The sequence below is a fragment of the Dama dama genome, chromosome 16 (genome assembly GCF_033118175.1).
Source record: "Dama dama isolate Ldn47 chromosome 16, ASM3311817v1, whole genome shotgun sequence".
Taxonomy (NCBI): Eukaryota; Metazoa; Chordata; class Mammalia; order Artiodactyla; family Cervidae; genus Dama; species Dama dama.
This window is the reverse complement of record NC_083696.1, coordinates 2,641,415-2,756,161: the sequence shown is the minus strand read 5'-3', so window position 1 is coordinate 2,756,161 and position 114,747 is coordinate 2,641,415. Positions and strand designations below refer to the sequence as shown.

The 114,747-nt window shown below is 46.5% G+C and overlaps 5 protein-coding genes across 12 annotated transcripts; 2 read left to right on the top strand and 3 right to left on the bottom strand.

Moving 5' to 3' along the window:
- Positions 1–3,510: 3,510 nt before the first annotated feature.
- Positions 3,511–36,634, bottom strand: FBXW2 (F-box and WD repeat domain containing 2). 4 transcript variants are annotated; one of them, XM_061163289.1, is made up of 8 exons: positions 36,558–36,634; positions 36,347–36,455; positions 30,566–31,075; positions 21,663–21,857; positions 19,520–19,653; positions 15,161–15,247; positions 14,374–14,543; positions 3,511–8,865 (listed from the first exon to the last, which is right to left on the bottom strand). In XM_061163289.1, the coding sequence occupies exons 3-8, from the start codon at positions 31,053–31,055 to the stop codon at positions 8,577–8,579; spliced, it is 1,365 nt and encodes a 454-aa protein (XP_061019272.1). In that variant the 5' UTR covers positions 31,056–31,075; positions 36,347–36,455; positions 36,558–36,634; the 3' UTR covers positions 3,511–8,576. The 4 variants fall into 4 exon arrangements, with proteins under 4 accessions (XP_061019272.1, XP_061019273.1, XP_061019271.1 ...); XM_061163290.1 differs by lacking the exons at positions 36,347–36,455; positions 36,558–36,634 and adding an exon at positions 36,075–36,331 and having other exon boundaries at positions 30,566–30,983; XM_061163288.1 differs by lacking the exons at positions 36,347–36,455; positions 36,558–36,634 and adding an exon at positions 36,075–36,329.
- Positions 36,635–38,397: 1,763 nt separating this feature from the next.
- B3GALT9 (beta-1,3-galactosyltransferase 9) lies at positions 38,398–41,152 on the top strand. The gene is made up of 2 exons (XM_061163284.1): positions 38,398–38,518; positions 39,765–41,152. Exons 1-2 carry the CDS (start codon positions 38,513–38,515, stop codon positions 40,866–40,868), a joined length of 1,110 nt encoding a protein of 369 aa, XP_061019267.1. The 5' UTR covers positions 38,398–38,512; the 3' UTR covers positions 40,869–41,152.
- On the bottom strand, positions 38,472–62,804 carry PSMD5 (proteasome 26S subunit, non-ATPase 5). Of its 2 annotated transcripts, none has more exons than XM_061163283.1 (10): positions 62,477–62,804; positions 56,244–56,388; positions 55,121–55,234; positions 54,549–54,677; positions 52,905–53,014; positions 48,967–49,109; positions 48,032–48,223; positions 46,292–46,401; positions 45,750–45,890; positions 38,472–38,611 (listed from the first exon to the last, which is right to left on the bottom strand). In XM_061163283.1, exons 1-10 carry the CDS (start codon positions 62,647–62,649, stop codon positions 38,603–38,605), a joined length of 1,266 nt encoding a protein of 421 aa, XP_061019266.1. In that variant the 5' UTR covers positions 62,650–62,804; the 3' UTR covers positions 38,472–38,602. The 2 variants fall into 2 exon arrangements, with proteins under 2 accessions (XP_061019266.1, XP_061019265.1); XM_061163282.1 differs by lacking the exon at positions 38,472–38,611 and adding an exon at positions 42,355–43,203.
- A 201-nt stretch (positions 62,805–63,005) lies between these two features.
- On the top strand, positions 63,006–84,074 carry LOC133071047 (protein CutA homolog). Of its 2 annotated transcripts, XM_061163285.1 has the most exons (7): positions 63,006–65,139; positions 66,520–66,751; positions 70,586–70,734; positions 75,661–75,720; positions 77,695–77,740; positions 77,984–78,033; positions 81,335–84,074. In XM_061163285.1, the coding sequence occupies exons 2-7, from the start codon at positions 66,683–66,685 to the stop codon at positions 81,432–81,434; spliced, it is 474 nt and encodes a 157-aa protein (XP_061019268.1). In that variant the 5' UTR covers positions 63,006–65,139; positions 66,520–66,682; the 3' UTR covers positions 81,435–84,074. The 2 variants fall into 2 exon arrangements, with proteins under 2 accessions (XP_061019268.1, XP_061019270.1); XM_061163287.1 differs by lacking the exon at positions 77,984–78,033.
- A 1,248-nt stretch (positions 84,075–85,322) lies between these two features.
- PHF19 (PHD finger protein 19) lies at positions 85,323–105,275 on the bottom strand. 3 transcript variants are annotated; one of them, XM_061163280.1, is made up of 15 exons: positions 105,161–105,275; positions 102,502–102,702; positions 101,786–101,867; positions 98,857–98,952; positions 98,326–98,426; positions 97,650–97,798; positions 96,561–96,656; positions 95,747–95,815; positions 95,426–95,546; positions 92,955–93,022; positions 91,576–91,737; positions 90,756–90,843; positions 89,828–89,913; positions 88,807–88,902; positions 85,323–87,786 (listed from the first exon to the last, which is right to left on the bottom strand). In XM_061163280.1, exons 2-15 carry the CDS (start codon positions 102,685–102,687, stop codon positions 87,444–87,446), a joined length of 1,743 nt encoding a protein of 580 aa, XP_061019263.1. In that variant the 5' UTR covers positions 102,688–102,702; positions 105,161–105,275; the 3' UTR covers positions 85,323–87,443. The 3 variants fall into 3 exon arrangements, with proteins under 3 accessions (XP_061019263.1, XP_061019262.1, XP_061019264.1); XM_061163279.1 differs by lacking the exon at positions 105,161–105,275 and adding an exon at positions 103,996–104,335; XM_061163281.1 differs by lacking the exons at positions 96,561–96,656; positions 105,161–105,275 and adding an exon at positions 103,996–104,340.
- Between the last annotated feature and the right edge of the window lie 9,472 nt (positions 105,276–114,747).

The window sequence follows — 114,747 nt, the reverse complement described above, 5'->3', positions numbered from 1 at the left end:
AGCAACTTCACTGGTTCACTGGATGTTAATTACTGGGATATAAACAGTGATTGCTGAAAGGTTCACTTGACATCAATCCTTTTTATGGAAAGAAAATTTCAATGCATGCCTTGGGTTGAATTCTTACTTCTAAATTAGTGATGCCTAGATCAGTGAAATTTTATTTGTGACGGTAACTCATCTCAATGTTTCCCAAGTTTTTTAAAATGTAAAAAGAAATAGATGGGTAAATGAGGAAAACAGAATTCAGAAGAAATACAAATAAGCACACACAAAAACATCTGGGGACCTTCCTGGCGGTCCAGTGGTTAAGACTTTGCCTCTCAATACAGCAGGTGTGGGTTCGATCCCTGGTCGATGAGCTAAGACCCCACATGCCTCACGGTCAAAAATACAGAACATAAACAACAGAAGCAATATTGTAAAACATTCAATAAAGACTTAAAAAATATATATATATATATATATATATATATATATATATATATATATATATATATACATATATATATATATATATCACCACATGTTGAAGAAATGACAAAATGAAAGCAACCTTGAGATACCTTCTCTATACCTACTGAATTGGCCAAAGTTTAAACTAACTACTCCACACCGACGGTGCCGTGCTGAAACGTACACTCGAGCCGGCGAGGTGACGACACCCTTTAACCCATTTGGAAAGCATGTGACAAACAGGAAGCAAAAGCCAAAGAAGTGTTACTTCCTGGAGACGGCAGAGGTTTCTGGGGAGCCAGAAATACTCTCTCTTGACTTGGACAGTGGTTACACAGCTGCTAACTCTATAATGACTCAATAAATTTTGTGTTTTATGCTCTCTTCCATGTCTATAACAACAACAAACAAAAAAAGTTAAGAAAAAAGTTTCCTTTGCTTTAATAAGTCATCTTTACCAATAAGTCATCTGCTAGGAACTTGTTCTAAGGAAATCACGCACAAAGAAATTCTCTGTAGAATTATCTAAAAAGCAAAACTGCAAACTACCTAATTATCCACCCAAACAGGAATGGTTTAGCAAATTATATGTAATAAAGGAAAATTACAAAGTATTATGGTAACTGCAAAGACTCAGAGCACAATTCTGACAGCACAATATGAAAGAATGATTTGTAATTACTCAAATCTACACATATACGCATAAGGGTTAGAAGAGAGTATTAAAGATCATTATGATAAATGAGTCTGAGTAATCTTCTCCAAAAGTTGCTGTTGTTGGACGAACTTTGCCACAGAGAAAAGAACATGTGGTTAAAATGCAAAGGAGAGGAATATCGCACTGGCAAGGACTCCCTTTGTCTAACCAAAGAATGATCATCAAACATCCTGCGCTGATGTACTCAGAATACTTTAGATGTTTATAGAACATGGCAGAACAACGCACCCTGCATTCACAGCAGGACTCTCCACAACAGCCAAGGCATGGAAACAGCCCAAATGCCCATTGATGGATGAAAGGATAAAGGTGTGGTAGATATCTACAATGGAATGCTACACAGCCATATAAAAGAATGCAGAAATTATTTTAGCCATTTGCAGCAACATGGATGGGCCTAGAGATTATCATACCAAGTGAAGAAGTCAGAGAGAGAAAGACAAGTACCCTATGATATCACTTATATGTGGAATCTAAAATACGACACAAAAGAACTTATGTACGAGACAGAAGCAGACTCAAAGACAACAGACTCGTGGCTGCCAGGGGGAAGTGGGATGGGAGAAGGATGCACTGGGGGTTTGGGATGAGTGGATGCAAACTGTTATACACAGAGGAGATACACAACAAGGTCTTACTGTGTATAGCACAGAAAACTATATTCAACATCCTGTGATAAACTGTAATGGAGGAGAATATGAAAAAACATACAACTGAATCACTTTTCTGTACAGCAGAAATTAACACATTGTAAATCAACTATACTTTAATAATAAATAAAAAGGAATATGGCAGAACAGGGAAGTCTAAAAGGGGAAGGCTGTGTGTAAATTGGTCTTTCACTTTGCTTCGGTGCGCTGACATTTTCAAGTTATTTTTCCTTCATAACACATAGCCCCTAAGATAATCCATGAAATTTGCTAAAATACTAAGACTGTATCGAGCATCATGTTAAGATCAACAATTGTTGATCACGTAAGATCAACAATCTTAAGCTGTTGCTGGAGAGCCAAAGCATTCACCTCAATTTTGAAAAATGTGCAGATCAAGGGTAAAAGCTAATGGTTTGCCAACTGCAAAAGGTACGACGTGAGGAGTTGCCAAATGAATTGCACAGCTAAGTACTCGGGAACAAAACACTGAGTCAGGCCCAGTGGGGAGGCCAGTGGTCAGCAGACTCTAACCGTACTGGGAGGTCAGTGGGATCCCACAGGCTGGCCTGAGCACAGGTGGAAAGGTTTCAGAGGGCTTTCCCAGGAGGACACGGGGAGACCCAAGGGGCAAAGACAGGAGAAGAAAGAGCAAGAATTGTTTGAAGAGATGAGCTGGGACTCAGACTACACTGATAGACCCAGACACCGCTGGCTGATAACGGGGAGCCCCTTAGGTTGTTGCACGGAGCTGCCCAGGAGGCTCAGTGGGAAAGAATTTGTCTGCCAACATGTAAGACCCAGGTTCGATCCCTGGACTGGGAAGACCCCCTGCGGAAGGAAATGGCAACCCACTCCAGTCTTCTTGCCTGGAGAAGTCCATGGACAGAGGAGCCTGGTGGTGGTGGTTGGGGGTGGCGTCCTGCAAAATGAGTCGGACGTGACTTAGCGACAGTAGGACAACGAGGCTGTTGGACAGAGGAGACGTGTGCTCGAAGGAGTGGCTGGGGAGATGCCCCAGCAGCAGAGTCCACGGTGGCTCGGGAGGCGCACACGATGGTGAGGGGCCAGGCAGCGGTCCAGACCTGGACTGAAGAAGGGAGAGAACGGGAAGAGAAACAAGGCCAGGGAGGAGAAGCCCGTGCCCGTGAACGCTGACCAGCAGGCCTCGTTCTCACCACTTACTCATCCTCCAGGCCACCAGCCCCCCTTCCAAGCCTCAACTTCTCACCTGTGAAACAGGACCATCGGCCCCACATGGCCCTGCTGGAGGGCAAAGGTACAGGCCACGTGTGACGATGAGCCCTGAGCAGTGACATCAGTAGGGAGGATGACCCAACCGGGGCATGTGCCGATCCTCCAGCTGGCTCAGAGCAGCCGGAGAGGAGGCCAGGCTCTGGACTCTGCATCAAGACATTTTCCTCCCCATTTCCACCTATTCACGAAGGTCAGCAAAATCCTTCCTTGCATTTTGCTTTTAAATTTATTTCCACTCTTGGACCTCATTCAGAAATCATTACATTGTTAGACTTACATTCTAGAACATACAGAAAACAGGAACAGATCAGTTGCTTTAGATCATTTGAGGAACAGTTCATTTCAAGAACACCTGTTTTTGAAAAGCTTCCTTGGAATATTGGCTGGGGGAAAAAAAAAAACCAAGAAAGTAGCCTTCATTGCAGAATGTAATTTTTAAGGAAATGCAGCTTTATTTCTTTCAAGTACAAACAATAACTTGGGGTTGGCCGAACCAAATGTTGCCTGATCAAGGGAACCTGCTTTCATGTATGGAGATAAATGATTTCTAGTTAGCACAATCACTCACAGGTGGAAGAACGCTTCTGTGACACATGAAAATAACTTCTCATCTTATAGAGACATCTTGTTCCACAGTCACTCCACTATTTGCTTAAGCAATCCCTTCTCCCCTGCCCACCCACCCCAGAGAGTGCCGATATAAACTTCACCTCACTCCCCCGAGATCACAACACACATCAAATAAGTGAAACAGAAGTTCCACGCTGCCGTAGGTGTTGAATTGGTGAGAACAGCCTGTTTCAACCTGAGCATTCTCATCAAGAGAACTAAGTCTAAATGAATGAAATGTGTCTGTTCACAATGTCAGTATATGGACACCAACAGCAGTGAGCTTTTACCATCTGAATTAATAATTGGCCAGGTTTAAATATGCAAAAACACATTTTTATTTGAGTACATTCATGAAGAGTAGAAGTTAGCTGGGTCTCTTAAGCTGCAACCATTAAGTATGTTCACACTAGTCAAGACTGTAACAAAAGTTTTAAGCAACTGGGGGAGACTGGATACACACGGAAACGACTTGATAGCAAAACACCTTTTTGCACCGAGCACGGTCACTCAGCCTCATCAGGCTGAAGGGAGTGGTACAAAGGTAACTGGTAATCCATCTGGTGACTTATCCTGAAAGAAATCCCATTTCCTAGAGCAAGCGCAGGGAGCTGCAGATCAGGACACAGAGGTGGCCGGCAGGCACTTGTGTCGGGAGTGCTAACCTGGCCCCTCTGTCAGACACTGTCTAGGGACTGCAGAATTCTCAAGAGGGTCTTGGTCCCCTCAAACCTTGGCAAGCACCAGCATAAGCAGGTAGGAAGGCTGTGTCGGGGACGGACCTGGGGCCTCTCCCCTACGCTGACAACCCCGTGGCGCTGAAGGAAAGCGGAGAGTGCGCCCTGGCGCAGGCTGCCTCCCAGGGCAGCAGTCTGACTACACGCTTCCCTACAGGCAACGGCAAGCGGTTCGGATGCCAGGGCCCGGCAGAGGCCCAGACGAGGAGGCATGGAGAGCCAGATGTGAGACGGTGGAGAGACCCATCTCTAGGCACCCCAGAAGTCGGGGCAACCACCACGGCTTCAGGGGTTGGCTGGGTTTGGCCAAAGTAACGCATCAAGCTGGGCTCCTCTCCTTAGCCGCTTCTGTTCAGCTGAAACGCCTCACCTGACAGCAACGATTTCTGCATGACTAACATAATACTGTTTGCAAAAGTACTTCTTTTCTCCCTAAGATGTTTTACAAATGCAGAGCACTCAACATTCTCCCGAGAGCAAACACTAGCATGATCACGTGACCCTCACTCATGTTTTCCTGAGCACTCCCAATGGCCAGAACAGAGTAACTTTGAACTAGGAAAAAGGAAGTGCACACCTTAAAACCGAATAGCAACATTCCCTTTCCTCCACTTAAAAGCTATTCAAACATGTGTACTTCCTGTGGGATTTGTTCAAAGTCAAGCCCCTCCCCTGGAGGAAGTCTTTCTTCCTACTTCTCTGATAGGTCTAAGATGTCAGGTGAAACCCAGCTGTTGACATCACTTATTATATTCTTCAAATAATGGGGTTTGCTGTGGGGGGGGAACCAGCTTCCTTTGGAATGGGAACCAAGTCTGCTGAAACCTCACACCCCCTCAGCTCTCTCGGACCCCATCCTCTCCCCAGAGCCCCAAGTTCTTATGAGTCCCTCCAGAGACCTGAGCTGACAGCCACCCCACCTTCTACCACACCAGGGTTACTGGAGAAATCCAATGCTCGGGAAGAAAGATGGAGTCTATCTGTTCATGACCTAAGAATTTTTCAGAAATGAGAATACTCACAAAAGAAGCAGCAAAGGCAAATCCCTAGCCTCTGAGCTACGGAAGCAGAAGTCAGTGTCCGGGAAAGAGCGCCCCCAACTCTGTGAAAGGAGCCTGAGTTACCCCTATCCACTGTGCTCAACTCCCCACCTCGCTTTCTTCTTTTCCAAAGGATGGGTCGGTTTTCCATTTTTATAGAAGTTGTTGTTGTTTAGTCACTAAGTCGTGTCCAACTCTTTGCCACGCCATGGACTGCATGCAGCACGCCAGGCTCCTCCTCTGTCCTCCACTATCTCCCAGAGTTTGCTCAAATTCATGTCCACTGAGTCAGTGATGCTATCAAACTATCTCCTCAGCCCCCTTCTCCTTTTGCCTTCAATCTTTCTCAACATCAGGGTCTTCTCTTAATGAGTTGCCTCTTTGCATCAGGTGGCCAAAGAATTGGAGCCTCAGCTTCAGCATCAGTCCTTTCAGTGAATATTCAGGGTTGATTTCCTTTAGGATTGATTGATCTCCTGGCTGTCCAAGGGACTTCAAGAGTCTTCTCCATCACCACAATTCAAAAGCATCAGTTCTTTGGTGCTCAGCCTTATTTATGGTCCAACTCTCACATCTGTACATGACTACTGGAAAAACCGTGGCTCTGACTCCATGGACCGCAACACTATACGAAGAGGGATGAAGGCAGGGCTCTGAGCACCGAGGTCAGAATCAGCTGCGCCACCTCGGTGGTAACCTTGGTGCTCGCCACTGAAAACCGACAGGAGACGGGGCTGCCATACAAGCTTCAGGTCTGTCATTTCAAAGTTTCCCCACAGATGACTACATAATCGCGTGGTCTTTAAAGCAACTGGATGTATGTCGGAAGGTGAGGTGGGACTACGGATGATCATTAGACCTGTGATCTCAGTTTCATGTTCCAGGTGGATGAAAATGAGAAAAGTCATTTCCCCTCACCGTGGCCCAAAGCCTCCTGGGTTTCCTGAGAAGTAGATTCCAGCTTTGAACCTAGTCCCATTTCTTAAAAGGACCAAGCAGCACTCACCCACAGAAATCAATGTGAGATGGATTTGGGGTATGAAGATCTTGTTCTTTCACCTGATTTCCTCAGAGTCTCGGCATGGATATTACCTAAATCCATCCTTGGGAGCAACCGTCAGTTCTCATAAACCCTGACTTTGCAGCATTTGGAGGTCTGTTGTCAGGCTCTAGGGTGATAGGATTTGGGAGTGTGGTGTTCCCCCTGTACTTTGAATCATTCTCAGCTCTACCAGCAACCCTTTTCCTACCTGAAAAATGGGTTAATATCAAAGTTAACAAGAAGAAAGAATCCCTCATATTCCCAGGCAGGGCCTCCCACTCAGGCTCCAGCTCTTAAATTCATCTTCTAACTATTAATACTTTCCTGGAGGTCCGTGACTGAAACGCCCCCTCCTCACTCCTCTGTCACACAACTGGGAACTCTTAAATTCTTCCCAACACTCGTTCCCTAGACTGTCTCCCTAATGTTTGTGACAATTACATTAAAACACCGCCACTGTCGAATCACAGCCTCGCCTACTCTGCAGGAATGAGAAGGTGGGGAATGTGAACTGGCAGCCTGCAGACTCGCTTCGTTTATTAGCCCACTGCATTTCACATGATCTCCAAGTCATTGTCCACATTTTTAAAATTAGGGAATTATAAACACAATTCTGGAGGCCTAGCTCCACCTGACACATCAGAAGGCCTGTGCAACGCTGGGCTTCCTCCCGCCTGGCAGGCAGGGCTCTGAAACCGCCCGTCAGAGGAGCGTCCCCTGGTACAGCTCCATCCTGCCCGGAGGGCGGCGCTCACCTATGCTCTCTGCATGGCTCCCCGGGCCTGTGAGTTTGCAAACCCCAATCTAGCGCAAGTCCTTCACTTTCAACAGAAAGTTAGCCTGCCTGAGGCAACCCATCAAGAGAGAGACAGCGGAGGACGGAGCGTCAGGGTCAGGGACCTCTCCCTCTGAGCTGGCACACCCTGCCTCTCCAGAGAACCCCAACTCCTCTCAGCACTTCTTCCACCAACTGCATACAGTTTTTAAAGCAGACTATGTTAACATTTTCCACATTCCCTTTTATCCATTCTTTTTTTTTGCATGTTTGATTTCCTTATAGATGACAACTTTGTATCAGTGGTTTCATTTATAGATGATCTCCAAGATCATCATGCCAAGAAACAACGAATTAGCAATCGGACAAAACTGAAGCATCAACTTTTGCAAAGCTCGGCAGACACAGGACCAGAAAGAATCCCAGAAATCAAATGACAGCCTAACAACTAGCTATACAGACACAGAAAACGGGGCCAGAGAACTGCACTCCTGGGCTGCGGGGCTCCTAGGGAACAGAGCCAGGCTTCAGTCTGCCAGCTTGGCGCCTTCCACTGAACCGTGTCCCCTCTACGCAGTCATGGAGGTGGCAGGTGACCCAGCCAGCTTGTTCCACAGAAACAAAGACTACAGAACTTCGTGCATCTCAGACACGGCCGACCTTGGCTCTGACAAGAATGAGGGCTTAAAACGTGTCACAAACCATCAATCTATAGAACTGGATTTGCACTGAAGACACATTTTCTTTAGAACTGGTATTTGGTGGAGAGCATGAATGTCACAGAACTTGGTGGTCTTTATAACACGGGTCGTTATAAAAGCTAAGCCCCATGTGAGAAAAGTTGCTGTAACAACATCATAGCACCTTTGCTTCAATTTCAAAAGAGAAAAAGGCAATGGTAAAAAGCTTTAATAATAGACTGTGTTTTTATAGGCAACCAATTAGCAGATTAATGAGCCATTTAAATTTCTTTACTTAAAACCAATATTCAAGAAAGATGAACCCCAGATGCAGCCTCTCACACGGACCCACATAACTAAGGACAAATAGATGATGAACCCCAGACGAAGCCTCTCACACTGACCACAAACTAGGAACACATGAAGCCAACGGTGCGCCCCGTCAGCGTGCTGCGGTGTGTGTCCACAAGACGAGCCCCCCGCCCCGAGCCCCGGCCCCGGCAAACAGATAGTGATTGTGCGCTGCGCGATGATGCCGTGAGGTGAGAACTTTGGTTCATGCAGGTGGCTGCCAGGGGCCGCGCGCCAGGGCCGCAGCCCCGGCGCCCCACGTCAGCCGTGCTGCTTCCACAGCACCAGGTGGATGCTGTGGTCGGGCATGCTGGTGGCGAAGACCAGGCCCGTGTCGTTGTGCCCGTCCAGTCCGTTCAGCCAGGACGCTTCACCCGCCAGGAAGCTGGAGCCCCTCTTGGACTTCCTATACTCGGGGAGAGGCCAGCGGCTAATCAGGCTCTCTGTCCGCAAGTCCAGGATATACAGGTAGCGGTTGTCAAACAGCAGGGCAAAGATGTCTCCAAAGCCAAGCAAGGCCAGGTTTGCTATCTCCGGAGTCTTGATGACCCTACAAGGATGAGAGTTAAGACACGTGAACCAGGCGTGAAGGCAACTGTGCATCTGTTTATGCACAGTTCATGTCATCTTTTCTGGAGACACTGAAAACCAATACAGGGGACTTTCCGTTGGTCCAGCGGTGAGGCTCCACGACGCCACAGCAGGGAAGAGGCCCGACGCTCAGTCGGGGAAGTGAGATCCTCCGTCCCGTACGCAGTGCAGTCAAAGAAAAACACCAATACAAAATTCAGGCAAATTTAAAACTAGATGAAACTTCCTTATAAAAAGGAAAATATGAGGCGAAACCTCATTTTTCCTATTTTGGAAAAAAGGTGTGGGAAAAGAACCCTTCATAATAACATAACACAGGCATATAAGGAAATGAACATTTATAAAAGCATAAAATGCCCATCTAAGCTGGAAAGGACCTTTCAGATTATGTCATTTAATATTTTCATTTCTAAGATGTGAAAAGTAAAGACCAGCCAGGGTAAATACTTTGGCTAAGGATTTACAACTAGCTAGTTACTAGTCAGAAGGAGAGTCTGACACTCAATTCTCACCGCTGGGTAAACACTGCTATGTATCATCCCTTGTTTCCTGAGCCCCTCAGATGCCAGAATCTGAGGATGCTCGAGCCCCTCAGCTACCACGGCGCAGCATGGTCAGCCCTCCGCGGTCATGGACGCAGGCACGCAGGTGTGCCTGGCCGAGGGGAGCCCCCCACGCCCAGAAAGAGGACGGAAAATCAAGGGATTTGGTGCTGCTCCGCTCTGCAGGTGGCAAACACAGGTTCCGCTCAAAACAGTCTAGAGGCTGAAAATATAAAGTTTCCCAAATAATTCGGAAACATTTAATAACAACAGATTCGTAGTAAGTTAGAGAAAACTGGGAGAGTAGGGAGGACGGCTTTAAGCTTCTCAGGCTGGCAGGTCACAAAACTCTGATGACAAAGGCACGGTGGGGAGAGACCTTGCTGAGGAGGAACACGGAACAGCTCTCAGTCTCTGCACGCTCTGTCGGGGGAACAGTCACTGTTCTCTCCGGAAGCCTGCGAGAAAAGGGACAGGACAGAGACATACCAATTCTGCGGTGACTGTATGCTTGAGCCCAGGTGACAGCCCGGTTAGCCCTACATCCTAACAAGGACACCACCAACTAGGGTGTGCAAGATGTCAGCAGAGGGGACAGGGCCTGGTAACCAGGACCACCGTGGGACAGCTGAAGAGTATGAGCCGGAGACGGGGAGAACAGCACAACCCTCGCCTTTCAAGAGCGAGGGATGTGCGAGGCCCCGCACGAGGGGCCCCAGCAGCAGAGAGCTCGAAGGGAAAGAGCAGGACACAGAACCGGACTCCAGTCTGGGGCCAGGAAGGGAGGGGGACTCAGCACGAAGACAAAGACCTGTCCCTCACACTCGTCAGGTCCAAAACTAAACTTCGTAGCCAGACCGGTTTCTCTTCGTCTCCCTGCTTGCTCACTCACCCAGCCACTCAAGGCAGGAGACGTGGCAGCCATCCAACCCTAAAACCATAAATCCAATCACCGAGGTCTATTGGTTTTATCTCAATTTTCCTTTGAGGTTTTCACTATGACCTGAACTGCCACAGCTCTGATCTAGGACATCACCTGCTGCCCGCACCACTGCCCAGGGCTTTCAGCTGGTCTCCCCACTCTGTTCTTGGACTCTGTCAATCATTTAACCTCACACTTCAATCTACAGCTGTTACCACCTGACTCAAACTCTGAACCCCTCCCCTGGCTCTCCACTGCACTCCTGTCCGCCACACCGGTCTTCTTTCCGTCACTCCAGCGCACCGGGCTCCCGGGGGCTCAGGGCCTCTCAGCAGGCTGCATGCTCGGGCCACCATGTTCCTCCCCACACCCTCAGCTACATGCATCTCCTCACCCTTTACAGCCTGGCCTGACCCTCCTCCTCAAAGCTCTCCTTTACTTCTCAGACTAGGTCTCAGAGTACCCCATTCCACGTTGCTCTTCTCCCAACCATTAAAACATCTGCATGTAGTCAGCTGTTTAATGTCAGCCTTCCCTGTTCCGTCATGTCTACAAGTTTGGTAAGTACTTCTGCTGGTTCCCAGCGTACATCACGGTGCCTAACACACAGCTTAGATACGTAAGTATCTGCTAACGACTACAGCAGTGGTGCAGTGAGCACGGGAAAACACAAATTCCTACAAGACAAGAGTCAAAGAAGACTGGGGAAAGCAGGAGAGTCTAGTAAGTCCCACATCACTGACACAAGCAGAAAATGACTAGAAACTTAGAAAACTGAGTGGCTAGGGGATCAGATTTGAGGCTGGGAAGGATGAAAGTGAGTCACTCAATTGTGTGGGACTCTTTGCAACCCCATGGACCACACAGTCCATGGAATTCTACAGGCCAGAATACTGGAGTGGGTAGCCGTCTTCCCAACCCAGGGATCAAACCCAGGTCTCCCACATTGCAGATGGATTTTTTATCAGCTGAGCCACAAGGCAAGCCCAAGAATCCTGGAGTGGGTAGCCTATCCCTTCTCCAGGGGCTCTTCCCGACCCAGAAAACTGAACCAGAGTCTCCTGCATTGCAGGCCGATTCTTTGCCAGCTGAGGTACTAGGGAAGCTCTAAACTGATTTCAAAGACTCAAGCGCAAACACGCTGCAGGACTGAACACAGGTGTTGACAGGCTCACAGTACCCTGGACGTTGATTACTTTAGGACTGCAAACAGACGTCCCTGCGGTGCAGTCTGCGCCCATGAACCTGCGCGCCGCTGCCTGCTACACCGAGAGAACCTCCCTCAACACACCGCACCACACCCTAGCTTTCACAGAGCGACACACTGCTGTTGCCGCCTTCTGTCTTTTCAGTTAGCATCAAAGCGTAAGGAGCACAACCGAGTACTGGCAACTGAGGCCACAGTCACATAATTGTTCAACCCCTTGAAGAGAGACTGTTTTATTCATGTGAGGAAGAGGGGGGAAGTAAGAGATAAAATATCTCCTTTTCAAAAAAAAAAAAAAAATCTGAACTTAGCACTTGCAAGCAGCAAACAATTGTGCAAGTTTATTGGTTACAGCTAGCATATCCAAACAGCAAAAACTAACAGAACTTCTCATCTGGAATTTGGACTTCACCTGACATTCTGAGTAAGAGGCACACAGGAGAAAAGCAGGCGTAGGATCAAATGAAACCTTTACAGACTCTAAGCATTAAAAAGATTACGACACCGTTCTTCCACCCTGCCTCAGCACCCCTCTCTTCCAAACTTTAATTCAAACAAAAGCATTAGTAAACTAGCAAAGATCTGGTTTTCCCAGGGTGACCACAGTCCTATCTGGGGGAAAGTGGCTGCGGAGCCCACTCAGACACCAAAATGCATGGCTGCTCAAGTCCTTCGCGCAGAATGGTGCCGTATCCGCATATAACCTGTACACATCCTCCCATGTGCTCAAATCATCTCCAGGTTACTTGTACCTAAGACAATGTAAATACTATGAAAATAGCTGCTGACGCACGGCAAATTCAAAATTTTGCTTTTTGGAACTTTCTGAAAATTTTAAAAAAGTTTCCATCCTCAGTTGGTTGAATCTGTGGGTGCTAAACCCATGGGCAACCATACTCGAATTTCTTACTTTGCAAAGAATCAAGTTCTTTCAAAAGTTCCTTCTGTCTGGCTTGCTGCTACCATGGGCATATGTCTGCTGGATGATCCAGCCATGGATGGATGGACGGATGGAGGGGGAGGTGGGTGCTGGGCTAGGGTGAGTTGTGGGATGTTCGGCCAGGCCCCTAACCTCTCTCAGCTTCAGTTTCCCAACCTGTAAAATGAAGAGCTTGGACTAATGTTTTCTAGGATCTGTTCTAGTCTGTTTTGTCTGCATGCAGTTATCAATTATTTCCAGAAACTATTCTGATAGCTTGGAAATCTAAATGGTTAGAAATGCAGATCTGAGAAAAACAAAACAAAACAGTAGTAGTGTATGTCTGACTCCAGGAAGACAATAATGAGGCTGTGACTCTACGACCAAAGATGGGACGTCAGCTGCTGGCTAGCAGGATCAGATCCGAGTTGACCTCTAAACAGTCACACATAAAAACAATGAAGATAAAATGTTGTTTCTGTCTCCAGGCAGTCCCTTCTGAAGCACACTATGGAACACTAATTCTGTGAGCTGTCAACAGGCACTCCTCCAAGCAAGGGCACCAGGCACAGTGTGTGTGAAGCCACAGGTGTCTTTATGTAGCAGGACTTCTCAGACGTACTGATGGTACAGACTGTCAGGTCCTGAGCTAGATCCTCATTCACTTCGGTCGCTCAGTCTTGTCTGACTCTTTGCGACCCATGGACTGCAGCACGCCAGGCTTCTCTGTCCATCACCCACTCCTGGAGTTTACTCAAACTCATGTCCACCGAGTCGGTGATGCCATCCAACCACCTCATCCTCTGTCGTCCCCTTCTCTTCCCGTCTTCAGTATTTCCCAGCATCAGGGTCTGTTCCAATGAGTCAATTCTTTCTATCATGTTGCCAAAGTATTGGAGCTTGAGCTTCAGCATCAGTCCTTCCAATTAATATTCAGGACTGATTTAATTTAGGACCGACCCTCATTAGAGGCAGTTAATTTAATCTCTACAGGTGAGACACTTCAGGCACAGAGGGTTAAAAAACTTACATAAAATCACCCAGTTCATAAAAAACAGAATTAGGTCTTAAAAACACCACAAAGCACTGGTTTCTAGTAGCCTCCAATATGCTACCAGATACTGCCATCTCCAAGAGGGGTCTATAGTGTGCAGTGAATCACAAAACTGTCTATAGGCCTCTATTTTGTTGGAGAGAAAGCCTGTTGGCTGTAACCTTCTCTAAGTACCTCTGTCTTTCTACTAGTCAACAGAAGGTCACTTGATCCCTCAATGCACAGTTTCAAATGACCAGGAAGTAGAACTTAAAATATTACAACTAGAGGAAATGTGAAAGATCTTTCCATCCAAACTCTTCATTTTCCAGAAAAACTGGCAGGAGAACCCAGACATTCTGAAAGGGGAAATTAACTCAGAGTTAAGAAGTGGGATTGGGCTTGTCCGGTGGTGCAGTGGCCAAGAATCCACCTGCCAATGCAGAAGACTCGAGAGACCCGGGTTCGATCCCCGGGTCGGGAAGATCCCTTAGAGGAGGAAGTGACAACCCACGCCAGAATTCCTGCCTGGAGAATCCCAGGGACAAAGGAGCCTGGTGGGCTATGGTCCACGGGGTCTCAAAGAGTCAGATGTGACTGAGCAGACAGCACATCAGAAGAGGAATTAGAAGCTAGAGTCTCTACATTCCAACATATAACACTTTCTAATTTAATTACTGCCTTTAAAATACTTTTGTGTGAGATTTAGCACAGAATCATTCACAGCTGATGTGAGTAAACATTTCCCCAAAGCAAGTTATTAACTAGTTTATCCAAATACTGTTTTGTCTTTATTATTAAACTGAAACAGACTGTTAATGGTAAAGGCCCAAGGAAATATTACCTGAGAATATCATAACTGGCGAAGTCCCACTGGTAGAGGCCCAGTGCCGAACTACAGACAATGTATTTGCCATCAAAATGAAGTCTTGGCTGCAGGCAGATACTTCTATCCTCAGAGACAGACAACGTCTTTAAGCACTTACAGTTAATTTCTCTCCCAATTGGCCAAATCTACAGATAAAGGAAAATTAGGAAAGATGACAGATCACATCACCATAGAAAAACCTGTTTTTAAACAACGTGACTTGTGTTTCCTTAAGTCAGAAACAAAGTGGAGTAAACTGGAGACCACAGACTGACTGCTGAGACACGGGTTCAAGTTCTTATTTGGTACCTGTGTTGTGTAATCTCAGGTGAAATATTCAACCTCTTCTGAACCCGAGTTCCTGCCACGAAGACAGTTAGTGCCTACCACATGGAATGTTTTAGAAGATGCAATGAAAGTATATGTCAGAGTGGTCTGTAAACTTCTTGCAAATTGCTTTTATTATTATACAAATAAATGTTTATATTTTCATACTACAGATCTAAGAATGGAGAAGGGTAAGAGATGTATGGTCTTAAGAAAATTGTAAGAATGCATTGAAGATAAATTTCTGTAGATTTTTTTCGCCCTTCATTTATAAATCAGAGTTAGAAACTGCCTAGAACATGGAGAAAATGAATTAAGTCTCTTTCCAACAGGTTTAAGAGGGCTTAGACTGAAGACATTCCTACCTCCCTTGAAATATTTCCCTGTGCCACAGTCTTTCATGAAGCAAATTAATCGAGGAAAAAAAAAACCTCACCTTGATCTCATATTTGTCTGCACTTAAGAGGATGTAGTCTCCAGGGCTGTGCAAGAGAGACTTGACTTTGCACTTCTGCAAGACCACCTAGAAATAATACATACCCATGTTATAGAAAGACCCTTTTAGTACTATATACATCCCTCTTAAGTAAAATATGAAAAAAAGCTCAAAATGATATGGTATGTGGGTAATCTATAACTCTACGTTAACTGTAACTCAAGTTAACCTTAATAAGAGTTATTATAACGAGATTCTCTAGGCTGTCAGCAGGATCTAAAAGTGTCTAATATTGGCAGCTTTTACTCTTAGCTTTGGTCTGGAAGCAAACATTAGGACTGATTTTTAAAATCATAAAATGACAAAGAATAGGAAAGAAAAAATCCACATACATAATAGGCACAAATGACCTGTTTTCATAAGTACGTGCGTCATAAGGAGAAAAGACATTCTACTTGTGACCAGAATCTGTCATATGCTGACTCTGCAACCTTGGGCGGGACCATCTAAATTCTTCATCTGTTTCCTCATCTTTAAAAATGGGGGTTGGGGCACCTATTATCTCAGATAATCGCACTGAAAATGAAATAAAACAATGAAAATAAATGTAATAGAAGCTAAAATCCCATGAGCACTTGGGATAATCTGTAAACACTAGGTTCTGGGTATTTTACCATTAAATCAGCATAAAGTGAGAAGGAAGGCCAGGCTCACTCACTCAGAAGCCTGGGTTGCAGATACAAATGAAACTTGCGGGGAGCTGCCCCATCACCTCATTTAATATTCACAAGAACAATGAGCAGATTATGAAACTCAGGCCCTGAAGGGAGGAGTCACTTGTCTAAGACATTACAGTCAGGTCCTAGCCCCAAATCCAGTGTTTTTTAACTAACACTAAATTGTCTTACATAACTTTTCTATTTAAAACAGAATGTGCCCAGTACAGATTTTTCTTTCCAATTTTTGTTTTTTTTAAGTGTGGTAAAATACACAGAACATAAAATGTAGAATTTTAACCATTTTTTAGTGTACAGTTCAGTGGTATTACTGGTCTTCTCACACAATCACCCACCCCACCCAGTCTAAAAGCCACTAGTCATCTTTCTCCTTGGTTCCCCATAAGTTCAGCTGGCTTTACTGCAAAGACACAGCCTCTGATGTGCCCTTCTCCTTCCTTAGTGCCGTCCACGTCCAAGCCGGGGGTCTCTTCTGCTTGGACTACTGCCAAAGTCTAACTGGCCGCCGAGCATCCACCTGTGCCCCATGTGTGCCCCACTTGAATCCATTTTTTCACTCAGCAGTTATTTTCTTAAAACATGAATCACACCAGACTCTTGCTCAGAACTCATCAGCTGCTTGCTACTACACTTAGAATCATACAAAATCCTTAGTAAGGTCCAGTAAAGCACGCCGGACGGCCCCGCTCCCACACGTCCCCCAGCTGCAGCTCCGCTCCCACACCTCCCCCACCCGCAGCTCTGCTCCGCCGCCCTTCCGGGGCATCAGGCTATCGAACGTTCTGGGTTCTTTCCCACCCCTGGGCCTGTGCACACACCACACCCTCTGAAACACTCCTCGACTCTTTACGCGGCTACCTCCAATTCATTCTTCACATCTGGCACCTTTTCTAAAAGCTTTCCTTCAATCAAACTAAATCAGACACCTTCCTAGACTTTCTCGGAGAACACTACACTCTTCCTCCATTAGCACTTAATACAATTTGTGATTATGTATTTATCTGTGAGATTACTGATTAATAACTATTTCCCCTACTACACTAACACTCGTGTTAGGCCTGGGTTTGTTTTGCTCACTCATATATACTCAGCGCCTCACAGAACAGCACGGTAGGCTCAAGGACAGTGTTTCTCCAGGGCATTTCCATTAACACGGCTTTTGATATTTACAGCAATTCTTTTCTTTAGAAGATAGCACAATGTTCTTTAAAAGATGCTGTAAATTTTTGTTTCATTTCTTCCAAGATTTTCTTCATCCTCCCTCCTTCCTGCTCTTTCGTCACATTAAAAAAGCAAAAAACGAGTTTACCCATTTCTCCCACTCACCACATCCCACCCTCTGCTTCTGACAACCACCAATCTCTTCTATCTATGAACTTGGCTCCCCCCTCACCTTCTGTACAGTCCACTTTTACGAGATTGTATGGTATTTGCCTTTTTTTGACTTATTTCACTTAGCACAATGTCCTTGAGGTCCATCCATGTTATCACAAATCGTTAACATTTCACTTCTTTATGGTTAAATAATATTTCAATATACATATACATCTATCCACCCATCAATGAACACTCTGGTTGTTTCTGTATCTTGACTATTATAGATAATACTGTAATGAACATGGGGATGTATGCATCTTTCTGAGTTTTCAATTTCTTTGGATAGATACCCAGAAGGGGAATCGCTGGATCATGTAGAAGTTTTATTTTTCATTTTTTGAGGAACCTCCAAACTGTTTTTCACAGTGGCTGCACCAATTTACATTCCCCTAAAAGTGAACAAAGTTCCTTTTCTCTCCACAACCTCACCAACAATGTGCTATTTCTTGTCTTTTTGGTAATAGCCATTCTAACTGGTGTGAGGTGATATCTCATTGTGGTTCCGATTTACATCTGCATTTCCCTGATGATTTTGTTGAACATCTCATTTATTTCTTAGTTGCTGTTTTCATCTATACACATTCTTTGGGAAAATGTCTGTTCAGATCTGCCCATTTTTTAAATAGACTGTTTGGTTTTTTGCTCTTAAGTTGTGTGATTTATCTATTTTGGACACTAGCCCATGACCTATTATTTGTAAATATTTTCTCCCATTCAGTAGGTTGCCTCTTAATTTTGTTGACAGTTTCTTGTGCTGTGCAGAAGCTTTTTATTTAGTATGATGCAGTCCCACTTTATTCTTGTTTCTTTATTTCTTTATTCTTTCTTCTTTGTTGCCAGATTCAAAAAATCACTGCCAAAACCTATGTCAAGATGTTCACTATGTTTTCTTCTAGGAGTTTTATGATTTCAGGTGTGTTAAGTCTTTAATCAATTTTGAGTTAACTTCTATGTATGGTTTAAGACAGTGGTTCAGTTTCAGCCTTTTGATGTGGCTGTTCAGTTTTCCCAACAACATTTATGGAAGAGACTGTCCATCCTCCACCATATATTCTTGGCTCCTTTGTCGTAAATGAATTGACCATAGACACAAGGGTTTATTTCTGGGCTCTCAATTCTGTTCCATTGATCTAAGCATCTGTTCTGCTGACATCACATTGCTTTAATTACTGTATCTCTGTCACACAGTTTGAAAGCATGATGCCTGCAGCTTTGTGCTTTTTCAAGGTTTTTTTTTGTGTGTGTGGTTCCATACGAATTTTAGGATTATTTGTCTTATTTCCTCGAAACATACCATTGGAATTTTGATGCAGACTGCACTGAATCTATAGGTTGCTTTGGAAAGTATGGACATTTGATTGTTCAAATCTGTGAGCATGAAACAACTCTCCATTCATTTGTCTACTTCAATTTCCTTCACTAATGTCTCACGGTTTTCAATACACAGGTCTTCCTGTTATATACTGATTAAATTTATTCCTAGGTTATTTCATTCTTTTTGATGCAACTGTATATGGGACTTTTTTTTACTTCTTTTTCTGACAGTTCTTTATCAGTGTACAGAAATGCAACAGATTTTTATACAGATTTTATATCTTGCAATTTTACATGTTTTAGTTCTAACAGATTTCTTATGGCATCATCAAAATATCACGCATTTGCAAATACTGAGGGCTTTACCTCTTCCTTTCCAACATGGATGCCTTTTTTTCTTTTTCTGCTCTGGCTACAACTTCCAATTACATGTTGAATAAAAGTGGCTAGAAACCAGCACAACGTCCTTTTAAAGAGTCTGCACAGTTCTCTCTGCTCCACTTCCAGCAAGCGCTTTCTTTTTCAAAATGAAAATTGCTTTTCTGATTTAAAAAGAAACATGCCTATCCTAAAGGGAAAAAAGTACTCACAACTTCACAAGAAATAATTACCTTCAATATTTCAGTGCAGAAACACATCCAGAAACTATCACCATACTCTACGTAGCTTTTGATATAACCCGTTTTACTCCCTCCCTCTATCCACCTGATATACTGTGAGCATCTTCCCATGTCCACAGCCATTCGTTCACTAAGTTACTGAGCGTCTTTCACATGCTGGTCACTGCTGTATGCCGCGATGGCTCGGGGTTGCATCTATTCCACCTTATGACTCATCTACCACTTATGAGTCAGCGTGTACCATCCTCCAACCCGCCCCCAGCTTCCCCACCCTCGGCAAGAGTGATGTCAACATCAGTGAGTCTTCCTACCTTGGTGACCCATTCTGTGTGCCCGGTGAGAGTGTTCAGGCATGTCCCAGCAGATAAAGCCCATACTTTCACGGTGAAGTCTGCAGAGCCACTCACCAAGACGTCCAGTTCGTCGTTGTAGTCAACACTAAACACTAGTGTACACAACACACACACAGTTAAATATGCCTTTGCCTGTGGGCCTTTTATAACAGAGTTCAATAACACTTATTCTTCATAGCTGCCCAAGTGTGTAATTTCCTAACCAGAACTACTGTAAGAAGGGTGCTTTCTCGACTAGCAATTTTTTGCTTAAAAAAATATACCCATTTCAAAATTCTTATTATAGATTATCCTAAGGATGGAAAGTCCCTGGAATATACAATCTCTTCCTTTTGTTCTAGCTTCAGAGTCAGAGGCAAACAAGTGTAGGAGATCCTGGCATTTCTTCTCAGGACTGAGAAGAAACACTGAACATAGGTGGACCTACTGAGATTTGTACTATTTATTGCAGTAAGATAAAATGTCAGGAGTATTCATTCTCAAGAAAAGTCAGTATAATGAGAAAAACAAAGCAAAGATCTTAAGTTCAGACTGAGCCATTCTCTCAAACTGTCTGATTTTCTTCAGGCCTATATCCCTGGCACCTAAAACAGTGCCTGAGTATAACAAGTACTTGTTTTTAAATGCCTGTCAAGCTCTAAACAGACACCAGGGACCCAGAGATGAAGACACTGCTCTTTTCTTTAAGGAACTCTAAGTGAGGGGTGGAGAAGGAAGTCCAAAAAAAAAAGTAAATGTTTACCTCTTGCTAGGGAAACACCAAGGAGAAAGACTAACTCTGCTCAGGGGTATCAGGGAGGACTTCAGGGAGGAGGCGATATTGGAGGTGGGCCCTAAAGGATGAGTAGAGTTTATCAAGAAAAGAAGAGAATACTGCAGGGAGAAGGAACAGCAAAGGCATGGAGTCAGGAAAAGCCACAGCAATGTCTTGGGAACAGTAAGGAGGAAATTTTTTAGAACCGGGTTCTCACAGCTGACCAAGCGTAAAATCAGCTGGAACAGGTGCAATCCTTGACACTGTGGAATGTTACACTCAGTTTGATACATAAGCTCCATATTAAATCATGTATCTTCAAATATTAATGACTACAAACAAGTGGCAGCAGACTGAAGAAGAATGTACAGGATGACAAAATGGGGGGTGCGGATTCGGTGGGGTTTATTTTTTTTGGGGGGGGGGCCATAAAACAGCTCAATTTACTTTAAAGAATTACTGAACACCATGCAAGACCTCAGGACCTAAGGGTGAGTAAGACAGGTGGGATCCCTGTCCTTCTAGAGCTGACAGGTGGGTGGGGGAACCAGTTACCACACTCACTTGTATGATGGGTGTCACACAGGTTACTAGGAAACCTATAGCAGAGAAACTCAGCCTGTTTAGGGTGTCCAGGAAGGCGCTCATAAATGTGATGCTCAAGAGCACAGACTGTGGCTCTCAGAGGCTAATGCAGTGGGTGATGTGGGTGGGGGTGGGGAGGGGAGGCGGAGGAGAAGGGAACTAGCTCACATGATTTCTGCACAAAGCTCCAGGATACAATGAAGCAGAGGAGACACTCTGATCAAAAGGCTTCGTTCAAATGACCAGTTTTACAAACTAAGGCTGCTGCAACCTTATTAGGAAATATTGAGGTATCTCCTTTTCATCTTATCCCTCAGCAGTGAGATTATCATCAACCAAGCTCCAATCTCATGTAATCTGTGTAGTCACTCCTAAGGATTTCCAGTCCTAATTCTACAAATAAAGTGGACTAAATTTACATTTATTCAATTTGGAGGTATGGAATTTGATCAAAACAAAGGAGGCCAACTGTGCAAACAGGAAATAAATGAAATGGGAGAAAAGAACTGCCTCTCCTAGCCTAAGGGTATGAGGTCATTATGAGTTAAAAAATGGGCCAAGGAGAAGCAAAATTCGAGGTAAAATTGTTAAGTAAGAATAACCTGAATAAAGAGATTAACTGTACTGACTGGAAAAGAAGTAGGGGGAAAGACAGATTAAATTTAAAAAAAAACAAAACAAAAGATGGATCACATTCTTGGCCCCTGGCTTTAAGCAACGTGGCTAAAGGAACTGGGAAAGCCGTGAAGAGAGGTGACCCACCCGCCCCCGTGTGCCCCCGGAAGTGCTGGGTCCTGGCTCCGGAGCTCCATTCCCAGCAGGCCACGGTGTTGTCAAAGGAGCCTGTCACAAGCTTCTGCTCATCAAACTTCACCGCAGCACAAGTGTGCGTCTGGATGCCATAAACACACTGCCCTGTGCTCACATCCCACAGTTTTGCAGACAAGTCATCTGACCCTTCAAGAGAAAAACAGGGAGGTTAGTAAGAAGACAAACACTCTAAAGAGGTGGAATCAGTCCCCAAAGATGGCATCCTTAAAGGAGAACCTTAACCTCCTCCAGCACTCCCACTTAACAGCTGGGGGAAACTAAAGCGAGAGAGAGGAACACAGCCTGCTCTGCATCGCCAAAACAGTGTTAGCAGCCCTGGGACTGACTCCAAGCCTTGGTTTAGTCCTTTTCCCTAAACGCTCCAGGTTACAGAGCCGTGTTAGACTGGAGCATCCCTTGGTGCTTCCACTTGTAAATTTCCCTAAATCTCTGGCTATCATGAGCTCTCTGACTTAAGCTTAAAATGATGGGTATTACCTATCACTGCATGTGTACACTTGCCTGCCTGTCCATTATCCAACAACTGAACAAACAAAGAACGCTGAAATAGTAAAGCTGTAGGCTGGAACATGTTCCACTCTAAGGCAAGTCAAAGACAAGCCCCGATCACTGGTTAACTTCTACAAAGGCTAACTGCTAATTTCTTGAGCCATCCTGAAATGTGTGAAGGAACTTCAAAGAAAATAAGACATAAACTATTCTCAGACATTTACAACAATTCAGCAAAGGGCTTGGAAAGTCTCTTAAGATTATGCAGGATAAAAGGCAGGTTTTACTTCTGCCTCTGATGAAAATTGTGTAACAATTCACAACATTACTGTTTAGTAACCAAGTCACGTCTGACTCTTTGTGGCCCCATAGACTGTAGCCCACCAGGCTCCTCTGTCCATGGCATTTCCCAGGCAAGAATACTGGAGTGGGTTGCCATTTCCTCCTCCGGGGGACCTTCCAGACCCAGGGATCGAACCCGTGTCTCCTGCATTGCAGACAGATTCTTTACCACTGAGCCACTGGGGAAATTGCATTTAAAATCCTAGTGATTAATTCATGTTTCACAATTTACCTTAATAAAATATTAAGAATTGACAAAGTCATTTTGAAGATACATAAATGTAATTCCTGTAATAAAGACATGGTATCTTGGAAAAGCACCAACTGATCAGTTTTCAAAAAGCTTAAATGACTAAATAAAGCCAGACACAATTCCACCTTTAAGGACTGATCAAGAGCCACTGTTTCAAACAATGGAAAAATAGCTATCAGTTATGACAGAGCAGAGCAGAAATTTCACCCCTGGAAAACCCTATGAGAGCATACTGAAATGAAGACTCTGTTGTTATTTTACTAATTAGGGATTCAGTTTCCTTTCTATAAAATGAAAGGTGAGACTTGGCTGGTGGTTCTCAATGGCATATGAGGCATCAGAATCAACTGGAGAGCTTGATCAAGACATCCATGCTAGGCCTCATCTTCAGAGATTCTAACTTAGAACATCCGAGGCAGGAGCCAATAATTACAAAAACTTGCCAGGTGAATTTATTAGCAATGCATTGAGAACCAATGATCTAAGAACAATACTATCCGACAGAAAGATAGGACAAGCCACGTACGCAATGTAAATTTTTCTAATATTTACTTTAAAAAGTACAAAAAAGGGGAAATAATTTAATTTTTAACTCAGTATGCCAAAAAACATTATCAGCTAATGTAATCAATATAGAAATGTATTAATGGAATGGTTTACATTCTAAGTCTTCAAAATCCAGCAAGGACTTCCTATCTCACACCTCGGTTTGAAGGCGCTGTATTTCAGGTGCTCAGAAGTCAAGGGTGCTGAGTGGCTACCACCGTGGACAGCACAGGTCCAGACAACCTTTAAGGTCCTCTCAGAGTTTTAGCAGAGTCAGCATTTTGTGGCTCTATTTCTAGGAAGCTAAAGCAGGAAAAGAAATTATGTTTGGTCCTAACTGAGCTTGGTTCTGATTTACTGCCAGTGTTTCACAGGGTCGCCTTCATTCATTCAACCCATATTTGGAGAACTTCTGTGTCAGGCAGGGATCCTGCTCTTGTGGCGCCTGGTCTTCCAAGGAAGACAGGAAGACCAAACAAGCAGTGACAACTCAGTAAAGTGGTGGGCAGCACAAGAGCCCACAGCAGATACGAAGAGGGGATGAAGGAGAAAGCACCCCAGATGGAGTTCCGCTGAGTTTACGGCTGTGCTCCTCAACATCAAGGTGTTCCACAAACACGCCTTAGGAGAAGGCACGCCTGGCCCCACACCATACACTCCGGTGTGCTGTGAAGCCAGGCCTTGGTGTAGGACTGTCTGAAGAAGGAATTTCATGGCTTAAAGAATACCCAAACTTGGGACTTCCCTGGTGGTCCAGTCGTTAAGACTCCGAGCTCCCAACGCCAGTGGCACAGGTTCAATCACTGCTCACGGAACTAAGACCTCGCGTGCCACATGGCACCACCAAAAATAAATACAAAATTTAAAAAAATTTTTCAATATTAAGTTGAAATCTAAAGGATGAATACAGTGATCAGCACCCTCTCCCCCAATCAAAAAAATAAAATATAAACAGTATGTGCCAGAGCTCAGCCAAACTTTTTCTGCAAAAGACTGGACAGTAAATATATTAGTCTTCTGGAGCCACACAGTCTCTGGGGCAATTACTCCACTCTGCTGGATCTGGCCCCTGTGGTCTGTGGTTTACCAATCCCTGGAATACAACTATTTAATTACCTATTAAATATGTGAACACGCATTAGGGTCGATTCATAAAGAACTCCTTGAACCCATTCTATCAATGAAAACTATCTAGGAAATATTGACAATGCTTGTCAAATGCACTGCCTCAAACAGGGACGCTGGCAACAGTTCGGTAGGACTGGGAAGTAGTGGGAAAGGTCAGGATGGCAAACTGGGTGGCGAGGATGTTTAACTATGACCTCATCTGCATTTCTGAAAGACCTCTGTGGCAGCATCACAGGAAAAGATTTGAAGGGGAGCAAAGCTGGAAGCAGGAAGGCCACTCATAAACTAGGCGGGAGGATACACAAAACGTGGCCTATACGTCAAAGGATTACTCTCCAGCCTCAAAAAGGAAGGAAATTCTGACCTAGGCAACAACATGGGCGAACCATGGAGACCATTCGCTAAGTGACCTTAAGTCAGTCACAAAAGAACAAATACTGCTCAGAGCCCACCCGTGAGGCACCCAGAGTGCTCACACTTAAGAGAAAGCAGTGCGATGGTTGCCTGGGGCTGTGGGAGGAGGGGACAGGGTGTCAGTGATTAACGAATACTGTTTCAGTTTGAGAAGATGCAAGAAGTTCTGGAGACAGACGGTGGTGATGTCTGTGCAACATGAATGCACTTGATGGCACTGAACTGTGCATTTAAAATGGTTAAAATGGTAAATCTATTTTCCCACAGTTTGTTTAAAAAAAGGGGGGGGGAAGGAGATTATCTAACGTTATATAGGAAAACATGAGGCCATTCAATTTTACACCATAATAAACATCAGAAAATGATCAGGTTGGGCTGCACTCCGTTTGACAAGGCAGAAGCCTAACTTCAGATGCTAAGCCTTTAGGAGCCATTATCCTCTCCCCTTCTGCTTGTGTCAACGTTCTTCATAGACTCTCATTTGCTGTGCTGACGAGCCCAGCATGTTTTCAAAGAGGTCACCAATGATACTGTGTAGAGAGGAAAGTGAACTAAATAAACGTAGACTATTTTTCATTACATGAAAGGGGGAAAAAAGCCCTCTCAATTCAGAAAACAGGATGAAAATAATCTTTGATATAAAAAAAGGTAAGCAGAAAAATGAGCTGTAACACAAATAGAGTAAGCTATCTTATCAAGCTAAGTTTAAATATTTAACTGGTAGAATCAGATCTCAGCTCTCAAACCATCTGAGTCATTTGACTCTGTTAACCAACTGAATAAACATTTACTACTGCCCCTTTAAGACAGGCAACTTTCATTCTCCTTTTCAAAACTGTTTATTACCCTCTGTCTCTTTACCTCTCCCCATTCTCTGAGTACACACTCAAAAGGATCCACCCTACACTCTATGCATTCTTTTTCCTCTCCATCTCCTTTTAAAATTTCACTTGCAGCCACAGCTATGATGTGACTAACTCCTAAACCATTCTCTGCAGCCCTGAGCACTCTTGAAAGCTCTTACCCTGCATTTCCAAATATTATGGGACTCTCCACTTACACATCCAATGAGATTCAGTTCATCCCACACTGAACTCCATCTATCCTCTTGAATTTATTCTCAGTTTCTACTCTTTTACTAGTACTATCTTCGCATTTGTACATGCAGCTAGAAGACTGCAGTCATTTTTGAAATATCCCTATTCCTTGCCACACTCCCAATTCACTGCCAAATCCTGTCATTTCTATTTCAATAGCTACTCTTCCATTCAACTGCTACTTTCAGAAATCTCTACCCTTAGTATCCTGTATCTAGACCTATTTAAACTCATCTAAACTGCAACGGACTAGTAATTTAATTTGGAAGCTCGAGATCTGTCTGTTAAAAGGTATCAAAAGAATTAATATCTTCTGGGGGAACACTTTAGAAATGGTAGGGTGGCTTCCCTGTCACAGTGAGAGGACGTTACTGGCCTCTGCTCGGCAGAGACCAGGAATGCTGGACATACTGTATTGTCTGCAGCACACAAAGAGAATCACCTTGTATTCTGCATGACATTCCTGAAGGTCCTGCCAGATACTCCTAAGTGTAAAGCTTATTCTTAGTTACCTGAGCCTAATTTTTGCTGTTTTACAAAGCGTATTAGCAGGTTAACTGTGTGCTTAATTTTCTATGAGTGTAACTATCAGATAAACTGAGGAAAGATGTCCTTTCCTGGGGACTCTGCTAAGGGCTTTTCATCACTTGAAAAGATCAAGTCGTGGATGGCATCTGTGGCGCAAGTACAACCTTCTGTATCCACAGGGGCCAAGCTCACGACAGTACATACAGGTGCAGACACCTGATCACCACCTTCCACAACAGCCACGGCTGGGCATGTGTTCACTGTTACTTTAAATTACAGTTCTCTTATTTCTCCTCTGGGTCAGACTTTGGCTATCGATTTTTAAAATGTGTATGTATAGACAAGTTGCTTCCATGACTTTTAATTCATGATAGGAGGATATTGTAAAATCTTGTAAAAAGAGGACCCAAGTCTGACAGAAACAAGAAACAGTAGTTTCTTTGAAGTGGTAGGCCCTGAACCGGACTCTCTTTCTGCTCAAAAATCACTCAGAGTTCATAGAAAATGGCCCAAATCCATGTTCATGGCGTTCCGGCCCAAACCTAATTCCTCAGATTATACTCCAAGAGTCTGAGAGCCCCCATTCATGTTCTACGATGTCGGCATTTCCTCCCCCACGCTCGCACCTTTCCATGTCTTTAGAACGCTCTCTTCCTGTTGGGAAACCCTGACTGTGTATCTCAAATCCCCAAAACGCATGCATTCTTCAAGACCCAACATAAACACTGCTCCACTTTCTCAAAAGAAGAAACCATTCCTTTCTTTTGAACAACCACATATTCCTCATACAATTCAACTACATCATTTTTTTGGTTGGTCTCTCTTTTAATTAAGATCTAGCTGACAGACAACATTGTATTAATTCCAGGTGTATAATGCAATGATTTGACATCTGTATATGCTGTGACATAGTCACCACAACAAACTAGTTAAATACATCATCTGATCATACCTCCTTTATAGCTCGTTTTTCTTGTTTGCCTGCCTGTAAGTCAGAGATCACAATATAGCCATTTATAGGTTGAATATGACCCAACCACAATATTTTTAAAATTTGAATAATACTTAGAAAATGAATACTTTTTAAAAAGTGAGGCTATTTCACAAAAACCTAGACTTGGGGCTTCTCCTGGAAAGTCAGATCTGACAATTCTGAGCCTGAACTGCACACGGGAAATGTCTCCTACAGGAGAGCAGCAACTCCCCATGGCGGTGTTTTCTCATCAGCCACAGCTCACACGGAACTAGAGCCGAGGTCAGGCTCGAAGGCCCGCAGTGAGCCTCAGTCAGGCTATCTTCCTGATCACAGTGTGTACATTCTCTGAGGAAAGAACAATTCTGAATCAGCTACGCGTGCTCACGCTGCCTGTCACGCAGTCGGCATATTTTATAAATAAATATCTACTGAACAGCACCAAACACAGCAGGTTCCTCTCTCACCATTTCAGAAACGAGCAGAATTTCTGAAATTCTGAACACACACATACAATCTCATACAATCATACAATCTATACCACGCTAATTTTTAGCATTATTAACCCTTTTGGTAAAACTGTTTCACTGCTTGCTTAAGGGCTAATCTGAGAGTCGCTAAGTTTATTGCCAAATTCAGAATTTCCCAATTCAACAACAGTGAAAAGACAAGCTCTTAAGTGACGAGGTGATACAAACACATGTTTAATTCTATTAACAAATATTTCTTGCTAGTAACAGTCCCAAGAATGCTGCTTTAAATAAATGCTTTGAATCATTTTCAACAGCACAATTTTCCATAATCAAAGTCAGTGAATTTAATCATACTAAAAATAAGATAGCATATAGACTCACCTGGAGAATAATCTTAAAATGCAGGGTTGTGTCCACAGTCATTTGTAGATATTAACTGCCCAGGTAATTAGGGAATTCAGTGAATGTATTCCATTCACTTCTGTGCCAAGTAACTGAGGTTTTATTGCATTTCAAAAGCAAAGTTTAACAAGACATTAAAAAAAAAAAAAAAGCTGGAGCTAGTTCTGAAAATGAGACAGCTGCCAGTATTGACCCAAGTGTGAATAAGTGCCAAGTTCAAAGGCAATGTGGCATCTTAATCTTAAAAAAACCAAAAACCTGCCAGTGATTATGAGGCAAAAAGAATATTGAAAAGTCATCACCACAGGTGGGAAAGTAGATCAAGGTATAGAAGAACAGATGATGTTGTTACAATAACCAGGCTTTTAATAGGACAGGGAAAATAATATGAGCATGGAGTAATCTCAGGATGACAAACAAAACCATGAAATACCTTAAATGTTTATTTTATAAAACTGACAAAGTGTTGAGCATTTCAGAGAATGTCACCACATTAAGAAAATGGACAACCTCAATGAATAAAGAAATTCAACTTTAAGACAGTCTTGAGAAATCATACCTCTCTTCACCATTAAAAATATTAAACTGAGTATGGCAGGACTCTGAGGGAGAAGCAGGTTCACCTTAGACTTCGCTGTGGGCATAGCACCAATTCAATACATCTGGAAAGGACACTAAGAGGCGCTATAAATTCATTCATACTTCTGGATCTGGTGATTCTGCTCTGAGGCGTCTGCCTCAAATGAATAATACAAAGGGAAAAAACAATGCAGACAAAAATATCCATAAAAACAGAAACAACCTGAATATGCACTAGTATGGAAATGGCTAAATGATGATGATCTATTTACACAAAGAAACAGTGTATGACAACCACATAGTTCAGGTTAACACTCGAGTGTGTGTCAGAAATCATCCTGAGGAAGAAGCACAGGATGTCCCCGAGCGGCGGCAATGTGCTCAGTTGCTAAGTCGCTTCTGACTCCTTGTGATTCCACAGATGGCAGCCTGTCAGGCTCCTCTGTCCATGGAAATTTCCAGGCAAGAATACTGGAGTGGGTTGCCACTTCCTACTCCAGGGAATCTTCCTGACCCAGGGATCAAACTTGTGTCTCCTGCAGTGGCAGGCAGCTTCTTTAACACTGCACCACCTGGGAAGCCCAATACTGTATATTATACATGATGGGAGCAAATAGCATTATGATCACTGATAAGATGATCTAGAACCTCAAGCCATTCTAAACTTTGCTTAGTCATTATACACAACACCTATCAACATGTACTGCCTGAAACATGGGCACTAACTATATAATCATATGTAGAAACACATGCCCATTATAATTGGAAGATGCACATAATTCTAACTTTAATCATTACATTTATAATAAAAAGTTACTTTACTTGCTGTTATTGTTGTTGTTTAGTCGCTAAGTCATGTCTGACTTTTTCATGATCCAACGGACTATAGCCTGCCAATCTCCTCTGTTCATGGGATTTCCCAGGCAAGAACGCTGAGGTGGGTTGCCATTTCCTTCTCCAGGGGATCTTCTTGACTCAAGAGATCAAACCCACATCTCCTGCATTGGCAGGCGAATGCTTTGCCACTGAGCAACCAGGGAAGCCCTGCTTGCTGAGTTTTAAAATATCCAACTATTTTCATTCCCATGCCCAAACTCTTCTAAATTCTTCTAAGAACCACAGGATCTTAGAGAAAGAGAAACAGTTCCCTTTGCATATTTTAAATACAAGGAAACAAACAGAGAGGTTTCATAATCCTTTCAAAATGAATTATTTGCTAGGAATAGACAGCAACTTTTCTGTTTTTCCCCCAAAATCAGTGCTGATACAAAAAAAAAAAAAATTAACCAACATGAAGGACTGTTTATGGAAGAAAAGTATAGAAAAACATAGAGCTTTCAGACTCATCTCACATTTATAAGAATATCTGGAGCTTTCTTCTCATAAAATTTTATAAAAATAATTGTCTTCTCAGAGTGAAAAAAGATAAAGGGGTGGTGGTGTGGAAAGGAGGAACCAGTCAGGGATGGAGGGATAATGCCATCATAGATATCTCAAATAATTAACAACTGCCGTTATGAAGCCTGAGGAGTATTTTGTTCTGTCTGTAAGATTACACTCCTACGAAACGTTTAAAAAAAAAAAAAAAAAAAAGGTCCAGGCTGTCTTACCTGTACACAGAAGTCCATCTTTGTAGTAAAGTGCATACACTCTGGCACTGTGTCCAATTAAAGATGAGGTCTCAAAGGCTTCATGGTCCTCCAGTTGCTTCATTCTCAAAATAGCCTTCAAATAAACCTTCTTCCAGTGCAAAGCGTCCTGAACAGAATCATCTATCTGCCAGCCCAAATTTTTACAGGCGGTCTGCCACACCTCTGTACAGGCACTTATCACCTTATTCCACTGTTTAGAGACGAGGCAGCACGTGAGTAAAGTCTGAGGGTCGAGCCATTTTAACAAATAAAAACTGAGCTCCAGGGGAAGGAGTTTGAGGAAGTCCCGCTTGAGCAGAGTCTCCAGGTTATTGGAGAGGTGTCTGAGCTGGACTGCCCCACTCAGACTAATCAGGTGATCCAGAGTTTCATTTTTCTGCAAGTCCGTCAGAGAAAGAAATGTAACAGAAATGTTATCAAGCCATGTCTCAAAGTCCTTTCTCTCCATAAGGTTATGGAAAAATTTACCTGTGGCACATCAAAATATTGTATTAGTTCTGCTCAAAAAGACCATTCAAGCAAGACTGCTAACAAATGAAGTATTAAAAATTAGTGCAAAAAACTGTTACAACTTTAGAGCTTAGTTACATTACAACTTTACAGTTAATACATTGTATTTATCTGAAATAATTTCCATGCACACAAAAGAAAACACATTTGAGAAAACATACTTTAACAAATCATGACCTCCAAAACATAACTCAGTGAAACTAATTTTGGTGTGTGTGACTTGCTCCTTCTGAAGTCTATCACATGCTACATGCATCTTCACAGTAAAAGATTTACAAAGTATTCATTCTTTATGAAACAGTGTATTCTGTATAATAGAACCCCCATCAAAATCATCATGATACCATTTTCTTAAATACACTCTACTTGGGCACGAAAATCACAAAAATAAGCACAAGGATGTGACACCCAAAAAGTAAGTCTCTAGAGCAGTAACTTGAGACATCAGTTATCAGGCTATGTATAACCTGACCTGTTGTAGGAATCACAGAACTGACTACTGGCTTTTGCAATAGATGTTTAGGCAAAAAGGTTTGGGGAAGAAAAATAACCAGATACAGTAAGTTATCTGGCTCAGGTGTTCTGGTTCTTCCACTTCCTTTACGGCACTGCCTGTTAGAACATGAACTTCCAAAAGCCTTATCTGGCCTTACACGGTCTGTTTTAATAAGGTTAATATGAGCTGGAGACAACTCTTAACCTCATGTGTCTCCAAGAGCCATAAGGGTCCTGGAGGTGTGCACAAATAAGACAAATCAGTCATCGTGATGCTTACAAGGCGCACCAAGAAAGGTACCATCTCCTTCACTTTGCACATGAGGAAGTTGCAGGTCAGAGAAGGTAAGTGATTTGCCTACAGCCAACAGGGCTATAAAATAGCAACAGAACAGGCTGAAAGCCAGTGCTCTCAGGATCAGGACTCTTCCAGACACACCAAGCTGTCTCTCTCTCTCTGAAGCCAGTTACCATCAGGAGAATCACAACCTGGTGATAAGATCTGGAAGCACTGAGTCCATCTGATTATACCATCTTCCCCTTTAAGGTTAATTGGAACCTCCCCCCCCCCCCCCCAACCAAAATACAAGTATCCATCAATCCATACTATGTCAAGGTGTCTACCCACTCTTAATGGGGACTAAACTAATGGGAAGAGAAGAAAAAGTAAAGCAAATCTGTGAAAACCACCTGTTCCAAGATCAGCCATGTTGATAGATATTAGTGCTGGGCAATAGGTACATGGGGTTTCTTTTTAAATTAGATTTTCATGTATTGAAACATTTCAATGATAAAAAAAAAAAAACTTTCCTTGTAATCTGACCAGTTTCCCATCATATTGTCATACTAATTTAAAAACCTAATGTCCAAATTAAAGTGAAAGACGAAAATAAATCACTTATCAGTTCAGTTCGGTCGCTTAGTTGTGTCCGACTCTTTGCAACCCCATGGACAGAAGCACACCAGGCGTCCCTGTCCATCACCAACTCCCGGAGCTTGCTCAATCTCATGTCCATTGAGTTGATGAAGCCATCCAACCGTCTCATCCTCTGTCGTCCCCTTCTCCTCCTGCCTTTCATCTTTCCCAGCATCAGGGTCTTTTCCAATGAGTCAGTTCTTCACTTCAGGTGGCCAAAGGACTGGAGCTTCAGCTTCAGCATCAGTCCTTCCAATGAACATTCAGGACTGAGGTCCTTTAGGATTGACTGGCTGGATCTCCCTGCAGTCCAAGAGACTCTCAAGAGTCTTCTCCAAAACCACAGTTCAAAAGTATGAATTCTTCAGCGCTCAGTTTTCTTTATGGGCAAACTCTCACATCCATACATGACTACTGGAAAAACCAGAGCTTTGACTAGACAGACCTTTGTCGGCAAAGTAACATCTCTGCTTTTTAATATACTGTTTAGGTTTGTCATAGCTTTTCTTCCAAGGACCAAGTGTCTTTTAATTTCATGGCTGCAGTAACTATCTGCAGTGATTTTGGAGCCCAAGAAAATAAAGTCACTGTTTCCACATCTATTTGCCATGAAGTGATGGGACCAGATGCCATGATCATTTACATGGTTTACACAAATAGTCAGATCTCACTGTCCAACTTCATTAATATTAAGGTATGTAAAGATCATTTTCATTAATTTCCCAATATCAAATTTGACAGGAACATTTGTTATCAGACAAAAAGCAGTTAAAGCAAACAAACCACTTCTAATCACATCATCTGGTGATTAATGTGTCTAATGTTCTCAAATAGTGAATGGACTTTAAGTCTCATGGTTTGGGCTAGATAGGATTTATTAATTTAAGGATTTACTTGGCTGCCAAAAACTAATGAGTTCACGGCAAGTTGTATGAACTTGACACAAGATAACAAGTGTCCTGGGAATTTCTTGGTTGCCCAGTGGTTAGGACTCTGCACGTTCACTGCCAGAGGGCCTGGGTTTGATCCCTGGTCGGGGAACTAAGGTCCCACAGGTTGCTTGGCACAGCAAAAAAAAAAAAAAAAAAAAGCCACCAACAAGATTAACAAGCCTCCTTTTTCTGAATCCTAACCACCTTTTTATCTGTAATATTTCTGGAAAAGTTCTACTTAAAAAAAATCATTCACAGCAAGACAAGAAAAAAGTTTCTGTAGACATTCATAGAATGTCGCCAATAGCTAATTAATCCTGGCCAATTAAAAATATAACCAAAACATGTGCCCAGGAATCATTTTTTATCATGAAGAAGTGGGGCGAGGGGCTTCTTCTATCGCATCGGCCAGGCCACACACACGAAGTGTGCCACATACGCATCTTAGGAATACTGACATTTGTGTACAGTGAACTGTTACTTATAATACCCATGAAAACAGTATCGTTACCAAACAACTAAGAGACATCATACAGCACACCCAATCAATGAACCCAAGACATCACAGAGATTATGGGATGAGTTTGCCATTGAGCACCTTTAAAAACCTAGGCATTTCTGAGATTTACACATTCTCCTAACAAGAATTGTTCTTCCAATTCTTAAAGACTGCCCTTTAAGCTACTGAACCCTTTACGGGAAGGTCTTATCCAGTTCTTCACCTCTCACTATCATGAAAAAGGCATCTTTTTAAAATAAAGTAGGACCCATTAGCTTTGCAGAATGCACTATTAAAAAAAAAATCAGCTTTTGTTTCTGTAAAAAATGAACTGACTCTGGAGAGAACTTTCTTAAGGTCATAGGTCTAAACTGAAGTCTTAGAGAGCCTCTAGAAATACCATGTACTGGCAGCACAAGGCCCCACAGGGAATACTTCAGGAAGTGAGATTTCAATTCAGCTGAAGGAGGAGCTTTTAAAACATCAGAGCTTTCCAATAATGGGAACAGCTGCCTCCAGGGTGGTGAGCTTCCCATCACTGGGAATGGTCAAGGACAGCTAGCTAGAGAGGCGGATTGAGGTAAAGGAAAATGTTTTGAAGTCAATCAAATCTACCACAGATTCAGCCACTTCCTATGTGATCATGGACATACTCAACTAACTTCTGAACTTCAGTTCTGTCATCTGTAAAATGGAAGCAAGCTCACCTCGAGGGCTGTGAGAGGCACCAACAGTAGGGACACGCTCAGAACGCAGCCCAGCAGGGTAACTCAAACGGCACTTTTTGTTAGTTTTATTACTATGAGTACCTGGCAGGAAAGCTCCAGTAACATCCCTTTCAACCCTAGGATATCACCAGTTTCTCTTTTTCGTTCGTTCCACGCCCCCACTCCCATTTCTCTTAAAATGGATTAAAATATACAGGAAAAAAAAGAAAAACCTCAACTGCTCAAACTTACTGGGAACTTAATTTTGTAATTAAGGGCAGTTACTGACAGGAGGCTGATTTCCCAGGAGAGGCACTCTCTTTCCACCCTCTCCACACTCCAGCCCGGTGTCTCATTCTTCCCTCCAACCCCAACTTCAGACTCAACATAAAACTTGCCCTTCCGCCCTCAGTACTAACAATCACAAAGCTCTGAAACAGACAGATGTGAAAAGATTCCTAAACTGGGAGATGGGAGGCCTGGGCTTGGTCTCTGGTTCTGCTATTAACTCCCTACGTTCCCTCAGGTAACTCTCATCTTTGTACTGGTTTGGAAACACTAGAGTACTACTCATAGATGTTACCTCACGTGATTTTCACGACCTTGTGGAAGGTATGAGAACTGCCCTTAAAAAATGAAGAAATTTATGGTCCCCAAAGTGGAGTGACTTTCCCTGGGTCTCACAAGAAGGAGCGGGCACAACATCTTGCCCAGACCCCACCCTTCTCAAAAAAGCAAAACAAAGCTTATACTTCCCAGTCTTACTAAAGACAGAATATTCTTGACTAAACATGATGAATGCCGTTTACCTCTCCTCTCTCAGGACCTGGCCTAATCAAGACAGAAAACAAGACATTTGCTATCTTTGGGAGGGAGGTTTCATCTTCCCTCTCTTTTCTTATCAAGCATAACCAGGGTTAAAGAGAACAGAGGCTCTGAGCTTATCTAAATAAACTTACATATACATAAAATATCTTTTGAATACTCAAGAAGCTGGTTAATACTGATTGTTTCCAGAGAATACTGGAGGGTTGAGGAATAGGAGTGAAAGGTCCCTTTATGAATTTAAAACGGTATGAATATCTGACCTGTTTATATCCGCCTTCGGTTTTAAGATGAATTTTTAAAAGCTTTGAAAGAATACAAACAGGGCTTTGCAACCCGACTTGTTGCTGGGTAACCCTGGGCAAATCACTTCACCTATCTCAAGCCCAACTTCCTCACTGGTAAAAGGTAACCACTAACAGCATGATCTACAAGCGTTTTTTACAAAGAATAAACGGGATAATGCACATAAAACGTTTAGCACAGTATCCGCACAGTGGAAGCCTACAAAAAATGCTGGCTACCACCATTGTTTAGCATTAACCCTGCTATCTTTATTGCAAGCAGCACTCCACATACACACCTGTTTCCATGGCATACCCACAATTATGGCGCAGTCCTGCACATTAGTACAGCGCTTTGTACTTCATAAACCACCTCTCCACACTGCTTCATCCTTTAAACTCATTAACAGCCCTGGGACATCACGGTTAACTCATTTCGCAGCTAAGGAAACCGAGGCTCCAGGAGGCAGTCACTCAGTTCTCCCATTTCTAAATCAACTCCAGATCCCTTCAACCCGTCCGCCGCTCCCAGGTCCCCTACTCCCGGAGCCGTGTTCCGCGCGGCACTGACCTGAGCGAGCGCCCCAGGGCCCGGGACCTCGCGCCGGGCTCACACCAACTAGGCGCGCTCGGGCCGCCAGAGCCTCGCAGCGGCCAGGTCCGCTCCGCAGCCATGGCGCCTGCAGGGAGAGAAAGGCAAACAGCCCGAGGCGCGACGGGTCAGCAGAGGCGCGGGCCCCAAACAGCCCCCTCCGCGACCCGGCCCCGCCTAGAATACAGACCTGGACCGGCGGCCGCCGCTCTGGGTCCGCAGCCTCTCAGGGGAGCGGCTTCCGGTGCTGCCTGCGTCATCTCCGCGCGTCCCTCCACCCGCGGCGCCCAGCGGACGCGGCTGTACTTCCGGCCCCGCCGTGAAGCGGAAGTGGGTGGGCAGAGGCGCGTAGAGGGAACCGGAGCATGCGCAGGGCCCTTTAGTCTTGTGGCCCCGGGACCGAAGTTTACTTCCAGGAGGTATACAGAAATTGTCCAGCGAATTTATGTCCGTCACCCAATCTGATCTTGCACCACCGACTGACACTTTTTCTTATTATGCTCACTTTCCGCGGAGAGCGGCAATATAAGAGACATGTCCAAAGAACACCAATTCATATGACAGAGTCGTACGTGCAGTTAGTGGTAGGGCAGAGCAAAGGCTCCACGCGTCCGGAGAACACATAGGGCACTGAACACATGGGAAATAAAAAGTTGATTCTTTGTGGTGGAAAGTAAGTATGGAGTTCAGAAAGTCAGGTCTTAAGAGAGCGGGTTCGGTTTGGTAGACAACAGGAAGACTGAAAACTTCTAAGCCAGAGGGTGACTGATGATGATATCACAGGAAAATTTAGGAAGATATAGGTTCACATGTCAGATTGTGTGAGCTTTATGAAAGAGAAGGCAGTGCTAAGGTAATCAAGAAAACCAGGCACTTCTATTTGCAGCAAATGATCTCAACCCTAGTACTGTAAGTTTGCTGAATCAAACTGAAAATTCTAGATGGAGCTGGCCCAGAGATAATGTTGTTTGAACCTCTCATGGACAAAGAAACCAAATTGTCTCAGTTTAAGTCCAGAGACTACCCAGGAGCAAAATATATGGCTTATTAAAAAATGAAAATTGCAAAATGGAATTTGTATTTAATGAAATCCAAGACCTATGTAATCATTCAATTTTGTATATGTAAAAATTCTCATTTGCATTATATTCCCCACTTTGTAAAAAATCTCCAAGAATCCACAATGATTGTTGAGAAAACATAGCTAGCTTTAAAATGCAATGAATTATTCCTAGGCAAATAACTACAAAAACTGCTATGAAGGGCAGGCAGGAAGATCAATATGCGAAAAGAGAAACATGAAATACAGCCTGGCATAGGAACAGAAGGTTCAGTGCAACTGCTTGTGACAGGAACATAAAAATACGCTGGATGTTGTTTCTTTCTTTAATAAACTTGCTGATCAAATGGTATTTGGAGTAATTTCTACACATAGAGACGATAGAAAAATTGCAAACATCAAATGCTTGGTTTTTCCAGTTCAGGCTAAAATGGATTACAGGTTGTTTTCTATTTTGAGATAAAGTTGCCTGGGAGAGGTAGATGGATGACATATAATTAAGAACAATCTTAACATGGCCTATACTAGGAATTCAAAATCCTTCCTGATGAGACATGTATCAAACTACACCATAAGTTTCTTTGGGTAGAAAAAAATGCACCCACCAGCGATGACAAGTATCTCTTGATGTTTAACACATTTCTTGCACGTGTATGTACCAGGGAGCAGAGACATTCTGTTTTGTTTCTTGAGATACATTCTGTGTGATGATGCTATGGAGACACGATATGTGTGAACTGTTCTTTCAACTCCCACACATACTTCACCAGGAACTCCATATAAAGACAAGGGGTCAGTTTCAAGAGGTACACAAGGTTGGAAGCATTTGAAGAGGTTTGCTTTCTATTCTTTGTTCTGGATTCACTCTAGGTGTAACATGATCAGCACTTGCTCTCCTATAGAGCCAGCAAGTATTCTGGGACAAAAGCTCAGGTTGATTGACAAGAAACCTTATCCTGAAGGTCTCAGGCACAAGGTACTGTGCTTCAGTTGCTGTTGGACTGAGTGATCCTGAGATACATTTGGACAAACTTTGGCATCTGGACTCAATAATTTCCAAAGCCCCCAAATTGTTCACAGACAACATGCAGGTAAGTTTCTTATAATCTTTGTAGCACTTTATATCTACTAGAATAAGCTTTCAGTAGGCTGAAGTTTCTTCTTTGTGTAAATCATCAGATGAACTAAAAAAAAATGGAAAGGAGTTCAGATTATAATTGTGGGAATTTGTTTTGCTTTGTTGTTTTTTTTTCTTATTAGACATGGGAAAGTAAAAGATGGACTTCAGGAGTCTCTAGTGGTTAAGAGTGAGCTTTGAAACTGACAGATTTGAGTTCATATCATGGCCCTACCTCACCCTCTTCTTACTCACTAAATGATCCTGGGCAAATGCCTAAACCACATGGGTGCTCAGCTTAAGTCTGAAGATAACCTATCTCAAAGGGATATTAGCAAGACTGAAAAGAGTTAAGGCATATAAAATGTTTAGCACAGGGCCTGGCTCACAGCCAGTGCTCAATAAGACATTAAGTGTCACTATGGGAGTCTTTATTGATTGAAGCTCCGATGAACAGAGACTTAATTCTTCTAATGTCGCTGGCTCTGTTATATTGCAGTACTATATTGTATATGTTCTTCCAGATGGAAAGTTTCCATCTCCTTTAATGTGATGGAATAAGCTTGGCATCAGATTGTCCTAGATCTCTGAAAAGGTGCTGTGCAGATAGCAGGAATCTGCTGGTATTGAAAGACATGTCAGAAAGATTAGGGGACACTGTCAAAACAGATAATGTCAGAATTCAGTAATAAATTGAAAACTCTTACTAGAAGAATGTAAATGTTTGATAGTAGCCACTGTGCAGTGGTCAACAAAAGCTGCCACTCCATTCACAAATAGCCTTGGACCTTTGTAATCAGAGAAGAAACTGACCCAAGCACACTGGTTCCGGAGAGGACCGTCATATATTTTCCTGTAAGTTTTTAGCATGATGATAGCAATTGTTACTTTATAGTCATGTCTATGTCTGATTCCTCTGTTTCCCCAGTGCCTAACACAGGTGCCTTGAACATAGTAAGGGTTTCATCCAAGCAAGAAAACAGACAACATTTTGTTCAGTTTCCACTTTGTGCTAAATACTGGTCTCAGTAGTACTGAAGAGAAAGACATGATGTCCAGGGGACCAAGATCTAGTGAGAGAGACAGGTAACAGAAACACTAACAATAAACACTTAAAAATAGTGTACTGTTAAGTGCTTTCGGGTGTACACGTGGTATTCCGGGAGTGTGTACACAGAAATGGGGATGAAGCTTGAATGAATGTGTGTTCTTTCATTTAGGTGACTTTCTGCAGACTTCGGACCCATCAGTGGTGTTTCATCCTGTTTAATGTTATTCTATTTCATGCCTTGCTTTTTGGGGCTGATTTTGTGGAAGAATATTTCCTGCATGCTTTGCCTTATGTAGATATGAAAGTTCTTGAAATTAAGGATAAGGCAAGAAAATTGAACACGGAGCCCTTGAGAAGCAATCTTTCCAAATACTATATCCTGAGCCAGTCGGAGGTGTGTAAAGGAAAGAGCATATTTTTGCTCGCTCTTATATTCAGTAGCCCAGAAAATGGAACAAGGCGGGATCTCATCAGGAAAACCTGGGGTAACGTGACCAGTGTCCGAGGGCACCCCATTCTCACACTATTTGCTTTGGGAATGCCTGTTTTGGTGACCACTCAGCAAGACATAGACAAAGAGTCCCAAAAGAATAATGACATAATTGAAGGCATCTTCTTGGACAGTTCTGAGAACCAGACTCTGAAGATCATCACCATGATGCAGTGGGCTGTGACTTTCTGCCCTAATGCCCTGTTTATCCTAAAGGTTGATGAAGAGATGTTTGTCAATATACCAAGCTTGGTGGACTATCTTCTCAATCTGAAAAAACACCTTGAAGATATCTACGTTGGAAGAGTTATCCATCAGGATACACCCAACAGAGACCCTAATAGCCAAGAATTTGTCCCTTTCAGTGAGTACCCTGAAAAGTACTACCCAGATTACTGCAGCAGGGAGGCCTTTGTTATGTCCCAAGATGTGGCTCGGATGATGTATGTAGTTTTCAAAGAAGTACCCATTATAGTGCCTGCTGATGTGTTTGTAGGGATTTGTGCGAAGTCCATTGGCCTTATACCCATCCACAGTTCAAGGTTTTCTGGGAAAAGGCACATCAGATACAACAGATGTTGCTATAAGTTCATTTTCACATCCTCAGAACCTACAGATGCTGAAATGCCCCTGGCATGGAAGGAAATTAACAGTGGAAAAGACTGTACGCTGCTTGAAACCTATTACGGGCTTGTCTCCTGCAAACTTCTGACGTATCTTGACAGCTTTAAACGCTTTCACATGGATACCATAAAAAATAATGCCATGTCTTATGATGACTAGGGTTTCTTTGTTTTTCTTCAGAGTGTGTTCTTTTAAAATTACCTCCAACCTTGTTACAGAAAATGTCCCTCCTTCCTTGTGTTTTTTATGTAGTTTCTCTGAATCTTTAATTGTACTTGGCAAGTTGCAAAGTGTCTTATTGCTCTGATGTACTACACTAAATTGAGATCTCATTTTAAGAAATTTAAATCGGTGTAACACGATTCTCTTCAAAATAAAACCTTCTGTCTAGAAAAGAGAGGACATAACATTGAATTATGACTCAGAAGTCTTGTTTCTCTTTTATAATTAATGGGTTTCTAAAAATCACATTCTATGGAACTCTCATGACTCAGTGATCACAGTAGTGACTGAATTTTTAGAATGCTCAGAATTAAAGAGAAACAATAAATAAGGAATTTTTAAAAATGTTCATCTTGTCTGCAAGCAGGGAGACTTTTAGTAATCTGGATGGTGGAATCACATTTAAAAGTTTTAGCTACCTAGTATATATTAACTTAAATTTCACTACTGAAGACTTGGCTCTCTCTTGGTTAAACAGTTTCCATCAGGTCCTAATTAAGCAGTGTTTTACAAAAGGGACGCAGCAAACATGCCTCTCCTCTTATGCGGATACTCTACTGGGCTTCCCTGCGTGGCTCAGTGATACAGAATCTGCCTCCCAATGCAGGAGACAGGGGTTTGATCCTGGGTTGGGGAGAATCCCTAAAGAAGGAAATAGCAACCCACTCCGGTATTCTTGCCTGGGAAATCCATGGACAGAGGAGCCTGGCAGTCCACAGGATTGCAGAGTTGGACATGACTTAGTGACTAAACCACCACCACCATATACTCTATTAGTTTCCTAGAGATGCCTAACAGAATACAACAGACTAGGTGGCTTAAAACAGAGATTCAGTGGTATTAGCAGTAGGAAAATGGCCAGTATGGGAACACGGACAAACAGAACTCAGGGATACCAGAGACGGTGAAAGACAGATAACTGATCTGGGGACAAGAAAATTCCAGTCACTTGAGAATCATTTTGTAACAGAGCAGGGCTGGTTTATCTATGTCACCATGGCTTGAAAGAAACCTATTTCTACACTCTGAACCATCACACTGATAACACATTCACGTAAAAACCTCTGGATTGGTGACTGCTTTGCTGTTTAGAGAGCAGGACACTGGAAAACAGGTGGGAACATTTTTTGTCAATGAAAAACAAGTGCATCCTCTGTTAATCAGTGAGATGGTATCCTGGTTTGGGCAAAGGGAGCCTTCCATTCTGACCCTGATTATTAGGAGTCAATTTCCCTCTCTCTGATCAACTCAACATTGACTTGGATCTCAAGAATTAAAGCTCTCAACAACGATGACCACCGATAACTAAGACGACAGTTTGGGGACCCTTCCAGTTCAGCATGTTATCACTCCCTCCCGCCCAAAACCAGGACAGAGTAAAATGCTCTGACAAACAGCAAAACGGGCATCAAGGAACACTGGAAACATTTTTATAGGATTTATTTTCTGATTTTCAAAGGAATAATAGTAACAAAAAAATCAAGACATCTTATTAAAAGTATTTATTCTTAGTATAGGGAACATAATTTTAAGATTGTATATTACTTGTTTTTCAAAGAATATTAAATATCCAAGACTTTGAAAGTAGAATCAGAAGGGAGAAAAGGACCCCTCCCTCCCCCCCAAAAAAAACCCCAAAAAAGGTGAGGGGGCAGGGATGAAAATAATTCATGAACAATTTGGTTCCATTTTAGTTAAAGTGGATTTTAAAATAAGACAGAGAGTAAGTCCATGAAATTTCTTTGGGAGGACAACAGAACTTCCATCTTCTTGCAGAGATTAAGGCAGTAAAAGCAATCTGAGAAACATCTGGTTCAGCTATGACGAAGTTTGCCTGCTTTCCTGGTTTTACACTGAGTTTCAATGCGGAAAGACAACAAATGTTGGTGATAAAATTACATTACACACTCCATGATAATTCTGGTGGGGGCGGGGGTAGTCTCTGTTGAAGAATACAGAGTCAAATGCCTTAGGAGAAATTTTGGTCAATAAACGGTTTGGGCTCTGGAAGAAGTCATTCTGCTCCTTCCACTGCTGTTGTGGAAATAGGTTTCACGTAGTACGGACCTTCACTCAGGTAAGTTCTGAGCCTCAAATAATTTGGGTTCCCAAAGATTTCTGCAATTGTCTTGGAATTGGCAAGTGCTTTCACCAGTTCATACTTAGCATCCTTTGAAGCTTTGTCATGCTCTACAGACCGATCCATCACATATTCTACAAAACCTGGACTGTTAAACATAAGTTTCTGAGCCCAGGGTTGGTTTGCAATAGCCTGAAATGGAAGGGGGAAAAGAACACAATTCCTCTGAGCCTTAAGAAGTTTGGTGTGTTAATGGAATGGCACAAACCTTAGAAAAAAATTAAACATTAAAATTGTTACTTTTTACCTAAGTAAATTCCTCTTAAAACTCTAACTTAAGAAAATACTCAGAATATTTTTTAAAGTTTTGTATACAAAGATGCTCATTACAGTGTGAAAGGTACACTATAAATCCCTTATAGTGGGAAGATGGGTTAGTAAATTATGGTATATAGCAATAAAAAATTAAGTAAATATTAAGAATAATGTTTATAAAGAACAGGTGAATCTGCTATATGAAAAAAGTCGATCCAAATCACACACATGGCACACTTACAGTGATGGAAAATTAAAGACTAAAGAAGAAAACACTTCCCTAAAGAAACTCGTTCACGTGCACAAGAGCGTATTTTCGAAAATGTTCATTGCAGCATCGTTTGTGATAGATGCTATCTAAATCTTCATCTGCTGGAGAAGGACACATTCTGGCTACACAATGAAATACTAATGACTTTCCAATTGCCTCTTTCAGTCTAGACAAATCTTAAAAACATAATGCTAAAGAGAAAAAGCAAATTGCAGAATGAAAGAGCATGATAACACTTGTAAAGTTCAAGAATATTTGCAATACTGTATTTTAAGGATACATGCATAAGCAGTAAAAGTATGAAATCACACATGCGCTTGTAAACCTTGAAGTCATGACAGTGAAAACACGGAGAAAGCGACGAAGGGGAAGGGAACTGGGCCGAGGTAGCAAGGTGTGCCTGTGCATCTGAGTGTGTTACCAGTACACAGATGAACCCAGTACCAGCACTGACACCAGCACTGCGGAACCACGCCACACAGGTGTGACCACGTGCTTTAGAGACTCCCTAGTTCTCAATCACTTCCATACTTAAAAGTAATGAATAAGCAACTTTTACGATAAAAAATGCTTTTAAAAACCTCACTACTATATTTTAACAAGGAAAAATCAAGCTGACAGCCTGTCTCTTTCCTTCAAGATGTGCTCCGCAGACTATCAGCATCGGCATTGCCTGGGAGCTTGTCAGAAACTGACAACCTCAGGCTGAATCCAGCACCACTGGCTGGGACTCTGCATCGTAACAAATCCTAAGTGTCAGAAACATCAGCCTATTTAACAATATCTGAGGATGGGGGGTTTGAAATAACAACAGCTGCCCCAACCAGTAAACCAAACATTATTTGTACAACTGTGGCTAAGTAAGTGAAGCATAAGGTAGAAGAGTAGGAAAAAATAAAGTAATAAAGAGAATGGGCTTCCCAGGTGGCTCAGTGGTAAAGAATCAGCCCGTCAATGGAGGAGATGTGGGTTAGATCCCTGGGTTGGGAAGATCCCCTGGAGAAGGGAATGGCAACCTAGTCCAGTATTCTTGCCTGGGAAATCCCATGGACAGAGGAGCCTGCCGAGTTACAGTCCATGGGGTCACAAAAGAGTCAAACACAGCTTAGCGACTAAAATAAGAATATCAGTGCAGGAGCCAAAATGCCCATCCCAGTGGCTACTAACAAGGGTGAAACAGTCTAAAAACTGCATTCTTTGTTGGCAGGTCCTCTGTGTCCTTTAAGACGCAGACTGTACCACATCCTGGAGGAAGCCTTCCCTGTCTGGCCGGCCCCTCTCCTTCTTCTTCCCTCTCCAGGCCAAGCATACTGCCTGAGATCCCGTTGTTAAGATTACTGAAGAGCATACTACTACATTTCCACCAACCCAGGGAACCACAGTCAGTGCTGAAGCTACAAAATTAAATCAGATACGGTTCCTATTTTTCAATAAACTCTGTTAACAGGTCAACAAATGAACATTTTCAACAAGTGTAATAAATAAAACACAGAGGCATAATCCTCACCACATCTATAACTATATAATTAACTATATAATGATATTTACTGCCTGGGTCCCTCCACAGACAGGGAGCTACACGAAAGGAAGCTCTTTGTCATTCTGTTCACTGTTACATCCCCAGACCTAACATAGAAGCTCAATAAATATTTGCTGAATAAATTAGGAAATGCAAATTAGGAAAGTCAGCACTGATGAAGTCAACCTTATGAGTTTGGGCGAAACTTGCTGAAAAGATCTCTGAGCTAGCCCTTGGAAGAATACACAGACGTCAACAAGCAGAGTCCGGGAAGGGCACTGCCTGCAGAGAATGCATGAGGGCCTAGAGACGCGAGAGCAGCCTCGTGTGCTCGAGCATCAGGACCAAAGGGGAACGGCAGGAGGTCAGGCTGCGTGAAGACCAGGGCTGGGGCAGTAAGGGCTTGCCTGATGGCAGATAAGGAGTCTGGAGTTAATTCTGCGATCCCTGAGCACCCCCAAACATCTGCCACAGCACCTAATAGCTTTCACTGAAAAATCTGCTCACAAATTTGTCTCCCTCATTAGTCTACACTAACAGCAGAGAGCAGACACTTACGGGCTCACTGTAAGTACTCAAGTGTTGAAGGGGCAGAGTCCCAGAAGGGCCAGTGGAAAAGAAGAGGATGCCTACCGTGAACACTTTTAAGGCGGCACAGTGTAGCTCAGGAAAGGGCTGATTACTGATGCCACGGAAGAGCTCCAGTGGGTCCCGAGATAAAGAAGAAAACCAGGACTCTGTCATCCTCAGGAGGTCATCAGTCTGCTGCTCAGGCTACATGATACAAAAGGAAAATCTCAAGACATTAGGAAGCGAGGAAACCTGGGTTCTGATCACACCCTGCCACTAACCCGCCGTGTGGTCTCTGCCAAGTCGGGAGCACTCTTCCCCAAACGCAGCCCTGACTTCCCCAGATTTGTTTTGCTTGCTTTTTCATTTTGTTTTGATGGGGCTAATTAAGCAATCTCTAGGGTCCTCTCCAGCTCTAATACTCTATGATTCCACTTTAACTTAAAAAAATGTCACTAGTCATATAATGAAGGCTATCTTCTTTCACTAAGAGTGAGAAAGATGGCATTTATTTGCTCGAAATTTGGAGTAAGTTAACTAGCATTATACAGATTGATTCTCCCCAAATATCCTACTGCCCTTTGTTAATTTCCCAGACCACTTACCGGTAAATAAAAAAGAGACGACAACGCATCCAGACATCTGATTTTGAGCTCTGCTGAGGCATTCTTCGCTTGGTATCCTATTCTCATGAGCAAGCGTTCAAAGCGAGTTCCTTAGAAGAAAAACAAGATACATTTTATTGTGGTAAAATACATGTAACATAAGATGTATCACTTTATCCATTTTTAAAAGGATACATTCACATTGTTGTGCAACCACTACCCCATCCACCTCTAGATCTTTTTTATCACCTCAAACTGCACTCATTAAATAACAACTTCCCTTTCCCCCTGCCCCATGTCCCCTGGTAACCACTATTCTACCTTCTGTCTCTGTGAATCTGATTATTCCAGGCATGCTGTATAAGTGGAATCATACAGAATTTGTCTTTTTGTGTTGGCTTATTTCACTTAGCACTCTATCTTCAAGGTTCCCCCATGCAGTAGCATGTGTCGGAATTACATTCCTTTTAAAGACCGAATAATATTCCTTTGAATGTACATATACCACATTTTGTTTATCCATTCATTCATCAATGACTTGTTTCTATCTTTTTTGGTTATTATGAATAATGCTATTATTAATGAACACAGGTGTATCTATTTAAGTCCCTGCTTTCAATTCTTTTGGGTGTATATACCTAGAAGTGGAATTGCTGGGTCATATGGTAATTCTATGTGTAATTTTTCTGAGGAACCACCATAATGCTTCCACAGCAGCTGTACCATTTTATATTCCCACCAGATGTGCACAAGCATTCCCATTTTTCACATCCTCGTTATTTTGTCAACACTCATTATTTTGTTTAAAAGAAAAAGAAAACACAACAGCCATCCTAGTGGGTATTAAGTGAACAATGGGATTTCATGTGCAATACAACATGTGCACATTACAGTGCAGAGACCTGGGACCAGTGGGCCTGGACTTGAGTAGCAGCTGCCCCACCACAATCTGAACGAGCTTAAAAAATTTTCTTAACTTCTCTGAGTTTCAGCTACTTAATCTGCAAAATGAGAGTGATTGAGAGTGACAATAGTGTGTTCTTTGCACTACTGGAACAGGATTATGGGTACAAGCAATTAGAAAAGGACATAGAACATGGATACTCGTGACGAAACACAACAGCACATACGTTAATAATTTTCAACATCTATTTCACGAGGGTTTTAACAGTGCTGTGCATTATTTTTTGTGCGTGGAATTCATAGTACTTCCAAGATACTCATGGATGTGCCATGAAAGTATCACTCTTGGCATAAAATCTTGTAACATACTTTGTTTACCTTCCTTGACATATAAATATAAAACAAATGTGTCTTCTCATTAACTATGAACAGCAACCCTGAGAAATATTAACAGTTGTTCTGCTGTTTTTATATATGAGGGAAATGAAGCCGAGAGCACTGAAGTGAGTACGAGAATCTCAAAAAGCTAAGTCAGTGTTAGAACTGGGACATAAAAGCCAGGTCTTTCTGACTCCAGACTATGGTCTCTGTATCATGAATACTGTTTAAGAAGATGTAGAAGGGGAACAGTGTTTGATCCAGCTAAGTTAAAAAAAAATTCAGTAATGAGACTTTTTAGGGATTGGTCGCAGGTCATGGTAAGAAGACTGTCCTATAAAAGCAGCTTCTACAATGAAGTTAAACATAAAAGCAAATGAACTTACATAATGAATTCTTATTTAAAAAAACAAACAAACAGAGAGCGCCTTAAGGAAAACCAAAACAAGTCATACCAACCTGTTTTCTGTAAAACTTGTTTTCCTTCAACATTGGATCCCAGAATTCCAATCGTGTCCACTGCTATACCAATCATGGTGGGGTCTTGACTTTCTGTCATTTCAAAGACCTTTTCCACAAAGATAGGATAACGCTCACAGATCTGTTGAGGACTATCCATGATAGCCAGGTTTCCAAAGAACTTCACAAACCCTGAAGATATTTAGAAGAACATATTCTAGTAAAGAAACAAGACAACACAAACTGTGGGCCCCACATTTTCATGGGACAGTAATAAACTTCAGGCCAGAAAGGGGAGAAAGGTTATGGTACTGTGTCACCCAGAAATCAGACAGACCACAAGAAGATGCTGAAGGATCTGTGTGGTCCTGAGGGAACAGAAACCCCAGAGTATCAACTGATCTGAGCCTGAACACTGAAGCACTGTCATAGGTAAAAAGAAGAGAGAACGAGGACCCATGGAACCATAGGAAGGCAAGTTTGGAGTCATTTTCAGGAAGAAAATTTTAAACAGAGATGTTCATCAATGAAATAAGCAAGGCTCTCTAAAATAAACCTTCAATTTCTGAAAGTGCTAGAGAAAAAGTTACTAACCATGTCCTAGAACAGAATGACTAGAACAATTCTATATTAAAGATTTCAACTGAAGCTTTGACAAATCTGTGAAATATACTGCAAATGTCATTCTAATAGTTTTATTTATGACTCTTTTGGCTGAGGGTCAAGGGAAACATCCTAATGCTCTAAATAGCAACATTTCTAGAAAATCAGAATCAATAGCACATGGCTCCCAGAGCAATAGATTCCACTTCATTGAGGGCCTACGGACATCATCTCCAGGAAACTGGCTCTAAAGAAAACAATTCGTGGCCTCTGGTGTCAAAGATTAATTCTGAATCAAAACACATGCTGTCAATTCCACAAGTATTTCTTACCTGGCAAATAGAAGCTAGAGAAAGGATCTGCATCTGCCCCAACAATTATATTAGAAATCTGATCAATGACTCCTTCTTGAGCAAGGTACTGTCGTCCATGATGAGTACAGGCCAGCGATGTCACCATTTCTATACAGGTGGCTCTGAAATGCCAAGGTTTTGCATATAATTGACAGTTTATAAACTGTTTTCATACAGGTTATTTAATTCTTCCCACCAAATGTGAAAGGTCAATGATCCTGGCTCTCCTTTTCAGATGAGGACACAAGGATGAGAAACTGTAACTTGTCCAGAATCATAATCACACTGTTTTTCCATGGCAGCTACGACTTAAACTGTGATCTTCTGATCTGAGGCGCACGGCTGTTCGCTGTTTCCATTATAAGACTACCCCTTCACAAAGAGTTTTTAAACCTGTGTTTTATTTTGAAATGTCAGATGTGACTATTTTTTAACACAATTACCTCTACCACATATTTAAAAAATAATTCTTTGGTATCATTCAAAGCCTAACCATGAACAAACTTCCTCTATTAACTAAAACAAGTATTTTTATAGTTGACCCTAAGGTATATTAACTATTTGCAAGTTTTTTTCCTATGTCACTAACTCTGATACTAAGTTAAAGAAATGTAACAAAATAACTTCCTTACTATGAAAGCTCTGAAACAATGTAACTCCAATGCTTTGAGACAGCATTAACTGAGGACTGGTTTATACATGTGAGTTTAACAAATTCAGTCACATTTAAAGAACAGAGGACAATCAGAAAATCATTTAAGAAAAGGAAAACAAAGTCCTGTGTACACAAAGGTAACTATAGTGCTCTTATAATAGCAAAACACTTGAAACAAACCAAGTGTTTAAGAGTGAGGAGGTGTTGGTAAACTATGGAATACCCAAGGAAACACTTGGCAGATATCAAAGGGGACTCAAGGAGGTGTAGGGGGCTGGGAGTAGAGACTGAAATGAACATTTCTCAGTATAAAGCCTGTATCAGCCGATGTCCTGGTCTCTGTGGTTAATTCACTTAATCCTTATTTTCAGAGTTGTCATTCACACTTAATGTTCTAAATGACAACATTTACAGAGTTGTCATCAAGTTCAGTTCAATTTAGTTGCTCAGTCGTGTCCAACTCTTTGCGACCCCAGGCCTCCCTGTCCATCACCAACTCCTGGAGTCCACCCAAACTCATGTTCATTGAGTCGGTGATGCCATCCAACCATCTCATCCTCTGTCGTCCCCTTCTCCTACCCTCAATCTTTCCCAGCATCAGGGTCTTTTCAAATGAGTCAGCTCTTCACATCAGGTGGCCAAAGTACTGGAGTTTCAGCTTCAACATCAGTCTTTCCAGTGAACACCCAGGACTGATCTCCCTTAGGATGGACTGGTTGGATCTCCTTGAAGTCCAAGGAACTCTCAAGAGACTTCTCCCAACACCACAGTTCAAAAGCATCAATTCTTCGGCACTCAGCTTTCTTTACAGTCCAACTCTCACATGCATACATGACTACTGGAAAAGCCATAGCCTTGACTAGATGGACCTTTGATGGCAAAGTAATATCTCTGCTTTTTATTATGCTGTCTAGGTTGGTCATAACTTTCCTTCCAAGAAGTAAGCGTCTTTTAATTTCATGGCTGCAGTCACCATTTGCAGTGATTTTGGAGCCCAAACAAATAAAGTCAGGCAGTTTCCACTGTTTCCCCATCTATTTGCCATGAAGTGATGGGACCAGATGCCATGATCTTAGTTTTGCTGAATGCTGAGTTTTAAGCCAACTTTTTCACTCTCCTCTTTCACTTTCATCAAGAGGCTCTTTAGTTCTTCTTCACTTTCTGCCATGAGGTTGGTGTCATCTGCGTATCTGAGGTTATTGATATTTCTCCCGGCAATCTTGATTCCAGCTTGTGCTCCATCCAGCCCAGCGTTTCTCATGATGTACTCTGCATAGAAGTTAAATAAGCAGGGTGACAATATACAGCCTTGACGTACTCCTTTTCCTATTTGGAACCAGTCTGTTGTTCCATGTCCAGTTCTAACTGTTGCTTCCTGACCTGCATACAGATTTCTCAAGAGGCAGGTCAGGTGGTCTGGTATTCCTATCTTTTTCAGAATTTTCCACAGTTTATTGTGATCCACACAGTCAAAGGCTTTGCCACAGTCAATCAAGCAGAAATAGATGTTTTTCTGGAACTCTCGTGCTTTTTCGATGATCCAGCGGATGTTGGCAATTTGATCTCTGGTTCCTCTGCCTTTTCTGAAACCAGCTTGAACATCTGAAAGTTCATGGTTCACGTATTGCTGAAGCCTGGCTTGGAGAATTTTAAGCATTACTTTACTAGCATGTGAGATGAGTGCAACTGCGTGGTAGTTTGAGCATTCTTTGGCATTGCCTTTCTTTGGGACTGGAATGAAAACTGACCTTTTCCAGTCCTGTGGCCACTGCTGAGTTTTACAAATTTGCTGGCATACATGTTGTTGTCATCAAGGAGATGAGGAAAACTCAGGTGCAGAAAGGTTACAATAATCTGTCTAAGGTCAAACAGCTACTAAGTAGTAGAGATGCATGCAAACCAAGTCTCTCACTCATTTTCAAGAGTCCAAGCTTTATTCTGTCATGCTGTAGTGCTATTTACTTAACAACATCAAAAGATATGCATGTTGGGAATTCTCTGGTAGTTCAGTAGTTAAGAGTCAACGCCTTCATAGCCTAAGGCCTGGGTTCAATCCCTGGTCAGGGAACTAAGATTTCATAAGCTGCACAGCATGGACAAAAGAAAACATTATCTATATCTAATATCTCTATATCTATCTATCTATCTATCTCTATCTCTATATCTCTATATCTGTATCTATATCTAAACTATATCTATCTATATCTATAATATCTATCTCTATATCTGTATCTAATCTATATCTATATCTATCTCTGTATCTGTATCTAATCTATATCTATAATATCTATCTCTATATCTCTATATCTGTATCTAATCTATATCTGTATCTAACCTATATCTACCTATATCTATAACATCTATCTCTATCTCTATATCTGTATCTAATCTATATCTATCTATATCTATAATATCTATCTCTATCTCTATATCTAATCTATATCTATGATATCTATCTCTATATCTATCTCTATCTCTGCACATGGGCTTCCCTGGTGACTTGGACAGTAAAGAACCCACCTGCAATGCAAAAAACCTGGGTTCCATCCCTGGGTCGGGGAGATCCCTGGAGAAAGATGTGGCTACCCATTCCAGTATTCTTGTCTGGAGAATTCAATGGACAGAGAAGCCTAGCGGACTACAGTCCATGGGGTTACCAAGAGTCAGACACAACTGAGTGACTTTCACTTTACTTTCCCTGGTGGCTCAGTGGTAAAGAATTCACCTGTCAATGCAGGAGACTCAGGTTCCATCCCTGGGTCAGGAAGATCACCTGGAGAAGGAAATGGCAACCCACTCCCGTGTTCTTGCCTGGGAAATTCCATGGACAGAGGAGCCTGGAAGGCTATAGTCCATGGGGTCACAAAAGAATCGGACAGAACTTAGCAACTAAACAACAAGCATACATGTGCGCGCACGCACATACACACACACATATCATGTGCACGCTAACATGTTAAGTAATACAAAATGACAGTTACCATGTGACTGGCAACTTCTAAAGCTCACACTTGCCTAAGGACAGGGAACCGTTATTCAAAAGAAGCTAAACTGCCATGAAGGGCTTTGCTAAGTTCCAGTATGTTGTGATCACGTAAGGTGAGCCAGGTCCTAAATGCCCCTTCTTCACGACATACATCCGTCAGGAGACTGCCACCTGAGCGTAGGATCCAGGCAGGGGAGATCATGCTAAGTCCTGAGGTTGTCTCCTGGCTCTCCAGAAGAGGACATTTTGCTTTAAGAACTTTCTCCATCAACATACCTGACCAGCACATCCTCACCAGTCAGTTCTCGGAGGAGCTGGGTGACCAACCCACTGGTGGTACAGTAGTTCAAAGATTCTGGAGACACAGAAGAAATCTCCACAATTAGCTGAGAGAAAAGAATAGAAAAAGGAGAAAGGTGAAAAGAGCACCAAACTAGCTAGATGGCATTTTAAGTTAAATGCAGGGTTAGGAAGTATATTATATACTGGTACAAATTATATATGTACTTAATATAACTGAATTTTTAAAAATCCATAATTTGTCTCCACAAGTAGGACAACTTTGTTGAACACATAAGAAATTTTACTCTGGCACAGAAACACTCCATATACCTGGGCATATCTTGACTTTTTCAAAAAGAAAGCATTAATCGGGACAAAAGCCCGTCGACAACAACAAACAGACTATAAAAATCGTTCATTCATTCATGTATTCGATCCGTTAGTAATTCACTTACTCAATCAACAAGTATGTTCTGAGGGCTTATGAGAGATCTAGGACACCAAGGATTTTAAGCAGAAGAATGACAGAATCAGACTTTGACTTTTAAAAGATCGCTCTGACTACATGTGGCAACAGACTAGCAGTAACAAACTGGCAGACGTGTTTGGATGGAAACCCAGTGCTCCAGGTGCGAGACACTGACAGCTCAAGACAAGGGCTGTGGCAGCTACAGCAAAGAAGAGAAGTGCATGAGTTTGAGAAAAACTGACGCAGTGTGATGACTGAATGGACACGTGGTAGGGAGGAGATGGCCTCAGAGAACGAGCAGGAGGTCCAACATCCAGCTTGTGTGGACTGAGACAGGGTCGATTTGCTGCTGCTGTTTTTCATTAGGGGTATGAGGTAAATGCAGAGCATCAGGGGTCTGTTTTGAACATGAGCATGGCCTAGCTTGCCTTCACCAACCTCAACAATTAAAAGTTCAATAGAGGTTAAGGACTCAGGACACCAAGAAGAAATGGCTATATAAACAGAAGGAAAACCAAGATTTTTACATGTTAAGACAGGCAAAGTAAGACATTGTTCTGAAGAGGGAATTAGACTACAGAAGGTTCATTTTGAATACACAGTCTACTAACTGCGTGGTCTTGGGTAAATGACTCCATTAATAGTGAGATTAATGATAATGAACTATAGGGTTTACTGTGAGAATTGAAGACAATATAGATGAGAGGATTTAGCATACTGCTCAGTAGAAAGCTTCTTCTTACTACCACTACTACACTAATTTTTTCAAAGAGTAATTTCAATGGTATCTCCTCTATTATATCAATAGTCCTTAGTGAAAGTGAAAGACGCTCAGTTGTGTCCAACTCTTTGTGACCCATGGACTATACAGTCCATGGAATTCTCCAGACCAGAATATTGGAGTGGGTAGCCTTTCCCTTCTCCAGGGGACCTTCCTAACCCAGGGACAGAACCCAGGTCTCCAACACTGCAGGCAGTATAAATATTTTTTACATGACTGTCTCACACACTAGGCTGGGAGTTCATCTCTACATTGCTAGCAACCAGTATAGGGCCTAATATAGACTATACACTCAATAAATACACGTCAAATGAGTCATCTTGCCTTTTTATGTAAGCCCTACTGCATTCTGAATTACAGGTACCAGACAGTATGCTTTTAGTCTTACCTCATACACTCTATACCGAACAATGTCATTTGTTTTCATGACACTTTTCAAATCATCCAGCAGATTACTTTCAAATAAAGCCTCCAGTCCAGCTTGGGTCAGTGATATTCTTGACAGGGATTTAATGGCCTTATGAGGAAAGAAAATATCTCTTAAGTAGTCAAAATGCCAAACTGCATTTTCTACTTCCTAAGACTGAAGCGAAAATTAGTGTATGGAATGCACCTTATCCAGAGAGCATTCACTACATTTTAGGTATAATTACTTATAATTGGAAAAGATATACTGTATTTCCAATAGAAAATAGAAACAGTTTCTTATCATGCAACCCAAACAACTTATGTAAGCTCCATGATGGATAATTTAGACATGTGTATTCTAGAAAATAACTGGGGTTTACTAGCTTTTTTTTTTGGACAACCACTTATTTATTTGATCCTATTGATATGAGGTTGCAAACTCAATTACACAAATCATTAATTCTAAACCTTCACCTCTCAATCCAGAAGGCCTTTCTCTATTTTTTAGGACGTCGTCATGGCATGTTTAGGCCACGGTTGTAGCTGACTCACCGTTTTAGCTACAGACAGATTCTCTCCACCAATACAATAAACAATTTGTTTCAGTAATTCAGCGTTATTCAGAATCTCAGTAACAGCATCAGAATTTTCAACAATCCTTCCAACCTGAAAGGAAAAAAACAAACAGAAGTACTCATCCAAGGCAGGGCAACATGGAAGCACATGACAGTCAGATTTCCTTCGTGCAGTTATTTCAGGAGTTACTGGCTGTAGCCATGAGTCATCAGATGTTCCAAATGACTCAGATTCACTAAAGTCAACACGCAGATGGCATAGTCACATCTTTGAAAGAAAAAAACAAAACAGGTGAGTTAAGGGTTGAGACACCCCAGTGAGTGAACACAGTACAGATCCAGCTTCTGTCAACTTTCAGGAGTTAATCGTGACAGCAGATTAACTTTTTGAGCCTAACATTTTGTCTGTAAAATAGGAATACAATACTTAGCTACAGGATCATAATAAAGATTAAATTAAACTTAAATAGGTAAAACCAGAGTTTTGCAAGTAAATGGTTAATGGATAACTTGACACCTTCCCCTTTTCTTGAATAAATACTTTAGAGGAGAAAAGAAAAAACAGTAATTGAACATCTCTTGGATAACTAACTGCTCAGCTTGTGTCCCTTCACGATAATCCTCAGCAGCAGCTCTTCACCCAAACAGCAGCACGTTTGGTTACCAGGCTGGTAAGAGTGACTGCCAATTTGTTGGTGTAGTGACCTTTATAATAGTATTTCGTTCAAGCCACTGTAAGACTTACCATGGCAATCTTTTTTTCTAGACTTGGGGCTCCTTGGAGGAAAGAAACAGGCCTTATTTAATAGCTTTTGTATCAGGCATTTTATCATATACTAACATCATACAGTAAAATGTCTGACAAAAGCAACTCAGTATTTGACGAAAAACTGGTTCAGATGGTACTTATTGGAATTTCTTACTTCAGCTTACATTCCCCAGCTATAATTAGCTACACACACTAGACTAGATAATTCTTACAGACATAGAGAGCATGCATTTTCTTCACCTCTCTGTCTCTGGCACCAAGCATAGAGCCTGGCCCAGGGCAGATGGTCACTAAATGTTGATTCCCTTACGTGCTAGTAAAACATTCATACCTGGGACAGAGTGAGGATTTTCACAGAATCATTAGGGTGAGTCAGGCCCCTCTGCAGGTCAGCCCTGAGGTTCCGGGCCACGTGAACTGGCTCCAGAGCTTGCAGCAATCTCTCCAGGATGGATACACACAAAGCAGTCTGTTCCCTGAAGGAGACACCATAGATCTCATCAATTCCTGTCCTACCAGGCAGGAAGTAACAACCTAATCCTAAAGGAAATCAGTCCTGAATATTCACTGGAAGGACTGATGCTGAAGCTCCAAACCTTTGGCCACCTCATGCGAAGAACTGACTCACTGGCAAACACCCTGATGCTGGGAAAGATTGCAGGTGGGAGGAGAAGGGGATGGCAGAGCATGAGATGGTTGGATGGCATCACCAACTCGATAGACATGAGTTTGAGCAAGCTCCGGGACTTGGTGATAGACAGGGAGGCCTAGTGTGCTGCAGTCCATGCTACTTATGCAGTCGCAAAGAGTAGGACACGACTGAGTAACTGAACTGAACAACCTTAATATCTGACACCAAGCTTAAAGAGGCTCTCCTCCACACAGAGACTTACCTTTGAAAGACCACTTCTACTAATTTATTCAACATTTACTAAGTATCTATTATGTACCATGTCAGTGCTAGGGATATATATATATATATATATAAATAAATAAATATATACTCTCTAAGGATAAGATATATTCTCTGATCTCAAGGAGCTCATTTAATGGAAGACACAGAAAAATAGAAAGGCAACTATAATCCAGGTAGATAAAGGCTACAGGTTAGGGCTGGAATCTGAGGGAGCTCAGAAAAGAAGATGGGGTTCAGGGAACGCCTCCCAGAAGGTAACACCTAAATGAAACTTTAAGAAAACATGGCAGTTATCTAAGAGAAGTGTTCCAGGCAAAGGTGGTATGAGCACAAAGGAACACACATAGGAATGAGACAGCGTTATGCATTCAAGGAACCACAGGTCGCTTGGTATAATGGGGTGGGAGAGAAGTGGGGAGAAGGATGAATGACAAAAAATGAAACAGGAAAGATGCACAGAAGCTGAATTTGGATAGGTCTTTTATGTCCTGCTATGGAATTTAGCCTTTTCCTAGAAAGCAATGGAAAGCCATTAAGTGGTTTTAAAGCAGAAAAGGAACACAATGAGACCCGACTTGTAGAAATCACTGCATCAGTTTTAGAGAAAGAACTTTCAGTTAGAAGTTATTTGATGGTGAGAGATGATAAAGAAGCAAAAACGAGGAAGTAACAGTGAGAAAGGAGAAGAGGGAAAAGATTCAAGAGCTATTAAGGAGGCAAGTTAAGCAGAACTTGATGACTACCAGATGCCGATAGAGGTGTTTCACAAGTAATTTCCTTGTCTCTTAATAGGCCGTACAAATAAATGGGCACTCATATACTACTAACAGGAGTATATAGTTAAATTGTGCCTTTGTAAAAGGGAATTAAGCAATATAGCAATGCACGGCTCCACAGGTGGCACAGAATCTGCCTGCCAATGCATGGGATGCAACAGACACGGGTTCAATCCCTGGGTCGGGAAGATCCCCTGGAGAATGAAAAGGCAACCTGCTCCAATTTTCTTGCCTGAAAAATTCAATGGACAGAGGAGCCTAGAGGGCTAGAGTCCTTGGGGTCGCAAAGAGTCAGTCATGACTGAGCACAGCAACACACAGCAATTCAAAGCAAATGAACATATCCTTTTAACTTAGTGACTGCACTTTGCACAATCAAGCCCAACAGAGTAGTTAATTTTTTTATTCTCAAGATAAGTCAAAACGTATGTCCACACAAAAACCGTACACCAATGTTCATAGACCCTGCTTGCCAGGGGCTGGAGGAGGGATAAGAGGGGGAAATAGAGAGTGATTGCTAATGGGTATAGGTTTCTAAGATTAAGCCTCTGCCTGTGTGGATCACAACAAGCTATGGAAAATTCTTAAAGAGATGGGAATACCAGATCACCTTACCTGTGGTCAGTTAGAACAAGACACGGAACAAGTGACTCGTTCAAAATTGGGAAAGGAGTATGACAAGGCTGTATATTGTCACCCTGCTTATTTTACTTATATGCAGAGTTCAATTCAGTTGCTCAGTAATGTCTGACTCTTTGCGACCCCATGGACTACAGCACACCAGGCGTCCCTGGTCATCACCAACTCCCGGAGCTTACTCAAACTCATGTCCATTGAGTCGGTGATGCCATCCAACCATTTCATCCTCTGTCGTCTGCTTCTTCTCCTGCCTTCAATCTTTCCCAGCATCAGGGTGTTTTCCAGTGAGTCAGTTCTTCGCATTAAGTGGCCAAAGTATTTGAGTTTCAGCTTCAGCATCAGTCCTTCCAATGAATATTCAGGACTGATTTCCTTTAGGATGGACCAGTTGGATCTCCTTGTAGTCCAAGGGACTCTCAAGAGACTTCTCCATCACCACAGGTCAAAAGCATCAATTCTTTGGCACTCAGCTTTCGTTATAGTCCAACTCTCACATCCATACATGACTACTGGAAAAACCATAGCCTTGACTAGACGGACCTTTGTTGGCAAAGTGATGTCTCTGCTTTTTACTATGCTGTCTAGGTTGGTCAGTTTTTCTTCCAAGAGCAAGGGTCTTTTAACTTCGTGGCTACAGTCACCATCTGCAGTGATTTTGGAACCCCCCAAAATAGTCTGTCACTGTTTCCATTGTTTCCCCATCTATTTGCCATGAAGGGATGGGACTGGATGCCATGATCTTAGTTTTCTGAATGTGGTACTTTAAGCCAGCTTTTTCACTCTCCTCTTTCACTTTTATCGAGAGGTTCTTTAGTTCTTCTTCACTTTCTGCCATAAGGGTGGTATCATCTGCATATCAAGGTTATTGATACTTCTCCTAGCAATCTTGATTCCAGCTTGTGCTTCATCCAGTCTGGCATTTCACATAATGCACTCTGCATACAAGTTAAATAAGCAGGGTGACAATACACAGCCTTGACCTACTCCTTTTCCTATTTGGAACCAGTCTGTTGTTCCATGTCCAGTTCTAACTGTTGCTTCCTGACCTGCATACAGGTTTCTCAAGAGGCAGGTCAGGTGTTCTGGTATTCCCATCTCTTTAAGAATTTTCCAGTTTGTTTTGATACACACAGTCAAAGGCTTTGGCATAGTCAATAAGGTACAAACAGATGCTTTTCTGGAACTCTCTTGTTTTTTCGATAATCCAGCAGATGCTGGCAATTTGATCTCTGGTTCCTCTGTCTTTTCTAAATGCAGCTTGAACATCTGGAAGTTCACGGTTCACGTACTGTTGAAGCCTGGCTTGGAGAATTTTGAGCATTACTTTGCTGGAGTATGAGATGAGTATATGCAGAGTACATCATGAGAAATGCCTGGCTGGATGAAGCACAAGGTGGAATCAAGATTGATGGGAGAAATATCAATAACCTCAGGTATGCAAATGACACTACCCTTATGGCAGAAAATGAAGAGGAACTAAAAAACCTGTTGATGAAAGTGAAAGAGGAAAGTGAAAAGGTTGGCTTGAAACTCAACATTCAAGAAACTAAGATCATGGCATCCAGTCCCATCCCTTCATGGCAAATAGATGGGGAAACAATGGAAACAGTGACAGACTATTTTGGGGGGTTCCAAAATCACTGCAGATGGTGACTGTAGCCACGAAGTTAAAAGACCCTTGCTCTTGGAAGAAAAACTGACCAACCTAGACAGCATAGTAAAAAGCAGAGACATTACTTTGCCAACAAAGGTCCGTCTAGTCAAGGCTATGGTTTTTCCAGTAGTCATGTATGGATGTGAGAGTTGGACTATAACGAAAGCTGAGTGCCGAAGAATTGATGCTTTTGACCTGTGGTGATGGAGAAGTCTCTTGAGAGTCCGTTGGACTACAAGGAGATCCAACTGGTCCATCCTAAAGGAAATCAGTCCTGAATATTCATTGGAAAGACTGATGCTGAAGTCCAATCTTTTGGCCACCTGATGGGAAGAACTGACTCACTGGAAAACACCCTGATGCTGGGAAAGATTGAGGGCAGGAGGGGAAGGGGACGACAGAGGATGAGATGGTTGGATGGCATCACCAACTCGATGAACATGAGTCTGAGCAAGCCCCAGGGAGTTGGTGATGGACAGGAAGGCCTGGTGTGCTGCAGTCCATGGCGTCATAAAGAGTCAGACATTACTGAGCAACTGAACTGAGCTAAGAAAAGACCCTGAACCAATATATAGCCCAGAAAAACAGCAAAATATCTAGAGATTGCCAATTCAATATCCAGAGAAGAATTATTCCCACAAATTGCAGTAGCTATCTACTACCCTGTCTTTAAATTTCTACTGACACTGTTTTCTAGAGTACTGCTCCTTCTTTCAGCAAACTACCTCCCCTGAAGACCTTATTCTTCAAACTCTCCTTCATTTCAGTCCCATCTGCATACCTGGTGTTAACTTATGGTGTGACCACTGAAAGTCTCTTCGTCTATAATATAAAGTGGTTGGACTAGTTGGGCTGTCTAAAATTTATGCATCTTTTATTTGGCATATATCATATTATGTGCGGCACCCTAGGAGGGATGCAGAGATGAACAAAACATGGCCCCTGTCTTCAAAGAATTTACAAACTAGAACAAAACACAGATGGAATTACAACGTAAGGCAAAAATGTCAAGTATCATTAAGAGAAATAAACATAATGTCCTTAAGGAGATCTGAGATCTGTCACTCACAACTAGAGTGACCAAGAAAGACTTTTTGGAGGGGAAGGCACTTCATCTGGGCCTTAAAAAGATGGATAGATTTGGAGAGAAGGAAAGAAGGTATTTCAGTTAGAAGGACTGGCATGAACAAAGTTAGAAAAGTGCCAAGTCATGCTTAAGGAAAAGTAATTGGCACCGCGTGGTAGCTGGAGCAGATGAAATGGTGTAGCGTGGAGAAAAAAGATGAGGCTGGAAAAGCAGAGTGAAAATAAACTGTAAGGGTCCAAATGCCAGACTGACAAGTCTGACTTTTACACCGAAGGCACTGGGAAACCATGGAAAAGCTGGGAGTCAAACAACCTGAGAAGTTCACTGTGGTTGAAATGTGGGAAGAAACACTCAGGGATAATGAGAAATCAAACTAATGCAACAGGTCCAGCAAGAGGGAGAAAATGAGGGCCTGAAATAAAATGGACATAAAAGAGGGATTTAATAAGCAGGTCTAAATAATGTTGACTAACAGAATTAATGAAGGGATAACACATATGAAAAAGAGAGGAATCTTAGAAGGTCAGACCCAAAAAGTCCTCTGAAATCATCCAGTCTTGATTCAGTGATTCATTATCTTTTCAAGAAAGAAGGTCACTTTTAAATTTCTGGATCACAAACATTTCAAAGGTCTCTTAGGTTATCAGATGATCAAATACAAAGCATTTAAAAATCAAACACTACAGATGTACATAAAATGAAAAGTAAAATTCCATCCCACCATTCTAAGTTCCATTTCCATATTAATAGCTTCTGATGTACCTTTCAGATATTTCTAATGTTACATTGGTCAGTGTTCATGTGGGTGTGGGAGGGTTCTGATTATTTTCTAAAAATTACATATAATGTAATTATAAACTCCAACAATTTTTTCATTCAGCAACATACATTAGAGATCTATGTCCATATATATAGAGATACATACAGCTAAAAATTGAGTAGTCATATGTCATAATTTAACAATCTCCTTTCAATAGATATTCAGGCCGTTCCTAGTTGTTTGCTTTTGTTTGGTTTTTGCTGTCAATTTCTGTTATGAATAAACCTGTAGATACAGTACATTTTGTGTGTGAGTATACCTGAACGTTAAATTTCTGTAACACGGATTATTGGAAAGGGTATGTGAATTTAAAATATCGACCGAGCCTACCAAACCGCCAGGATAGGACCTCTTCTAAAGAGGAGAGAAAAAGTCAAGGACTTGGATACGTGTTTGAGGAGCCCTTCCTATAGGTGGGCAACCTTGCCTGTCGCCTGCTAGCTATTTCAAGGATGAAGGTGGCGAGTCCAATCGACGGCCAGGGGCACACCTCAGAGCCTGGACTTGAGCCCCGTCTCCTGCCTCTCAGCCCTGGCTCCTTCCTCTCTGAAATTTCATCTATATTCAGCCTTCACTGAGACTGGGAGAAGCCTCCCCCGTCACCACCCCCCATCCCCGGCTCCATACTTGGCGGTGTCATTCTCCCCCGCTCAAGCTGCAGGGTCGTCTCACCGATGGTTCTCGTTGAGCAGGGAGAAAAGCGGGCCGAGGCGCAGTTCCGCCGCTTGCTCGCGGAGCTCGCTGAGCGGCACCGACTGTAGCAGCGACTGCAGAGCGCGCAGCTCCTCCAGCGGCGCCTCCAGCCGCGACACCTCCCTTAGCAGCGCCAGGGCCTGGGCCGCCATGATGCCCCCTCCCGCCAGGGTTCTCCAGTCAGCCCGCCCCGCTCCTGGTTCGCGGCGCGCTCCTTCGAGCCTCGCGAGATCTGCCCGGCGCAGCCTCCCTTCCCTGAGTTTTGGCTGAGCCCAAATCGCCCCGGCAGCACCAATAGCATTGCTCAGCTGCCGGGCCGCGCGCGTTCGGGAGCTGCCAAGCCTCGCGATACCCGGGCTCACTAGGGTCGCTGGTAGTTATGGGGTCTCATCCGTGCGTCGTCATGGGTGCCGCTCAGCTGGCCCGGGTCTCTGGTCTGTTTGCTGCTGGCGCATTGAGCGCGAAGGCTGGGTCAATGTCCGGCAAGCGGGGTGGTGAGAATGAGAACCAGCCGAAGGTTAAACGGCCTTGCCGTCGGCCCCCTGGCTCTAAAACCAAGCTGTGGTGGAGATTTAGGCCGCCAGGGCGGAGCGGAGGCGGTGAACATCCTGCTCCCGGGCCAGACATGTATTAGAGGAGGCGAAGGGTCAGGCCTCTGGAAGATGAAAGTTCTCGAGAAGCTGGAAGAAGGCGTGAGTAACACCGACGTGGGGCCGTGCACACCCTTAAGCAAAACGAGAAGGCCGTCGGGGCCAGCATGGAGAGTTTTTCGCGCGTCTGCTCCTAGGTGCTGTGCATTCCCAAGGATGTAAACGTCGAGAAAATGGAAACTTCAGTTAATCTTTTGGGTCTAGGATTGGCGGCGGCGGGGGGGAGGGGGGCGCGAGCCCGCGATTTCTGTCGCTGAAGGCTGTCCGCAGCCAGGCCAAACAGGTTTACATGCAACTGCTGGAACATGCAACTGGCGAGGACAACCCAGATGAGTTTCATGCGAGCAAGGGATGGTTTGAGAAGTTTAGAAATTACTAGAGACTGCGAAATTCGAGTTTGATGGAAGATCCATTAAATACCCAGTCACCACCCACGTATTCCAAGCAACTCTAGAAACTGATCAGAGCTAGAGGCTTTAACCTCAATAGGTCTTCACCATCAAGGAAATGACTCTGCTTTGGAAGTGCTTGCCTTTGTGTACTTTTTGGGGAAAAGACAGAAATCCGGGAAACTCAGAACGCTAAGGACAGATTTCCCTTAGATTTTGTGCCTGTGCTGCAGGTGACAAAATGAATAACCCGTTGTTGCTTTATGAAGATCCCAAATTCCACTTGTTTTATGAAAAAAGATATAAAATGCTTTCTCGTCTTTCTGGCGATCACTAACCTTATCGTTAACAGCTACCCTCATTTTGGATTAGCTCCATAATGGTTTTATTCTTTGAGCCTGGAATTATTTAACTTCCCCAAATCTTGCTTTCAGAGTATAGCTAATAGTGATCCCAGTCACCCAGACTCATTATTCCTTGCTCATCCCCACGTTGTTACTATGTTTCTCTGTCTGGAATGCAGTAGCTATCTTTAGCCTTTGGATCAGAGTATAATTGAAGCATTCATGGGGTATTACACCAGGCATATGTTTGACCACTTTGCCCATGGTATTGGAAAAAAAACAAAAACCCTTTTCTCACTTTAAAAGAAACATGGCAACAATTTAACACTGCTGTTGCTTCGGTAGTAATAAAAGAGGTGATGGATGATAAGAAAAACCAGATGCTCTTGATAAAGCTTGGTGGAAGCTTTGCTATGATGTTATGAATGATTATGCATATTTCCCTGGAGCTAAAGAGGCTGAAAAAAAATCATAGTCTGCAAATTGGATGGGCTTTAAATTCATCAATATGAAACTTAAGTTTCAAGCTTTGGCAGTAACAGAGAGTCTGTGTCTTGAGATGATAGATACATGTTTGAACCTTGAGAGGGAGAAGGCAGATCTTTGGAACCAGAGATTAAGATGAACCTAAGGAAACAATGCTGTCCTACACCAGGTGTCAGACCTCATCTGTGCTGCGACTCATATGGATTCTTTCCTGGATCGAGGTTTGGCCTTTAAAAGAGACTTCAATAAATTGCTGTATACTTATAGAAGAGGTGCAAAACGAACCTTCAAAATAAAGTAGAGGAGCTGAAGAAAGAGAAGGAAGTTACAAACAGTATTGTGGATGAAAGAGGGGTACAGAATCTGACTCTGAAGTCTGAGTTCCCCTCTGAATCCAGTAAGGAGGAGGAAAGAGAGAAGGGAAGATGTCCCCAGAAGAGCCTGTGATCTCAGGTGGTGGCACTGAGGCCCTTACTAGAGCTGAAGGATCTGCCAGGGCCATAAATGCAGAATTGGACGTTTGGAATCTGACCTTGGAATTGACTCTGAAGAGAGCAGAGGTGCCTGAGTTGAAGGAAGAAGAGAATCCAGAGGTGGTTTCTTCCAGATAGCAGTTCATCCCTTGCCATCCTTTGCCCCAACGTCACCTTCATCATGACCATCCTTATCACTAGTCACACATCCGTATCATTTAGTCATTCAACAAATATTTATTGAACATAATCTGTGCAGGAAGCTGTGCTAAATTCTGGGACATCATCTCAGGATCTAAGGTAAAATGGTCATTAACAGTGACCTTTCCTATTAATATAACAGATTTAAAAGATCACAGTCTTGATTTATTTTAGTGGACTTTGACTATAAAGGGTTTTTTAAGGACCAGTCAGCCTCATTTTTTTCTAACCCTGTTTTTTTTTTTCATACATGCTAAGTTCTTCAGTCACAACTGGAGATTTTCTGAGTTAACCTTGTTTAGTAGTGACATGAGACTGCTCTTGAAATGCTGACATGGTCTCACATTTTATAAAACACTCTTACATTAATCTCCTGTTAATCTTCACTTTGGACCTATGAAAGAGGTATTAGCTCTTTCTTTACCAAAAAGAAAAAAGCCCCCAAAGCTCACAGAGGTTAAGTAATTTGCCTGAGTCTACACAGCCATCATAAATGATAGGACTAGGGCTTGGCTAGAAAGTGTTATCAGGCCATTTAAGAACAACAGTCCCGAGGAGCAAGGCAGGCAGGTAAACAGGCAGTCAGACACAGAAGCTATGAGCTGGCAGCTTGCCCACCAGCTTGGGGATCAGGTGTGTTTTGTCTGCCCAGGTTAAAACAATTCCTAATTGGTTTTCAGCCTTCCCCCACCCGCTTTGCTAGAGCTACTGTTTACATAGAATACAACTTACCAATTTAAGTGTGCAGTCTGTTGAATTTTTTAATGTTTGTGTAATCACTACTACAGTCAAGATAAAGAGTAGTTTTCCTTGGCTTAAAATTTACTTAGGGTCTTACCAGCAGTGTGATCATGTAAAAATTAAGAAATTTCACATTAAGAAGCTGGATTAAAAAATTGAAAACCCTGGCAGCCATGGACTCTGCATCCCCAAAGGGCAACAGTCAGTCATTAGCTTGCTGCTTTTGAGTTTGTTTTAGCCGCTGATGTTAAATGCTGCCTCAGAAGTGTGGACAGAGTGCCTTGGGGGAAATGGGACCTTGGGATTAACCTTGGTAAAGGCTGCACAGACCAGCTGGCCTTGAAAGAGGGGTGAGTTTACAGGGAGAGCAGTCAGCAGCAGGAGTGTTTTAAACCGGGGAGGATTAGAAGGGAGATCCTGTGGGGGGACGCGAAGTCAGCCATGTGTGGGCCTCATTTACTTGGGTTTGTTTTTATTTTTTTTTGGTGGGATGGGCCTCAGTGGAAGAGTTTTGTGTATTTGTGTTTCTGGGCTGTGGTTTCTGAAGGTTTTATATATCTAAGAAGCTTTAATCTGTACACCTCAGGGGATTTTATGGTTTTTGGTATGTGTGAGAATGGGGAGGGAAAATTAGTGTTTTTATTTTTGAAGGGGTTGGTTTGCACAGGGTGTTTGGGTTATATGTTTTTAGAGAGCTGCCCCGTGAAAAATGAGTTCCTCTTTCCCCGCCCCCTCCAGCCTCCTTCCGGCCAGCCTGGCTGGGACCTGGCCGGGCAGTGGGGCAGGCAGCAGGTGGATAGAGGAGAGGGGGCTCAGGCCCTTCGAGCCCACCCATCCGCCAGCGACTTTCCCTCAGGCTGCAGTTCCCATAGCCTCTGCTGGCTTAGTCACCAGCGACACCATGGACAGGCTGGGCTCACGGTGCCCTCTGCCAGGCTACGCACGGCCCTCTATCCTGATATGCCTCTTGGTGAGTGTTCCACAGTACAGTGCTATGAATCCTCTCGCTTCTAAACCTCCAGCCTGGGGATTGAGGGAAGGAGGGGCTTTTGTGTTGTATACTCCTGGGATTTTGAGCTGGGGGCAGGCAGGTAGGGGGTGGATGGTGAAATCCCTGGAGGTGCCACCCAGTGTCCTGGAGATTGTGGTGTGATTCTGAAGCTTAGTAGCACCCCTTTCTGCCCTGCCTTTGAGGAGTGGTGACCGGGCTGTTTCATGGCCCAGGAGGGTGGGGTGGTGAAGGTGTCTGCTGGTGCGTTCTCACCTAAGGGCCCCATGCTAGTTTCTAGTCTTCTTCCCAGTGCGGTTACCATCTCATTGTTCTGGGGGCTTGGTTGTCTCATCTCTGAAGTATCTTCTGATGTGGCTGCAGAGTACCTGTTAGTGATGCTGGTGCTAGCTGCTCTTGGGCTGGTGGAAAGGACTGTCGAAGCCCTGGGGTCTAGCCCAGCTCTGCTGCTCACCTTTCTGGCAATTTCTTCCCCTCTCTGGCCCTTAATTAACTGGCACACATCAGTGATGCTTAACATTTTGGGGACTATAGATTTTCTGGGGGATGTGTGTGTGAAAATTCTGGATTTGCACCCAAGGAAAGTGTATAGATAAGCACAGTGTTAATTTCAGGAGTATTTACAAATTCCTTAAAACTAGGTATGTTATAAATTTAGAAACACTAGGTGGTTTCTGAGGCCCCTTCTGCCTTAATACAGATTGTAAAGTCAACCATAAACTCTTACGGACTTCCCCAACAGTCCAGTGGTTAGGACTGCACGTTCCAGTGCTGGGGAGTTGGGTGTGATCCCTGGTTGGGGAACTAAGGTCCCGAATGCCTTGGGGTGTGGCCATGAAGTTAAAGAAAACTAAACAAAACCATAACCTCTTAAACTAAACAAAACCATTACCTCTTAGGTAATACCCAAGTGCCCAGTATCTTAAAGGTTAGGCAGATACTCCAGTACCAAAAAAGGAAAAAGGCAGAATGAAGTAATTGAAAGGGTACATAAAATATTTTAAAACAATATAAAATTAGAAAAGATGTAAAGATATAAATATGAAAATGTTATAAACTTACAGTAATAAATATAATGTTTCTATTAGGAAATACGTTGATATGTGTATTTTGCATGTAATATCACTTTCTAATGTACTATAGTCCACCTTTGATTCCAAACTGACCTTTCATATCTTCTGATTCTTTGTTGATATGGTCCACAGACACTTCTCAAGTCCATACCTCTTATCAGGGCTTGTAAAGTGCTGAGGATACAGAAATGAATCAGCTCACATCCAATGAGGAAGATGTATGTAAACTACTGTATTTCAGTGTGATCAATGGTACAGTAGAAGGATGTTTAACAGCAATCCTGGCCTCTACCAATGGCATTTCCTCCCCAGTCATGACATCAAAATTGTCCCTAGATGTGGCCAGATGTCCCCTGGGACAGGGGCAAAATTGCCTCAAGCTGAGAACCACTGGATTAAGTGAAGCTGAAATAACCCCACTGTGTCACTTCCTACTGATGCTCCTTACAGTTCAGAGAGCCCAGAATGAGAGGCAGGAGTTTGGATTTAAGTCTTGGTTCAGTCACAGGACTGCCTCAGTTACCTTATCTGTTAAAGGAAGGACTGTCTTAGGTAATACCCAAGTGCCCAGACTACCTCTGAGTGCACAAGAGTTTCAGTACATTTTAGGTGAGTTTATATTTAATCCTGTGAGCTCTGTGTTCCACTGATGAAAAGATGTAAAGATATAAATATTATAAACTTACAGTAATAAATATAATGTTGGCTGAAATGCCCTAGATCTCTCCTAGGAATGGCTTCTTTGGTTAGGGGACAGACCATTGCTCCTTTTGTTTAGAGTCTGTGCTGAAAGACACCTTAGAGTCGTGTATCTGACACCCCTTAGAGTGTTCTAGTATGTCCAGTTCGCTGCCAAAAGCTCTGTGGATGACCCAAATGCCCTACTTACTTCACAAGACTGTTTAGTCTCCATCTCAGCATCTTGCTGGTGTATGAATTCACCAGTCTGCAGGTTATTTCTTGAGAACCTGCTGTGTGCCATGAACTCTTCTGGGGACACAGTGATGAGCAAAGTGTGGTTCCTTTCCTTATTGGATTAGTGGTCAAAAACTGTTTTTCCTCTCGTTTGAACCCATGGCAACTCTGAGGTAGGCAGCACAAACATTGCAATCTCCAATTTCTAGGTGACATTTATAGAAGAGAGAGGAACAACTTGTTGAAGACTGCAGAGAGCTGCACTAACACTAGGTTTTAAATCCTGCTGTTTAGTGCCTTTGTTTTATATCCTATATAATCTAACTGAGTTGTCACTAACAACTTCCTTGAAAACCCTGGTTGTTGTTGTGCGGTCACTGGTTTAGTTCAGAGGGCTAGTATGTTGGACTGGAGGTTTTGGGGAAGGTCCTGGGAGGGAATGAGACGCCCACCCCAGACTGAAGCTAAAGACATAAAAACGCTACTCAGGCCCTGCCAAGATGTAGGAGCCAGGCAGGGCCAGGCGATAACATAGGAGTGGGAGGACAGAGGTTTGTTTGACGAGACATGAGCCCCAGACTGGCAGGCAAGAGAAACGTGTTCTTGTTCCGTCTTGCCTGAGTCACAGTGGGGCTCCTTGCAAGTTGCCTCCATCTCTGTTAATGACTCTTCTGTATCCCCGAACCAAAGAACCCTGGAAGATGTCCTCCAGTTCTTTTCATTTCTTCTTCTTTTAGATGTTTTATCATTAAAATAGCAAGAAAAAATTGTATCTTGACTGTCTTTTCCTCTCCTGTTATCAGTGTCATTTTCTTACCTCAGGGTCTTAATGTCTTTTTCCTGCAACATTGTAATGGCCTTTGAATAGCCTATTTCTGATCACTCCCCATCCTCCTTCCCATTACTCTGCTCAGCCTGGTCATGTTATTACTCTTCTACTTAAGAAACCTCCAAAAGCACCCTATCACCTGAGTACAAACCCCACATTCCTTAGCCTGACCCTTTATAGTTCTAGCCAGATGCATTTTCCTCCCAATTTCATGCCCACTGACTAAGACCCATGCAGTCTAGATAATTCATCTGTCCCCAGATACCTCTTGAGTTTGCACATGTTAACCTTATCTTCTTTTTCAGTCCTATTATTTCAGTTCCAACTGGGATGGTACCTTCTCTTCAAAGCCTTCCCTGCCCCCAACAGGTGGAGCCTTCCTGTTGGACCTCCCCCATCTGCCATAGTAGCGCAGGTCCCATTGCTTTAGCATCAGACTTCCTTTTCCACTGGCCCCCCCACAGTGCCTGGCCTGTACCTGTGGTGGCAGGTTTTTGCAGTGGGAATGGATTTCAAGTTATCCAGGCTCCACTCCTGTTCTTGGCTTCACCAATTAAAAGCTGTGTGATCTTTTTTTTTTTTTTTTTTTTTGTGGCCATGCCACCTGGCTTTTTGGTCTCGCGGGGGTCTTAGTTCCCCAACCAGGGATCGAACCTGGGCCCTGGAAGTGAATGCGCCGAATCCTGACCACTGGATCACCAGGGCATTCCCAAAGCTGTGTGATTTTGAGCAAGTGTCTTGATTTTTAAGCCTTTTTTTTTTTTTTTTTTTTTTAACCATTTGCAAAATGCAGAGGAAAATAATCTAGGCATGACAACGTTAAGCACTGAAGCTCAATACTGACCCTAGGAATTACTTTGTGGGTGGGAAACGGGGATAAAAGCATGTTGCCCAGCGTTGGTTCCAGTCTGCTTGAGCTTGCAGGTGGAGAGCTGGTCACGCCTCTGCTGATCTGTGCTTTGCTTTCCCCCTGTGTAGATCCTGACAGCCTGTCTCCTGACACACCCCGTGCTCAGGACCCTCAGCCTGCAGCTCCTCTCCGTTGTCACTGGCAGCTATGTGTCCGGCACGCACTCCATTGTTTTTGTCAACTGTCCCAACGAGCAGATTGCCAGAGATATTGCCAGGTACGGGGAAGGGGCTGAGGTGCTGCCCCAAGGGTTCGGGAGCCTCCTCCAGAGGGGCCCCTTCGGGACTCACTCTCTTGCTTTTGACGACCCCATCTGTCCATGAGGGACTGCACAGCTGCCTCATGGGGGCGATTTGAGAGGCACGCGTGAATGACACTCGGATGGATCCTGTTTCTGGGCCTGAAGATGTTGACTGGTGCCAGGGGGCAGATAAGAGACCTGAGACCCAGAGAGCTAGGTGACTTGCTCAGATGGAAGCCTGCAGGTTGAGCATTTAACAGTTCTGATTCCTGACCCAGCTCTCTTTATTTCTGGAGATAGTCTTTGCTCAGTCCCAGAGATGTGGACCATGACAGGAGGAGGAGGAGGAGACCAATTCCAGGTGTTTGGCGAATTTCTGAAAGCAGTGGTGGAGCGAGCCCGCGAACAGAGTGGGAATCTTGGCTCGGTCTCTTGCTGACTGTCACCTTCTCTCAACCTTAGTTTTTTGAATTATTGTTATTGAGAGGATTAAATGATACGATATCTGTTCAGTCCTTACTCCATGGACTCAAATGTAACAGATGAACAATAAATGTTGTATCCGATTCCCACCCCTCCCCCTCACTCCTTTTTTGTTTTTTTTGGCTGCACCGGGCAGCTTGCGGTGTTTGGTTCCCAGAATGGTGGTTGAGCCCAGAGCCGCAGCGGTGAAAGAGTCGGGTCCTGACCACTGAGCTGCTAGGGAAGTTGCCCCTCCTTTATAACGGCAGCTCTGAAGAGGGTTAGTGGGGCTGAGGGCTAATAAACTTGACTTCTAGCTCCTCTTCTTGCTCTTCAATTTCGAATTCTTGAAGTTTGGTGCTGGTTATAGTGTTTTAGGTGTTGAATCTGGTCTTTGGGGGCACACAGCTGCCAAATTGATGGTCACAGGTTAACTTTGGATTTGATTACATCTTTCCTGCCCCTAAACAGAATGTCTATTTTTTTCCTTATTAACATTGCTTTTGGAGAACAGCTCGTGTCTGAATGAGCATGTGATTACTCCAGAAATATGACCTCAGTTTTTAGCAGCTAGGAATTGAAATCCGTTCTGTGCTTCTGGTATACCCAGGGCCTGTGCTGAACTCATTGGACCCCTGGATCAGCCACTCTGGGTCCTGTCAGGAGCAACTTCAGGTGACACCTGGGAGGTGTTGGGTACTGGGAGGAAAAGAGCTCTAAGGCCTGGATTCTGAATAGTGGAAAGGCCAGTTGAGGGGAATAGATTGGTTTCAGCTTGGAGATGTCTCTGCCGTCTTGCATCCAGGGTTGTTGATGAAAAGTAGCAATGGATCTCATTCCTTTGTAGGTAACACATTTTCTCTCTGCTAGCTTTTAGGAGCATATCTTAATGTTCAGTTGTTAACTTTGCAAATAAACTCTCTCTCTATTCCTGCGTCCTTTTCCTGGATGTTGAATTCGTTTTCTGTGACTGACTTTCTAGTTTTATTTAGACTGAATTCTATTGTTTCCTTTTCCAGGTTTCGAATTGTTTTTAGTAACCCAGTGCTCTTGTTTTGTAATTGTCTGATCTTGTTTTATAGATGCAATAATCTTATCTTTCTGCAGATAGTAATTATACTTTTTATGTTTAATTTTTTGCAGCTTTATTGAGGTATAATTGTCATATAACATTGTGTAAGTTTAAGATATACAACATGATGATTTTATATATGTATATATTGCAAAATGATTATGACAGTAAGGTTAGTTAAAACATCCATCATCTCAGTTACTTTTTTGTGTGTGGTAAGAACTCTTAAGATCTACTTTTAGCAATTTTCAAATATACATAATTGTACTTATTTTAAAATCTTGGTTTTGATTGTCCTATTGATTTGTCTTTCTCAAGTAAATTCTTCTTCATTGTTGAATTTTAGTTTCTCACGGTGTTGGACTTTGTTCAGATGCTCTCCTCTCTCACCTTCCTAGTGATGCTGACGGGCACGTGCAGAAGCAGCTGCAGGGGTTGCCCTTAGGCAGTGCTGTTTTCACTGCGTGCGGGGCAGGCAGGCGGACGTTCTGCCGTCCAAATCAGGTCCTAGGAAGAATTTATCGCTTCAAGAAGTACTTTCAGAAGGGTCAACCTGTATGATTCAAACTTTGACTATGTTAATGAAACAACATAATTTTATAATCTTCAAAATTCTCCAAGTTGCTGGAGGCCAAGTAAACCAGATCACTACCAGTTTTTAAAAGATTCAAAGGCTCTTAAACAAGGAAGTCCCCTGACACGCTCCCGTGCATGTCTCAGGGCTGCTTTACTCTTCAGGGCTCCCTTCTGGTCACCAGTGCGTACAGTGCTCTTCCTGTGCTCCGGCGTGGCTAGGTGAGCAGCGTTTCCTGTTGTCTCTGGCGTGCGGTGTGAAAGGGAGGTTGCAGTGTCTGTGCAGCCCACCAGCTGAACTGGAAGTCTCACGTGGAGTCTCCCTTCAGCTGTTCCGTTCACTAATGATTCATTTGGAATAGAAGAGAGGCAAATAGATTTCGTTTCCAGGGTTTACAGGAGAGAGTAGGTAGGTACGTGGTAGGGAGGGCCCCACAGATGTTGGCTGGCAGGTACGGCAGCGCCGCCTCCGGGGCTGGTGCTGGGACCAGGCCTCTCGGCTCTAGTCTGGGGCCCACTCTTCTCTGCCTTAGAGCTGCCTCTCAGCTCTGGTTCGGCTCCATTCTGGCTCCTGGTAATGTTCCTAGAGCTCTTTATTGACAGACATCCTCTAAACTGGAAAAAAATCTCTTGTTGGGGCTAGGGTGAAAACCTGAATGTGGAACTAGTAGACCTGGATTCTAATGTCCTCTTTGCTGAAAACACCACATATGACCTTAGACAAGTCTTCTTTCTCTGGGCCTTGGCCTCTGACATAAGGAAAGGGGATTAGACCAGGGTCACAGGCACAAATAGCAACAGGCAGGCCACTTCAACCTGAGTGAAGTGGGCTGGGGTGTCACGATGAAGAAAGGCAGTGGTTAGCGGCCCTTATGCACCCCAGGTGTTGGGAGGAAGGAGAGTGGGAACTGATTGACCCGAGAAGCCCCTGTCATGCCTTGAGGTCATAGCCCCTGCTCAGCTCTAGCTGAATGTGACCTTGTAGGACTACAGGTCCAAAATGTTCTAAGATTCATTTTTTGGTGAAAAGCGAGGTAATGTGTATTTTTGAATGTAAAGTACCCTGATTGTAAATACTGGTAACAAAGTCAAGACTTTTTAAATGCTGTGAGAGCCAAACCAGGTGTCTGGTCTGTGAACCTCTAGCCTGTGACCCCGCAGTCTCTGGAGACCCTCGGAGGTCTGTCTGTCTTCCTTCCGCTTCACTCAGACAAGCGCGGGGGCTTGAGCTCCCGTCTGTGACTCACTGCTGGACTTCGGTGTGTGTTTTATCCATCAGCTGGTACATTTGTTTTCTCTCTTTTTCGCCACAAGAGCATTTTGAATAACATAGTCCTCCAGAACTTTACAGTCTTTTTCCCAAGCACAAGTTGCTGTGATTAGTCACTGAGGAGTTCACACTGCCAAAGAGATTGGAGGCCCGTGAAGCAATGGATTATTTTTTTCCTAAAGATTTAACTCACTCCCTGTTTGCATGTCACTTTTAGAACCAGTGAAATGTAATTTCTCAGCAGATGACTTGATTGAGTGAGCAAGACTTGTAGAAGTTGCTTAAACAGATTTGGGCCGTGTGCCTCTCCTTCGAGTCAGGGATTTATTTACCACCTGAAACTTTCCAAGGGCATGAGGGTGGTGATAATACCACATTAATGTGGAACCTTAAATAGAACACTGTTCAGCCGGGAACCTGGGAGAAGAGAAAGTAGGTCAGTTCTCTTGGCAGCGGTCAAGGAAAGGTGGGATCAGTAAGCAGGGCTCAGATGCGTTGTATTTGGCAGGGGCCACACTCTTTAGAGAACTGAGACAGGCCTCCGTGGCTGATGGCAGACCTGAGACAGGTTTGTCCGGGCCTGCCTGATTCCCAGGGCTTAAGGTTTGATCCTTGGGGACACTTCCCTGCATTGACAACGTGGTGGTGCTTCTGTTTCTGTGACACTTTGTACTGGTTCAGGCACATTTCACTGTGTTCACCAGGCCCCGCATAGGATCAGACTGTCAGAGCGAGAATTCCAGTCTGTGGTCTGTCAGAAAAAAAACCCAGTGCTTAGAGGTCTGCAAAGGCGGTGATGATGCACACTTAGGACTGTGGTAGGAAGCGCCACAAAAGTTAGGAGTGTAAAGAGCCCGTGTTTGCCAGTCACAGGACGGGATGCCTTTTTTCTCTTTTCTTGCTTTTCCTTCAAGTTGTATCAGCTCCGTGTGGTCATCAGACACTTCCGACCTGTAGATATCATGTGAAAGCCTAGTACCTACCCAGGAGAGAAGAGGAGAAGAAGCTGACATCGTAAAAGGAGTATTCGGTGGTGAAAAGGGCCGGGACCCACTGGCTGAAGCAGCCCTCTGGTACAGCAGGAGAGTCGAGTTGAGTGAGGCGGTCGTGCGCGTCTTGGATAGGTGCTCAAAGGCTGATTTCTGGAATGAAAGGAGGAGCTTGCATAAGGTCACACAGCCATCCTGCTGCAGGGCTGGACTGGAATCCGGGTCTTTTTTGTTCTCCTTCCGGTGCTGACAGATTCCCATTCCCCAAGCTGACTGGGCCTGTCCTTGAAGCAGCCTTTGCATAGCTGCTTCCCTACTTTTCCCACTCAGGGAAGGACTTATAAACAATTCTGTCTGCAGAGGGTCTGTGCATGGGAGTTATGGAACATACTGGTTTGACTTGGGAGGGGCACTCTAAATAGTTATCTATTTAGACTGAGGTTTCCTGGGAAATTCCCAGGAACTCCTGTATCCTGTTCCATCCCTTCAGATGCTGGACACTTGCCCCAGTGACCGGCGTGCTCTCTCTGCTTTAGGGCCATACTGGATAAGAAGCTGGCTGCCTCTGTGAACATCCTGCCGAAGGCCTCCTCACTGTGAGTTCTGCTATGGCCAGTGGAGGGGTGTGAGCCTGCTCCATCAGGTCCTGCCTGGTGGAAATTCGGGCACTGAGCTAATGGGAAACTGAAAGAACAACTCAAAGGCATTTACTTAACCAATACTTCACTGTCGATCTGAATTCAGAGGAAATCAACCAGTGGGTTTATGCCATTCAGCAAAAGCAAAAACAGGCTATGTTTAGAGAAGGCAGAAAAAAAATCTACAGTTTAGGAACAGTGAATCTTGTTTCCTCATTCTTTGTTTAAATCAGTCAATCAGTTAGCTTGCTGTTAGCAAAGAAGTCAGACTGGGTAAGCCAGTCTGAGTAAGCCAGCTAAAGATATCAGAGATTATAATTCCTATTGCTTTTGAATGCTCTGAAAAACTTTGAGTTTGGCATATGTGACAGGCTGTTTCTGTGTATTGTCTGCCTTTCATTTTATCAGCTCTTTTACTTAAGCCAGGCCTACACCATTTCCCTCATCAAAATATTTCAACATGAGCGGGAGGCAGGAGAGAGGTTCAAGAGGGAGGGAGGGGACATAAAGCACCCATGGCTCATTTACACCGATGTATGGCAGAAACCAACAGAATACTGTAAGGCAATTATCCTTCAGTTAAAAATAAATAAAATGATAAAAAACAGTCTCTCGGCATCCCAGTGCTACCCGGGCAGGATTAACTCTCTGGTCAGCCTGTTTCTCACCTCCTTCCTGCCTTGATGAGAGAGGGAGCGACGCCTGTCCTAAGGTGAGAGCAGGGACGTGCTGAAGCAGGCACGCTTCCCCTGCCCAGCGGCGACGCGCCGTGGTGCTCCCATCACCGGTCGCTCTGGCTGCCAAGTCTGGCCGTACTTTAGATGCCTGTGCTCCATCCCGGATCTGTTTAGTCTCCCTGAGGATAGGGCTTGAGTCTCTGAATTTTCAAGAGGTCACATTAAGTGATTCACATAAAGCCAGTCTGGGAGCTAGTGCTTGGAAGCTAGGGTGGACTTTCAGCCTGCCATTCTCCTCATGTCCGTCCTTCCTTGTAGTTCACCCTTTCACCACAGCTCTGCGGGGTGAGGCCAGGGGCCGGAGCCATCTTAGACTTGTCAGCACAGATATTCTCAGGCCAAATTTCTCTCCCTCCCATGACGCTGTTCTCTTACTCTTTTTCTGAACATGTCACTGACTCTGTTTTGAATTTTCAGACCTGCTTCCGTATTTTACAAGGCTCGCTTCTCCCCTGAATAAGTCCTGTGCTTTTCCATTTATCGCTTGGTGGGCACTTAGCTTTGAGAGTCAGTGATACAAGTAGCACCAGCCCAGAGGATGGGGAGGTGCATGGAAGCCAGGAGTATGGGGTGAACACTGAATGAACTGGAGATGCCCACTTTGGAGGGGAAACATAGGAGTTTCTGCAGGGCTGTCACAGAAGTTGGGGAAAGCAATTGGGTGGCACATGTTGGCACACCATAAGAAAAACCATCTCATGTGAAAACTGTTAAGGTAGATGGACTTCTTCAAGAGACAGTGAGCCTCTTACTTCCAGGAGAGTTAAGTCAGGTGCTGGAAGCATGCATTAGAATGTTTAGACTAGATGACCTATAGGGCCTTGGCCAACTCCAGGCTTTTTCATATGAGCTTGGAAAGATTTTAAAGTTTCCACCTTAGTAAGTCAGCAGATTGGGCCGGGTTTATTTCACTGAGCTCATCTTGTAAGTGGACTTCCCCGGTAACTCAGCTGGTGAAGAATCCGCCTGTAATGCAGGAGACCCTGGTTCGATTCCTGGAGTGGGAAGATCCCCTGGAGGAGGGCATGGCAACCCACTGCAATATTCTTGCCTGGAGAATGCCATGGACAGAGGAGCATGGTAGGCTACAGTCCATGGGGTCGCAGAGAGTCACGACTGAGTCACACGACTGAGTGACTAAGCACAGCACACCTTGTAAGCACGATATTTCTTTTTTTGTTGTTCTTTTCTCCAGATACTATTGGAATGGAGAAATAGAAGAAGCCACTGAGGTCCTGTTGGTGAGTGAGGCTGGGGGGATGGGGCCTTAATCGGGAAAGAGTGAGAGCAAAGTTCCAATTAAGTATTAGCAAAGATCAGCTGACTGAGGTTCTTGCCCCACACAGGATGCCCCGTGTCCATTTGTAAGTTAGTGACTGGGCCTGGAGACCTGGAGGAGTGCTGTTTCCTAAAAAGCCAGAGGAATGGAGGGCTGTGTAGCTGGAGCTGAGATCCTAAACCAGTGATTTACTTTTCTTTCACAGTTAATAAAGACAAAGACTTCCAAGATCCATATGCTTTCCAGCTACATCAGGTAATAGCACCATTTCCTCCCAGCCAGGGACCTGTTGGTAACTAAGTGAGTGAGCTTGAAAAGTAGGTGACCTTGAGCCTAGTCACCAGCCTCCCATGTGACCTTGGCTATGACCCTGTCCCATAGACTCTCTACCTATAAAATGAGTTAGTGGTGTTTTTTTTTAATTAGTTCATTTTTTAAAATGTTTATTTATTTGTCTGCACCAAGTCTTCCCTGATATGGTCTTCCCGATATTAGGGCTTCCCTGATACCTCAGTTAGTAAAGAATCTGCCTATAATGCAGGAGACCCCAGTTCAACTCCTGGGTAGGGAAGATCCACTAGAGAAGGGACAGGCTACCCACTCCAGTATTCTTGGGCTTCCCTGGTGGCTCAGCTGGTAAAGAATCTGCCCTCAATGTAGGAGACTTAGGTTCAATCCCTGGGTTTGGAAGATCTCCTGCAGAAGGGAAAGGCTACCCACTCCAGTATTCTGGCCTGGAGAATTCCGTGGACTGTATAGTCCATGGGGTCACAAAGAGTCAGACACGACTGAGCAGCTTTCACTCACTTCACCAGGTCTTCATTGCAGTGTGTGGAATCTTCAGTTGAGGCCTATGAGGTCTTAGTTCCCTGACCAGGATCAAAACCAGGGCCCCTGCATTAGAAGCGCAGAGTCTCAGCCACTGGACTACCAGGAAGTGCCTGTAAAATGAGTTATTAGTTTCAAACCAGTGATTCTCAAAATTTTGGTCTCAGGATCCCTTTACACTTTTAAAAATTATTTAGGACCCAAAAGAGCTTCACTTATGTGGTTTCTATCAAAGGTTACTGTATTAGAAATTAAAGCTGAGAAATTTTTAAGATATATATTTTTCATTGAAAATAACAGTAATAGAATAATAACATATGAATGGAAGTAAATACAGGCATACCTTGGAGATATTGCAGGTTTGGTTCCAGACCACCACAGTGAAGCGAGTGATGTCACTTCTTGATTTCCCAGTACATATGAAAGTTACATGTTTACCCTACATTGCAGTATAAGTGTGCTAACAGTAGCATTATGTCTAAAAAAAAAAAAACAAAGTACGTACCTTAATTTAAAAATACAAAACAAAAAATAGTTATAGTAATATCAAAGATCACCGATGTCAGATGGCCATAAGAAATATAATAATCATGGAAACGTTTGGAATTCTGCGACAATTAGCGAAACACAACACAGGGACACAGCAAGCGAAGGTGGTGTCAGCAGACACGCTCAGTGCGGGGTCGCCACAAGCCGCCAGTCTGTAAAAAGCGCAGTGTCTGCCCTGAAGGGTGCGCAGTAACGCAGTATGCTGCTAATGCCTTCTCATGGGAAGTAACCGTATTTTCCAAAAATCAAAAAAGTGAGAAGAATGGCATCTTTCTATACTTTTGCAAAATCTGGCTTAATAAGAGAGCTGGATCTCCTCAAAAGCATCTGTTAAGTACTGAGAGACTTTCAGGTTCATGGTGATGTAGTCAATTTTTCCAAACTTCTGACTTTGCTTAAAACATGAATTTTTTTCTTACTTACAGTGTTTTATGACTGTACAATGTTACACAATGTGTGGTTTCTGCTATACGGCAGAGTAACTCAGTTATGCATATATATACTCTTTTTCATGTTCTTTTCCGTGATGGTTTATCACCAGACACTGGACGGAGCTCCTTGTGCTGGAGAGTAGGACCTTGCTATTTGCCCGTCCTGTGTATAATAGCTTACCTCTGCTAATCCCAGACTCCCAGTCCTTCCCTCCTCTACCCCAAAACAAATTTTTTTAATGAATTTTTTGATTGGCAATAAATGATGTAAATTGTCATTTGAGTGATGGGCCAAATATTTGTTCATATTTGAGACAATGTGTACCTAATACTCAAACCTGAGTCACCTTAATTTGTGAAATTGACAGACAAATGATGGTTACTCAAGCTTGAAAGTAAAAATGGTATACTGTGGAAAAAAGGTCCAGTTTAGCTTGTGACTCAGTCAGACAAATTTAAGACAAGACCGAACTTAGGTATGATAGCAGAAGTACTTTATGTATACTTCCCATTTTGTCACACAGAATATTAAAAAGACACTCAGGGGTCAGACTTTAATAAAAATAGTAATTTTTGCCACATTATCAGAAATGTTCTTAGGTGAATTTGACTTTGAAAACAATGCATGTGCGTATGCGGTGGTGAAGAACACAGTGGCGGCCAGCCTGGCGTGGTGCTGCCGTCCTGATGCATGCTAAGGTGTGACCAGTTTTACCCGCCACTGCTTCTGCACCATGAGTGCAAACGTCAACATAGTGAAAAGATAAATAACAAATGAGTATTGTTGTGAAAATAGTTTTGGCCTCTTGGACCTCCTGAAAGAGGCTTGAAAGTTCCCCAGGGGTCTAGGGAAGAACCTAGAACCACTTGGAGAACCACTGGTCTAGGTGTACATGAAATAAATTAGGAAAGTTCATTCTTCTCAGGCACCAGATAAAATTACGCAGCCTACTCCTACTGTTCAAGCAACTGTGTGTGCACATGTTGTGATTTAGTAAGCAGCCTCTCTCACGAGAAGTTCTCTGTGCCTAAAGTCAGGAGAGCAGAGGATTGTTGCCCTGGCAGACAGGTGGGACTGAGGCCCAGTGTCTTCTGCTTTTTCAGTTTGCAAAGTGGAGAGAGCTCGTGTGCTGAGGACTGGGTGAAAGAGACGGGGAGAAGGGAGAGACGGCTGTGCGTCTGGATGGTCAAGGAAGGTCCCTGGGGAAAGGCCATTGGTTGAAATGAGCCTTAAGGAGTAGAGAGGCTTTTGATTTATCAGCAGGAGTAGGGAGGACTTTCTGGGTGAAGACAGTACAGAGGTACAGGGGAAAGGGGTTGTTTGGGAAAGGCACAGTGATAAGTGAAGGACAGTAATAAAGACAGCAGCTGACATTTACCAAATGTATACAGTGCCAGTCACTAGCAGCTAAGTGCTTTATATACCTTGCCTCATTTAATCCTCAGCAATCCAGTACTATTTTCACCCCCCTTTTGTGGGGGCTTCAGCGAAATGAAGAGATATGTCCATGCTTACATGGTTAGTAAGTGGCAGACTTAGAATTTGAACCCATGTCTGTGAGACTCTAATGCCATCTGGCCTAATTTATACTTGGTGACAGATGGGTCATAGGCTTAGGAGTGGTGGGCCGTGGGGCCGGACAGGTGGGCTGCAGGCCGACTGCGGAGGGCCTCAAGGGAGGCTGGCCAGTTGGGTTTCATGGCATAGGCTTACATGCCACTCACGGGACTCTGCTTTCTTCCCAAAGGTCGGTGCATCCTTTTGAAATCCCAGAGCTCTTCAGTCTTCCCATGGACCAAGGAGATGCGCACTATTTACGGTGGCTGGAGGAGGCCTTGGAGGAGTGAGTGGGGCCTTCTGTGCCTCCTGCTGGGTGCTCTAGCCATCATTATCTGTTCTCTGGCCAAAGGGCGGCTTCTGTCTGCCTCCTCGCATCTCTGGATTCCATGCTTTTATCAGCACAGAGGACCTAAGTAACTTGTGGAGGGTGAAGGTCCAAGACCCCTGAGGCTAGAAGAGGATGCTGGGCCAGTCAGGCCAAGCAAGGACCCAGTGGAACTTGTCTCTGAGTGCCTCATGCATAAAGGTGGCCAGGAGTGGCAAGGTCGCAGTGAGGGTGAAGCTGGTCTTCTGTAAGTTCATTGAGCCTAAACTGAGTGCCAAGTATGTTATTACTGTCCTGCTTCTGATGAGGAATGACCTGATGACCTGTCACCCAGAAGTGTGTGGGGGTGAAGGTCACCTTCTAGGGGAGCTGGAAGCACTCTATCCAAAAGGATGAATCGCTAATGGTGGAATGTCAGGGACAAGCAGGTTTATTTCCTCTAGCTGAAGGTAATGTTTGTAACTCCTGAGTCCTGAGGAAGTGGGCCTGGGAATGGGCTTCCTGAGTGCAGGGAGGGCTGGGGAGGGCTCAGACACAGCCTCAAGGACTGAGAGCTGGCCTTGACTCTCTCCTCGCCCGAAGGTGACAGACGTCAGATAGCTGCGGTGCCCTGCTCAGCAGAGACAGGGGTTCTGAGCCCACCATACCCACCTTCCCACGTGAGCACTGAAACGAGCGTCCTAAAGTGGGAAGAACCCAGGGGAACTGCCGGGTCAGTGTTTTCCAGACTGGCTCCACAGAACCCCAGGGGTTCGCCGGAGGTGCCCTGAGAGCGCCTCATGCTGCGGCCAGTGCAGCCGTGCTTTTATTATTAATTTTTATGTATTGAGCTAAGTTTTTGTTGTTACAAGTTTGTAAGCCAGTCTTACAGATTTTGTAAGGTCCAAGACCCCTGAGACTGGAAGAGAATGCTGGGCCAGTCAGTCCAAGCAAGGACCTGGTGGAACCTATAAAGCCAGTTTTATAGATGACTAAAAGGAATTGAACTGCCCTGAGGTCCAGAAAAGGGGCGGCTCCTGTTCCAGAGGGGACAGCCAAGGCTGCTCCTTCCGTCTGCTGCCCTCCTAACCCTGCTCCGTGGGGCTGGTGGAGGAGCCCCGGGGGGTGAGGGGAGAACCTGACCTAGGCCGCCTCACAGCTCTGCCACAGGGTGACCCCGCCTCAGGGCCCTTGGGAGCCTTGCCCCAGCTCACTTTTCCACTGCCACCTTCCACCCATGGGTGGCTCTGGTGTGCCAGGCTGTTACCGTTTCCGGCCACCGCCTCCGCCTGAGCACGCTCTGCACAAGTGTCCGAGAAGTCTGACTGCCCCCCTGCAGGCCTGGCGTCCAGGTGGAGGGCTCTCCCCTGCCCTGCCGTCCTGCTGTCTCTGCGCATCACGGTCGGCCTCCGCTCTCTAGACTGTGCGCTGCTCGAGGGGAGGGGCACGCTCAGAGCTGCTTGGCCTCCTGCACGCGGTTCGGCATGTATTTCCCAAATTGATGTTTCAAGGATTCAAATAACTAAAGCTTTCTCTACTTTCCACAGTTACTGTCTCATTTACCAGGTTGGCAAAATCCAATTATTTTTTTCCGTGAACTTCTTAAAGTGGGATTAATTCCAGAGGAGGTTTCCTGTCCCTGGCTGTCACCGGTTCACTTTCTGTGCTGAGTGTGCTTTGAAAACTCTTCCCTGGTGGCCTGCCTTTGCCTCAGTGTCACGCTGACCATAGGAAATGCAGGCGGAACACAGCTCTCTGCAGGTGCTGTCCTAGACCGACACTTATCCTTGTAACCCAGGTTACCCGCATTTTCCAGTTGAAACCTGAGATTGGAGAGCAGACATGCTTAAAATAAGTGGCAAAACTAGGCTTTGAAACCAAGTCTCTGACTCTAAATCTGATGCTCTTACGGTCTCTTTTAAAGAGGCTGGATATATCTCTTTGTAGGCCAAAGAACCTGCTATAGCCATCTCTAAGGAAGAGCTGTTCATTCCTAAAATGTCCACCTTAACAGTGTGGTAGCTTGGTATATTATGTGGTTTACCTCTCCCCACAGATCTGGAGGTTAGTGATAATATCTTCATTCCATAGATGAGGGAATAGATTGAGAGGTACTTAATGATTTTTAGGAGTTTGCCCAACTGTACCACACCGTCCTCCTCAATGATGCTGTGGGAGCTGGGGCTAGACATGAGGGTTTCCACCTGGGAATGCCTTCCCAGTACTTCTCAGGAAACATGGTTTTTGACTCCAGAACCTTGAGAGAGTCCATTGAGGAAATGAGAAGTAGCAGTAAAAAAATATCCATGAATACTGAAGCTTAAAGGCATAAAGGTGCTACTGGTTTGAAGGAAGCCATCTCCGTCAAAAAAAACTAGAGTAAGAAACGGTTGCTTATACGGAGTTGAGCATACAGTTACCCAACCAGGACAGGAGTGCAGAAGAGAAGTGGTTTCCACCTACTTTTGCCTGGGGTTGTCTAGCCCTGTCTGCTGCAGACCCTGAGTTATTCCTGCAAATAAGATAAATGTATACATGTAGTATGCTTTATACAAATCCTGTGAGTGGTATTCTAAGAAATAAGTTTTGCAAGTAAAATAAATTCTTAATTTGGCAATTCTGACACTCGTCTGTACTCTTAACCTTGTTAGGCTATTTGAATGTTAACATTATTTGAATACTATCCAATTACATTCTCTGGTGTTTTCCAGGGCTTAAATATTCCCTGGAGACTGCAGTTCTTTGTAAATACTACTAAGTTTAATAATCCTATTTGTTAAACAGATTTTTTTTTTCAGATTTCTGTAATAACAGGAAAAGTATGAAAGATGTTTGACGTATTTTAAGAGTAAGTTATGATTTAGGAATTTGTGAGAATTCTAATTTCTTGCTCCAAAATTCTGAAGGCAGACAGATGTGTGTTGTGAGTTTGTAAACACTCACCTAAACCACGCAGAAGCAGGCAGTCTCCAGCCTGGGGAGAACCAGCAGCCTCAGGGTCCCCAGGGCTCTTCACTGTGGCCTGGGCTAGAGCCCGAGTCTCGGGGCCATCCGCCTCTCACTCCATGCCACTGATTCCCCAGAATGAGCCACTGCCCCTCCCCGGCTTCAACTGTGGTTTGCTCCAAGAGCAGTTGTAAGGTCGCAGGAGGAGTGGTGGGAAAAAGTGGGAGCTGTAGTTAACGAGGGCTTCCCTGGTAGGTCAGACAGTAAAGAATTGGCCAGCAGTTTTTAAGGTCAGCCATTAACACTCGGGGTGTAACAGGCCACACTAACTCTGGAAATAGAGAGTTCAGTTAGGCCCATGGCCTTCCCCTGCCTGTAGCTTTTTCCTATCCCTTCCCCTCTGTTTTTCTCTCTGCAGACTACCCCTAACTTACAGAGGTTTATTTAAGGTGGTGATCTGTAATGTTTATGAGGTGGTTACTGCAGCATCTAGCAGGCTGAACACCAGCAGGGATTCTTCCCGGGCAGGTGAAGCGGGTGGGGGGCGGGATGGGGACTGAAGCAAAGGAAGCTGGCAGAGGGGCCGGGAATGCGCCTCGGATCCCTAGCCGTGCGCCTCCAAGCAGAGTGAGGTTCTACAACGCGGGCCCCAAGCATCTTCACGGGGTCACGTTCTAAGTTCCGGCCCCAGCTTGGGTCCCTGTGGCTCTCAGCTACTGTCTCCTGTCCCCATGGGTAGGGTCGTCAGAGCAGAAAAAAGGTCCTCTGTCCTAGTGGTAAAGGTAAGATCACCGCGAAGAGAATATGGTGGCTGGTGCAGGAGTGGCAGGCTGATCAGAGAGGGGATGGGGCCCCACCGTTCCCATCACCTTCCTGATACTTCACTAGAGCAACGATGGGTCATTTTTCAGAGGGAGCCTTTAAATTGTAAATCAGACACATTAATTATAATTTTAATATAACAAATGTTATTAAAAGCAGCAATTCGACACCATAAATCTTTCTGAAGGTGCACAGGGTTATAAGGTCAGTTGGCAGTAATGCAGCTATCGCCAGGTAGGAATGAAACGCTGGGGCGTGGAGTCAGGAGCCCTTGCCAGGCCTCATGCTGAGCTCCCAGTGGGGAAGGCCCTGTCTCCCTCCTCCCCCTCTTCCAGGCCAGAGCCTCTGGAGCTTGAGGAGAGGCGCAGGGGCACCGACAGGCCGTGTTGGTCCCGCGCCTTCTCAGAAGCCTGGGGGCAGAGCTGGGAGGTTGCTGTGCTCTGGGGCCAGGTGGAAAGCCAGGGACTGGCTCTGGGTCCCACGCCCTGGCGGAGCAGGGGCGGGGCTGGCTTCTCAGCTTCCCTTCCTCCGGCCCCCCGGTTAGGGAGCGTCAGTGTCAGCAGCGGTGGGGCGGAGACGGGAGCAAACGGGGCCCAACCAGCCGTCCCTGCCTGGACCACGCTGGGAAACAGGAAGTGGGAAGGCTGCACACAGCAGGTGAGGGCCCCCTTGAAAGGCACTGCTGGGGCCTGAGGCAAGGGGCATCTGAGCGCGCTCAGCGCCCCCCAACCCCAAGGGCCCACAGATGGGGGGTGGCCTAATAATGGAAAGACCGGCTGCAGGCCTGCAGCTGCCCCCTCACTGTTCATCCCCCTTCGCCTTACAGCTGGCAGCCTCCAAAACCCAGCCAAGCCGGAGGCCGCAGCAGCAGCTGGCGAGCCTGGCCCCCATCTGGTGCACCCCTCGCCCCAGTCAAGGCACTTCTTTCCAATCAAGTGAGTCAGTTTCTAATGCCTCCGGAAGCAGCGAAAATGAGGGGTCTCCTTCCCCTCCCACTTTTGATCTCCCTCCAGACGGGTCTGAGTTTTAATGTCGGTTCTAAGAACTCTGTACTCCCACTGACAAAAGCTTCCCTTTTTTTGAGGGGACGTAATGACTCAGGCCCTTAAAAAAAAAAAATCCCAACCTGCCCCCAAAAGTGATTGTCAGTTTCAGAGCTGGGCAGGGCTACGGAAGAAGGTGTGAGTCCCCCGTGCTTCCCTCTGGCTCCAAGCTGGTTCACCGGCCCGAGCTGGACTTTCACATTTCTTTGCAGCACGTGGCGCCCGTAAGAGGGCCCAGAAAAAGGCAAGGACAGGAGCCAGGCTGGCACCCGAGGAAGGTGTGGCTGTGTGTGTGTGTGGTGTGTGTACACCTGGAGGCTGGGACCCATGTGAGCCCGGAGGCAAGAGCGCACACATAGATGGACGCTCCCGTGCGTGCGTGTGCACGCGCCCTTGAGCTGTGGCAGGAGGCGGAGGAGACAGTCTGAGATGCAGCAAGCAGGACCCGGCTGCCTCTCCTCATGCCTCCTGTCTGCAAGGCCAGCGCCCGCTCCATGGCAAGAGAGAGGGAACGTGACCCGAGAAGGGAAAACGGGTCTCAGAAGCCAGCACTGCAGCCTGCGCCCTCTGCCTTCTGAAGCAGAGACCCAGCCTCCTCCTCCTCAAATCCTGAGTTGCAGGGTCTCTGCCCTGCAGGCTTCCCAGAGGCGTTCTCCCACCCTCACCACCTCCTCCCCTGGACAGGAGGAGGGGTGGGAACGGGGGAGAGGTGCTCCACAAGGCCTCTTCTTACCCACCTTCACCCCGTCTTTCTCAAAGACTTCTGTCGTCCTGGCGTGGTCCCCAGGATGGGTCAGGTGTGAAGGGTGTCCAGGGGAGGGCTGGGTGTGCAAATGCGCACACCCAAAAGGGGAAAGGGAAGCGGACACACTGGGGCCAAACTCAGGCCTCTGCGGAGCCAGGAGGGATGCTAACTCAGAGGGACAGGTGAACAGCTGGAGGGAGCACGTGGAGACAGAAGTAGCCAGCGGGACCTCAGAGACACGGGCAAAGGGGCAGTGAGCCTGAGGGCCCCGAGCAGGCGGGGACAGCAGAGGCGCAGGCGGGCAGGCGGGGTTCAGCCAGGCCCTCGACTCTGTCTTGCTTCCCTCCCTCCTGCAGCCTGGGGAGAACCGGGGAGCCTGTGGCTTCCACCGCCTCTCCTTTGGTTTCCAGGGCTCCAGGCCTCCTTGGGGGGCTGGTCAGTAAGGGGTGGTCCCTTCCCACTCCACCAGGTACTGAACTTTGCCCTCTGGTGTGACCCTCCGAGCCAGCACCTGGTACTTCTCCCCACAGGCTAGCCGCCCAGCCGCGCCAAAATAGTTGGTGATGGACGACTTGAGGTGGGACAAGGACGAGTCATCCTCACTGATGCTCTCAAACGTGTGGCTGTCGACGCCCTCGTCCGGCCGCTCAGGGCCCGAGGCCCCCTCTGCGCTGCTGTCCGAGGCGCAGCGTCCGCCCGGCTCAGCTGCCCGGCGCTTGGCCCGCAGCGGCACGTACGCTTTGGCTGCCAGCTTCCTCTTGCGGCTGCCCACCGTCCGTCTGTGTGGGGAGGGGCGAGCGGGAAGGGTGGGAATGAGATAGGGTCATCCCCCCAAGGCCCCGTCCCTGAGCTCCGCCGGCCCCAGACCCCAGGCCCCACTGAGCTCGCTGAATCCTCTCGGCAGCCCCGAGGAGGCCCCAGAGGGGGACAGTGCCAGCTGGGCGTGGCGGAGCTGGGGCCCAAGCCTAGCTGCACACGTCTCCAGAGCCTCACTCTCATACTGAGGAGCTCAGCGCTGCCCGAGTCCAAGAAACAAACGTGTCTCCACCACACCACCCGCCCCCACCCCACAGGGCAGAGGGGAGAGAGAATAAAGAAGAGGTACACGTTCACAGACACTTAGAAACCCAGATCCAAGCACTAGTGAGAACCTAAGAAACAGGAGAGATAAAACACGGAGGCAGCAGCAGAGAACGACACCCAGAGGTGTTTGGAGACAAGACGTACTCCGATGGGCATGACGCTTTTAATTCCTCGCTTGCAAGAGCCACGACAGCCCTAAATACAGTTAGAGGAGCCTCGGTTGAGAGCTGGTCCGTGCACTTTGCAGCACCCCCCTGCCTTTGCTGCTGAGGGCCTGCCGTGGTGAAGCACACGGTACCCTTCGTGAGGCTCCTGGGGACTTCTGTCCCCTCTCCCAGTCCTTACACTTTGCAGGAAACCATTTCCCCTCTCTGTCAGGCTCCTTTCCTTAAAGAGAGACCCCCAGCAGACAGACACTAGGTTCAGACAGCCTAGATCCAAGGCTGGGGACCTTGCAGGCGGAGGCACAGACCTCACAAAATCCTGGCACGTGGTGGCCAAGAGCCCGAGAATGACAGAAGCCGGACCTGAAACTGCCCGGCAAGAGGCGTCACACACGCAGCAGCAGGGGCAGAGGAGTGGGAGAAGCAGCGCGTCTCAGAGCCCGACGCCCACACGGGCAGGCGGCCAGGTCCCGACATTCAGGAGCAGAGAGCCCCCCGTCACAGGTGGGAGCAGGGGGAGGCGGAACGAGTCTACGGCGCTGGCAAGCTAACCTGGAGTCGTAGGAGAGGCTGGTGGAAGCAGAGCCAGATGTGCTGGCGGCATCGGTGGAGTCCACGTCCGAGAAGAAGGTCTGGCCCGAGCTGGCGCTGAGAGGGAGGAAGCGGTGAGCCTGCCGCCAGCCCTCAGCGCCCCAGGACTTTCCCGGGCGTCTCTAGCCCCTCTGCCCGGCACCCATTGTCTCGGCCAAGCCCCTTCCCACCAAGCCACCCGCCACCACGGCGGTGGGCGCGCCTCCTCCCCCGTCCACTGCCTGCCCACCAAGCCTTCAAAGCCCCAGCGGTCACAGAGGCCTTCCCTGACCACCTCCCCGGTCGGCGACACAGCACTGTGACGACGAGAGACGATAAAGAGGGCTCTGAGTCTCCCAGCAGCCACGCAGCGGCCGTGGAGGAGGCTCAGGTAGGTTAGAGAACTTCGCCACCGTCACACAGCTGGCTGCTGGCAAGCAGGGGCTGGGGCTGGGGCCCAGGCCTGAGTGACCAAAGCCCTTGCCCCCCTCCTCCATGCCTACAGGAGAGCCTGAGATAGTCAGGAGAATAGTCAATAGTCAGGAGAATAAAACCGCTGGATGTGGTCCCACCCACGGGGGCACCAAGGACGAGGTGCTGTGGAGCAGAGAGCGTCCACCAGCGCCCGGGGAGGGTCAGGGACGGCTCCCTGGAGGACCGCGAATGTGGGGTGAGCACAGCCAGTCTGGTGCCAGGTGTGAAGCAGGGGGGAGTGGGAGAGAGTGTAGGAGAAGTAGGGAGGGCTGGGCGCGGGGGGCTATCCCCGGGATCCCCGCAGGCCTCTGGGGGTTTGCGGGGGTGAGGTGTCAGGCTGAACACCCTGATGCAGAAAGACCCTTCAGGCAGCCTTCTGCAGTGCAGACCCTTTAACTCGGCGAACCCAGGGGAGCGTCCCCATCCTCCAAGGCTCTCTGTGTCACCCCCTGCAGGGCTGGGGAAATAGGGGGCGTCTTGTCTCCCTGCTCGGTTCTACTCCCGTCTCTGCCGGGCCCCTCACTGTTACCTTTTTAAACTCTGGATCTCGTCCAGCGTAAAGTCAAATATGCTGGCCAGGTGGTGGTTGGTGCTCCAGGCCGAGGTAAAGTCGCTCTGTGGACACAGGAGGCAGGGGGTCAGCCGGTGAGCAGCACGCCCCCTCCCCCAGCACCCTTCTCCCCATGCCTGGCACTTCCTCTCTTCCAGTCCTGCCCGTGGAGGCAGGGCACGCCGGTGCCAGTCCTGGCTCTGTCTCTAGCTGACTGTCCGACCGGCCCATCTCTGGGCTTCGGTTACCTCCACTGCAGAGGTGGGTAACGGCCCCTCCCGAGCTTGACTCCCAGAGGTGTCAGCATGGCAGAAGGGAATGAGGACTGTGAAAGTCGCTCAGTCGTGTCCGACTCTCTGACTCCACGGACCACACAGTCCGTGGAGTTCTCCAGGCCAAATACTGGAGCGGGCAGCCTTTCCCTTCTCCAGGGGATCTTCCCAACCCAGGGATCGAACCTAGGGCTCCCGCATGGCAGGCGGATTCTTTACCAGCTGAGCCGCCAGGGAAGCCCGAGGACTGTGAAAGCGCCTTATAAACGGTCCAGGGGAGACGTGAGGCACTGCTCATATTACTGCCCACAGCGAGGGCTCCAGTGTGGATGCAAAAGCGCTCCAGAGCCCTGGTTCTGGGCCCGGCTCCGCCACCGCCTGGGGTGTGACCTCAGCAGAGTCACTGCCCTCCGGGGCTTCAGTCTGGGGCAAGGCTACGACCCGCCCTGGCCCAGCCCCACTCTGGGTGCTCAGGAGAACCCCCTCCTCGTGGAACCAGCTGCCAGAGGAACCAGTTCCCTGTTCAGGGACGTGGCGAGTCCCGGGGTCTGGGAGACCCAGTTTTCTGTGCCGGGGCCCCCAGTGGGTGTGGACCCTGCGTGTGCAAGTGGAGAGCGAGAAAACGAGACACTAACACTGGGAATAGCATCTTCCAGCAAAAACTTTGATCTTTTTCTTCTATACACTCGCCTTTTCTGCTGCTGGAACTCATGAGGCAACAGACTGTGGAGACAGAAACAGGAGGGGGTGGCCCAGTCAGAGCCCGAAGGCCCGGGGCGAGGTGGCCCCGGGGGACGGGTGGGGTCACACCGTGGGGATGGCTGTCCTTCCCGGGGAGCCCTGGGGAAGCGGGGGCGGTCCTCTGGGGCCGCAGGCCTGCGAGGTGGAGGCGGGTGTGGTGGCACCTCTCCTCACCCAGGCATCCAGGAGCTCTGCCCCCAACCCCGCCCCAACGCCCAGGAAGGGGGGCTGGGCTCAGCCGGGAGCGCGGCCGCGGCTAAGTCACTGCAGTCGTGTCCGACTCTGTGACTTCACGGACCGTAGCCCGCCAGGCTCCTCTGTCCGTGGGGATTCTCCAGGCAAGAATACTGGACTGGGTTGCCATGCCCTCCTCCAGGGGATCTTTCCCGATCCAGGGATCGAACCCGCGTCTCTTATGTCTCCTGCGCTGGCAGGCAGGTTCTTTACCACTAGCGCCCCCTGGGAAGAAGCCGGGAGCGCTAGGGACCCCTTCCCCACTCTCCCTGCCCTTCGCCTCGCTGCCTCGGCCCTAAGCCAGCAAGCCTGGGTCCCGCCTTCCCCTCTGAGCAAGGCCGTCGAGGGGCTGTGGTGGAGGCAGCGGTGCCCACGAGGGCGCCTCGGCTGGGACCAAGTGGCCGCAGGCCTGCCTTGCTCCCGCGGAGGGGCTGGCGCTGCAGCCGGCCGCGGCCCCGCCCTGGGGCCCCGGGCACTGACCCGGGCTTGCTCTTCCCTCTCTTGCGCAGCTCGGAGGCGGCGCCGAGCTCGGGGGGCGCCAGGCCCTTGTCGGGCAGCAGCTTCCCGGGCGGGTTGGGCGGGACGCGGATGCGCAGGCGGAAGATGCACTTCTTCTTCTTGATCTCCTTGCCGCAGAGGAACCTGGGGGTGGGCAGGGAGAGGAGAAAGCTCTGGAGCCTGTCCGTCCATCCTCCTGGGGAGGAGAGCCAAGTGTTAAAAACCTCCCTCTCCGCCTCCCCGGACCCAGAGCTAAAATCCAGAGCGGCCCGTGGAGACCCCGAGCTTGCAAAGCCTGTGGGATGGGGGCTGAGGCGGCTCCCCCCTGTCCTTCCGCATCTCGTGCGTCGCGCTCCTCCCCGCTTACTTCTCTGCCTCAACCAGCCCCCGGAGACCTCTGCCTGCAGGACGGCCTCACCCCGCTCCCAGGGGGCCCTTATGGTGGAAACACAGGGCGCCACAGCCCTGCGATCCGGAGAGCTCCTGCACCCTTCCGTCACTGGCTGAGCTGCCTGGGGGCCTCAGAGGGGCCTCGCTGCAGTCCTACCCCAGGAGACTGTCCACGGAGACGGCAGGAGGCCCCATGCGCTCGAGCGTAGGTAGGGCTGTGTCTGGGCCCCAGAGTAGGAGAAGACGGAAGACAGAGTGGATAACCCTCTCTAGTGAGGCCTGGGGAGGTCTCACAGCAGTCAGGGACCGTGTCCTATTCACTGTGGCCTCAGCACCTACACAGGGCTGACACAGTTCAATGGACAGTCGCTGATGCCGCAGATGAATGAAGGGGACTGAGGAGCGTCTGGGGTGAGAGTGTGAGCAAGACCACTGGGGAGGGAAGCAGAGGGTTCAGAGCGGCTGGCACTCAGCGCAAAGCACCACAGGGCCCGTGGCAGAAGGTGTGGGCAGGACCTGATATACGGGGCCCAGACTGCCGAGCTGAGGAGCCTGGGCGCTCCCTGTGGTGCGGACACGTGTGTCCCAAGAAGAACTCAATAGTCTAGGTGGGAAGTCACAGGCTGGGGACAGTTAGGCAGCTGCAGCCCACCCAAGCTGATGCATCCAGGCCTCCGGGCCTGGCCCAGAAGCCCAGATGGCTAGAGCAGGCGGGCAGCTCCCTATGGAGTGGGACCCAGCAGCAAAAAGGGTCAGGCTGCTGCAGTGGTCAGGGGAGGCGTCCCAAAGAAGGTGAGTGCTCCCTGGATCCTGAAGGATGCGTGATACAGTCACAGAGAAGCAGAGGGAGACCAGAGGGGAGCACAGCTGGTACAAAGGCAACAAGGCAGGAAGACGCCTGAGATCCAGCCCATCGTTCCTGCCCACCCACCTGCCCCCACGCCAGCACTCCGTCCCTTCCCCGTACGCACCGGCTCTTGTAACTGTTCAGTGCATTGAGGAGATGCGGTCCTCGGTCCGTCACAGGGGTGCTGGTGAGCTACGGGGGAGCAGACAGTCAGACCCGGCACGTGGCCTCCGAGACGGCCTCAGTCCCTGTCCCCTCCTGCCCCTCAACCCTCGGATGCTCTGAGTCCTCCGGGTGAGGACCACTGACTCGTTCCATGATCTCAGACACGTCTTTTCACCTCTCTGACCTCACATCCCCATCTGTAAATGAGGAGAATAACTCCTGTCGTAAATGTATCAAGAGCTTTAAAGATGTCCCTGCCCTTGACCCAGTAATGGTGCTTCATGGATCCTATCGTACGGACAGGACACACGAACAAAGTTTTATATACAAAAAAGTTCACCGCAGCATGTTCCTAATGATGGGCAAATATGAAAAATGTTGGGGGGGAGGAAACTATATGCCCAGCAGGACGGAAACAAGTAAGTAAACTACGGAGGAAACCCATGCAGCCATGAAAAATGTTGATAAAAACTTTCATGATATGGAAAAGTATTTACAATATAATGTAAACTGAAAAAAACTGACTTAAATTTGTACATACCATGAGTCTGTTTTATGTACAGGTCTATTTATTTTTTAGATTCTACATATAAGTGATGTATTTGTCTTTCTCTGCCCGTCTGACTTCACTTGGTACGATATTCTCTAGGTCCATTCATGTTGCACTGCAAAGGGTAACATTTTCATCCTTTTTCATATTTACACGTCTTCTTACACCAATCATCCACTAGTGGGTACCTGGGCTATTTCTGTGTCTTGGCCATTGTAAATAGTACTGCTATGACCACTGGGGTACATGTATCTTTTAAACTTAGAGTTTTCATCTTTTCTGAATATATGCCCAGGAGTGGGGTTGCTGGACCATAGGGTAGCTCTGTTTTTAGTTTTTAAAGGAACCTCCATACTGTTTTCCATAGTGGCCGCACCAATTTACATTCCCACAAACTTAAGGTTGGGCTTCCCAGGTGGCCCTAGTGGTAAATAAACCCTCTGCCAACGCAGGAGACATGAGAGTTCGATCCCTGGGTCAGGAAGATCCCCTGGAGAAGGGCGTGGCAGCCCTCTCCAGTATCCTTGCCTGGAGAATCCCATGGACAGAGAAGTCTGGTGGGCTACAGTCCATTGGGTTGCAAAGAGTCAGACACAACTGCATGACTTAGCAGGAATGCATACAAACTTACGGTTCCCAAAGAGGAAAAGGATGCAGGGAGGGATAAATTAGGGATGTTGGATTAACAGATACATATTACTATATATAAAACAGATAAGCAACAAGGATTTACTGTACAGTGCAGGGAACTATATTCAATACCTTGTAACAACCTAAAATGAAAAATAATCTGCAAATATATACATAAATCATAACTGAGACACTTTGCTGTATATACCTGAAACTAATACAATATTTTAAATCAACTCTACTTCAATTAAAAAATGCAAATACTGTATAATCTCATGTAAAAAGAAAAACATGTGTGCGTTAGTAGATGTCTCTGAGTGGTGTGATGCAGGCATATGGATGGTTTTAGGTATACGTTCTTATACTTTTTGGTACTTTGAAAATTTTCTACCAGGAGCATGTAGGGTTTTTTTATATATATAAATCATAAAAAAAACTTGTTAAAAAAATATCAGCTCTACCTGTCTTTTAGGGCTTGACATTAATAATATGTACATCATTTATAAATTATCAAACACTGTAAATGAAGATGTTATTACACGAGAAAGTTCTGCCAAGAATAAAGATTACTTAAAAAAAAAATCCCTGTTTCACGAAATGATTCAGGGCAGTCAGTGGAGAAGACGCCTCCCTCTGGGTGTGGTGGAGAGGGTCTGAGGGTGTCACGGAAGGCTGGCCCTGCCGGGGAAGTGGCTGGGGAAGCCCTGGCTCAGCTCCAAAGCTGTGCGATCATCAGCAAGTGGCTCTCCACCTCTGAAATCCTGGGAGTCTCTGGTCTGTTACTTCACTGCGAGACTCCCAGCTCCCCGGACCCCTGGTGAATACCCCTGAATACGCTGCTATTCAGAGTACGGCCAGCAGGGGGCAGGCCCACTTCACTTTCCATCCTAGCCAGGTAATTTGGAGTGGGTCACTGCAGAGATCTTCTCCAGCCAGGCTTGACCCCCAGCTCCCTACAGCTGAGTCAGTGAGGCCCTAAGCCACCTACTACCAAAGCCTGGGGCAGGAAGCCCCTTACAGGGCCCAAGCTCAGGAGCCTGGACTCAGGGATACAGCAGTTCAAAGACTCAACCTTGGTCTCTACTCAGCAGCCCTCACGGACAGGCAGTGTCCCCGAAGAGCTGTGCTCAGAGACCCAGACCCTAGTTCTGCACTGTGTGACCCCGGGCACAGCCTTCACCCCTATGGACTCAGGGCACCTCACTGCGGAAAGGATTCTCGCCATCTTCACGTCCCACGGCCGTGCATACCTTGCCAAGCTGCAGGAGCTCCCAGTGATGGTTAACGAAGGCCAGAATCTCCTCAAAGTCGAAGTACTTCTTCTTGCTCTGCACGCCCAGGTTGTAGAGAGCCAGGTGAACCACATCAACCCTGGGCAAGGGTGTGCGGAGGTGGGGCCGGGTGAGGCGGCAGCCTGGGAAGCCAGGCTTGCAGCGCCCTGGCTCCAGGCTGAAGGGCAGGGGCAAGGCTGGGATCTGGGGGATGGAGGCAGGATTGTTCCTGGGGAGATGCGGGAGGGGAGAAGTGGAGAGGGGCCAGGAGGGGGCCTGGGCCAAGCCCCACCCTCTCACCATCGCAGGGGCAGCCTCTCGATGTACTCGGGGCCCTGGTTGCACACGGAACAGAAGAACAGGTAGAACCTGTCGGGGGAGAAAAGAGGCCCAGGGGTGGGAGGGGCTCTGCTGCCCACCGGAGTCCGCACCCTCGCCCCCCACCTGCTGTCCATGGTCAGCACTGTCCTCATTCCCTCCGAGGAGCGGACAAAGATGGGACAGAACAGGGACCAAGAGCTGTTCCCCCACCCCTTCCAACCTCTACCTCAAACCCTTCCCCAAACAGCTTTGCCCTGGACTGTGGCTGAGTTCAGAGGCAGCTGAACAAGGCTGGGCTGCAGGGGCCCCCTCTTCCCCTCTGCCTGAGAGACACACGCACGTGCACCTACTTCAATCACAAACCACATGAGACACCAACCAAGACACACACAATATCTGGTTTGACACACACATGCCTGCCACTAGCTTAGCCCCCTTGTTAGAGGCCAGATCAAGTCATCCATCCCCCCTGTGGCTCCTCCAACCATCCTGGGCAGGGGTGGGGCAGGCCTGTGTCCCTCCTGCTTCCCAGACCCTTCAAGAGACTGGGGCTTGGGGAAGGCAGGGCTTTGTCTAGGGTCTGCCGCACGTCAGTGGAGACTGGGGATGTGGTCCAGCCGGTCCCTCTGCTGGGAAGACCTCCCAACCCTGAGCAGCCTCCGTAGACAGGAGGCTATGCTGTCCCGGAGCCCAGGGGTCTGGGGTCTGGCAGGCAATCTGAAGGAGTTGCTGCAGCTTCTGCCCCCGCCCCCGCCACAACCCTGAGGCTGAGTCGGAGCAGACAAGCACCTACCGGTCCCCGAACATCATGGGCTCGTTGAGACACTGGGTGCAGGCCTCGTGGAACCACTGTCTGCAGCGGTAACACTGCAGCATCCGCAGGTACCACCTGGAGAGCCAGAGGGGCCAGCGTCAGCCAGGCCCGCACTCCCGGCCGGGAATCGGCCTCAGCAACCCTCCCCAGCACACACTTGCCCTCCAGCGGGGGAGAGGGAAGAGGACTCACAGCTACCGAGCCCTGGGCTGGGCCGGGGAGGCCCGAGCGGCAGGACGTAACATGGCATCATTTGCTCTCACCACCTGGGGAGGGGCCCAAACACGGGCCTCTGTTCCCATTTTACAGATGTGACCTGTTCAAGGTCACCCAGGAGGCAAGGGGTGGAGAGTGACTCAGATCCTCGCCTCCCTGACTTCAGAGCCCACGTTCTTGGTTACACACTGGAGCCCCCTTCTCGGGTCTATGCCCCACACACTGCTTCCCAAACACCACTGATGGGGAAAGGTTTGCCCAGGCCGTTTCATGGGAAAATAAAGGCTCCTGTGAGCCCCTCACCTGAGGCTGTATCCATCCTGTAACAACCATTCAACAACTACTCACTGAGTAAGAATGAAAACCAAAAAAAGGTATTTTCTTAATTAACAAGGATAGGTTCACACCTTGACAGGTGTGGTCCATGGCCCACCTGCATCAGAATCACCTGGACTCTGGGTTAAAATGCAGGAGATTCCTGGACCTGTTCCAGGTCTACTCAGTCTTTGGGGCAGCCCCTGGGAGATGCATATCTGACAGTCACCTGAGCAAATGCCCGGTAGGCACTGAGGACCACCGCCTCAGTGCTGCAAAGGTCTCTCTGTCTCCACCCGCTATCCCAAAGGCCCCTCAACACCCACAGAGGGTGACGGGGCCAAGGTGATTAATCTCACTTGAGAGATGAAGCACTTCAGGTGATTTGCCCAAATCACCCAGCTAGGTCGCGAGCACGGCCTTCAGACCCCCAGTGGTTGTCAGCAGAACTTGGGGTCTCGCTACGCCAGCCAGCCGCGCCCCTGCCTCCCTGGAGCCCCCGCCCACCGGAGGCCCCGCCCCGCCCCGCGGCCTTACTCTCCAGGCCCGCCGCAGTAACAGTAGCACTGTTGCTGGTTGGTGCGGTGCGGGGAGTCCCACTCGAGCTCCTCCGGCTGGTAGGACAGCACCATCTTCACGGCCTGCAGCGTCCTGGCGATGGCGCCCTTCTTTAGCGCACCGCCTTTCTGCGGGGAGATGAGGGCCCGAGTCACCCGCCGGGGGTCCCGGTTGGGCCACACGTGGATCCCCATCAAGGCTATCAAGGTTAAGGCCGGACCAGGTGGGACAAGCCTTTCCAATGTAGTCAGAAACGCACGGAGCCTTTTCTCATCAATCTCAGATCCACCCTCTCTCTATCCCCAAGGATCTGCATTTTCAATAGTATTAACAGGAATAAGCACACCAATAAAAGTCACAAGAGCCAATATATATCGACAGTGGGTGCTCATGGGTTTTTCTGTTATTAGCAAAGCCCTATGTGTTGGGGGCCTCCTACGCCTGACACCAAGCCTGTATCCATTTAGCAGCGGAGGCTAAGGAACCGGGCCAAGGGCATACAGCCGGTAAGCAGCAGCCGCTGTCTGCCTCCAAAGCCAGGTGCTGTGACCAGGAGTCAGGCCTGAGTCCAGAGAGTCTCTGGGCTTCCAGACTGCAAGGCAGGGCGGGGGGGGGGGGGGTGCGGCGGGCAAGGTGGGAAGGATGGAGGGCTCACCCGCACAGCCAGCGCGAAGATGCAGCGTCGGCAGAACCAAGGTGTGAGCAGGGGCCGGTCGGCACTGCCCGCTATGGGGATGTGGCACTGCTGGTGGTAACCTAGGAGGGGGGCAAAGGAGGGCAGTGAGTGCCCAGAGGGAGCAGTGAGTGCTAGGAGCCGTGTGCCTGCCAGCTGCCGGGGTACTTACTGGCTGGCACAGCCGCCAAGATGGGGTCCGAGCAGGCCACTCAAAGCCAGCATGGGCCCAGCGCAGGAAGCAGGCAAAGTCTGACTTCAGCCTCTGTGCTCCACCTCTGCTACCCATCCTCTCCACCCCTTGGGGCTCCAAAGCGCCTAACTTCTCTCCCTTTCCAGAAGCCCCAGCTCTCCCCCAGGATCACCTCCCTGGGCCCCCACTCCCAGAGACTGGCCCCTCGTCACTCTACCCCGCCAAGAGAAACAGGAAGCCAGCTGAGGCCCCGGGGATTGGACGTGGAGCGGTTCCCGAGCCAGCGGGGGACGGAGACCCCCAGGTCTGGTCACACTCACCCAGGCCGCACTTCCCACAGATGAGGATCTCGTTCAGGGGCCCTGATGTCTTCCCCAGGCAGATGTTGCACTTGGGCTCCTCCCCTGGAACACCAGCTGAAAGAAAGGGGCCCTGCGTGGTCAGCTTGGGTTCTTGGGAATGACGGGTCTTAAAACCAGAGTCCAGGCGCCGAGCCTCTGGGTCTGAGTGTTGGGCCCCAGAGGCCGACTCATTGAACCTCTCCAACCACTCTGAGCTGCCTGTGACCAGTACCCCATTCTAAAGGTGGGGAAAACTGTGGTTCAGAGAGGTGAAGTCCCTTGCTCAGCTGGAAAGCAGGAGGAGGGGGATTCAAATCCACTGCTGTTTGACATCAACTCGTTTGATTTTTGTTTTGTTTTGGCCACGCCTCAAGGCATGCAGGATCTTAATTCCCCAGCCAGGGATTGAACCCACACCCCCTGCATTGGAAGACCAGAGTGTTAACCACTGGACCACTAGGGAAGTCCCAAATAATCCGCTGTCTTTTTTTTTTTAGTATTTATTTATTTGGATACGCAGGGTCTTAGTTGCAGCATGTAGGATCTTTTAATACTCATTGTGGCAAGGTTTCTCTTTTAGTTGAGGCGTGTCAGATCTACTTCCATGAGCAGGGATTGAACCTGGGTCCCCTGCGTTGGGGGCACGGAGTCTTAGCCACTGGACCACCAGGGAAGTCCCCCAAATCATTTGTTCTTTTGACAATACCATGCTGCCTCTCCTGCTTAATTTAACTTGATTTGTTCAAGTTTTTTATGTTAAATAACTTTTAAACATTTTTTATTATGGCATAATAATAAAATGTTATAGTGAAACTCCGTGTTCTTATCAACAGTCACAAACTCACAGACAGTCTTGTTTTGACTATATTCCCACCCACCACCCCTCCTGTTTTATGGTGAATCAAGCCCCAAATACCCAATCATTTTCCATAAATATTTCAGTAGGCGTCTCTGAAAAACTACTACTCTCTTAAAGAAAAAAAAAGAACTAGTGCCTCTATGGAACCCAAATATTAAAAATAATTTCTTAATATCATCAACAAATTCAGTGTTCACATTTCTAATGTCTCAACGGTCCATAACAATTTTAAGTTTGTTCAATTGCTTTTAATCTACAGGTTCTGTCTCTCTTTTTCTTTGAAGTCTGATGTTACTGAAGAATAAACATGTGTTTGTGTGTGAAGGGTTTGAGTGAATAAAGTAAGTATGTTTTCATGTGTGTTTCAGTCTCATTTCCCTCAGCAGATGCAACGTTCGGTAAGGACAGGAAAGATATCTGTTCATCTGTGTCCCCAGGACCTCACATGGGTGTGGCGCATCACACGTGTTCAAGACATGTTTGCTGAATAAATGGTCTCTTGCCTCTTATTCCTGAATATGATCCCAGGAAAATAAAGCAGTTACTTAAAAGATGAAAAATTTGAATCTCAGGAATTCATGTAAAATCACATTCATATGATTAGAAAAGGAAATAAAAATAGGTCGGCTTATTATTGTAACTGTGTTACTTTCCATTCTTCTACTACTTATTAGATACTAAATGACCATTTGCCAGTTGACAGCAGTTATACTTCCCAAGAGGACCAAGAGGACGTGGGTCTCAGTAAGTCTCCACTGGCTTCGTGAAGCCAGATCGGTACCTGCAGCGACTTTGGCCTTGTGCTGTCATCCCGGCTGAATGCAGAGGGCCCTTGTCCTCCGTGAGGAGCAGCCCAGGACAGGAGACCCTCATTGCTTTGGATCTTGAAATAGTACATTTAAGGCTAAATAGTACATTTAGCCCTAGATGCTTCAAGGGCCTGGAGAAGCATCAGTCTGCATTAGTCACAACATCGTGGAGAACAAGGCAACCTGGACACTCTTCTAACTGGCTGGATCCTGTGGTCTTTGCTTGGCAAGCTCCTGAAATCATCTCTTACGGTAACAAATTCTTCAGAAACTGACTTCCTGTAACTCAACAGCGCTGGTGGTGGTGTAGTTGCTCAGTCGTGTCTGACTCTGAGACCCCATGGACTGTAGCCCTCCAGGCTCCTCTGTCCACGGGATTTCCCAGGCAAGAATACTGGAGCGGGTTGCCATTCCCTTCTCCAGGGGATCGTCCTGACCTAGGGATCAAACTCATATGGCCTGTGTCTCCTGCATTGCAAGTGGAATCTTTACTGCTGAGCCACTGGGGAAGCCTGATCCATGGAATGTCGGGCCCCAAAACCTGCCTTTTCCTCACATACCACCATGTCAGTCCTCCTGTTAGAGCATAAATGGCAAAAAGCTCTGTTCTCACATGGTAACTCATTGGGAGCGTTGTGATTGATCAGTGATGTCTGTCATGCACATGGCAGGGGAGAATGGTGGCAAGAATGCCCCCAGTTTGTCATCTCTGTAGGACAGTGTCAGCCCTCTGAGGGCAGGGATGATACCCAACCCAGCTCCCTTCAGCCCCGGAAACGGGCCCAGCTCCATCCTGCTACGTCCATCACCACCCTGCCTGCTCCAGACTTGTTGGGTCTTTTCCCCGTGGAGAGCACTGCCTCCTAGTTCTTTTAACATGCTGATAAGAGGACACTGTGCTTACATCGAAAGGTTTCAATTCCGACTGCCTGGGCCCCTTCTGTTCCTAGCCCCAGAGTGACCCAGAGCTTTGGGCAGCAGGGAACACAACCCTGCTCTCCCACCCCTCCTCAAGCTGCCTTCTCCATCTGCCTGCCTCCCTCATGAGGTATGAATACTCAAGAGGATGACAGATGTCATAAATGAGTTTTCATGTAAATGTACAACTGGTAATCTCCAAGGACAAGGCCAGATGCCAGAAGTTAAGAGACAGAAGGAGAGAAGGAAAAAAAAATGGAGGTAGGAGAGGAGACTGGACCAGGGGTGGGGCAGAGGTGCCTGAAATCACAGGAATACTCACCATGCTGTATGTCCTTCCATAAGACCCAGTATTTGGAATTATCTTCAAAAGTTACCAGGCAGCTCTGCTTAGAACTGCTGACCTGGAGCAGAGAGAGGGAGGAACAGTGTGAGACAGTAGCTGGGGAAAAGCCACTTGAACAGGGTCTTCCTCTCCCATCTCTGCCCTCACAGGGCAGAGAGATTAGACTCCCTTCTTGTGCTCCAAGAATCCACCTGCAATGCAGGAGACCTGGGTTCGATCCCTGGCTTGGGAAGAGCCCCTGGCGGAGGGAAAGGCTACCCACTCCAGTATTCCAGCCTAGAGAATTCCATGGACTGGAATAGCCCATGGGGTCACAAAGAGTCACTTTGTGCTCCAAAAAGTAGAGCCAGGCCAGAAGGAGATTGGCAGTCCGGAAGGTTATGCACGCCCACTCCCTGGAGTTGAGGAGCGAGGGGCTAGGTGACGGCAACCTGGTGGGAATACGGAAGCCAAATGATCACCTGTGATCTCTCCAACCTGATTTTGTTTTGTTTTGTAGGCTCACAGAGCACTTGTCTAAGGATGATGGCCCTAAGGATGGCACCTGCTTTTGCAAGCTCCACCTCATTCCACTTTCAGTCTGGAGCAGGAGGGAACAGCAGGAATCCGCCAGCAATCTCCCATCCTCCACCCCTGGTCTGAGCAGAGAGATGCTGAGCCTGGGGAACTGGGGCCAGGGAGGAAGGCTTTACCCTCTTGATCTTCCCAAGATAATACAGTCCATCTGTCCACCGGCACAGCACATACTGGCCCTCCGTCAGCTTGGACATCAGGTCTTTGAAGTTGTTCTTGGCTTTTGCCAGGGCCCCCTTGTTAGGGAGATGGCTGGTGGCACCATAGGAGTCCCGAGTCCCTGGGTCCAGAGCTCGATTCTCCATCAGCTTCCACTGACACTGGAAGAGAAAGGATCGGGTTTTTACTCCTTACTTCAGGAGAGAGGGGAGAAAGGAAAGCAGCAACCATGCATGTAACCTGCGCTGGGCCAGATGCTTTTATCATCTCACTGGATTCTCCTGACAACCTGCAAGGCTGTCACTGTTATTCCCATTTTACAGGTCAGGAAACTGAAGTCTGGCAAGGGGAAGTGGCTCTGGGGTCAGAGGCAGAGCCATGGTCCATAACCAGGTGGGCCGGTTCTAAGTCCTGCACTTGCCCCACCCCTACCACGAAGCCTTGTACAGAGAACGGCTCTTTCAACCAAACGCAGAGCAAAATCCCCCTGCCCAGGTGTGTGTTGGGGGGGGGGGGGGGGATCTGAACCATACCCCGTGGCTTTGGAGCCAGAGGTTTTATCCCTAAAGCAAATATGCCCCATGTTCTCTGAGTGGAGGGCCTTCTCCAGGAGAGCAGTGGGAGGTCTTCAGACCCCTGCCCCCTCCTGAGAGCTCTCTAGAGAAAACTCACCTAGCAAACAAAACTCCTGGTGGTTTATGAACTGGTATAGACTTGGCCAGCTGTGTCTTCTATAATCTCCTTTTCTGTTCTCAATTATGGGATGATTTAATGGAAACCAATGCTGGGACATTTAAACTCACTTATGCTTTTACTCAGATGCAAATTGGCTCCAAGCAGTGAAGTCATCACCATGCCAACCCCTCTACATCTGTCTCTCACCATTCTATGAAACCCACTGCTCCCACTGCTTCCCCACTTCCTGCTAACGGCACTACTCTGGTCCCCAGAACACCCCAGCATCTTTGACTTCTCCAACCGATGAGTTGCCACAACCAGCCAACTTCAAGCACAGTGATTGCTGGCTTCCTCTTGTCCATCTCCCTGGCCTGGTCTGAGTTCAGGCCTCATTTTGCCTGGGCCATTCATTCATTCATTCAATGGCTGTTTCATGCTCACTCAGCTGCTGAGCACCTGGGATGCAGAATGGTACCACCGAGGCACAGCACAAAACAGGCCACTCCCCATCTTCCTGCCTCCCCACCAGACTCCTCCCCAGGGCCAACAATTCCCATCTTCTTGTTCTCCCAGAAACCTTCTGTGGGTCCCCAAAGTCTTCAGTGGCATTCAGAGCCCCCACCCCAAGGCCCCCTCCTCCTCAATCTGGGCTCACCTGGCTCCAGTCCTCTCCGCTAAGCCAAAGCAAGGCCTCTGTTCCCTGCACCCGCTATTCCAGCCCTCTCCTGGGCACCCGCTATTCCAGCCCCCTCCTGGGCGCCTGGGGTTACGATTACCTGTAGATTACAGGCAGACAGGCGTGCGTGGTTTTTTCGCGTGAGTGCGCGTGTGCTCCTGTGAGCCGGTGTCTGATGCCCACAGCCTCGTGGCGGTGGTATAGGAAACGGAGCACATGTGTGTGCATGTCAAGGTCCCCGGGGCGCGCAGGCCATTGCTGGGGTCTGCACCGTCCAGATGGGGGCGCGGCCGCATCCTCTTCCCTCCACCGCGCCCCCCCCCCCCCCCCAATTCCTCCCTCCTCTCCAGCGCACAGCGCACAGGCGCTGGGCAGGGTGTGCGGTCCAAATCTCTGCCTTCTCCCTGCCACCTGGCTGCCGGGCGCTGCAAGGTCCTGCCCCGCCGGGCCTGGCCCGGGCCCGCGGCAGGTTCACAAACTGACACTTCCCCCCCCCGCCGCGCCGTTGGGGGCAGGCCCAGTCGCCGCACCCCCCTCCCTGACCGGGCGGGGGCCCTCGGGTGGCGGGCCCCCCCCCTCCACCCGCGCCTCCATCCTCCCGGAGCGGGCCCCCGCGGGCTGTGATTGGCTGATTCAAACCCATCTGCAAAGAAATGCCTGTTTGCGGGTTCTCGTCGGCGTCCAGTTCAAATCCGCGGCACCCGGAGCGCGGGGCCGGGCGGGGGCAGGAAGCGAGGATGATTCATGCGCCGGGGCCTCTCCCAGGGCGGCCGTTGGCTTTTTAAAAAGGGTGTTCGGGAGGGGAAAACGCTTGCAGAAGGACCCCCCTTCGGGTTCAAGCGCTCCGATCTTCAATCGCTCCGACGCCAGGCCTCCCCCCCATCCCCATCCTGCTGCAGCCTGACTTCGGACGTGAGCAAAATCCCAAACGGCCCCGTCGGTCTCCAGGCCCGTCCCCCCACCAAGCAGGAAAAGTAAAGATTTGGGGCACGGGAATAGCGACCTGTCACACACGGCTCCCCCCCACCCCAAAGGCTCGGGGACCCGGGCGGGGCTCTTGCCGCCCCGTGGACACCGTTCACCCCTCTCCACCACCCCCCGCCCCCCAGGCGTGCATCTCCCAGGAGTCCAAAACCCCTCCCCGCCCCAAGGCGTTTGACCCGCCAAAGTCCAGGGAAACTTCCGAAAGAGGGATGACTGCAAGCAGAGGCGAGAGTGGCGAGGAGTCCCCGGCCCGGGCCGGCCGCCTGCAGCGCTGAACTTACCGCGAGGCTGCGTGTCCGCCGGTCCCACTTGGAGTCTGGCCACCAGGCGCATCGGCGGCGGAGGCGGCTGCGCTCGGCCCGCGGCTGCCCCGCCGAGTGTCCGCCCGTGGGGCCGGGGTCGGGGTCTCGGCGGGGGCGGGGCGGGGCGGGGGCGCCGCGGGGAGGAGGGGGGACGGAGGAGGAGGAGGGAGGGGCCGGGGCGCTCAGGAAGGGGCCCCCCGGGCGCGGGGCGCCATCTTTTTCGCGTTTTCCCGCGAATTATTGACGTCCCGCTTATGTAATTAGCGGGGGCCGCGCCGGCCTCGCCATTGGAGCCCGCGGCCGCGGGGCCCCGCCGCACCGCCCGCCCGCCGGCTCGCCCGCTCCCGCCCCCGGGCCGCCCCCGCGCCGCGCCCCGGCCCCCGCCCCCGCCCCCGCGGGCGCGCATCCTCCGCCACCGCGCGCCGGGCGCAGACACGCGGCGCGGGCGCACACGGACGCGGGGCCCCGGCGCGGCCACTCGGCGGAGGCGCGCGCGCGCGGCGCCCGGGGCCGGCACACACTTGTCGAGGAAGCCCAGCTCTGCGCGCCGGGCGCAGACGTCAGCTGGCGGGGCACACAGCGGGGAGGTGCGGAGGCGCAGGGACGCGCTGCCCAGACAGACCTGCAACAACCCAAACGGGACTCGCACGACAGAAACACACAAACGTCCTGCGCTTGCAGCGGAGAAGGCCCGCCTGGAGACACAGCGCACGGCACAAACGCAAGCTGGACACACATGATCCACACAACACAACACACGGTGAAGAGTCTAGACACAGATACGCAAGAGTGTACACAGCGTAGACACAACAAAGCAGACAGATAAAGCAGACAGGCGTAGAGTCACGACACAGTAACACAGACGCGCCAGAGAAACGGCAGACCAACAGCAGACTGCCCAAAGCGCGAAGCGGAGAAACGCAACACACAGATACAGTTGGAAACACCCCCCCCCCCCCAACACACACACACACACACACACACACACACACACACACACACACACAACATTTGAAAAGTGGCACACGGTGAAAGCGCATATAGAGTCGTAGGAATAGCGGATTGAGGCCAGGGGCATGGCTCCAGTCATTATCGGCCCTGGCCCTGGGGAGGATGGGCAGAAATGTCCGCATCCGGACCCACTTTCGGGGGAGTGGGCCTTAGGGTACGGTCTCTCTGGCTGGCTGGGTCTACCTTTCTTGTGCATAAGGCAGAGATTACAGTCGCCAGCTCCACTACGGGGTCTGTGGGACCCTGAGCAAAGCACCTCAGCTCAAACTTCAGTCTCCTCGTCTAGAGTTGTTGGGAGGGTTGGGGTTCATGTATGCAAAGCCTGCAGCAGCCAGTGGGTGTGCAATAAGTGATTATTGTAACGTTGCCAAGAAATCACTTACTCACTGAGTGCCCCCCTCCTCCCGCAGGAGGGAGACTAGAACTGGGGGCAGTGGGCTCACAGTCTCAAGGGGGAGTCCGGGGTTGGCCCAGGCAGCAACAGCACAGGGCTAAAAACATGAGCGGCGTGGTGCGTGGAGCTGCGTGTGGATTTGGAGGAGTCCTGGCTTCAAGTTCAGCTCTGTCTCTGAGAGGAAGGGAGATGCCGGGTGAACCAGTGCCCTGGGAATCCACATTCCCTGTCTGTTCAAAGAGGGTGAATGACTACCCTGTCCCACAGGACCACTGCAGAGATGAGGCCCAAACAGCGCTGTAAAGAGCTGTGCTTTGTAAATGAAAAAGTAGTGGGCAAAATGCAAAGTTGTTTAAATGCGACAAAAGGAGAAATAAATGCCACTAGAAAGGTATAGTTTCACCTGTGATTCAGAGGCAACTCTAGCTTTGAGTTGAGAAGAGAGGATTGCAGAAAAGGTGGCATTCAGATGGAATGTGGAGATAGGAGGGAGGCATTCCAGGCTGGGGGCGTGGTGTGTGCCGGAGGCCTGGGACTGAGCGAGTTGGGTGTCCTTTGGGGTGGAGTTCAGGGTGCACAGGTCAAGCCTGGAGGAGGAGGAGCTGAGTGTCCTGGGCTGAGTTTGGTTTTCAGCCCACAGGAGATTCAGGGCCACTGAGCAAGGTGGTCAGTTGTGCATATTCTAGAGAGAGCCGAAGGGAGGTTAGAACAGAGAAGGGCCATGAAACTGAGTCCGCTTTGGGAGGATCTGGCAGAAGTAGGTTTAAAGTGTGGACAAACGAAAGAAACAAATAATCACTTTTAAAAAATGGGTTAAGGGTATCAACAGGCAATTCACAAAAGAGGAAACCTCGGTGGCCAAAAATATGAAAAGATGTTCAGCTTCACTGGTCATAGGAGAGATGCAAATGCCAAAAGCTGTGAGACACCGTTTTGCGTCCACCAAACTGGCAAGTGGTCAGCAGTCTCTCAGTGTGGGGAAAGGGACAAAGGGGGTGAGGATGTGGCTCCCTGGGAACACTGTACCATCTTGATGGAGAAGCAAAAGTGTACAGCTTCTCTGGAGAAGAAGTTTGGCAAATTCTAATAAAGTTGAAGATGCTCTTATCTACCGTTCAGTGACTTCCCTCCCCTCACTCAGCATGTAGTTGTAAAAACTGAGGAATTGATTAATTGCCCATCAACAGATAGATAAATGTGATCTATATATACTGGGAGGGAAAAGAAACTCAGGCTATAGCCTCAACATAGATACACAGTCTGGAAAAGTGGTAGAGTAGTGTGATACAAAAAGTTTTTTTTTAATTCAAAACTATGCTACATGTGTATTTTTAGGGATACAGTCAGATAGTAAGTGTTAAAACATGCATAGGAAATCAAAGATACTAAATTTAGAACAGCAGTTACCTCTGGGTAGGGAGGGATGGGAATGAGATCAGAAAGAGGAACACAGAGGATTTAATCTGTACTGTTCTGTTTTTCAGGAAAAAAAAATCTGCAGCATATATGGGAAGGTGTCAAGACGTGGCAAAGTTGGGTGGCTTGTCTGTAGTTCTTTGTACTGATCCTTCTTCTCAACTCCAAAGCTTTTTTCCTCTATTTTCTGTGTGCTTGGAATATTTGGTAATTTTAAAGACGGGATGTGCAGAGAGATTAAAGGAGGTTTGGTCTCAGCACTAACCTGTCACATGTGCTGGGCCATCAGAGCCCGCAGAGTCCTGACATGCGCTTGGTGACGCAGGCATGCCAGGCCCTGGATCTGTCCCCCGGGGAGGGAACAGAGGCTTGGAGAGATGGGGTGACCGCCCCAAGGCCACACACAGCAGGGAGGCGTCCTCTTACCCTCGGCTGTGTCTCAGGGGAGACCAGCCAAGGCCGAAGAATGTCAGGGGGAGGGCTCCCACCTTGCGGAAATCAATCTTCTTCCAACTGCTGGCCATTTGTGTTTTCGCTTCCAATTAAGAACACCTCGGAAAATATAAAAAAAGGACAAGGGAGAAAATGAAAGTGACTTGTGCTGTTCACTGTCTTATTTTTAAGTTTATTTATCGCTTTTGGCTACATTGAGCCTGTGTTGCGGTGTGTGGGCTTCTGTAGTTGTGGCACGTGGGCTTAGATGCCGCGAGGCTTGTGGGATCTTGGCTCTCGGATCAGGGATTGAACCCCCGTCCCCTGCATTGGTAGGTAGATTCTTTACCACTGGACCACCGGTCAGGTCCCTGCACTGTCTTACTTTTTAATTCAGCCTTATTGAGGTATATATCACCGACTCAATGGACTTGAGTTTGAGCAAGCTCCAGGAGATGGTGAAGGACAGGAAAGCCTGGCATGCTGCAGTCCATGGGGTCGCAAAGAGTCAGACACGACGGAACAACAACAACAAATAATTCACATAAAATAAATTCACCTACTTTAAATGTGCAACAGTCTCTTCATTCTAGAGGACATGATTGGTTTGGAAATATTTGAGTACTAGCCCGCTCAGCATGTATGGCAGTGCTCTTACAAAGAAGAAAAATGCTTTTCGTGAATTCGAATAATTATGATTCTAATAAAAGTTTTGGAAATAATTAAGATACAGGTGTTTCCATCCTTGAAAGTGGGTGGGCGGCAGGGTGGGTCTGCATTTTATTGCCTGAATTTGGGGGTCAGTTTATAATGGCCTCAGCAGGGAGGTGCTGAGAGCTTTCAAATTATGGTAGAAAGGATGATTGTTAACACCATTTAAATTGTTTTTTTAAAAAAAAGAAAGAAAGAGTTGACAGGGCTAGACTGTGGCCTGTGGAAGTGCTGGTGGCCTCAGTTGGCCTCCAGGCCAGAAACAGCTTTACCTGGGGCCTTTGTGGGGGAAACAAGACATCAAGGGTCTGTCCTCTCCGTGAGCCCAGGAGCACCCCCGCTGGGGTGCAGCAGATCCTGGGGGCCCCATCCCGCGCCTCCCAAGCTTGTGGTGGAACCAGGGGTGGGTCCCTTCTCTTCTCTGGATTGGTCTCCCTGTCTGTTCCAGAACAGCTTTATTCACATTTGCAATGTTCAGCAGCCCATGAGGGGCAAGCATGCCAAGTATTCCCAGGGGCAGAGGGAGATGTGCTGTAAAGATGGGTGAGTCCCAGTCTTTGGCTTTGGGAAGCCCAGACCCAGCACAGGGCTGGTGCACAGACGTATCGACAGGCCACTGGGGCAGTCTCGGTTGGTGTTCAGTGGCTCAGGCCTGTCCGACTCTTTGTGACCCCACGGTCTGCAGCGCGCCAGGGTTCCCTGACCTTCACTGCCTCCCAGAGCTTGCTCAGACTCATGTCCATTGAGTCGATGATGCCATCCAACCGCCTCATCCTCAGTCAACCCCTTCTCCTCCCCCTGCCCTCAATCTTTCCCAGCATCAGGGTCTTTTCCAATGAGATGGCTCTTCTCATCAGATGGTCAAAGAATTGGAACTTTAGCACCAGTCCTTCCAATGAATATATCTAACCAACCAACACTCAGTATTGTCAGAAATTTTATTTTTTTTCCAATAAAAGCTTTGTATTTTTACTTCTCATTGCGTTTTCATTTTTATTTCTATAAAAATACTGTTAAAATGAATGTTTTCATATAAAAATTATAACAAAAGGACAGATGGGGAGGGAGGTGGGAGGGGGGATCGGGATGGGGAACACATGTAAATCCACGGCTGATTCATGTCAGTGTGTGGCAAAACCCACCACGATATTGTAAAGTAATTAGCCTCCAACTAATAAAAATAAAGAAAAAAAAAAAGAACAAAATGGGCTCTTGACAAGGAGCGGTCAGTCCTGAGTAAATACCAATGATCTCTAAGATGCCTCTGACTACAAAAGTGTTTGACTTTATGAACTTACTCTAAGCTTTGTTTCTCCTTCACCCTGAGTAAGTCACTTCTCCAGCCTCTGCTTTAGATTTTCTCACTGGTCAAAACATAACGTTTGGAAGAAAGAGTTTCTACTCTTTCTCTGCAAATGATCTTATATAAAGATTTGATCCATGAAACACCGCATGTATTATTTAAGAGTTGTTTGGTCTTTTCTTTTTCACGAATTGGCTTAGTCACTCAGTTGTGTCCAACCCTTTGCAATCCCATGGACTGTAGCCCACCAGACTCCTGTGTCCGTGGGACTTCCCAGGCAAGAATACTGGAGTGGGTTGCCATTGCCTTCTCTTTTTATGAATTAGGTCCACCTATTACTCCCACAGATGGAGGCGCCTGGCAGACTACTGCCCGCAGGCTCGCAAAGAGCCGGACAGGACTGAAGCCATGGAGCACAGCACATCACATTCAGTCTGAGCTTTTGATTGGTGTGATATAAAAGAGAGCTAAATAGACAAGCACATAGAATTCTAGTCCAAGGCTAGGTGCCGGTTCTCTTGTTAATCTATGCCATTGTACAGGAGATCCTTCTGTGGGGGGAGTAAAGATATCTTTCAAATTATCAAACATTAAAACACAGACGAGCATTTATTAGTGAATTCCAATATTTACAAGGCATCTTTTCTGGAATCAAGCAATCCATGAATCTATCAACTCGGTGGCTGAGCGCCCAGCTCCACGAAGAGCAGATGGGAAACAGACCAGACCTGGTCCCCGGAAGTCAAACCCCTTGCTGGGCATTTCATGAAGGAGACAAAATATAACCACCTTGAGTAGTATAGACATTTAGATAATATTAATTCTTCCAGGACATAAACACAGGATGACTTTCCATACATGTGCGTCTTTCATTTCACTCATCAATATTTTGTAGTTTTCCACATACCAGTATTTTACTTCTCTGGTACAGTTTGATTTAAAATATTTTATTCTTTTTGATGCCATAATTGGGATTGTTTCCTTGATTTCCTGCTTGGATAGTTTATTGTTAATGTATAGGAATAAAACTGATTTTTTGTGTATTGAAAAAAACAGTTGTAACTATATATGTAGATGGATAGGGCTTCCCTGGTAACTCAGCAGGTAAAGAATCTGCCTGCAAAAAAAAAAAAAAAGAATCTGCCTGCAAGACAGGAAATCCTGATTCGATTCCTGGGTCGGGAAGCTCCCCTGGAGAAGGGATAGGCTACCCACTGCAGTATTCTTGGGTTTCCCTGGTGGCCCAGACAGTAAAGAATCCACCTGCAATGCAGGAGACCTGGGTTCAATCCCTGGGTCGGGAAGATCCCCTGGAGGAGGGCATGGCAACCCACTCCAGTACTCTTGCCTGGAGAATCGCCATGGACAGAGAAGCCTGGAGGACTGCAGTCGATCGGGTCCCAAAGGATCAGACGTGACTGAGCACCCCACATGCACATGGATGTTAGCTAGACTTACTGTGTCCATCATTTCACAACACATACAAATGCCAAATCATTATATTGTACACAGGAAACTAATACACTTTTATGTCAACTACATGTCAATTTCTAAAAAAAAAAAAACACTTCCTTTTGTGAATACAAATGTAATAGCAAACTATTCTACTCCCACCTTTATTCACTTTGTAATTTATAGAAATGTTTTATAGAAACATTTTGGCACTATCTCTATACCAGTTTGTTGATAGCTACATCATTAACAAAAAGCAAAAAGGAACTAAAACTATTGCAATGTATTTCACTGTATATACTGTTAAATTTGTCTGATTATAGTCCACTGTATGGATTATTATAGTTTAACTAGTCTCCATTTCATAGACATTTGGGTGATATTTAAATAATTGTCTAAAACAAAATAACTCCTTAAATATTAGTCTTGTGAAGGGGTAAATTTTGCCTTGATGTTATTTTAGTAACTTTGTGGTTTCTAAATTAATGTTTTACAATTTAAAATGATTTTTTCCACAACTGGAAAGGACTTTCCAAGTCATGTTCCCAACTCCTCATGTTCAGATGGGCAGATTGGTATGGGGAGAGCAGGTGAGGCTTACTCAAGGTCATCCAGGAAGAGACTTGTTTAAGGTCAAGCGGTAAATCAGTCAATGAGCCATAATTTGGTCAAAGTTTCTGCCTCCCTGCTGAAGAGATTTATGTCTTGTTGCTTTTGTCAGATCTCCAGCGGTCTTCTCGAGTTTTCCTACTGCCAAAATTTATTTTTAAACCCTTCTGGTTGAGTGTTCTGTGATATGCGACATTCTTGTAAATTTTTGAGGGCGTCCCTGCCTGGGTGGGGGCATGTCTAGGTGACAATCAGCTTGGAGAGGCTATGTGTCTACTGCGGTTTAAAGAGCATCTTTGCTCTTTTGCTGCTTTCAGAAGAAACTCATTCACTCTGCGATCTGTTCTGCTCCCCAATCTTTGGGCCTAAGTGGGGACCACCTGGATCTGTGTTTTACAGCTGCCCCTTTCAAGATTACAGTTCAAGATCCCAGATACCTCCTGCCACGGACAGGAAACACCTGTGCCAGAGTCGCATGGATGGAGCCCAATTTGTGTGGGAGACGCCCTGAGCAAGGAGCCCGTGAGCCAAGAGCTGTTCATTTCACTTTAATTTTCAAAGAAACCTGACTCTTTAAAGTGTATTTATTTATTTTATTTTTGACTGTACTGGGTCTCCGTCGCTGTGCGGGCTGCTCTCCAGTTGCCGTGGTCAGGCTTCTCACTGCGGCGCCCTCCCTCGCTGGGGAGCAGAGGCTCTCGGCTTACAGGCTTCAGTAGCTGTGGGCTCAGAGCACGGGCTTAGTTGCTCCGCGGCACATCGGATCTTCCCGAATCAGGGATCGAACCCGTGTCTCCTGCAATGGCAAGTGGATTCTTTACCACTGAGCCGCCAGCGAAGCCCAAGAGCTGTTCATTTCTGATGCGGTTCAGACCACTGGGGTCTGGATCCCACCTGTGATGCTTCAAAAGGCCCAGGGTGTGTTTTGGGGGCCGGGGTGCGGGGGCAGCTAGAGAAAGAGGGGAGGGAATCCAGAGCAGAGGGCATCCAGGAGAGAGGCCCTGGCACCTAGGTTGGTGGGAATGTCAGGCACAGGTTGTTTGAACAGGCAGCTGAAGCAGAGATGCTGAGGCAGCCAGACATAAAGTGGCCCAGTGGCGGGGGGGTAGGGGGCGGCAGGGGGACAGGAGAGGGAGACGCAGGGACAGGTCTCTGCAGCAAGGGGCTCTGTCTGTGTGGGCTGAAGGGGAAGCAGAGAGAACACAGGCTCGAGCCAGGAGTCACCCGTGCAAAGACCCTTGACCACCGGCTCAGCTTTGGCAAGGAACCCTTGGCAAGTCCGAGGAGCCGTGTCCTCTTCTGCACCCAGGAGACGACCCGATGCCAACCTGAGTGTCTCTCACTCCAAATGCTGGTCCGTCCCGTCCACAGTCATCCCTCTCTGACAGTCCCAGGAGGTACTAACCTGGGATGACCCTTCCAGGAGGGTTAATTCTGTCACACAATTAGGTGATCAAACTTGAGTCTAGGTGAGGCTGGAAAGGGGTTTTGCAGGTGCAGTTAACATCGAAAGTCAGGGAAGGCACTTCCCTGGTGATCCAGTGCTTAAGGCTTCACCTTCCAATGCAGTGGGTGTGGGTTCAATCCCTGATCGGGGAGCGAAGATCCGACATGCTTCGTGACTAAAAACCCAAAACAATATTGTAAGCAATTGTAACAATTGCTTATTGAAGCAACATTGTAACAAATTCAATAAAGACTTTACAAAGTATTCATACATAAAAAAAAAAAGTCAGTGGAGATGACCCTAACAGTGTGTGGGGGGGCCTCATCTAACCCTTTGGAGGCCTGAAGAGCAAACACGGGTTTCACGTAGAAGAACACTGTGTCAAGATCACAGCATCAACTCTTGCCTGCGTTTGAGTCTGTCAGCCTGCCTGATGGATTCTAGGCTTGGCAGGCCCACTATCCCGTGAGCCAGTTTCTTAAAATTAAGGTATTTCTCTTAAAAATCGCATATACGTATTTATTTTATATCTATCATTGTATCTATCTGTGCTTCCCTGGTGGCTCAGGGGTAAATAACCAGCCTGCCAATGCAGGACATGCGGTTTTGATCCCTGAGTTGGGAAGATTCCCCTGGAGGAAGACATGACAACCCACTCCAGTATTCTTGCCTGGAAAATCCCATGGACAGAGGAGCCTGGCAGGTCCATGGGGTCGCATAAGAGTCGGACACAAAATAGCCACTAAACAACAAGATGTACCGGTCAATCGTCTATCTATGAATCTATCTTT

Bases quoted from the DNA above. Each gene is read 5' to 3' on its own strand.
- FBXW2 (XM_061163288.1), bottom strand. The intron at 19,654-21,662 runs GTGGGTCACCTC...TGTGTACACTAG, and splicing joins CCGGGGGCACACGGGGGCGG to TGTTTAGTGTTGACTACAAC. The intron at 14,544-15,160 runs GTGAGGTTTTTT...CTTTATCTGTAG, and splicing joins CAGACAAATATGAGATCAAG to ATTTGGCCAATTGGGAGAGA.
- PSMD5 (XM_061163282.1), bottom strand. From the start codon at position 62,649: ATGGCGGCCCAGGCCCTGGCGCTGCTAAGGGAGGTGTCGCGGCTGGAG. The intron at 55,235-56,243 runs GTATGAATGTTT...TTTTCCTTTCAG, and splicing joins AAATCCTCACTCTGTCCCAG to GTTGGAAGGATTGTTGAAAA. The intron at 45,891-46,291 runs GTAAGTGGTCTG...TGTATCATGTAG, and splicing joins CGTCTCTTTTTTATTTACCG to CCTGAGCAGCAGACTGATGA.
- LOC133071047 (XM_061163285.1), top strand. From the start codon at position 66,683: ATGGACAGGCTGGGCTCACGGTGCCCTCTGCCAGGCTACGCACGGCCC. The intron at 70,735-75,660 runs GTACGGGGAAGG...TCTCTGCTTTAG, and splicing joins ATTGCCAGAGATATTGCCAG to GGCCATACTGGATAAGAAGC. The intron at 75,721-77,694 runs GTGAGTTCTGCT...TCTTTTCTCCAG, and splicing joins CTGCCGAAGGCCTCCTCACT to ATACTATTGGAATGGAGAAA.
- PHF19 (XM_061163280.1), bottom strand. From the start codon at position 102,687: ATGGAGAATCGAGCTCTGGACCCAGGGACTCGGGACTCCTATGGTGCC. The intron at 101,868-102,501 runs GTAAAGCCTTCC...TCTCTGCTCCAG, and splicing joins ATCTTGGGAAGATCAAGAGG to GTCAGCAGTTCTAAGCAGAG. The intron at 93,023-95,425 runs GTATGCACGGCC...GCTCCCCCGTAG, and splicing joins AGCTCCTGCAGCTTGGCAAG to CTCACCAGCACCCCTGTGAC.